This window comes from Aphelocoma coerulescens, chromosome 5 (genome assembly GCF_041296385.1).
Source record: "Aphelocoma coerulescens isolate FSJ_1873_10779 chromosome 5, UR_Acoe_1.0, whole genome shotgun sequence".
Taxonomy (NCBI): Eukaryota; Metazoa; Chordata; class Aves; order Passeriformes; family Corvidae; genus Aphelocoma; species Aphelocoma coerulescens.
The window spans coordinates 25692397-25835992 of NC_091019.1; the positions used below are offsets into that span (position 1 = coordinate 25692397).

Consider the following 143596-nt stretch of genomic DNA (forward strand, 5'->3'; position numbering starts at 1 on the left):
ATGTCCCATAGCACAGCCCTTACCTGGCCAGTATGTGTGTGCTGTTCTGCCACCCCATCGCCTGTCAGGGGAGCATTCCTGTAACATCTGGGAGCTGCACACCTTGAGCATCCTCGGGGGGAAGCTGTTGGAGAGAGCAGGGGAAAGATGCTTGTATCTGCCACTCAAAAACAATATACCACATGTGAGCTTGATTTCAGACCTATCATATAATTTTTTTTTTTCTAGCTGTTGAAAACATTCTTATTTTTCTTACGAAAGAGAGTGGAGTTTATTCAGCTCTTGTGAAAATCCATTGACTTATGTTAGAGATAAATTAGCCCCTCAGGACTCTAAAGATAAAGATAAGAGCATTCTGGCACGCAAAAAATCACTCTTCCTCCTAAAATCCATCCTGGGGCAGAATGTATTCTCATCCACACAATGAGCAAACTCTACTGGCTGGTACTGAGTAGGAAGCAGAACAATATCTCTGCAGCTTCTCCCTTTCACTTTGCTTTTTTCCAAACACCATCCCACCTGACTGTATGGGAGCTGCCTGTCAAGTGCTGCTCAGCCCCTACCAGACATGGAATAGAGGAAGACAATCTCCTGGTTTTTCCCCCCATGCTTCAGCCAGCCCTGGTCTCTTGCCTGAACAACACCAGACTCAAGCTTACCACCAGACTGTAAAACTGCAACGGTTCTCTCAGCTGACAGAGTCTGTGGCAACATAACATCAATCTTAATGGCCTCCTATTGGCAGTATCTGGGATCATCCCTGCTTGCCCACAAGCATTTATTGAGGTCAGTAAAACCACTCTGACATTTATGTGTTGTTTGCAAAAGGAAAGGAGTGGCTAAAGACTTACATTGGAGGTTGAGTCTTCATTTTATCACGAGCTATTTGAAGAGTCAAACTAGATTTAGTGAGACAGTTCAGGAGGGATCAATGGAGCTTTATTTCATATAGTCCCAACTTGAGAGTCAGGATTCCTTTACCTGAAATTGTTTTCAAGCTGTTTCTCAGCAAAATACATGTGGGGTTTATGCAACTTGCCACCATTTTCTCTCCTTAAAACCCTTTATCGGATATCTCAAAATTTCAGCTTTTGAGGATGCATTATTTGACTTCTACATAGTGACCTCTTTGATTCATCAGGATGCACAGGGAAGCCTGATAGTTACACAAAAGCCCAAAGCAACAGTATGAAGTAAGCTCAAAAGCCAGGGTTTTCTTTGACATATCAATAAAAAACTACAAAATTTCCAGGAAAAAGTTCCCATCTGTATTTACCTCCCAAGCAGCCCAGGCAATGGCAGCCTTTATCAAGTCATCAATACCAAGAATAGCACTGTCATTTTGGACCATCACTGCAGAGTAGCACAATCAGGTCAGCAGACAAGAGCATCTGGTTCCATCACAGCAGCAGCAGCTCAGCCAGGCTGCTCTGAAGTTCACTGAGCCCAAAGCATCTTGCAGAATAAGCCCCCTCCAGACTATTTTTGTTTGTCCTTTTGAATACCTCAGAGTGGCTATGCCAGGCCAGCCCAGCCTCCTCACTGCATTGGTGAGGTTTAGTAGCTTTTCTTTGCCCAAAACAAGGAAAAGAAGACAAACCAGGTTGTTGCAGATAAATAACATTTTTTTTCACCCTTCCTCCCCAAAATGTCAGAGTGCAGAAACTGGGATCTAAGAGCTCTCCTCTGGCTCAAGTTCTCTGAAAATAACAGCTGGATTTTTAACCAGCTGGGTTTTTTTTAACAGCTGGGAGCTGTAAAAATCCTTTAACTAACATGAGGTTTAAAATATTAACTCATTGCTGAGACCAGACTGTGATTCTCCTGATTCAGCAGTATTCACTCAATGTGTCTGAAAATGCTTATAAATTTAATCTCTAAGAGCCTGTGTGGATGACGGATGGAGATAGACAAAGTGGCAGGGGTGGAGGCTTGAGTATTTCCTTTCCCTTTTTGTTTCTTAGTCAAATAAATGGCAGCCAAATAAATCTCTCCATCTCTCCAAGTTAAAGGCAGCTACAGGATGTAACAATGGTATGCAATGTAATTCAAGACTCAGCTGGTATTTTTCACATGGAATGAGGCAAGAAAATATAACTGGAAGGCTTGGTGGCTGCATGATGCCTATTTCTTATTTCTCTGATTGTACCTAAGAGTTAATTGTGAAATTATGCACCTTAAAAATATGTATATATGTTATAGTAAAAAAAAAACAATTTACCTGACTATAGAGCTGTTGAAGAAATAGAAAGCAATGAACTCCTAGTACTTGCCTGTAGGAGTATTTCAAGTAGTCCTTTTATCTAGCTATTATTCTTGACCACTTTTTTCCAATAAATTTATTTTTTACTGGTAAAACATACCAGAACAAGAATCTTGCAATCTAAAGTCCTCTGAACAAAGAATAACTGTGCCACATGAAGCAGCAACACAGTCCCTCTTGTCTTTCATTAATATTGCCAGCCTCTTTCCCTTAGAGCTGAAGAAGCAAAGCAATCTACATCTTCTTTTGGGCCATATATATCTTCATCCAGGTCTTTTGGTCTGGAACTAGAAATGCCAAGTTTGCTCCAAGGTTACCACTCTTTAAAGCACGGTTTTAATCAATGGTTCTGCTTTGCTGGTCTGTTGCCTATATCCTCTTTATTCTCTGTGTCAAAAACACTTGCTGTAGGGCCCCAAAATAGCTCCATATGCTTTTTCCTATTCTTCTCAGTTGTTACATTCTTCCAGCTTCTTCCTCTATATCTACACATTTATTATCATTGACCCTGTCATTTTCTACATTTCATTCACCGTGAACACATCCATCATAGAGTTATGGCAGTTGTGTCTCTTCATATCCAACAGCTGCATCTCACCCCAGCAATGTCTGCATTTTGCAATCTGTGGCTATGAAAATTCAGTAGTAATGGACTATAGTAAAACTTCTGTGGCTGCCCATAGTGGTTCTCATTTTCTGTCCTTTAACTGGTTTTCTGCTCCTGAAGAAATTCTTTTCTTTGCCAACTTGGAAGCTAAAACTTTGTTGTTTTTTACAGTGTTTTTTTGCTTAGCTCAGAAATGGCCTGTTGTTATTGTCCAGACGGGAGCCCCAGGTGGGATCTAGGCCTGAGACATCAGCTGTTTAAACAAGTGGAACGGCGGTCATTAATCTGTGCTTCTGGAGCTCATAACAGGAAAATGGAGCAAGTAGGGAATTGGTTCTCAATAAAAGAAGCGTCCTTCAGCCTTGCACAGTTTCATGTCCAGCCACTAATCAATATATATAGTTCCCATAGATCACAGTAGCAGCAGGTGAGAAATTGCTTGGACTACAAGCTTATGTAGAGTGGACATGTGAGGATTTCCCATGCACACTACAGACAAATCTATCTTCTAGAATAAGACTTGAAAGAAGGATCAAGAAAAGGCAAGAAATTATACCAAGGATGTTCGGGAACAGATCCTTTGTGAGGAATATTTAAGATGGGAAGAAAGCCTGGTTCTTGTCAAAAGGGTTTTCTTGTACTTCAAAGATCAATGCAAACATTTTAGAGGTATGTCTTTGCAAAAATACTGGTAGCTGAGAGCTAACTGTAGTGTCACCTGCCTGCACACCAGGCTTTAACTTGCCTTCCAGTACCTAGAAGGAGCCTACAAAAAAGCCAAAGAGGCACTTTTTACAAGGTCATGTAGTGATAGGGCAAGGGGGGATGGCTTTAAACTAAAAACAGGCAGGTTTAGATAGGTTGTAAGGAAGAAATTCTTTACTGTGAGGTTGGTGAGGCATTGGAACATGTTGCCCAGAGCAGCTCTAAATGCCCCACCCTTCAAAGTGTTCAAGGGCAGGCTGGATAGGGCCCTGAGCAACCTGGTCTAGTGTAAGGTGTCCCCTACAATGTCCAGGAGGTTGGAACTAGGTAATCTTTAAGGTCCCTTCCAATTCAAACCTTTCTATAGTTCTATTTTTCTAATGCCTCATTCCCAGTGTCTGCACCAAAAATCTGCAGTTTCAGAATTACGTTTCTTATTAAAGACTTTAGCTACAAGAAAATCAGGTTTTCTTCAGAAACACAGTATAACATCAACAACATTTAAATGCTGTGGTGTTCAAACCCTGTGTAAAGGCTGCTATTTCATGGTCTATCACAATCTTCTCTTTTCACCCCTGGACAGTAGGGCAGGCTAGTTCTGGCATGCGCTTGACGTGCATCTCTGAAGGAATGCTTTATTGGGCCCAACAGCTGTCTTTTCTGTTCAGAACAGAGGGTACCTGCAAGTGGGCCACAATGGAGGACAGAAAGGTTTTAATGGCTTGGACTTTGCTCAGTAGGTAATAGAGCCCAGTGTTTTCAGATGCTGTGTGGGTTAGAGCAAGAGACATTTCAATTCTCAGAAGGAAGAAAACACTTCTGGTTATATTACCAAGACAAATAGTGCAGTGAAATCAGTTTTGAGAGAAAAGAATTGGTCCCAAAAGATGAACTGAGTAAATTTTCAGTACCATTCAATTCATATGCTCCTTTGGTACTTTCTATTTTTTCCTCATAAGCAGGTGGTAGGCAGTGCAGAATGTGCAAGCTCTTTTATATCACTGATGGTTTAAACTTTTCAATTAAAAGCATGTTTGCAGGTCTGAGGAAATCTTTGGGATGAAGGAGAAGGGAGAGTTCTGTGTGAAGAAGAAAGCCTTATTTTCTCCTCCTATTAGCATCTCCATTCCGGTTTAAATTCACTCATTATTCAACCAAGGGAACAAGGCACCACAGCACACTTTTGTTGGGTGGAGGTGTGATACCCAGCTCCTCTCCAGAACAGTGTCCACAGCACCCTGCCAAGGACATAGGGAAATGGAGCATGAGCTGGACGTTTTGCCATTCTTGATTGAGTCTGGGTGCTACTGTCATATGAGGACTGAACACACTGTTGTTCTTGATGCTTTCTGTCACCCATCTTACCATTCTCTAAGGGCCTGGCTAGGGAGGGATAAACTCAGGGAAGCTGGGTGTCACTACAGGTCTGAGCATTTTTAAAAAGTGGGAAAAAAAAATAGTTCTGCTCTGGAGTATTATCATCCAGTTCCCTTTTCCTCTTTGGGAGCACTGGGAATGTCACCACTGCTGTACATCCTCTTTCAAGGTGAGGAATGCCCTGTTTTGGTTTGTCAGATCGGGGATCACAATCCCTGCACTGTGTCCCTGCTGACTGCCAGGGCTGTGCATGGATTGAGTAGATGCTGATGGGCTGCTTCTGTGTGCTCCCACACACTGGCTTATTTTACAGACTTTCTAATAAACACTGAGACCAGACACCTTGGATTGCTCTGCTGCCTGGCTCCTGACAGATGTTTTGAAAAAGACATTTCACCTTTTCTTGCTGAATTAAAATGATTCGTTGAGGATGACATGCAATGAATACTCAGATTCCCCATGATTTTTGAGATAATTAAACTTTCTTATCTGTATAAATGGTAGTCTGTAACATGTCCTTAGCACATGGGGTTTTTGTGGGATTTATTATCTTTCATACTCAGACATTTATTTTGCCATCTAAGAAATAAGATTTTGATTGACTCACAAAAGACCTTTTATTATGAGTATTTTATTAAATTATTTTATTTAGGATTGCTGAGAGTGGTCAGAAGCAAGTTTTTTCTTTTCTTTTTACTAATTTATTGCAAATTACATGAAGGAGCACCCCCTCAAATGGCTGATACCTTCACTGCCTAAACAGTCATGGGATGAAAAATGCCTATTGTCTGCTAGCAGAGAGAAAAGCAGACTTTTGTAGCCATGTTGCCATTAGCTGTATTTTGAGCTGGGAGTTCACTGACAGTTATTTGTAAGGTACTGAAACAACATTGTAAATTGGCTTCGCTCCAGCTCTACTTTGGAAGGCGTGCATGAACAGTGTGTATCATTCAAACCCACCATGTTTCAGAGCTGTGCTTTTGTTGTAAATTTCGGCTACAGAGCCATGTTAATGCAACTATAAGGCTCCCAGACTACAGGTGTTACTTCAGTTAGTTGTCATGTTCTGTTAATCTAAGGGATGTTACTACAAAACAACCTCTCACTAGCTAAATCTGAGTAATCCTCTGGAGGTGCCTCTCTTTCTTTCCCTCGATTGCAGATATCTTTATACCTTGATCCCCAGTGGAAGTGCTTGACTTAAACATCCCAGGCTAGATGGAATAAAGTCAGTCTGTGCATTCACACTGAAAGCCATAGAAATTGATGTAATCCTGATGTCAGAAATATAAAGACTGTGAGATTTTTAGCAAGATTGCTATAGCAGGCAGTGTAAATCACACTGGATCCACAATTTGTGATGCTGAAAATATTCCCATCTGAACAAACACTGTAGCCAGGTAGAGGTGGCATGGTCTGCCTGTGTTAAATGTAAATGTCTGTAAAGAGCAAATCGGGTGAGAAGTCCTTTGCTTGGGCTTTTGTGGTATTTGGAGCAGGGAGGTGTTTCAATCAACAGAGGCTATCAGGGAGTATAAGACACATTTTTCTACCATGTCCACCAACTCCTAGCCCCTTGCAGCTTGACATATTCTTCTCAGAAAGGTCTCTTTTGACCACAGACTGTGCTGTGGGACAATGAGCCTGGCCTTTCCCCCTTCTAATGTCTGCACTGACGTAGGTCTGAAAGGTAAGGCCCAAGCCTTACCTGAGTTTCCCTCTATGGCAGCAAAGATAAAACCTAAGACTGCAGCAAGGATGTAGCATTAAATTATTTTGACAGAGCTAAGATTACTTGCCCAGAGAGTCAGTCAGAAGAAAGCAAGAAAACAGCATAAGAAGTACACTGATAAGGTAGCCAAGACTGGAGTTCAGAGTAGAGTCTTTTGAGGTGAAAAGTCAGTAGATTTAGAGCATTTTAGAAGAGGCAGACCTGGTAGCAGCTGCAATACTATGCCTTGAATCCTGCAAGACTTGGAAAGGCCCTGTCATTTGAATGTCTATGGCTGTTGAGGATAAGCCAGACATGAGCAATGGTAATTAGCATCTGCCTATCTCTTGTGTGCAGTCACTCAGTTCCCAGTGCCATGGTACAAACACCCAAAAACATTGCTGTTTAAGAATGACTAAATCAACTTTTATCTGAATTTCCATATGTTTCTTATAAATATTCATGTATTTATTTTCACAGTACCCTTACTGCTCCTTCAAAGCAGGGATTTCAGCACCTGAATGATGTAAAGTGCCAGCACAAAGGGGACAGGCTCTGACCCTCTGAAGGTATAGGCTAATGCCCCAAAAACTCACTGTACATGAAGGTCTACATAAACTCACAAATGTGCATTATGGAGAAGGGGGCTTTCATGATCTGCACTTTTTGTAACGTTTTTTAGCCAGAAGACCATCCTTTCTGTGTATTGTCCTAGCATAAACTATGAGACTGTATCTTACTTTGTTTAAATGAAAACAAGTCTTAAAGGAGTGTAGTAAAGCAGCAAGTGAAAAAGTTTTACCTATGTATGGTTTGAACTCTACCTGCATAAATTTATTAAACCTTTTCTAAAAAGGGGGATGTGGGACAGATAATTGGAGTTTCATTCAAATAACCTCACTAAAGAGGCAATCTTTATGGCAGCCTGTGAAATTATTAGCTGCTTACAAAACTCATCATAACTTCAAGCACAGCATCTTAGCCATGACTTTGACTGTTCACTTGTAAAATCTGTGTTAATCCTTCAGTGCCTTGATAATCCATAGTTTCTTTGTCCTTCTCTACATGGATGAGGGTGTGAAACTAAGGGGCTATGAATATTTTTCACCTGTTCCTAAAGTTAGAATTCCAGTTCATAGCATTGCCACTAGAATAATTACTTATTTGATTTGTCATTAATTCTAGTTATTTTTAATGCATTAACATAGAGGCTGTAAGAACCAAGGGAACAGAAACATTGGAAGCTGCTTCTCACACATCAGTGAAATAATAGAACACTATGAACTCAAAGTGGAACATGATCTTAAAAGAACAAAATTGCATTTGGAAAATTTATTTATGTATCAAAACTAATTATTGCAAGTTCCACCTCAGTAGTACTTGAGGATTTCATTACAAGATCTAATTGGACTTATATGTGCTGTAGAATTTTTTTTATCTTTTAATTGGTAGCAGAGATCAAAGTAAAGAGAATGAAAGACAAACTTGGTATTTGTTTCATAAACTCATCTTCTGACTGCATTTGCATTTACATGGTTCCTTGGAGCTGCTCATAGCAGAGGCTTGTATTAACATGCCAAAAGAGGATCTGCTCCTGTTTTTTCAGTTCAGTGCTTCAGAAATTCGTCAAAGTCATTCAGCCAGTCAGATCTTAATTACCAAAGGATGCTACTTCAAGTCAGTCCCATGTATCCAGCCTTTCCTTACGCCTCTCTAGAACAGGTTTGTGAAAAAAGACAAGTAGGAGCTGTTGTGCCATTTTACTGCACTTTCCACTGTGTAGCTGCAAGCCTACTTTCCCAAGGGTGAGTGATTCCTTGTAACAGCTCATCTGAATTAAATTTGTGGGGATGGACCATAGCCCTTCTAAACTTCACCCAACCTGGTAACATGAACATTTTCTGGTGATTCTGTCTTAAATGCAGCCAAACTGAAACAGCTCCTTCAGACACCGTGGATGTAAGAATGAAAATGACTGAATTCTGTCTGCACTGCCCAGTGCTCATTTGTGCATTGACTCCCTCTAATGCCACCCTGGCTGGCACCAAATACAGAAGCAGTATAGCTTTTCTGTCTTAATGGCATAAGTTAAAAATGAAACATACACAAAAATTAAAAGCCACTTTTTGCAGTACCATCCAACAGTTACTGGAGCTGAACCACTGTGAATGATGGTAAACAAAGTATCTCTTGAACCGATGGGGAGACACTTCTGGAGTCAGTGATGAAGAAGGGACCTCAACACACTTGAGAGGTGGACTGATGCAAACCTGATGTGGTTCAATAAAGCAAAATGCAAGGAACTACACCTGGGTAGCAGCAGTCCCAGAAACACCTACAGGTTGGGTGGAGAAGTGCTAGAGAGCAGCCTCGCAGAGGACTGGGGGGGGCAGTGGTTGATGAAAAACCCACCATGAGCCAGCACTCACAGCCCAGAAAGCCAATGGAATCTTGTGCTGCATACAAAAGAGCGTGATCAGCAGGTCAAAGGAGGGGATTCTCCCCCTCTACTCTGCTCTTGTGAGACTCCACTTGGAGTGCTGCATCCATTTCTGGTGTCCCCAACATAAGAAGGACATGGAACTGTTGAAGCAAGTCCAGAGGAGGCCACGAAGTTGGTAAGATGACTGGAGCACCTCCCCTATGAAAACAGGCTGAGAAAGTTTGGGCTGTTCAGCCTGGAAAAGAGAAGGTTGTGTGGAGACCTCATAGCAACCTTCCAGTATCTGAAGGGGGCCTACAGGGAAGCTGAGGAGGGACTCTTCATCAGGAAGTGTAATTCTAGGACAAGGAGTAATGGGTATAAATTGACAGAGTGGAAATTAAGTTAGATGTTAGGAAGAAATTTTTTACTGTGAGGGTGGTGAGATTGTGGTTGCCCGGGGAGGTTGTGGATGGCCCAACCCTGGCAGTGTTCAAAGCCAGGTTGGATAAGGCCCTGAGCAATCTGGTCCAGTGGGAGGTGTCCCTGCCCATCATGGCAGGGGTGGAAATAGTTGATCTTTAAGGTCCCTTCCAACCCTTAACATTCTAAGCAGATTCTTCCAGTTCAGTGAAAAAATGGGTCTCTTAAACGTTAAGGATTTAAGCCTGCAAGGTAGGAGGCAGAATGAGCAACAGCTGCCAAAGAGACTGTAGAGTTCATTTTGTACTTACCATTCACATATTCTTGACATTCTTTCAAGAATACAACATGATTTGTTGTATTTTCCCAAAGACTAGCTTTGTTCTTTCTTTTGTTACACTTTTATTTTACATGCAAATTCAGTATTTATGAGAGATGTATTGCCTGTCAAAGTTTCCATTGGAAGGTATTTAATCTTCCCAATTTTTTATGTGTTTGAGCTGTGTGTGTTACAATTGTAAGAGGCCTATTCCGGTCCTGGCCACCCAGCCTGGGAGAACAGTTTTATGTGTCAGCAGTGTACCCTCTCCCAGCCTCTTCACTTGAAACTGTGAAAGTTGCCAGTACAACTTTCTGGTTGCCCAGCAAGAAAAAGGCAGGTTTTTTTTAAATTTGAAAATACAAATAACTGGCAAAACTGCATTCACACCACAGATAAAAGGGGAGAGGGCAGAGGAACACTGTTTTCAAAGGCTTTTGACCTCCTTGCTGTGTACCTCGCTCTGTCACTTTCCAGTGCTTCACTTTGCCAGGTAGAAAAAGGAAACCACAACCTTTACACATAGATTTCCAGAGGGAAGAAGGCCAAACCATCATTGTTCAGTTGCTTTGGGAACCTTCAGAGAAAGTGACTCAGGAAAGACAAAATGTGTTGCTGACCCAAATGACACCATCATTTACTCTCTGTGATGGTCCTGGAATGTCTGCTTCACTAAAAAAACATCCTCTTTCCCATGGTATTTGGACATAAAATGAGTATTAAGGAGGATTTTTTTTCAGAAAGCTGCTTTATTTCTTTTTCTTCATCTAATTCTAACTCTCATCCTCTCCTTGAGATGGCCCAAGGGCTTCAGTAGTAGATCCTTCCCTTTCTTTTCCAGATATTAATTAAAGAGCTCAATCCTCAATGCATTTATTATAATAAAAGAGCCATGCACTGCAAAGCAATCTAATTTTCCCTACCTCACAGAGGCCAACAAAATGCCCACTTTGGGGCCTTAATAAAATGAAAGAGCTGCAGAGTTATTTAGAGCCAAGCTGAAGATTCACGTGTTTGAGTGGGTCATGGGTGCTTTATTATACACTCATCATTACAAAAAATAATGCTTATTCTGTAATGCATTCCAGGGTGACAGAAAGCAGGCAGAGGCTCTTGTAGGAGCAGCCAACATCTCACAGAAAGTATGTGCAGTCCTGCCTCTGAATTATTAGCTTCTCACAGCTAAACAGCTGCAGAACTGGATGTGGCACATGATACAGATGGGCTGCAGAGCTGAATCTACCAGTAGTGCACTGTACCAAGTCATATAAATGGACAGATGGGAAAGGCTCCAGCTTCTTTCTGATGGTTAGTGTGCTCTAGCGACAGTGCTGGGAAGTAAATTTTGCTCTCACCTGGTATTTTTTCTATCTAAGAAAATTAAGATTTTTGAGATATGATCATCTTCACTCAGCATTAGAGTTCACATGAAGTCTGAAATGCCTCACCTGCAGTGTGTACATTACAGGATATTAGGAAATCCAACCACAATATACAAAACCATAGGAAATCAGACTTCATTAGTTCATTTGGTCTCAGAACTACATGTTTATATATGATGGTAATTCTCTTGTAAAGAAGCCTTTCACTGCATGAAAGTTCTCCTGCATTCATAATCCTCTGCCTGGAACATGCTAATCCTCTGTTTGCACAGGCATGTCTATACTTTGAAGTGTTAAATCATTGAAAAAAGACAGTTCACAGACCAACGGTCCAAAAATGGCTTGGGAATTTTGGTATATCAAAATATACATGAGGGGCTGATCTACCCCTGCCTAGGTAATCATTTTATATCTGTGTAAAATGAACTTCAAGCCCTTCCACTGTGATTCAGTTGAGTTCTGACATCCTTTATGGGTTAGTTCAAATGACAGCAAAAGCGTCAAGACAACAGAAAATCAAGCACTGTGATTTGGATATGCCAGCTCAAAATGGATAAAGCAATAATAAAAAAGATTAGCATTGTGGCTTTCATGCCAGCAGTCCTAATATCATTTACATACTCTACAGGAAAATAGGGACATAGGACTGGCAGAGACTGCCTGGGTCATTGAGTCTGGTCCTCTGCTATCACAGGAAACAATATCATCTAATCCCTTTCATAAATCCTGTGACTTGCCAATAAAACACAGGAAACACATGGGAGAACACTGCAGCTGTTCAGAAGAGCACAGAAAAACCCATAGCCTGTTTACAATTAAAAATGCAATTAAGTTATACAGGCTTTTAATAGGGATGAACCAAAAAGCTTGCATTACTTCAAGTTTACTCCAATATTTTCTGGTGTGCAGGTGGGAAAGGGTTACATGTGAATATCTCATGCTTCACATACCCCTTTCACATATAAAGAGGTACTTTGAGATCTGAGTTTGATTTGAGCACCAGCATCATCCAAAAGTGCCCGTGGATCTTGAATAATCAAGACTGGTTCAAAATTTCTCTTTATCTATCACTCTATGTATAGTCAATATGACATTTGATTAGGTTGCCTGTTGACTCCAGGAATGGCTAAACAAATCCAGAAGAGAGAACAGCCCAGCCTCCCAGCCTAATTCCTCTTTTGCATGGCATGTAAGAGTCATTCATCTATGACACGAAGAGTTCTGAGAAAACAAGTGTTTCTAAGAAACTTGTCTCTCTTCCATTTGTGATTCAGACATTTAATTCTGTCTTGCTCCTTGGTAAGTTTCATATAAATAATCAATTGCTAATTGAGTTGGCTGCCCAAAGGGACAAATTCAATGGCAAGAAAAAGGGAGTATTTGGAATGTTTCACAGGGACCAATAAAACTAATGAGGAAACAGTTCATATTGTAAACTTCTAAAGAGCTCATGTCCAGAAGTTTTACCTTTTGCTGTTTCCTTGATAATGGCTGATATTTCTGTCTGTATCTTAATAGGGGAATCATAGGTCTCTCTTTCAGAGCTCTTCATGCTGCAGACTGTATTATTAGCCAACCTATAAGCAGTAAATAATCAAGACATTTGAGCCCATACCAGAAGAAAAGGTCCAGACTGTCTCTTAAGCTAAAGAGAAACAGGCTGTTCCCTGCTTGTCCCCTACAGGAGACAGTTCTCAGTGCTGCATCAAGCAAAGCAGGAAGGAATACATAGCTGCAGAGTTTTTTTTCAAGTTTGTACAGTCTGGACTGAAAAATTGATGGTTTGGTCAACAAAAGGTCGGAGCTGAGGATGTGTTTCAGTGGTCTCCTGTTGTGATAAATTCAGAATGGAAAGAGGAGTGAGTTGGAAAGGGAGAAAGTTTAGCCAGTCCACAAACTGCCACAAACTCTGCTGGCCCTCACATATTTTCACTAGTCACTCTTTCACACCCTTTTAAAAAATGCATAGTGAGGCCAAGCCTGTGCCTTTTCCAAACTGTTGTGAGATTACATGTCTGGAACATTGTTTTAGAGTGAACTTGTTTTTCACTTTTACTATATATTATGCTCAGCTTTCCATAGTATTTGTAAGATCGTATTACAACTGCAGATTTCCATCATGAAAGGATATCATTATACTAGATAACCCTTTGCTTGGGATTCTATAAATGATGCAGAGAAGAAAGAGACACTGAATCAAGGCGGTGGTGCTCATTCAGAACATATTACAAATAAGATGTTGGGGGAAAGAGGAAAATGGCCAGTTTATAGAGTTGAGGGGCCATTTTGTCAGAGAATAACAAGAGGATATACATAATAAACACCTCTGGCTTCAGAGCCTGGAAAAAAAGATGAAAGAAACAAAGAAGGAATGTGAGAACGCTGTGGTTTAACCGCAGACAGCAACCAAGCCCCACACACCTGCTCACTCCCTGCCCACCGTGGGATGGGGGAGAGAACAGGAAGGATAAAAGTGACAATACCCATGGGTTGAGATAAAGACAGTTTAAAAGGTAAAGCAAGAGCCATGCATGCAAGCAGAGCAAAGCAAGGAATTCATTAACTGCTTCCCATGGGTGGGCAGGTGTTCAACCATCTCCAGGAGAGCAGGGCCCCATCGCACCTAATGGTTACTTTGGTAAGAAAACATCACTTTGAACGTCCCTCTCCTTCCTTCATCTTCTTCCTCGAGGTTTATAAGCTGAGCATGTTGCCATAAGGTATGGAACATCCCTTTGGTCTGTTGGGGTCAAGTGTGATGACTGTGTCCCTGCTCAGCTCCTTGTGCACCCCCAGCTTCCCCACTGGTGGGGTCGTGTGAGGAGAAAAAGGCCTTGAGCACTGCTCAGCAGAGCACTGTTGATAATTCCCTGTTATCAACACTCTTCACAACACAAACCCAAAACACAACCACATGCTAGCTTTAGTTTTAAAATGTTAAAAGTACTTTCTTAGAAATTTTTTATTATAAGGTTCTTTTGTTCTCACTTCTACTATTAAAAATTAAGACATCCCCTTGGCTTCACTGAAGTGTATTCATCACATACCCCCAAAAAAGTCCATTCGCTCCCTGACAAACATTATATGCATATTCCCTGTCACATGCTTAGGTGCATATTTTAGTTAGTTCTTTCTCTTTGAAAAAGCAGGGAAACTCAGCTATGTACAGTGTTCATAACAGCGTGACAAAATCACACTTTCACCACAGCAGGTGCAACTAGTGAAATGAGTGTCCCAGAACTTCCATGTCCTGACAGAAAAACCCTGAAAATACCAGATGCTACTGGCCTTCACTTTGATAATGGAATTTTTAGATTCCTCTTTCCAGTAGGTGCTGTGCTGATTCTCCTGACCATTACACACACTATGTCTCAGTCCCTGCTGCCAGAACGGAAGATGAAGGTGAGGAAGTGCTGTGGACCTGAGGCAGCACTGCTCATCCCAGGGTCTGTTCTGAGTTGAGCAGGGACTGAGCAGCTGGTCAGGTGATGAGCCAAGAGGCACTTTTCCAAGGAGTTCCTGTGGTCCCAGGGATACACAGCCAGATGTGAAAGACCACCTCTAGCACAGGGCCTTGAAATGCAAGAGAGAGGGCAGGTAACCCACACAGCACATAGAAATGAACACAGGGAAGGGCCATTCCATTCACTGGGCAAAATAACATGGCATACCATGCCAAGATGTAGCAAGGCTGATACTTCCTGAGATCAAAGCAAGAAAAGGATAATTCCTAACAAGAGCAAAAACAAGAAACGAAAGTGAGAAGGGAAAGAGAAAATGAGATAAGGCAAGGAGGTCATCTAAAGAAGGTCCAAGCCAAAGTCATGTAAACAAACCAGGAAGGAAAGGACCAGGTACACTCACCCTTATGCAAAAAACAGGGAAAAATGGTCAATGTTGCCACATGTTGGAGGGCAGGGAAAATAAATTAATAAAGGACAAAAGAAACAGTAGCTGATTATGGTGTACTTCATTCCTCTCTTCTGGTAGTTAGCAAGTGCTGCTACCAGATAGCAAGTAACTTTCTGCTCTTCTTCTGTTCGGAGAGAGAAATACTGACAAAATGCACTCAGGGAGTGAAGGGTCCCCAGTGCCTTTCCTGCAGACTAGCACTCTCTATCCATGTAAAAACACCTCCCACATCACTGCTACCAAAGACACATGGAGTTGCCCTTGAGGGAATGAGATGTCACTCTGGTCTCCGGCCATTCAGTCATCCACTTCCCTGTTCAGTGCTCTCATATATGAACTGGTGGATAATAATAGGTAGGGACTGAGGAGAGAAATTGCTTGTTTCTTCCCCAGCTTTGAGCCTGTGCAGCAATACTCAGCTGTCCACATGACGCATAAACAGTCTGCTGATGGTTGTCTCAAGCCTACCTCCTGCTGGGCAGAGTTCATTTCTATCTGAAGTACAAGAGCAGAGAGACTATGGAAATGTCACCAAATTACAGCAAGGTATTCCCAAGGGAAAAAAGACATGCTAGCCAGCAAGTGTTTTCAATGCCTGTTAACAAATCCAGTTTACTTCACATGCCAGCTCTCTCCCACCTTACTCCCATTCCCACTGAATAGATACTAATTGAAAATTGTGTTTCAAATGTGAAGCCTTTTTCTAATTTCATCTTGTTTAAAAGCATTTAGGGATCTTATTGTTTGTATTGTATTTCAAAGTGATTTGCATGAACTCCCCAGGGAAGCCAACAAAGGGCACTACCAACATTTTGCTGGCAGACAGCAAGGGTTTCTACTCAGCACAAAATATTCATGTGCTCCAAGAAACACAGATTCTTGAGGTAGAGGAGACAGCTGAAGAGCTCCAGTGCAAAATATCTAGGAAATTTTTGTAATATCTATTCCTCTTCAGCATTTTTTGCAGTCCTTTAGCAATCATGGTATGCACAGAGTTCCACTGAAAATTTAAATAATTTTAAAATGTTTTTCATGGGAAAGGTAGAATTGACTATGCAATATAGTTAGACGTGCTCAAAAAGATGCTTTCCAGGCTTTAAGACTCATGTAAGCATCACACTGCATACTCTAAAATCTCTTCATTGAATTCTATACACTCCCGCACATTTATGACAAATGAGTATACAAAGTATAAAACATTTTGTATTTACCCAACAAAATATGTAATCATGCACTCAGGAATGCACTACACACATGCCTGTATATTTGACACATGCATGATGCCAGACATTGTGCATATGCACATATTTTTGCATTATGTTATATAAGAGTGTCTTTGCAGATCATACAAAGCACAGGAACAGCCTGCACCTTACAACACACACCTGCAGGACCTGCACACAGCCAGACATGCCAATAAAGTTCAGATTCCTTATATCGGTGTGCATTAACAAAACCTGTGTTTACGACATCTTCCAATTTGTATGCATGCAATACATGCTCATACATTCATTTTCTTAATGAAGTATGGTATTGAGGAAAAAAAAAAAACATTAAGGAGTACAGTGAAGTCTTCAGAAGAGAATTTGTTAAACAGCAAACCCAGTTCCTATTATTATGACTTTTCAGATTGGTGTGAGACCTGGTCTGCATGCAAAAGCTTAGTTGGCAAAGCTAGGTTAAGAACATAAAAAACAAAACCATTAATTTACATCCCCATGGCAACAAAAGTGTCAGAGCTATGCCAGAAAAAAACCTCTTTGGCAGTCTAATTTCTCTAGTTCAAGAAATGGGAGAAGGGAAAAGAACATTTTGGTTTTTTTCAGAGTAATTGGAGATTCAACTTGCCATCAAATTTTTTCCAATATAACAAAGGCCTGCATCTACTTAGGATGATTTTTCATATTAGAGTGGCTCAAAGTGCTGGAGGAATAAAATTTCATTCTAATCTAGTCAAGTTCCAAGTCATAAGGAATCAGCTGCTTAGAGATCCTATTTCAACTATGACTTGAAAGCATAGTAAGTGCTGTGGCTTGTGTGGTTTCCATAGCCGTGTTTACACAGCCTCCTACAGCCCACAGTGTGTCATCCAGGTGACACAGGCCTTCCATTATTAAGTGCTATTTGAGCATATATTTGAGCATATATTCCAAGTATTCCAGGTATTTTACCCACACTGACAGGATTTTTCTGAAGTATGTCTGGATAACATTGCCAGAACCGAACAAAAACAAACCTCAGTCTTCAAAATGCTTCTGTCTCTTTTGTCACCGTCTAGCTCCTTCTGCATAGCCACTGTCATTTTCATACTCTCATCAGCTAGCACAGATGAAAACAGTGCTCCACGACATTGCAAATGCCACTGCAAATACACAGAAGCTCTGGAAAAGTTTTCACAGCTTGCTGCCATGTGGCTTTAGCACTTCCAATCTGTCACTGTGCTGCAGAGCAGCTCTCGTGTTTTCAGAAGCAGTGGCAACAGCTGTCTCACCAGCAGCAGCCTCAGGAGCAGTGGAAGGTACAGGATGTCAGTCTTCCCAGTGTGGGAGCTGGGTCAGCATCCATGGCTGAATTTATCAAGCAAGAGGCAAGTGGTGGGGAATTTCATGGAGTCATAGAATGGGTTGGAAGTGGACCTTGAAGATCATCCAGTTCCAATCCCCCTGCCATGGGCAGGGACACCTTTAAGTAGACCAGGTTGCTCAGACCCCCATCCAACCTGGCCTTGAACACCTCCAGGGATGGAGGATCAACATCCCTGAGCAACCTGTTCCAGTGCCTCACCACCCTCACAGTTAAGAATTTTTTCCTAATATCTAATCTAAACCTATTCTCTTTCATTTGCACTTGTCTTGTCACTACACACTCTTGTAAACTCTTGCCCCATCTTTCCTGTAAGTTCCCTTCAAATACTCTAAGGCTGCAATTAGATCAACCCAAAGCTTTCTCTTTTCACCGTTCTCTCAGTCTTCCCTCACAGGAGACATGCTTCAAACCTCTGACCAACGTGGCAGCCCTTCTCTGGACTCACTCCAGCAGGTCAATGTCCTTCCTGTGTTGAGGACCCCAGAGTTCCAGGTGGGGTCTCACCAGAGCAGAGGGGCAGAACCCCTCCCTCACCCTGCTGGCCACGCTGCTTTGGATGCAGCCCAGGACATCTTTGGCTTTCTGGGCTATGAGTGCACATGGCCGGGTCATGTCCATCTTCTTATCTCCCAGCTCCCCCAAGTTCTTTGCAGCAGGGCTGCTCTCGATCTGTTCATCCCCCAGCCTGTGTTCATATTGTGGACTGCCCCAACCTGGGTGCAGCACCTTGCACTTGGTCTTATTAATCCTCATTATATTCCCAGGAGCCCATGTCTCAAGTTTGTCCAGCTGCCTCTGAATGGCATCCTGCCCTTCATGTGTATCAACTGCACCACTTGGCTTGATCCTATCTTCTATGTCATTAATGAAGATACTACATAACACTCGTCCTAATACAGACCCCTGAGGGACACCACTCAGCACTGATGCCCATTGGGACCCTGAGCCATTGACCACTACCCTCTGCATGCAATCATCCAACCAATTCCTAATCCATCAAACAGTCCACCCATCAAATCCATCACTCTCCAGTTTGAAGAGAAGGATGTTGTGGGGGACCGTGAACTGGCAGTATGAAAATGCAAAAGTTTGGAGGCAAAATTTAGAGATGAAACCTGTCCTGAGTGAGTGTGGAGAAGAAGCGGACTCACGTTGAAATGTCCCAGGATGTAAGAATCATGGCATGGCAAGTCAGTAATGACCATCATAGCAGAGAGGAACAATGCATCCAAACTTCAGCCTGTAGAAAATTAACATCCCAATCATTTTATGTCTTTTCAATGAAGGATGGAGTACCCATTATCTGTCCCATTAATTTGTCCTAGCCAGCATTGTATACGTGTGGAACTTTTCAACAGAAGTAGAATAAACTCAGTATAAACCAGTCATCTGTCCCTCTTCCATAGATGCTCTTTGAGCTAAACAATTCATGGATGCTATGTCTGCTTTTAAGTCTTCTTGCCAAATATCGTATTTCACAGTCCCATTTTCTTACCCTTCAAGATGTTTTGTCTCTAATATTGCTGTATGAATGTTCCACACAAACAAGACAATCAAAGACTCTGAAGAGGGCTGTGTTTTCAGTCTTTACCCAGCCTTGGCCGTGTGGAAGGACACGCAGCATTTTGGGCTCCAAATGAGAGCGCCAATTGACGGCAGTTAATGCGCATGGCACACGCTTTGTCGGGGCTGTGGGATCTTCTGATCTGCAGAACAGAGGAGCATTACTAACACGTTCACAAGCCATTTAAAAGGATGTTCTGAATTTCCTACTCACTGTGGAAAGGTAAGCAGTAAGGGGGGTACAAGCAGACTGCTCTTAAGTGTACAAAGGCAGCAACCTGAAAAAAAGTATAGCGGGAAAGAAAAACCCAGCTCTGTTTCTCTAATCCCTTTTTTCGGCTGAATTTGGAGATGTGAGTCGGAACAGAGCAGGTGTAAGGTTTTATCCAGAGGGCCGTGCCGCGGGGCGCTGCAGGGAGGCAGTGTCACAAAGGCTGCTGCGCTGTCCCGCTGCCGCGCTGCTGCCGGGAGCGGCTCCCGCCGGGACGCGCACCGGCTCATCCGCGGGGGCCGAGCGCCGCCTGCTGGCAAGCGCTGGGAGCGCGTCCGACGGGAAAAATTCCTCGCCTTGACCGGGAGAAATTTTGCAAGAGAACCCGATTGCACTAGAAGGAATCTGTGGAAAATCTGCGCTTGTCTGAAGACACCAATTAGGTGCTTCTAGCCACGCAGGATACTTTTAGTGTGTGCCAGTTAAAGGCTTTACATCTGTGAACATAATTACGCACTCATGGTACTCCTCTGTGATATCTGCACACCATTTTCGGAAAAACCCTTCACAAATTTTTAAGATGGATGGGGGATAATTGTTATATCCTTTCACGTGTAAAAACTCTGTTGGTGAGTCAAACCCAGTTCTAAAAAGTGAGATTAGAAGAATTCGGGATCAATTGCTCATCCAGCATAAGCCAACAAATGGACCCTGTTTCAGTCACTTTATTATCCACAGAAACTTTCCTGGTTTGGTTCATGGGATTAGACCACTGTCCCAGTGTGATGTTTTCCTTCAGCATGTCTTCTCCTTCTGTCATAATAGAAATCTTTTACTGCCCTTGCTATGACTTTGTCTGAATCCTGCCCTACACCAAAGACCAGGGCATAGGAATAGTAATTTTTTTCCTCTGAGGAAAATAGAAAATTTCATTGATTTCACAAGCAAATTAATGTTCCTCTGGAGAACCTACAATGATTCTAGAGTACTTGATCTATAGGCAGTGCACAGGAATGGGAGTCAAATGTATAATGATACCACTTCATTACCAAATGAGTGTGCAACTTACCACAGGGTTATCTCCACGTGCTTGGGTTTGCAGGGACTGAGAAGAAAAAAGAGAGAAAAATCCTGACTGATGGGCAGATTAACCCTGTTTTGTGAAATTATGAGACTTGCACTACAGGGTCTGAAAAAGCTGTGTGTCATTCTCAAATGTGCATTTCAAGATTCTGAGTTCCTAAAGATGCATTTTCAAAAATATCACAACTTTTACAAAGAGATCCATGATTAACTTTGAAAAATAATTTCAAACAATTTCTTCAATACCTGTAACACCATCAGCTCTTCATTTATGTTCCTTCCATATAAAAGCTAAATACTAACAGTGATTAATTTTAAACAGGTTCATTATAAAAAATATTATATACATTTCATAAATAGGTGAAAACTAAAGACTAGAAGATGGAAATTATTGTAAGGAAAGAAAAAAGTAAATGAATGATGTAAAGAAACAAGGAAGTAGTTGAGGAAATAAAATACCAGATCAAAGGATGGAAACAGAACAAACCTCAGACAAAACAATTTTTAATGTGGCTTTGAATACCCCTTTTCATGTGTTCTCTGTTAGAAAAACAGTGACAACAGCTGAATGTATCACTGCTACAGAAGATAAAAAAGTATAATTCCAAGGCCTATAATAGACGTTATGATACAACATATAAAAATGTGATTAAAATAGTTAGTTGTAACAAAATATATAATTCTATTATAGCATTTTGAAGCTGCTTACCATTCCACCCTACCAATTCATCTCCCTGCCATGCAGCCGAAAATCCAACATTTGAGTTCACCTCCCATCACTCTCTGGTGCCTGAAGCCCCCCTTCTGCTCTGCTATGGAATGCAGAGCCAGTCTTTCCCAGAAGGTACACAGCCCCTCTCACAGCCATTTTCATTCATGCTTACCTCTTTTTTTCTCCACAACTGTCATACATACAACAATGTATAAGTGCTGCATATTTATCCATGCTGGCTATGGAACATAATCACAGTTTGATAGTGGTTGAGGAAAAAAAAGCAAGAAAAGGAGATAACGAGGCAGCTCCATCTATATAAACATTTCAGCAGGGGAGCGTAAAAAGCAGTTAAATGAGATGTACATCTTTCCTCTTTTCTGGCCAAGTTGTAAAAGCTTGCCATGGTAGTGCTGATAAAGACGATTATAGTGAGTTTTAAAATCTGCATTCAATTGCAATGCTGCCTGGAAGCTGCTGGAGGACAAGAGATTGACATCTCTTAATATCCATCAGGCTGCCTGAGGAAGCTCTCCCTTCCTAGAAAATGAGAGGTTTTTGGAAGCATGTAGCTCTTTTGCTACATTAAAAACATTTTTTCTCTGATGCTACGTTTTGTTCCCACTACTAAGATGACCCAGCATATTCTGCTAAGATTACTTTGGGTAAATGTGATGGCCACAAGCACACCGAGGGTCAGGATGTGGTTAGAGCTCTCTTGGATCTGACAGCAGCCACGAGCTTCTGCACCTTCAGACCCTGTCAGAGTGTGCAGGAATGACATGAAACTATCATTGGACAGGTAAAGGCACCGGGCCTCAGTTCAAGGAAGGGGAGAAAGGTGACTGATGCTGTCACTGCTGCCACTGGCTGAAACACTGAATAGAGGAAAACCAGAAGAAGGTAAATGATGGATACCATGGCTGTACATCCCTGCTGAGTGTGGTCTGCCCTTATGGACTCCAGAGACAGGCTGGAGCTTCAAATGCCTCCAACAGCATCCTTCATCCTGCTGGGAAGGGTATTTAAGAAAGCTCCAGAGCTCTGTTTAGCTGAGCCTCAGATTCACGTAAGGGAAATACTCTTTCATTTTAAGTGCCTTTGAAATTTGCAGGATGCTAAAGCATATTGAAATATGATGAGAAGACACTGCTACAGCCTTATAACTTTTGCTGCAGTTTATATTTGGTGATTAGAGCCTAATGAACACATGCTGCCTTCATTGACATGAGTTGCATATACTCTGGGTTCTGGAATTAGGGAGCATCTTCCTCTGAAGGAAAAGATGAAAGTCATCAAATCACAGGAAAGCAGTCTCTGTCTCACAGTAGACTCTCAGCGTGCAACAGGCACTTCCCGAGCATCTTCCATCGTAGTTGTATAGGACAGACGAAAAGGGGATACAGAAATGAGGCGCTGCGGGAAGGCAACAATCGGGGGAAGGAGGAGGAGGAGTGTGAAAACAGGCCCAGGGGGGAAAAAAAAGGGAAAAAGACTGCAAGAGGTGAAGGCCATGGCACATGCGTGAGCAGACAAACGCATCCCGCAGCGCGGCCCCGGTTCGAGTGTGCGGCGGGGCGGATAATGCCACGCACGGTGCCCCGTGCCTAAGCGCCTTGGGCGCTCCCGCTCCGCTCCCAGCGCGGCGCCCGCGGGGCCCGGCCCTGCGCTGACACCGCCGGCCGCCAGGGGGCGGCGCGCAGGCGGCGGCGAGTGGCCGCTCCGGGACCGGCGCCTCGCTGGTGCTGACGACGCGGCCCAAGCGGGAGCGGCGGCCGGAGCGGCGGCGGCGTCGTCAGTGGCGGGCTCGGTGTCTCGGCGGCTCTGCCCCTTCCCCGCCGCGCCATGCCCACCGTGGAGGAGCTCTACCGTAACTACGGCATCCTGGCGGACGCCACGGAGACGGCGGGCCAGGTGCGGCGTGGCTGCGGCCTGCAAGGCCTCGCTAGGCCTCGGGCTTGCGTAGCGCCGCCGCGGGGAGTTCCGGGCCGAGACGGGGTGGGCCGGGGTGCCGTCAGGGGGGCTGCTCGCCTCGCCGCACAGCCGGCGAGCCCCCGGGGCTGCGCTCGGGGTGGGTTTCCTCAGGCCTGCGGCGGCGCGGGGCGGGTGGAGATAAACATCGCGTCTGCGGCTCTGCAAGGACGGCAGCAGTTCCCGTCGCTTTTGCAGCATCCGCGTCCTGTCGGCAGCTCTCCTTTAAATGTGGCGTCGCCGTTATTAACTGGTTCTTAGCTAGAATCAGGCTGCTTTTTGCATGGGGGCGGAGAGTTTCGCCTGGCGAATTCAGGCCTGGAAGTCTTTGACACCGGTGGCCATCCAGATCTGATCGAGCGCACTTGCAGATCCGGGGCCTCTGGCAGGTTGTCTTGCTAAAAGTCTTGCTGAGGGAAAGTGAAGTATGTTATGGTTTGAAAGCTGCCTGTAGCCCTTTGGGTCTTTCTTCCTTGAGGCAAGAACGTAAGGTCGACCCTCACGACTGAAGATTTTTTCCATAACGTCTTAGCAAGATCTGCCATTTGTGTATACCATTACTGAATTATGCAAGAAAAGAGGATGACTTCGTATATTACCAATAGAAAATATTATGGTTAGTTACAACTAATTTTGATATTGCATTAGGCCCTCATTTTCCCAAATGCCCCCCTGAAAAAGCAGAAGATACTTTTTTTTTTCTTTCTTTCATAATGTCAGCAAGTAGGAAAGTAGCTTTGCTGTATCTGTATCTAACCATGGATTTTAAACTAAACGAGAATGCTACTCTATGAGGTCACTTAGAAGGTTCTTGAAGAGAACAAATAATGTGGTGGTTGGTTGGGGGCAGGAGGGTGTTGAATTTTATTTTCATTTTAATTGAAGTCCATTCACTTGGCTGTAGTGAAACAAAGCATCCTTGCAGACAGTTCACCAAAAACGTCATCTCAGAACCAAAAAGAAAGTGCAAATAAAATGTGAGGAACTACCTGGAGAGGTGCAGAATAAAACATGCTGTTACCTTGCCACTTTAGAAGTGCATGGTTCATTTCACTTTGATTCTTGTGAGTAGCTTTTGTGAGGAAGGAAAGGATCCTAGGTGGAGCAAACTCCAGCATGGTTAAGAAACATGGTAGATGTGTGAGAACCTCCGAGGGTAAGTATAGAATGGTGATTCCTAAAACACTCTCCCAGCTTTGCCCCTTTCCAGCTTCTGGCTTCCCAGAGCCAGAGGAAATGTCTGGCTCCAATCTCTGTAATGATTGTAGTTTGCAAGGTTGCTCTTCAGTGAACTTTTCTGATACTTTGTTTAAGTGAATGTGCTTCTGCCACAGAGATTCTGTGGTAAAACGTTTCATTATTTTGTTTAACTGTGTGAAGGAGTTACCTCTTAGAACTTGTCATTTCATAATGTTGCTTGATGTCTCCAGTTTTTGCATTCTGAGAAGCTGTAATTATTCTTTGTTCCATCAGTTTTATCCCACTCAGTGCTTTATTATCTTTTAACAACCTTATGAACGTGATCTCTTACTGCAAAAAGTCATGGTCACCCTGTCTCAAATAAAGAAACACTGAACATGGGCATGGGGACTACCAGAAGTATGACATCAAGAGAAGTAGTTTAAAAGACTGGAAGTATTGAGCTTGTAAAAGAGTGTTTCAGTTGAGAAAGGGGCTCAGGTATGAGGGGTCCACGAATGGAATGAAGGTGAGAGGTTAAAAAAACTGTTAGGAAGCAGGCTGAAGATAAAGAGGAATACAAACATTTCTTCATAACGCATTGTGAAACTTGTCACAGGGCAGTACAGGGTATGAATTGACTCAAGAACTAACCTAGAGAAGTTAATGGATGATTGGTCAATTAACAGTTATTAAAAACAAAGGTCTGGACACTATGTCCAGCTTAGGACTTTCCTTTGTTACAGATGGGAAGGAAATGCACTAAACAGAAGGATCACACTGCTTCTGTAGTTGCCTGTAGTTTTTTAGAGCATTCCATGCTGCCAGGTACAAGTAAAACAAACTCCTGCCTGAATTGTATTTTGCCTACATGGTAGGAGTAGTTAGCATGCAGGAACACAAATGCAAAGAGCACAGACTACTCTGTTACGTTGCTGCATTAATGCTTTTTCACGTGCATTAAGTTTTATGTTACGTGTTCTACAAAAGAACTTGTTCTTAACGTGCAGCCTGAGAACCTGTGTCTATAATGATGTGTGTTTTCATTGCTAGTTCGTGCTGGCTCATTCCTGCCTTGGCTGCTGACTGCACTGCATTGGCCCAGCTACAGAGTAAACTGGGTGGTGATGTGATTCAGCTGAAAGGCAACTGATTCTTTCCCTGGTTATTTTTTCATCCAGATCTGTATCCCACTCCAGTTCAGATTCCGGCAACAGAGCTATCAACAGCTGTACAGTGCTTCAGGAGCATTGGCACTAAATTTTAAAATGCAGCTTGCATTAGAGGGCATTAATGCAGTGTACTGCTTTGTAAATTAGTATCTATTTTCACTATGGGAGAACTTTCATGTGGAGTAGGGGTGATGATATATGGAGTAGTATGTGATGATATATGTGGCTCTGGGAAATTTAATGTAAATAAAGCAAAGAAGGTGTCCTGTGCTGTCACTGTTGCTGTTCAAAGTAGGATAAGCTGTTTTAAGCATTCTTTTTCACAACCATAGGAAAATTAAACTTAGAATTATCTTAGAATTCTGGTTTCCACAAGTATCCTAATAATGGTGACTTCTGTTTCACAAACACACAACAAAGACTTCAATTATTCTAAAGTTTCAGTCCTACAGGCACAAAACCAGAAGCACATGTGTGATTCTAGTTGGAGCAGCTAGAGAATATTTTACTATTGCTGAAGTGGTTATTTCTATATTTCAACTGAAGGTTTCTGTGATTTTTTTAAATCTAGTTTCCCTTAACAGTTCTTCTAAGCACTGTGTTTCATCTCAGATTAAGTTAACTGCCTGACTAGATGCCAGAGATTCCAGGTTAAGTGAACTACCTGAATAGATGCCAGAGATACTTTAGCACCATATATGTTGACAAAAATTTGTGATCCACTGCAGTGGCACAGTTACTGGGAAATGTGGTCTTTACTTCAAAGACAATATATGAGTGTACAAAAGGCAGAAACTCCTTGAAAAGCTGGCCAAGTTCAGTGACAGTGATCATATAATTTGTTGCACTAACATGATCCCAGTGTGTGAGAGCTGTTGCCCTTAGGGCCAGCAGTTGGAGTGGTGCACACTTGAACAGACAGGAGCCAGAATAACAGTAAAAGCCAGGCAACAGAGGCAAATATTACCAAATTGGCATGGTTATATCAGTCTAAGAGAAAAATGTATTCCTTTTTAAGAAGTTTGTATAATATAGTTCACTTAGATAGTTGAAGAGAATGGGAGAAAAAAGTCGTTTCTTGTCTTGAGAATAACCCAGGATTTTTCCATTTATGTATTGTTCTTTCAGCATAAGGATGCTTACCAGGTGATCTTGGATGGTGTGAAAGGAGGTGCCAAGGAGAAGAGACTTGCAGCCCAGTTTATTCCTAAGTTCTTCAAGCATTTTCCTGAGCTAGCTGACTCGGCTATCAATGCCCAGTTGGACCTTTGCGAGGATGAAGATGTTTCTGTAAGAATAAGAACCTTGTAGCAAGTTGATACTTTGAATTTATATTTTGTTATTGTTTTCTCTTTTTGTTTAATGGACTGTGTTTTTGGGAGGGGAGGGTTGTTCTTTGGAAAACATAAATATAATTGTATTCTTGCATTTAATTCATTGTGTGATGGTTTGGGAAGATGCATCGGTTTTCATTTATCTTTTTTTTGCTCCCACCATTGATCAAAGGAATAGCTCTGTAGAAAGAAACTTACAGCTTCTTGAATAGCATTTACATGTTTTCCTGTCAGAAAGCACTCTGTGGTAATTGATTTTGATAAATTCTGCTGGGAGACAAAATCTTGTTTGCACCTGAGAACCACAGGGATATGATTCTGACTTAGTCTTGAAGAAGTCTTGAGATGCTTCATGCTGCTTCTGTGCTGTTGGTAGAAGCTGTACCTGTGAAGCATCTTAGTTTATGAGGTCTTAAGGCATTAGGACAGATCATTCAAGGATTTTTTTCAGTGCTGGGAACAAACCCTAGAGTTTATTCCTGCCAGGTGCACAACTGTAGAACTATCCTTCCTGTTAGCAAATAAAACTCCTTAATAACACACATACTAGCCTTTATTTTGTTGATCATATGAATATTTTGTGAACAGAGTGCTGTTTGAATTTTATTTTTCTCCAGGACAGCCTAGATCTAAGAAAAATATATTATTTTCTTCATAAATACATCAAAATAGGGGGATTTGGGGTGTTATGTAATTAGTGGAATTTTAAAAAATTTTTAATCTCTACATTGACAATTTTGACAGATCCGGCGACAAGCAATCAAGGAGTTGCCTCAGTTTGCCACTGGAGATAACCTTCCTCGGGTAGCAGACATACTGACCCAGCTTCTACAGTCAGGTAGAGACACATCCTGGCTGATCTCCTCATGGCACACCTAAATATATATACAATTTGTGTTCTCTACAACGTTTTCCATTGATTCATAATTTATCCCAGGGTTGTTCATGTCCTTCTTCTGTTCTTTTTTCTCCTGCTTTATATTTGCTGTACAGTTAGGCTGCTGCTTCTGCTGAAAGGTCACTAATTATTCTAATATAAACTGAAAATCTTTCTTTTAAATAAAACAGGTTTTTTTCATTCAAGTTCTCTGAAAGCATCTGTAGAAAAAGGCAAGGGGGGAGCCTTCCAGTTATGGAGTGCAGAAAATTGCTTTCTGAAAAAGTTACTGAATTTCTGATCCGGGTTCCAGAACCTGAAAAAGCCTGAGGAAGTTTTGTTCCGTATAGTGCATTTTTGGTACAAAATAAGTATTTTGGGGCATAAATTCAGAATATAATATACATTTAATCTCAGTAAGTTACAGAGTGCTAAATATTAGGTGTTCAGACTTCTATTAAAACTGCATGGTTAAGTCTCTGGGATTCTCAGAAGATAGGTTATGGGTTGGGTTTTGTGAGGCATGCATTTCTCCATTTAGTTCGAGAGGGAAATAGTTCCTGCCACCTAGAAATATTGTAGATTAATTAAGAGTTTAAAAATAAATAACTGTTTTACATTCATTTAGTGAAGGTCAGCTTGTTTATTAAAATAACTAATATATTGATTAATAAATTTCCTTCAAGTTTTAAGGTTTAAGTTTTGGCAGGGAGACTAAAGTGACAAATAGTTGGGGTTTTTTTGCTTCCAGCTTCCATAATCATGGCTTTGAACTTCCTCAATCTAATAGTTTCTTAAAATACAGATTATGTTGTTTTTAGCTAAATGCTGAGGACAGAATACTTCTTGTGCAGTATTAGTAATCTTTGTTTTTCTTCTCTTACATTTGCATTTTGAGGGTATGTATATTAATTTTTTTCTCTCTCTCCAGATGATTCTGCAGAATTCAATTTGGTTAACAATGCCTTGCTCAGTATATTTAAGATGGATGCTAAAGGTAAAGGACACATTTTTCTGTACATGGCTTTTATTAATACTTCCCAGTCTGTAGTAGGACGAGTAAAGGACCCAATTTTGTGTCGTCTTCTTAGTACAGTGCAAAAGTGAGACCCACACTAATTGTTTGGTTTTGCAAACAATACTGAGCTTAGTAATTGTGGATCTGAATTATACAGACTAATAAAAGAGTGTGGATTTTTATGTCAAGATACATGAAAGTTGTATTTATTCTTAAAAGTTAGTACAGCAGTTATTTTAAAATGTGTCATGGAATCTTAAAAGAGGAAACTTCTTTCTTCTGCATAAAAGGTCCAGGTCATAACTTCGAAAATAATTTGCGTTACCCGATTTATTCTCCATTCAGGGACTTTGGGAGGTTTATTCAGTCAAATTCTTCAGGGAGAGGATATTGTGAGAGAGAGAGCCATTAAGTTCCTTTCTACAAAACTGAAAACCTTACCTGAGGAGGTGATGACAAAGGAGGTGGAAGAGTTCATATTGACTGAATCAAAGAAGGTTAGTGTCTGATTTCAGTTCAAACTTAAGTATTGTTAAACCATCTCTTATCATTGGTGTTGCTTTGGAGGGCTGTTTGAGCATTGTACAAACACAATCTTGTACTAACCTCTTCTGATACACTCCAAAGTTTGCAGTGGTTTTTTGTGATATTGTTAAAATCATGGCTCTTCTAATTTTGTGAGAACGACTTTGATTAGAATTGGACCCAATCATTCACATTGGAAAGGGTCTTTGAGAGATTGATCAACTCAGTGAATCATGCTCAGCTGAATTCTGATCAGACTTCTTGGTGCTTTTTCCAGTTGGGTTTTGAAAACCTCTAAGGAAGGAGAGTTCCTATATGCCCTGGGCAACCAGCTTCAATGTTTAATTGTCTTCAACAGAATTGTTTTTTCCTCTACCCAGTTGAAACTTCCCATTTTAGTTTTGTGTCATTGTTTCAATCTGGCCACATCCACCTCATCAAAGAACCTGGCTGCTATGCTTGGTGACTCGTTTGTAAGTGTTGGAAGATGAGTGTTAGTTTGCCACACCCACATACAGCTCTCTTCCTTTAGGCTGGAAAAGCCTGATTGCTTTAAGTTCTCCTCACTGTGCTGTAGACACAGATCACCTTGTTGATTTGGCTTCCTAAAGCTTATCAACAACTTCTTCATACAGGAGAGCCCAGCACTAGTGCAGTATTCCAGATTTGGTCAGATGAGGGTACAGCCAAGGACAGTCATCTGTCCCTTTGTTTCCCATAGTCTGTGCTCTTGTCACAGCCAGGAACACTGCTCATCACCCAAGGAATGCTGCTGTCACTTGTATTTAGCCTGCTGTCCCCAGAAGCCTCAGTCTTCTCAGCAGAGCAGTTGCCAGCCAGTCAGTCCCCTACATGTGCTGATGCAGGGAAATTAGTTCATCCCAGGTGCAGAACTTTGCATTTGTCTTTGTGGAATTTTATGAGATTTCCATGCATTCCCTAAGCTGGGAAAGATGCAAAAAGTTTTTAAAAAAACGATAATGAGTAGATATTTGTTTAACATCTATTTTGACTGAAGCATCTGATTTTTGTTAGATGGAAGTTTGTTCTTAAATTTAGTTACAAAAAACTGTTTCCCTTGTACAACTTGATGACAGTTGCTTTAATTTGTAGGTACATTCAATTATACTGAATGTTTTCATGTGTTCCTTCAGACTTGTGTTTTTAAATAACTAAATGCTAAATTTAAGTGCTAAATATTTGCATATTTTACCTTTTCAAATCCAGTAGGTTTGACTTGGAAGTTTGCAAACCAGCACCACAGAAATATGTTTTCTGTTTTTCTCTTAAGGTTCTGGAAGATGTGACAGGCGAGGAATTTGTTCTGTTCATGAAAATATTGTCTGGATTAAAAAGCTTACAGACAGTCAGTGGGAGGCAGCAACTGGTGGAGCTGGTAGCTGAACAGGCTGACCTGGAACAAACATTCAATCCATCAGATACGGACTGTGTGGACAGACTTCTGCAGTGCACTCGGCAGGCAGTGCCATTGTTCTCAGTACGTATTTATTTGCTTTGCTTGAGGAGTATTCAGGAAAGTTAATGGCTGGAGCTTGGCTTTGGTGTTCCCAGTGATTATGTTTGAACCACCACAAATCAGTACTTCTCCACCTTTAATCTCTAATGTATCCAAATGTTAGGAAAACATTCTTAAAGCCTCCAGATGTAAAGATAGCTTGTGGTTTTCTCTTTTCAAACTGAAGATGTTACAGTGAATTATGACAAGATTCTCACATTATCTTGTATGAATTTGATTATTTCAAGTCTAGTGCCAGGCAATTGCAGCATTTAAAGGCCTATTCTTGGGTTGCAAGCAATCTTTCAGCTGCTGTTGCAGACAGCCTCTGAATTTAGGCTACTTGCAAGGGAGTCTGTGTCTTAGGAGTAAGAGGGAAGTTTAATAAAGCTCTAAGGTACAGCTGTGAGGCAGGCATTTATAAGGGTGGCAGGGTGATGGGAGAAGGACATTTAGCTCTTTCAGACTCAAGAGTAACATGAATAATGTGTGATGGTTTGTTTGTGGTTTTTTTTCAGAAAAATGTTCATTCCACAAAATTTGTTACTTATTTCTGTGAGCATGTTCTGCCAAACCTCAGCTCTTTGACTACTCTAGTGGAGGGTCTTGATATCCAGTTAGAGGTAAGCCAAAGCTAAAGTATCTTTCAGATAGTGAAAAATAACTATCCTAGATAAACCCAGCTATTTTAAAAATTGCAAGCTCTTTCCTTAAGTAGTTTTCATTTCTTGGCTTGTAGGAAAAGTAGCTGAACTAAAAGAAATGTTTCATCTATTGAGGCATGACTGAGCATTGCCTTTTAAAGCATGTGTTGTCTGTCCCCAAGCTTTTGAAGTAAGGTAGAATAAGTAGATCAGTGTAATCATTTTTATATTAGTCTAAATTTTTTTAAGCACATAGCATTTACTGAAATGATGGTTGCATAGTTTTTGCTAATTTAGCCTCCTAAGGGAGTGGCTTAATGTCTGTAATTTTGTTTACATTAATCAGTGCTGCAGTTTCAGTTAGATATCTGTGGCTCTCACTTGAAGGTGAGCAGTGCTGCAGATGTGGGAGATGAAGTTTTGTTTACTTGTTGACTAATGCTTGTTGGGATTAGACACACAAACCTGTGTTTCTCTTTACAGACAGGAAAAACAAATTAGGCATGTTCTTCCTTGTATTCCTTCCTGATGTTTGGGAGGTGTTTAGTTGTAATAGCTGTCCTCTACTGTGCCGGCCGTAATTGATTTTAGGTTGAATGTTAAGTTTGTGTACTTCCAGTTAACACACAAAAACCTGGCTGTCCTTATGTGCAGGTTTTGAAGCTTCTTGCTGAAATGAGTTCATTTTGTGGTGATATGGAAAAGCTTGAATCAAATTTGAAGAAGCTATTTGATAAATTACTGGTAAGACTAATTCAATTTTTATTCATGTAAAACACTAAGAAATTAAGTTCATCAAAAATAGTTATTTTTATACATTCATCTCTTTATCCTTTTTCTAAAATGGCTATTTCAGCGATAGTCCTATCCACTGATAGAAGTTTGAACATAATTTTGCAATTTAAAGCCTTTGTAGATAGAGAGCTGTTACCTGAATAATGTTTTTAATCCAGTAAACTCATGTGTGTTTCTTCTTTTTAAATTTCATAATCATGAGACTCACATTGATCTCATTAAACACTGTACCTGCACTGATAATTCTAAGCAAATTCAGCACTATTTCAGAAGCATTGGTGCAGCACACTGTTGCTTCCTGTGGTAGTACTGCCACCATAGGATTTCCTCTGAGTCAGAGGCCTCAAGTCACAGAAGTACAGGCAAACCACCTGCACCAGGACATTATTCAGTAGTTCATCACATTCATACAGAGATGAGGGATACTTTTCAAATTGTCAGCACAGATAAACCGTCCAGTTCAAACACTGCAAAAGAGCAGTCAATCAACATAAATGTGTCTCATGCATTTGTTTTCCTTTCTGTTCTTTAGGAGTATATGCCCCTTCCTCCAGAGGAAGCAGAAAATGGGGAAAATGCTGGCAATGAAGAGCCCAAGTTGCAATTCAGTTATGTGGAGTGTTTACTGTATAGCTTCCATCAGCTGGGTCGCAAACTTCCAGACTTCCTCACAGCCAAGCTGAATGCAGAGAAATTGAAAGACTTTAAAATCAGGTAATGATTTAGAGGCAAGTGTTAATGTTCTGTTACAAAGTGTTAGTGGAGTTCCCCAGGGCTCAGTACTGGGCCTGTCCTGTTTAACATCTTTATCAGTGGTTTGAATGAGGAGATTCGGCTGCATCCCCAGTAAGTTTGTGGGCAATGCCAAGTTATGTGGGAGTGTTGATCAGCTGAAGGGTATGAAGGCTCTGCAGAGGGGTTTGGACAGGCTGAATCCATGGGCTGAGGACAACTGCATGACATTTAATAAGGTGGAGTGCTGGGTCCTGCAGCTGGGTCACAACAACCCCATGTAGCACCGCAGCCTTGGAGCAGAGTGGCTTGAGAGCTTATCAGCAGAAAGGGGCTTGGGGGTGCTGGTTGACCGCCAGCTGGGTATGAACCAGCAGTGTGCCCAGGTGGCCAAGAAAGCCAATGGCATCCAGGCCTGTATCAAGAATAATGTGGCCAGCAGGACCAGGACAGTGAGTGTCCCCCTCTACTCAGCACTGGTGAGGCCTCACATCGAGTGCTGTATCCAGTTTTGGGACCTTCACTTCAGAAAGGACACTGAGGTGCTGGAGTGTGTCCAGAGAAGGGCAATGGAGCTGGGGAAGGAGTCTAGAGCCCAAGTCTGATGAGGAGTGGCTGAGGGAGTAGGGGACATTAGGAGGCATTTAGTCTGGAGAAAAGGAGGCTGAGGGGGGACCTCATTGCCCTCTACAACTTCCTGACTGGAGATTGTAGTGAGGTGGGGATCAGTCTCTTCTGCCATGTCTCAAGTGAAAGGACGAGGAAATGACCTTAAGTTGCACCAGGAGAGGGTCACATTAGATACTAGAACAAAACAATTTACTGAAAGAGTGGTTGGGCACTGGAATAAGTTGCCCAGGGAGGTAGTGGAATCACTGTCTCAGGAAGTATTCAACAGGCATCTGGATGTGGCACTTGGGGGTGTGGTTTAGGTGTGACAGTTGGACTAGATGATCCTGAAGGTCTCTTCTAACCTTTATGATTCTCTGACTCTATGAAAGTGTGAATTATTGTCTGGATGCTAAAGAAGCACAAATCAGATTGATGGAAGGCTTATTTTGAGCATTTTTCCTAAAGGGGAAGAAACAGGATTACACCTTTCCCTTGCTTATGCTTTTATTTCTACAGGACTATGTAAATGTTACTAAGGGATTGCTTTTAAATGTTTTAGGCTACAGTATTTTGCTCGAGGGTTGCAGGTGTATATTCGACAGCTTCGTCTGGCACTTCAAGGGAAAACAGGAGAAGCTTTGAAAACAGAGGAGGTAAGAATTGTTTGGGAATCCTGATTTTCTAATTGAGCTTACTGAAAGAACCATTGACACATTAATAGGCTGCAGTCAGTTTTAAGCATGCAAATAGATTAAGAGAATAATACTACTAACGTTATTGTAAGGGCACGTTACCTTATGCTACATTTTGCAAGTGAAGATGAGCTTCTAGTTTCGACTGTTAGCTGCTCTCTGCAGCCACATGTATTTGGTTTAATTGTGCTCTGTGCTTTGTTTTGAAGGGGAAATTGTCATGTGTTGAGCAAAAAAGAAAAAACCCAGTTGGAGCTACACTGGAATATTAAAAGCAGCTAGTTAGTGTAAAACTGCAAGAACCTTAAAAGCAGCTGTGATGAAAACTCAGAACTGTACACACCTTTCACTGTCACTGTTACTATAGCAATTCACTAGGAAGAGCAGTCAGTTTAATGTTATGACTTCATGAAATGAGGTTAGCATAAAGCTACTAAATGCTCAGCAGTGTGTATTGTTTTTTACAGAACAAGATTAAAGTGGTTGCCTTGAAAATAACCAATAACATTAATGTTTTAATCAAGGTAAGTCTGCACATTATGAAGGAGTAAATTACCACAGCAGAGTTAACCTCTGCCGAAGAAAGGAATAGATTTGAACCCAGTTGTATTGTGTATTGTGTTAGTGGGTGGCAGCCAGCCCAAGAGTTGGTGCTGCTTTACTGTTCCTGAAGAAAGGTGGACCTTGCTGATCCTGCAAGCAGCTCAGCTTTTGCTGCTACTGCTCTTGAGATAGGGTGTGGACACCCTTTCTTGCAGCACTGGTTGCCCCCAGGAAAAGACCACCTTGCTTCTTTAGGGGTCTCTGGATTTCCTTGTCATTTCCCTTTCCTGCAGTGTCAGTGAGGAGTAAGGAATAGTTCAAAGAAGTGCAAGGAGATGTAAAGGAGGGAGGAGGCAAAGCAAGCTTCTATACAGAACCTGTTTCTCCAAAAAGTGTAGAAGAGATGGGCTGCAAGAAAGAGACTTTCATCTGGAACCCATGAAACCATTCTGATTTCTTCTAGCCCCCTTTTCCTCTCTTTCTTCACTTTTACTTTCACTCAACACAATAAACCAAAAACTTGGCCCACCATATTGAGAAGCCTATCTTGTACCATCATAGGGATATCAGATGTCTTCCTGCAGGAGCCACTGTAGTTCATTGTAATAAGCTTGATGTGCACAGGGAAGGACACAGCCTGTCCTTTCTCTGTAGATGTCCCATTCCTTGAAACGTTCAAGGCTGGATTGGATGGGGGTCTGAGCAACCTGATCTAGTGGAAGACGTCCCTGCTTATTGCAGGGTCGTTGAAGTAGATGGTATTTAAACATCTCTTCGAAACCAATCTAGTCTATGATTCTGTATTTGGTCAGTGTAAGACTATTCTGCTAATATAAATTTTACTTGAATTTCCTAGTAAAGGCAGCTGGATAAGGCAGTAAGCTACTGCCTTCTCTCTCTGCCATGGGACTAAAGGATTTAAAATTACTGGAAAGTAGTGGTTATTCTGGAGTCTCCATAAGCAGCTAAAATTTTAAAACAGGAAATCAGCAGGAATTTAACTGTAGAATAAACTACCCAATTTTGCCTCCATAGGATCTCTTCCACATTCCTCCTTCTTACAAAAGTACAGTTACACTGTCCTGGAAACCAGTACAGAAGGCAGATGCAAGGTAAGAGTTCTTCTTGAAAAGAAAACAGCGGGGTTTATTTTGTAAACAGTAAAAACTAGCCTTCCAAGCTGTATCTGTACAATACAGACAGCACGTGAGCTAAAAGTTCCACACGAAAAATAACACCTATCCTGCGGCTGTAGAGAGATGATCTTAGTCTTGCTTTAGGGATATTAAAGACTGAATCAACTGGAGACTTGCTTACTTCTCTTTTGAGGTATTATTATTCAGGGCATCATCACTGGCTGCTGCTGGCTTCCAGTGGTTAATCTTTGTGGCTGAACTGTTATTACTGTACTTGTCACCACAGGGGTGTAATGGTATGGTTTTTTTTCCTTCTGTCAGTCAAAAAAGAGCAAGTGAAGATACAACCTCAAGTTCACCCCCAAAGAAAGCTTCAGCGGGACCAAAAAGGGATGCCAGGCAAATATATAATCCTCCCAGTGGAAAATACAGCAGTAACCTGGGTAGTTTTTCTTACGGTAAGTTAGGCAGCTTGGAAAAACTTTGTCTAGTGACAGTTGTGTCTTGGGGTGGGGCAAATAAATACCGTGTTCTTGGAAGATCAAATTGTGCTGTCATGAATTTTTTCTTGTGATGGTCTCTTCCTAGCTGTTAATCTATTGCAGTGTTTGAGTGTTACCAGACTATGACTTAATGTCATTTGCAAGTTAGTTTTAGTAGTGTTTTAATACCTAGAGTTAGTAATTGAACTATTGTGTTCTCTGTTATGACACACAGTGCACCAATTTCCCATTGGACAGGCCAGTTGCAGCAAGTGGCAGAGCTGGGTCACCTCCTGTCGTACGACTGGACCTGTGCTGCATTCCTATTACAGCCACTGCTGATGTTGCAGACCTGATCCAGAAGCTCTGGGAATTGGCCAGGTTCACTGTGCATGTCCTCGTGCTCCCAGTCACACTGAATCTGCTTTTCTGCATCATATTTTTGGGTGAAGCACAAGAGCAGTTGCAGACTGGATGAGTAGCAATGGCAGCAGCCCATTCCTGTCTTCCCTGTAGGCCCATTGGTCCTACCTCTGGCAAGGAGAGTCTGCTATGACAAATTGTCACCCACACCCACAGGTTGAAAAACTAATAGAAAGCATTGGCAGATATATAAAGCAAAGAGAAAACATCATCTGCAAATTTCTTATTCTAGACTTCTTCAGGTGATGTACCTGTGTCATTTAAGATAAGCTTGTAATCCTGCAGGTCTAAAGATTGGGAAGCTTTCAACCAGATATGTTTTATTGCTTGCTAGTGTTTCTTGTTAGTGAAATGCTTCAGCCTTGTCAGTCAACTTCTGATTTCTGCAGCCTTTAAAACAAGCATGCAGTTCTCTCTGAAGATTAGTATAACCTGTATTTTAAGACTGTACATGAAGAGAAATCATGAAAGGAGAATGAGGGTTTGGTACGTTTTCAAACAATCCAAAGAAAGTATATAAACTATTAGGATTTGTGTTGTTGGGGATTTGTTTGGTGTGACCAGATTTGTTCTTAACAAAGAAAAAGGAAAAACTTTCTACAGTATACAAATAGTTTGTGTGGTAGCTAAGATTTGTAATTGAATGGAGTGAAGGTATCAGCCCCAGAAAAAAGAGTAATATGCTGGTGATAACTTAAGGTTAAGGATGGAAAAGGACAAATAGAATGGCAAAGTTGTGATTTTCCATCAGTTTATAAAATCACTAGTAGCAAGTCAGACTGACACCTCAAGATTAATATTGTGTTATTGAACAGAAGGAAGAGGAAGGCAGCCAGTTTTCAATTCTGTGGTGATGGATTGGCCCAAATACAGTCCTAAATTACAGGTACAGTTATGTATCACAGTATTAGTATGCAGAAAGACTGCACTTAATTTAGACAGGCTCATTCTGACCTCCTTTTACAATTAGTGGGGTCCATTTTCCATCAAAACATAGCTCAGCAATCTCATGGTCCGTAAGCAGGCATAGCCTCAGAGACTGAAGTTACCCTGCAATACTTTCAGATCCTGCTATTCAGTTTGGATCTGTGTACAGCATAAAACCTGCCTGAAAAGTTGCAACTCCTTTTTCAGAGCAAAGAGGCGGTTTCCGGGGTGGACGAGGAAGAGGCTGGGGAGGACGTGGCAATCGTAGCCGAGGAAGAATCTACTGAGAAGACTGCTAAATCTTCCATGCCCGTGAAGGGCTAAAGTGAAAGTGCTACTCAGCAAGTTTGCTTGAAGCATTGTTTTCTTCAAGGACTGCCTTCCACTGAGACTGACTTAAATGTTCTTTATACCTTTGTATGTATGATCTACTTTTCTAACGGACTACAACTTGTCCATAGTGAAACTACAACTGTATTTTTGGATGCTTACAGTCAACAGTTTTGGGTTCTTACTTATGAAGTGTCTTCAGGATTCAAAATTGGAAAAGAGCATAGATGTTTCATCAAAAGCTGCATCTTGACAGTTTGTATATTAACCTAAAAGTCAGCTACTGCATAACTGAAACTATATAATTGAGTTTATGTATTAAGTAATGGACAGGAAAGGCATGACAACAGAGATATGTGTTAGATAAGCTTAGCAGCTGAAGTAATCCTTTCCTCATCTGTAACCATATTTTGCAATATGTGGAGAAGAGTACCATTGTTAAATTTGCTTTGATTTACTTTCTTTAATTGAATTGAATGAATTACATGGTGTTTTTTTTAAAGTTTGCAACATGGCTGGAAATCTGTTTTGCTTGTAGCATGAAGCAATCTTCTTACTTAGAGATGTGGAGAACGTGGCGTTTTTTGGTTTGCACATCTTACTCTTCTCTGTGCATTGTAATACAAAAGTGATGTTTTGAAAATTAATTTTTAATGTTTAATATTAATATGTGCATATAGTTATGCCGTGAAATCTCAGTAAATGAATAGCATAAAAAACCAAAACAATAAATGATTAATTATTTCAGGAATGGGTAAAGACTGATGCAGTGATTTAGCTTCATAAGCTGGAGCTCAACCATAGGAGTTTCTGGCTCTTTTCTGGTTTTTGCAGATTTCTGGATTAGTTGGCACTTGAGGGTGGGTTGGTTGGTTGGTTTTCCTTGTTTTGTGATTTTTTTTTGTGTGTGTGTTTTGGTTCTTTTTTTTAACCAATAATTGCATTTAAAAGTATATAAATAAAATTGTATTTTGGGTAACATTGAAAAATTCCAGCTATGTAGTTCAATTCAGGTGGAAAAGTCAACAATTCCATGCTATTTTTTTCCATAGCAACTTGAAATTTTTATTTACTGGTGTGCACCCAGAAAATACAATGTAAGAGCACAATGCTTTTTTTTATTCTCATCACTCAAAATTTTAACTTCTCAGGTCATTCAACATTGTAAAGGAATTAGCATATAATAAAAAGAAGTCAAGACAGGAAAAGAATTTTAATTAAGTGTTCCAGAGCATGTTGATGTAAAATACCTTAGGCTTTAGAAGAGTGAATACTTCTTATCCTCCTTTTTTTTTGTCCAGCAATCCACAGAAGGTGATGTCTCCCCATCCTAGTTCCACTTGTATTTGCTTGTGAATCTGACTCAGGTGTTTTCATTAACACTCTTTGATATTTATCACTACAATCAGAAGGCCAGAATACCAAAATTATGTCAATGTTAGAAACATTGTTGATGATGCTAAATTCAAAGTCTGATTTTGCTTAACTCTGGAACAATAGGTAGGAAACTTTGGACATTCCAGGACATGTGAGCTGACCTTGTATTTCTCACTACATGCCAGCTGCTTCACTCTGATTTGGCGTTAAAACCAGTAAACTTGGCTAAAAGCTTTGAAGGAGAAATTTGTGAGGTCAAAATAGGCACTAGATATGTAGTAAGCTTCTATTGGGAGGAAAAAAAAGGAAAAAGAAGAGACATTTTGCACTTGCAGCTATAATTGGTATTTTGAGGGGATTTAATAATGTAATCCCAAAGCCTAAACATAGCTTGTATTTAGACTAGGAGCTAGGTACTAGCAGCTTATTTTCTCACTGAATTTTGAGTGAGTTTTCTTTGTGTGACTCCTGTATTTCAGAGGTGATGTGCAAAGTTCTTGTGGCCTCAGAAGTAGTTAGATTATTTTCCCCCAGTTTCCTAATTTTAACACAGTGAGTTCTTGTGGAAACACCTGTTTACCATCTTGTTGAATTGTAAATGTTCCCTTACAGCTTTGGAATAAATTCATTTTGTAATTTTGTTTGGCTCATTGTTTCACAGTTTCTCTGCAGCATTGTGTCGCCTTAGTAAAAGAGGTTCTGTGGTACCTTTTTGCTGTAGTTGACTTACTCTTTAGATTGCTGTAGATACAGAAAGCTGTTTGCCACTAAGTAATGGATCATAGTTAATGCAGTCTTACTATTTCAAGTTTAAGTAATTCAAATGCAGTAATTTCAAGTGCAGAATTTTGAGGGAGAATTTAAATATTCAGCAAAAGCTGCATGTTTCACATCTTACTTGGGACTTCAGTGAAAAGGAGTCAGTCATTGTCTTACTCAACCTCCTCGATGTTGACAGTGTGATACAGCTTGTTAGTACCTTATGAGAGGAAAGCTCGTGTGTTTACAAACAATTTGACGGGAGAAGGTGTGGGTGTTAAGGTCTTTGAAATGGGTCTTAATGTCTCTACTAACTCTGGGTAGCTGGTTTGTTGCAGAGCCCAGACACCTTGGCTCCTGAAACAGACAGGGGTCTGCCCAAGCCTGAACTTCTGAGCTTTGGGGTAAAACAGTAGATTCAAGGGGGGGGAATGTGGGGTAGGCGGTTCGGGAAGGCTGTACCTTCCTAGTACCTCAGCCAGTGGGGAAAGGAAGAGGGCAACATGCGGCCGGGAGTTTGGGATAAAAGGAGCCTGCGCCCTCCCAAACCTCGAGAGAGAAAAGCCCGCGGGTGTGTGACCCGGTGGACTCTCTCCCCTTGTTCGAATAAAGTTGCAGGACTCCGTCTCTGTTTTGGACATAAACCTCTGGCGTTTGTGGGTTTTCCTGACACGTTAAAGCAAGAGCTACTTGGAAGGGCAGCCTGGGGTTTTTTTGTGGAATCTGTAATATGCCTGATTTGAAAACTCTGGCAGTAGTAAGGCACTATCATATTTGTGCGGATATTTTCTCTAGGCTGATAGAAACCAAATCCCTTGAACCACTGACACATCATTTGTACACTTGTTTCTACTTAATGAGTTTGAGTTGCGGGCGAATGTTGCTGTTAAATAGGCTCTGGGAAGTCTGGTGTTCCGAAGAAGCAGGACTGCAGAAAAATCGAACAGAACAAAATTTAAACGTGGCAGTTTTTAGATTTCTCTCGGGACTGGGGAAACAGGCTCTCGCTGCTGGGTTGGTATTTACTGTTAACTAGAACAGGAAAGTTCAGGTTTTGCTGTGTAACTGAAGAGCATTAGAAGGCAAAAGGCGCGATGTGTCCTTCGGAGCCCTCTTCGCCCAGCTCCTGGGAGGGCCGGCATTAACTGTAGCATGGCTGCAGGTACGGCTTGGTTTGCGCCGGGTGCAAAGTCATTCTCTAGAGCTGTCGTGGCAAGTGTTCTAGTATGCCCTAGACAAAAATTACCTCCTATATCGAAGTGTTCAGCGTGTCGCCACACGGAGCTTGGTGGCATTTAACGCCGGTTTTGTGCTCGGGGCGGCGCCTCCGCCGTTACCGGCGGCCGCCACAGGTGCGGGAAGGCGCCGTTGGGCGGATCCAGCTCCCCGCGCGGGGCAGTCTGTGCCGGTGCTGTAACGGGGCCGCTACGGGACCGAGAGCGCTCCAGCCGGGGCTCCGGCACCGCCTCAGGCACCGGCCCAGGCCCGCCCCCGCCGCGCCCCGCCGCCCGGAGCGGCCGTACCGACCCAAGCGCGCGGCGCCGCCCGCTCCCAAAATGGCGGTGGCGGCCGTTCCGCTTCCGGGGGGTGTTAGCAGGCCGGGATTGGGGAAGATGGCGGCGGCTGGAGCGTCCGGGCGGGCCGGACTGGGGCGGGCATGGGTCTTCTCCGGCTGGGCTCTGGGCCTGTGCTCGCTGCTGGCCTCGGGGACGCGGCCCGCCGCTGCTACCACCCACTGGGTGGTCACCGAGGACGGGAAGATCCAGCAGCAGGTGAGCGGGTCGGGGGACTTGGGGCGCTGCCCACCCGGCTGCGGGGGCACGGAGAGCCCCTGTCCGCGCCGCCGCTCACCCGTAGCCCCGGTGTGCCCCGAGCTGTGCGGCGCGGGGCTCCTCGGCCCGGTGCGAAGCCCTGCCCATTCCCGCAGCCCGGCGGCGGTGCCGGTTGCTCCCGCGGCCCCGGCACGGGGGTCTCCCGCGGCGAGCTGGCGTCGCTCGTGAGACGTGGCTTGAACCCGCCGGAGCCGCGGGGCGAGGCAACGGGGAGGGGCGGTCGGTGGGCCGGGGTAAGCTGAGGATGGATTTCGGCTGGAACCGTTTCTGGAGCAGCGGCGGTTCCCTACCTAGGGGCCGCCCCCGGGGAGCCTCCGGCACGAGGCCGGATCCCGTTTTGGTGGCGAAAGCAGCGGCACCGCGACCCCCCGCGCTGCCGTGACCCCCGCGCCGCCGGCCCCGGGCACCCCCGGGCTCCTCGCCGGGGGGACGAGTTGTCAGTGAGTTTGCGATTTTTCACATCCAGCCGCACCCGACCCGGCCGCTTTTCCTTCCTGCTGGAAGTAGGAAAGAGAAACGGTGGCGTGTGTGCTCGGTGCAGGATCACACGCACGCCCTGTGCGGCAGTAATCTCATGGGTTTAGTCAAAATGTCTTATTTTGATAGTGGGCTGTGCCTCACGTTCACTAAGCCGCTTGAAAGAGTCGATCTATATTTCATGTTTAGGCTTTTTCTTAGTTGCTTGCCTTCCTCTTTGTTGTAAAGCACTAGAGCTTCACTAGCTAGTGAAGCTAGTGCAAGCAGCACTAGAAATTCACTTTTGTGTCAGATCTGATCGTTTCCCTCTGGAGTGGAAGAGTTGATCACTGTAGCAAACAATGTGGCCTTCCCTCTGTACACAAGAGTGGAGACATGAATGTCCATCATCATCTTCCATTTGTGAGGATTTTTAGTTGGGTTTTCCTGTCAAAATGCATTGAGGTCCTTAAACAGGCGGAACAGACTTTTGTCTGCAGGAAAACTCCTGCTGTCTTTATGGTTCTCGGGCACTTTGGTTGTCTGGGTGGATCCAGGCACTCTAATGCCCTCATTAATAATAAATTATTGAATGACAACACTTCCAGTGCTATCTCATCTCCTTTCCCTGCTTAACGTAATGGGGAAGTGGTGCAAGTATATGACAGTGGTCTGGAAGCATCTGTGTGTGTATACTGATTGTATATTATAAAATTTGGGTGAGGTGTTGATTTTGATTATTGCATGGAAACCAGCTGTGACTTGGAAAAATCCAATTAGATAAGATGGCTTGAAAATCTTATTAGCTAAATTCATTACTGATTTTAAGGAATGGCATTTCCTGATGTCAGCTAACTGATGGTGCAGGTAGAAGCTTCCACTGTACCATTGCTGTGCAGTAGGCTTTTCTATTACCGTTCCAAATGCTTTGTAAACAGGGGCATTCCCATGTTCCCTCTGTCAAGTTCTCAAAGCCTGTAGGTGAAGTGATAAAACAGTATCTGTGGAATAACTTCTCTTATTTGCATGGTCTAAATTAATTCACCCATTTCCAGCAAGGAAATTCCGGTTATAAATATGTTATTACTTGGAACATGAGGAGCCAGATTCATCAGTACCTGGAACATAGTGCTGCGAATTGTCCAGTGAGTTTTTTGTAATTAGATGCATTTTGGTATCTGTTACTGTAATCTCCCTGGCTCTCATGAAAATGATACTTAAATTTGTGGTTATTGCCATTGCCCAACTCTGCATGGCACCTCTGAATTTCATTTTTTCCATTTACTTGTGTTTTGGGGAATCAGGGGACAAGTTCTTTTGTGAACTTCAATGTTGTTTTAAGTGCCACAATGTAGTAGTGGTTCAGTAGTTAACAGCAAAAGTAACAGACAGTCTTCACCTGTCCAGCAACAGGCTGGAATTGTTGTTGTCCCACTCTGCACTGCACTGGTGCAGTCACACCTTGAGTACTACGTCCAGTTTTGGGTGCCTCAGGACAAGGGCATGGAACTGTTAGACTGTGTGCCCTCCCAGAGGAGACCAGCCAAGAGGATGGAAGCTCTCAAGGGTAAGACTTATGAGAAGCAGCTGAGGTCACTCAGCTCATTCAGCTTAGTTCTGAGGCGACCTCATCCAAGCCTACAACTTCCTCAAGTGAAGGAGTGGCAGGGCAGGTGCTGATCTCCTCTCTCTGGTGACTAGTGAGAAGACACGAGGAAATGGAATGAAGCTGTGCCAGGGAAAGTTCAAACTGGACATTAGGAGAAGGTTCTTCACAGAGAGGGTGGTCAGCCACTGGAACAGGCTCCCCAGTGAAGTGATCACAGCACCAAACATATCAGAGTTCAAGCAGCATCTGGGCAGCATATGGAGGATTTACGAGTGATTTATCAGTTCCTTGGTAGAACCACAATATTCCAAAATATTTAAGCTCTCCTCCTCTTAAGACTGAGAACTTATTACCAGGACAAAAGCCTCAAACTTCCCTGCAGAGCATCTCTTTGCTTTAATTTTTCAGAATATTCTTCATTAAGTTGTGACATATCATGAGAACTCATGGGTCCATTCCAACTTGAGATACTCTGTGATTCATTGGCAGTGGGAACCTCTGCATATTATGTGCTCCAGGGCCCTCACCACCTCAAATGGGCTTTGCTGGCCCTCAAAGTGAGGACAGAAACCTGAAGCAGGTGCCTTCACATGGGTGCCTGGTGGAGGGGCACAATCACCCCCCTTGCCGGGTTGGCTCCAGCCTTGCTGCTGCAGCCCAGGGTGCAGCTGGCTGCCTCAGCTGCAAGGGCACACTGCTGCCTCACCACCAGCTTTCTCCCCACCAGAGCCCAAACACTATTTCTGGAAGTTGTTTTTCATTCAGTCCCTGCCTTTCCTGCTGCATGGGGCTCTTTCATCCTATGGGCTTGTGGTTGCTGTTGTTGACTTCACGAGCTAGGTCCCTGTCAGCCCAATTCTCCATCACCTTGCCTTGCTGCAGCCCTGCAATGGCCACCCTACCCCACGTTTGCAGAGGACACCAAGCTTGTGGTTCTTTTTTATTGCTGTCAGTAGTAAGGAGCCATGTTAGTAACAGCTGGTATTGATCCCTGAGGGACGTTGCTGGTGGTCAGCCAGCCAGGACCTTGCACTGCTTGTTGCAAAGCTTCCAGCACAGCAGTCTCTGACTGGAAGTGGCTGCTGGTGGCAAAGAGCGGTGATACTAATTAGCATTTGTATTATTTAATTTTGGAAATATTAGCATTCTTAACCTCTGAAACACATCTTCAAAGATTACCAGCTTTTTAGAGAGGTACAGGCTTGGTCTTCACTTGGACTACCTCAGTTTATCTGAATGAAGCCTGTATAATTAAGATGTAGGCAAAACAATTGACAGTAAGACCCAGACATTCCCACTGCTAAATGAGCCACTATCTGTGGATATGCAGATGAGCACCGGTGACAGCTGAGTTCTTGTAGCTTTGAGTTTGCTACTGTGAGCTTTGTTTTCCTTGTTACCAAAGTACACTGTGGATGAGGAGCTGACAGCAGGAGTCACAGGTCCTGACCTAAATACAAAATATAGTTGCTGGAGTGTGTTTGAGGGAAGAAAGGTGAGATTATTTTACGTTATTGACCTAAAATCTCTCTTAGCTGTTTCTCCTTACAGTGCAGCAAGGGTGTAAGCATTTAATACGAGACTACATTCAAGTGAGGTTGACTTTTCTGTGACATACGACCACAGGTATACCCTGGCTCGGACTTGAGTTCTAGTGGTACAACAACCTGGCAGCAGTGGCAAAATTAACACAGTCTGAACAATTTTCCGTGTATCAGCAAGATCTCATCTGGTAAACAGGAGTACTTGCCAAGTAGGCACTGTTGTTCAAGTTTCTAGTGAACATTTCTAAATGACAAAACAAATTACTAGCAGTGCATATAATACTTCAAAGTCTCAGCCATCAAGAAAAAAGCCATCAAGCTGTATCTGTTGCTCTAGTAGCTGGTTTTCAGATCAAAGACATCATTCTCTGGATCAGTTCATGTTCTTCTTTTAGTCTCAGTCTGCCTTTAAATGCGTGCTCTTGCAAGGTCAGGGACTGAGTAATTGTCTCTTTAATGAGATTATATCTGCTCAGTGCACATGTTTATAAGCCTTTTCATTTCACAATTCACAGTATAAAGTTCAGGCTAATATATAACTGATTTTAGACAGTGCTTGTCTGCCAGTGGGGAAGCGAGTCACTACAGAAATACTGGTGTACTTCTAGAGAAGAGAGAAACTTGGCATAAAGAGAGGACAGACAATTGTCAGATTAAGTGCAGTCTCAGTAGTCATTCATGGCTTTAATGGTGGGGACCAACTGCTACCATGGCTCAGAGACCTGACATACCAGAGCTGAGGTAGGGTGTTTCTAGAGATCCCTTGATGGAGGTGATTAAAGTTAAGCAAGCTGGTGGGGACTCAAAGGACTGCCTTTATGTGGACTGCTATAAACACAAAAAAGTTAAGTCAGAGTAATTAAACCTAAAGAAGCACAAAAACTTTCCAGGCAGATGGTCCAAAGCAGGATTGGGAAAGTGTTGTCAGGAGCAAAGAGCCTCTGGCAAGGAATCTGAGTTGGCAAAAAGTTATTTTGGTTTTAATGTGTTGTCATGTGTTTTGAAGTTCATGAAAGACGATCTGGAGAGGAGAGTGGGAGAGCAATGCTGGCTAGCTTGTTTGGGACTAAGACAACCAGCTGCTCAATGAATGTGACATCTGAATTTCCTGCAGTGCTGTGGTGTGCTTAATTCTGGCTTAGTGCAGTAGAGAGGGGAGACAGTACCTGCCAGTTGTTCATTTGGGTGCAGATTTGAGTGTGAGTGTACCTCAAGCAGCAGCAAGGCGAGTTGATTCATGGATGGCTTTAGAGTTAGTTAATGCATTACTCTGTCACCTGAATGCACATGTATGGTGACAGGTTGAGATGAGAGCAGTGGTCCATACGCTCAAGAATACAGGAAAGGCAGCCATCCAAACCCAAGGAAAGCTGAGATTCTAGTGCAGCCAAATAAAAAGCTATTTGCTGCTTACAAAAGCATCTTCTGTGATACATTAAGCAGTCACTCAGTCCTGTCTTGAAAATGGCAGGTGGATGTTTGCATTGCTCTTACTCTAAAGGTTAGTTTGCTTGGTTGTATGAACCTATTGTGTGCTAAACAAAACAGAACAAAAAAACCCCCAAGGAAACAAAAAAAAACCCACACAAAAAAATTGTTCATTTTTACTGAAGTGTGTAAGGTGGTAGCATGCCTTCCCCAAAACAGTTGTCAGTGCCTCTTTATGAGGGTGTGCAAAGACACCTGGATTGGTTGGTTTGGGTGTTCTGTAGTTCATTAGATGTTATCCAACCCTAGGGTGATGAGCTGAAGCAGGGTGGTTCTGAGGCAGAGGTCAGCTTTTCCTCAAGGAAAGGAGAACTTACTCTGGTTTAGAACTTCTCTCTTGATCACCAGAGGACCATAGGCGTTCATGTGGTATGAAAAATCATAGTTTAAAAAAAAAAGTCTAAATTTTCTGCCTTTACATAAGTGTACAAGAAATTTTTGAATCTGAACGTTTTGTATAGTGAGTGCTGAGTTGCTTTAACATCCTTATCACAGGTGGGGATTTAGAATTGCACTTCACCAGCACTGCCTGCTCCCAGGGGAGCACAGCCTATGTATTTCTGTGTCTCTGTGAACATCATGACTATATCCGAATTTATAAAAATAGACCTTGTGGTAGCCTGTATGTGGCATCAGAAATGCAAATGTTTCATTCAGTGGAGCGATGGTGGAGAAGTAACTTCCACTGTTCTCAACTCAGCAGTCAGAGATTTGTATCTGAGGTGAAGGAGCTAAGAGGCAGATCCAAAGGGCTGCTGAGATGCAGCTGTGGGTGGCCATGCCCTCACACCTGCCACAGTCCAGCAGGTAATCTTACACCAGGTTTTGACTGCTGACAGAAAAGCTTTAGTGCAAAGGTGTCTGGATTTAGCTGAGCATGGTAATACATGCTGAGGTGGTTCAGAATGTAAGTCCAGAATGCTCAGACCATGTGTAGCCATGTCCTGCTCGTTCCTCAGTTCCTGGTGTTTTCATACAGCCTTTGTCTTCTGGACACAGTGTGTTCCCAGGTCCCATTTCTCTTAGGATCCTCACACTTGGATTTCCTGGCCTCTCATCCTGTTTCTGTCACCTTTCAAATAAGGGTTGGGCAACCTGAAAAGATGATACAAATCAACTGTTCAAAACTGGTTATTCTGTGGTGAAAGCTATGCTTGGTGCCTGGAATGCCTTCCCTGCCTTCCCTTTGAGCTTCACAGCTGAAGGGTAGCCTTGGAAGCAGTTCAAGCACACACTTGCATGAAGACCCCACCAAAGCCCAAAAGAGCAAAGTCAGCAAGACTCTGAAACACTGTTATTTCATGCCTGCTTTAAAAATACACCACTGGATAAAGTAATTTCCCTCAAAGTTTAACAGAAAAAAAATAATGGGTTTTCTGTTGTTCATTTGCTGAAGAAATTACTGCTCAGGGTTAATCTTTTTTAGGTATCTTGTAAGTAATTATTAGTCTTCCTGTCTGTATTTTCAATATTAGAACACTTGAAATTTTTAGGATTCGGCAATGAGCAGACATCAAGAACCAGTCTGCCTTTATGAAAAAAGTACTTGTTCATTACAGATGTATATCCAAATGATCTCGCCATCTCTTGTTTTGATTCAACTGAGAGTATGGCTACTGAAGAATATAAACCTTACCTAGAATATACAAGTTGGAAATTTATACCCTTAAGTATGACCAGCAACACACTGGACACATGATGTTCCAAGTAAAGTCTTGTTTTCCTTTGATGTATTTGGATCTGTTATCTACGATATTCATAACTCTTGTGATCTCTGTTGAACATAGCTATTCAATAATACTGCAACTTTGTTAGGTTTTATTTCTGAAGTGCTACAAGTGTTTAAAATTTGTGTTTTCACTGTAGCACAGCTAGTAGTAATAGTAGCAAAATATCTAGTGCTGTTTGCTAACAGCAGGTTCTGCAGCAGTAAGCTTTTAAATGGCTCAATACTTAAAAAAACTCATTTCGACATCATTTTTCTGCCTGAATTTTTCAGTGACATCGCTTGAAACAAGTATCTTCTGACGCTGCCTACTCATCATTTGGATGAGTCAAAGAATTTATTTTTCAGTTTTGTAGCTTGTCTTGCACTGAAACCTGTACAGATTTTTTTGCAGCTTCCTCAGAAATGCCATATAGTGTCATGTTGGAGTGTAAAGTATCTCAAAACAGCAAGAATATATGAAAAGACAAGTACCGGTTTTCAGATCCTTGGCTCCCCCTCAAGACTGCAAGAGGTTCCAGCCTGTTGGAGGGGGAATTGCCTTTATTTTGTACAGTGACAAAACATCCACTGCCTATAAAACAAATATGGAGAACCCCTTTTTCTATATGTTGTCATTTGAGACAGCGTGTTTTCCAGCTTCTTTCTCTAATAATCTGCCTTCTGCATGTAGTATAATGCTTCTAGATGTGCAGAGGCACTAGCAGCTGTTCCAATTTTGATGTGCCTGTGCCTCAGTTAACAGTGGGGTGTCCCCAGTACTTTAAAAAATGCCTTATTTAAAAATAGTTGACTGAGGCATTCATCAACCCTCATTTAAAAAATTTACTTCCTGATGCAGTGTAACTGGATTGTTGGGAAAAATATACTGGAAGGTTTGGCAAAACTTCCAAGTCTGATTGCTGAGAGACTTTGATATATGCAGGTAACATAGGAGACTCTCAAACTTCAGGGTTTGATTCAACTCGATGTCTTTTTTAGTTACACAAATTCTCTGTGTTTCTTGCTGAATCAGGTTCTTGGTGTACTTTGTGACAGCGAATAAATTTGAACTGTGCTTTATAAAGAAACTTTCACCTTTGGGCAAAGTTGAACAGAGAACACTTATTTTAAGAGTGTTTTACTGGCAGGCTTTCTGCAATGTAACTACAGTAGCTGTCAAATGTTCAAAGAAAGCTTTTCAGCACTACTCTTTTTTCCCTGTTTACTGTGTTGGAATTGAAGTCAAATTCTTGCATTTCAAGCGCTTCATCTTGAATGTCCCAGTTTCAGCACTTTGGAGGAAGAGTAAATGAATGTGCTGCTTTGCCATCAGCCAAACACTTGGAGTGTAAAAATGAGTAAGTTGGACAAAGCATCTGTTCTGGTGCAGGAGTCTCTACTTTCCACACCATGAGGCTGTGTTTGCTCTGTAGGTTGACCTCTGTTCTGTTTCATCCCCGAGGAGCCTTGTGGAGAGTTGCTTACATTTTGAAAAAGATTATCTAAGTCAAAATATCTGTGTATATTTCACTCATCTGACTCCCAAATCAGGTGATGAGGCACAACAGACTTTGCTTGAAGGGGTGAAAGCAGCAAGTGTTTGTAAGACCACAAGCATAACATGAGACTGAGTGAAACCAGTATCCTCTGAAATCTGCCTAGTCTTGTTGTGGGAAGGAAGGGGCATAATCCAGAACAGTCTCCGGGTTTCCGTCATATGTCTTTCATTTGGACTGTTTTTCTGACTAAAGAATTATTTGACAGGGGAATGAAGCTCTGAGGGCTTTTCCAAATCTTTGGGGTATGTTGCCATCCCTTTGAATTTTAACAAGGAGCAGCTCACAAGAAAGTTCTGGTATATTTTATGTTTTTATTGAGGGCATAATTTTCCTCGTTTGGGGATGTGGCTGCACAGGAAAGCAGGAAGATGCTAGGTGGAACTTGAACACGAGCAGCACGAGGGAAGTGTGAGCATCCATGTGGCAAGCCCTGCAGGGCTTCAGGTGTGTCTTCCTGATTTCAGCACACCCTGCTTCCCACTTATCTTTACCACTGCTGCTGCTCATATCTGTGCAGTGCAGGTTATGCAGATGCAAACTTTTGTTTGCAGCTGAGTCACTGTATTCATCACGAGATATCATTACTGCCCTCAATGGCAAACACAGTACTGGTGCTCTTCACAACTGAGTACATCAGCCTTGTCTTTTTCCAGCTGTAGAAATGGCTGGCACTGTGAAGAAAATGTGTTTGATCTAGGGAGGGATGTTGTAAAAAGCTGGATAATGAACTGTAAGTCTTGACAGTATTGCTGACTGGATCGGAGATGAATACGTTTCAGTTTGAAAGCCATCTGTCTGTCACTACAGAAAAGGGGGTAATGAAGAGTTTACCAGGTGTCCACCAAAGCTGCTTTATCACTCCTCTCCTCAGCTACATGGGGAGAGAAATATAAGAGAAAGCTCAAGAGTTTGGATAAGGACAGGAAGAGATCACTCACCAGTTACCACCACAGGCAGAACAAATTCGACTTGAGGAAATTAGTTTATTTATTACAAATTAAATCAGAATCGGGTAGTGAGAAATACAAGCAAATCTTTAAAATACCTTCCCCCCAACCCATCCTTTTCTTCCTGGACTTAACTTTATTCCTGATTCCCTACATCCTCCCTGTAGGTGGTACAGGAGGATGGGGAATGGGGGCTGTGGTCAGTTCATCACACTGTGGTTTTACCACAGCTTCCTCCAAGGAAGAGCTCCTTCCCTTGCTCTAGAGTTATGTCCCTTCTACAGGAGACAATCCTCCAAAAACTTCTCTAGTGTGGTTCCTTCCCATGGGTTGTTACAAACTGCTCCAGCTTGGAGTCCCTCCCACAAGATGCCATCCTTCAGGAACAGGCTGCTCCAGTGTGGGTCACCTGGAGAGCCACAGGTCCTGCCAAAAATCCTGCTCCAGTGTGGGCTTTTGCAGGTTCACAACCTCCTTTGGGTATCCACCTGCTCTGGTGTGAGTGAGGTCCTCCCTAGGCTGCACGTGGATCTCTGCTCTCTGATGGGCTGCAGGGGACAGCCTGCCTCGTCGTGGTCTTCACAGCCGGCTGCAGGGACATCTCTGCTCTGACACCTGGAGCTCCTTCTCCACTGACCTTGGTATCTACAGAGCTGTTTCTCTTGCATATTCTCACTTCTCTCTTTTCTGACTCCAATAACTTCTTTTCCCTTCTTAAATGTGTTATTACTACAGCACTGCCACAGTCACTGATGAGCTCAGCCTTGACCAGTAGTGAGTCCATCTTGGATCTGGCTGGAATTGCCTCTGTCGGATGTAGGGGAAGCTTCTGGCAGCTTGTCACAGAAGTCACCCCTTGCCATGCAAACCCAATACAACTACTAAAGTTCTGTGTAAGGAGCTTTGTGTTTACACACTGGTAAGGTTAACATTCCACTAGGCTGAAGGATTCTGCTATTAAAACATACTTATTATTATTCTGTTATTAAAACATACTTATTTGTTTGTGACAAGGTGAGTCAGATGTGGAAGTGAAAATCTGAAGACTAAAGAAAAAGACCCTTAGCTGGGATGATTTCCTGGTGGATCAACATAACTGTGAATTAATGCAGTGATACTGCTGTTTGATTGTTGTTGCCACTTTGATTTCTGCTGCCAGATAATAGTTGATGGGACTGCAGTACTTAGTGCATTGCCTTTCTGTCAACTCACGCACAATGGTTTGGTAACATACCACTCCAAATATCCAAATACTAAATTCAGATCTAACTCTCATGTGACTGTCTTACCAAAAGTTAAAAACAGAAGCGAACCCTGGATATCATTCTGTTACTGAATGAATGATAAGCCAAGATCCTTCATCTTTCAGAATAAGGTTTTCTAATTGCTGATGCCTGCAAAATTTACTGAAAAAAATCGCTGCCCAGATGCTGTTTGTCACTGAAAGTGGAGCTGATGGTTGACTTTGCCCTCAGTGACTGTGTAGTATCATGCAAGCAGCCTTTAGATGTCAGATCAACAGTGCTATTTTGGAAGGGGTGATGAAGTGCTTAAACACAGTGAAACTTTCTCTTATTTACTTTGCAAATTCATCTCTCATTCATTTGCACATACCACGGTAGTTTCTCTAGCAAATGAGCCATAAACAACTGCTACATTCTGTGCATATCTCTGGCTTTGTGTGCAACCAATTCAAAGTGAGGGGCCCATAGGAAGAAATAGGAAATACGACTATGAATAAAATGCTGTGCACTTTAATACTACAACTAACAAAATCATTAGATTTTTTTAAAGTGGTATTTTTTTGTGCTTGTCTGCATTGTGGTGGATACTTGTTCATTCTTTATTTGCAACAGTTGAATCCATAAGCTCCCAATTCATAGTGTAAAAATGGACTAATGTCAGTAGCACCCATTATTTTCTATTCATCTGTCGATAAAAGAGAATTAATTTGCTAAGGGAGAAACTGTTTGGACTGTACAGGTAGCCACCCATCAAAATGTCTCCATACTAAAAGAAGCACTGCTGCTTTTGTTTTGGAAAGAAATACTTAGCCAAATTTAGCCAAAACCATGCTTAGGGTTTAGCAAAAGGAACAAGTGTTTATATCTCAGAGGACAAGGTCCTTACTCAGTCAAGATTCTTACAACAAATGTAGACTTAACAGTCAGTAGTCCAAAGAAGGTAGATTTGAGCTTGTTATCTGACTCACAGCCAAAAGAATATGGCCCAAGGCTTAATCTGTTGACAGGACACATTAGGATGACCAGAAAATACGCTGGAGATGCAGTTCTCTGCAGGGAGACAGTGTCACAGAAATGTGTCCAAGCTGTCTGGAAAGGTGACAAAAAAGGAAGAGCTGGAGCTCAGGAGATTCCCCTGCACATGTATATATGGCAGACTTTTCCGTGAAATTGTAATATCACCAAGTTTGCTCAGATGTCATGGGGGTGGGCAGCCCATTCAGAGGTATCAGTGCTAACATACAGAGAAGTGCTCACATCTGCGTGCAGCAGCTAGTTCTGTATCCTGAAAGATTGAACGGAAGCTGAGCAGATCCAGGAAAAACATCTTGATGTAGACCATCTAACAGTCATGTTAAAAATGTGAGATCTTGCTGTCCTTGTCACCTTGTCTTTTCATCCTGTCATCACATAACTCTATTTCTTTGCTTCTGTTCTCATGCTCATGGAATCCTTTGTTAACTAATTTAGTTTAGTAGTGGGAATTATGTTCTGTTCAGCTCCTGAGTTTGGGTTAGCTTCCAAGAGGTCCTGGTGGTCACTTCAGCTGGTGTGCAGCCAGTGTACTGCTACCACACTGACATGTGGGAGGAAACAGGGCTGCAAGCCTCCAAGTGAGCCTTTGCATCAGCTCAGCTGCTGCTACACCACCTTCTCAACTGTAGGGACTTTCCCCCGCCCAGTGAGATAGCAGAATTTGTCATGAGAACAGGGCTGGGGTTTCAGCCATGGGGAGAAGTGCCATGGTTTACTGAGCCCAGCTAGGGGCTGGTACGTAAGTCCTCTGTGACTTGCCTCTAATGTCCTTCTTCATGGAGCTGTGAACTCCTGTGCAGAGCTATGGAAGCTGTAGCATGGGCTTCTGTAACAGTTTTCAGTCTTCACCTGCTTCCCTCTTGATTTTGTTCCTTTACTTATTAATCCTGAAGGCAGTAGATGTTAATGGTAGGCAAGTGTGTTAAATTGGTTGCAGAGAGGAGTTGTAGCTGAACTACTTTATGCCTTTTGAGGGACGTGGTGGATGAATTTTAAAGTTAAAAAACAAAATAAGTTTTTGTGACTGCACTGTAAGGTATCTAGTATTTCAGCAGTAGGTACTCTTAGTAATATTTGTTGTGGAAATTTACTTGCCTCTTATGCTTAGAACTTGTGTGCCTGATTAAATAAAAATAGGTTTAAAATTAAAGCATGGTTTGAGTTGGATTCCCAAATGACAATGTTGTTTGAAGTGTGGATTTTCATAATGGACATACTATGAATGTGGACTGGACAGAAAACCTCTGAACAGACAAACTGTAATTGAATGAACATAACTGCCTTCCTTTTAAGATCACTGTAATTAGGAGAATGTCTTACATGATGGACTGTTAAAATGTCTTGCAGGTGGATTCACCAATGAACTTGAGAAACCCACATGATTTGGTAATACTAATGAGACAAGAAACAACAGTTAACTACCTCAAAGAACTGGAGGTAAAGCATAACATTTAAGTTCTAACTAATTTCTGAAAATACAGATTTTTTCCATAGACTTTATACTGTTAGTTTTAGGTGGGGAAAAGAATTTATTATTGCTGAAGTTCTCCTTCAGTGAGGGGATGAAAAATATTACAGATCTCAAGAATTTTTTGCCTCAAGTCTGCCTAACTGGTCTCCAGTTGTATCATTCCCTGTTGTTAGTCATAAATACTAACATTTTTACCTAAAGTCACTGGATTCTGTTGTACTATGTTTCAGAAGAACACAGGGGATGTCACCTCTGTTTTTCTTCAAGCCCATTTATTATTGAGAGGGGGTCTGAGACCTTTTGAAAAGGGTGTCAATGAACTTTGAACTGATAAACTGAAGTTTAAATATAATAGGGGTTAGGTAAGCAAACTGCTCACAGCCCTTCTGGCCATGCACTCCTTTCTAGTGCCAGCTTTGGTTTTATCAGATTAGGATAACTAACTAAGTGGAAAGCTAGATGAGCACCAGAGGTAGCTTTAGGTGAATGGGAGAAAGGAAAATAAGCTGTACTGCCCCTTGTGTGACTGTATTCAGCCAGTCTTTCTCAGAAGGGTATACTTTTTTTTGTGGCAATGGACATTTTAGCTGTGGATTGAATAATACTTGCAAGCTTTTTGGGGCATGGGTTGTGGGTGTGGAAGTTACTAATGTCCAACTTGTGGTATAGAAATGACTTTTCAGCAGAAGTTAGCTATTGTAAGTTCTTGCACAAGTTGCTACTAGTGGATATATCTGTATTGTTTCATAGTAGCATGTAATCAAATGTGTATGGCTTTAATTAAAAATGCAGGTTTTCTTATTTCACATGTACTCATGTACAGTACTTTTCACATGTACTAAAGTTCAGTTGTACTTAGCACACTGAGTGGTTAAGATGATGATGATTCGTTTGCAATGTCTCTTATTATTTCCACAAGGTCTTACAGTGGAAAAACAAGGGGCCAAATGTGAAAAATATGATGTACTTCTAGCAACCATTTCTTCTTTTCCTAAATGGCCTACCATGGATCTGGAATGTTACTAGCCCACTTCTTAGGCACCACAGTAGAAATAAGGGCTCATTTGAGTTGTATTATCTCTAATGAAATTTTATATGCCATCCAAATCCAAAAATGTCCTACAGATGTTATAAAATGTAGGAAAATATCCGCAAAATTTTATGAGAACCTTTTAGATTGTTTTCAAATGAACTTTGTTTTAAGGAAAAAGTTGGACTGTTGAATCCTAGCAACTATAGAGTTTGCTTTCATTGGTATATATGCTTCTGTTTCCTTTTTTTTCCTACAGAAACAGTTAGTTGCTCAAAAGATTCATATAGAGGAAAATGAGGACAGAGACACAGGGCTGGAACAAAGGCATAATAAAGAAGATCCAGACTGCATTAAAGCAAAGGTGCCCCTGGGGGACCTAGATCTGTATGATGGCACATACATCACCTTAGAGAGCAAAGATATCCGGTAAACAGATGCTTTATATTCTAAGGTTTTTACTGAATTTAAAAAAATCGACAGTACCTCTAAATACAAGTAAAAGATTACTAGCACTGACTTTCTTTAGATGACAGTTGTTTTATTTTGTGTTACTGTGGAATTAAATTGAAACAACATCTGTCACTAGTTGTGAATGGGTACAACACACATGCTGTTTCCTCTGAACTGTCTATGCTAGCCCTGACCTGAAACTTTTCCTTTCTGTTCCCAGTTCTGTCACTGTTACTCTGTACTGATATGACCAGATATGTGAATTAAAGTGAAATATATCATGTAGAAGGGGTTGAATTTGCTTGAGTGTGCTTTCAGTGTTTTGAGCTAGATATTTATTTTAGTTGAAACTGTCTCGACTTAAATTTGAACGAAATTCCATTGATGACCAATCTGTTGAACTTTCTGGTCATATTTTGTCCCCTGTGTTTAGAAAGTGAAGGATGAGCAGTGTACTTGACATTCAGCTTCATTGGTAATTCATCTTCAGGAATGACTGTTTCGTTTTAGCAGTTTTATTTTTTTATCATAATCACATGAGTACTTGAAGTGGGAAAAGATCGATTTTATCCTCATATACCTTCATTTGGACTTCTCATCACCCGTATTTGGGATTGGTTTGTTTGTTTCGGTTGAAGAGTCTGCATGCATTGCCAGTTGCCTGGCAGATAGATCATTAATCATAGTAGTGATACACTAGGTTGACACTGATATATTTTGGAAGCTATCCAAATGTTGATATTTTTGCTAAAGCAGACAAATTTATTTACTTTGTCCTATAGTCATGACATCCTGATACAACTCAAATCTGGGAAGACAGCAGAAATGGTCTAGTGTGCCCTAACAGAGGATTTCTGTAATGATTAAATCAGAGTACTCTTTCTATCAGCTACCACACTGTCTCTTACAAACTTCAGCAGTATTTAAATCTGTAGTCTACTGTTGAGTTTTTGATGGGGTGCCCTTCCTTTTCGGATGAGGATGAAAGAGCAGAGGAGGCTGCTGTCCTGCTAAATTCTTTATTTCGTAGTCTCATAGCTTTCTGAAGGCAGAGTTCGAAGGGGTTACATGATAAGGCCAAGCAGTAAAAGCAGCAGCAGCAGGCAAACAGCAAGTAGTAAACAGCTGCTTCTTCTTCTCTAAACTTACAGAAGTGTGGATTATATTTGTTTATTGACCAAGGAAATTAACACACGATTCTAGTTTTTCTTTTCTTAACCTGTTCTGGTCTAATTCTAACAGTCGTAAGCCTTACACAAGTGTTACATAGGTATTACACACATTTCTATATCGTTTCTAGCAGCTCTTATTGTTTATGTGAACACTATCTAAAAAATGTGAACAGTATAGTTCCATCTATGTTTTGTCTGAAGTAAAGAAATGCTGTGAAAAGGTAACACTGCTGCAGCAAGAACTGTGTTTAAGATTTCTTTGCTGCAGCTTTTCAACGTTTAAAGCACTTAGCATATATTTCTACTAAAAGTTAAAAATCTATATTTTTATTTCAATTTGGTGTGACTTCATGTATCTCAGCTTATCCAAAGGTTTTAATTCAACCCCTGTGCTTTGGCTTTCCTCTGGGCCTGGGTCCAGAGGAGCTTTCACTCCAGCAGTCTACTATGTTATGTTATTATGTCCTCAGCCCTGAAGACTATATCGACACAAAGTCCCCAGTGCCTCCAGACCTGCAGCAGCCAGACTGTACGAAAGTCCTAGATCTTCCATACAGTATTCATGCTTTTCAGCACTTACGGGTAAGTGAGCAAATGCAAGTAAGTCTTTTTCCACATTAGGAAGAGGAATAGAAAACTCCTACTGGCAATTCTCACTCAAGGTTGAAAGGTACTGTAATCTTTCAAGAATGTTTCATACTATTTTAAAACTACAGTTGGGCCCTGATTAAATTACATGCTTATACCTTTTCCATCAGGTGTACAGTTGCTCTTTTGTTATTTTTTTGCCTTATTTTAGAGGGCATTTTTAGAAAAATAGAGTATTTTGTTTTCATAACACGTTTCATTAGCAAATTGGTAGCTTTCATTGGAACTACTACTAGCTTGTGAATTGTCTCAGTTGAAATTTGGAGAGTGCTGAACAGGGTTGTTAAAATGTATGAAGATTCAGGATCAGAAAATCGTTTGCAGGTTTGTTGGTAGCTCCTAACATACCTGACTGTCTGTTTGGTATCTGAATGCCAGGCCCTAACCCAGAGGAGGAGGTAATTGTTCCCTACTAGTACAAAGTTCAGCTGCTTTAGAAAAGTTACAGTGGAAGAGTGGTAGGAAAATTGGTTTTGTCAACAGCATTATATGAGCAAATTTTCTAATGTAGATGCAGCTTAAGTGCTTACATCTTGATATTTATTTTATTGCAAGTCTTTTCATCAACAAATAAGGATTTTCTTACAGTTAAACACTAAGTGAAGTTTTTTTAGCTCAATTCCTGGGTCTCGATGTATCTTTGAAAGAAGTATGTTTGTGCTTGGGGAAGGAAGAAAGAGAAGAGGTGTTGGTATGCTTCCATTGTGTGCATGTAACCTGACAATCACAACTTAAGTGCTTCCATGGTCATTCATGAAATCAGTAGCTGCCAGATACACAGTGCTACCAGAAGTGAATATTTCCCCTGTAGAACTCCCAAGGAGACGCTGCTTTTGGCTGCTCCTAATGTTTTCCTCTGTGTAATAATATATATTATTATCTGTCAGAGGTGAAATTGTTCTATCAGTTCCCAGAGACCTTGAAAGGAAGATGAGATTGTAAAATAACCAAGCTGTACATTTTCCTGGGAGTCATGCTTTTGTTTATATTTCTCTGCTTTTAAGTGCTAGCAAATACCTGTATTCAATTTTTATTTTAGGGTGTCCAAGAAAGGGTTAATCTTTCTGCACCCCTGTTACCTAAAGAAGATCCAATCTTCACATACTTATCACGGAGGCTGGGAAGAAGTATAGAGGAAATAGGTCATCGTATTTATGATGGGCTCATGAAGGTATGAAACTGTAATCTTGCTGGATGCACAAAAAAGAGTGCTGGAAAGGTCTCACAAGATTAGATACACCTCGTACAAGCAATCAGATGCAGTTTTGCACATGTATTTTTGATTTACAGTTGAGTTTCAAAAGGCAAACTAAGACCATTTTCTGCGAGGCAAGTAGAGGTAGAAGAAGGCATCAGCAAAGCCAGTAAATAGATACTTGTTTTCATCTTTAAGGACTTACGTAGTTACGTTGTCTGGCAAGCCACATTCATTGCTTTGTCAAGGTAATAAGGATTTTAAACAAAAAATACAGGTACTTCAAGAGCAGAGAAGAAACAACAGTACTGAAGAGTGTATGTTTTTGTTGAATGTCTTCCTGCAAAATCTAGGAACCCTCATTGGACTCCAGCTAAGCTGCTGATGCTTAAACTATTGTTACCTCTCATTTCCTCCCATTTTGTATTTTTACCTGCCTGAAATGCAGAAATTCTGTTTCTTTAGTACATTAATATGCTAGTTCAGTGTTCCTAACCATTGACAACTGTTGCCAAATGACAGCTTTCTGGTAGAAGAGGATGGCTTAGCGCAGCTGAGTACCAACTTCGGTGCTCAGTCTTTGATCCTATAGTAATTAAAGCCTTGATTAACCTTTTAGTTCATGTGTTAGTAGTTAGTACAGTTCACGTGTTTCTCTTTACTGCAGAACTCTTCTTCCTGGGTACTCTATAACATGGCTTCTTTTTACTGGCGAATAAAGAATGAGCCGTACCAAGTAGTAGAATGTGCCATGCGTGCCCTTCATTTTTCTTCAAGGTAAGAATTGCTAAGAAGGATTTCTTCTCAGATTGCTTTTCTAGTCATCCTAATTAGTAAACAGGGTTTGGTTTCTAAGATGGTATCCTAAGGAATAATCCATGTTACTTGTTCTTGGTCTCTATGTGCTATACTAGGCATATAAATAGTTGAGACATTTTTCTAGCAAGTGATATATTTTAATGTGTGACTGACAAATTAATGTATCCTTGTGCATGATTCTTACACAGTCTGACCTTCCTTTAATGTTAGTTTTTAATTTTTTCCATTTTATTTTCTTTTATTCTTTTAGGCAAAATAAAGACATTGCACTGGTAAATTTGGCAAATATTTTGCACCGGGCTCACTTCTCTGCAGATGCAGCTATTGTGGTTCATGCAGCTCTGGATTACAGTGACTTCTTTACCAGCTATTACACTTTAGGAAATATATACGCAGTAAATACAACCTTTATTTTCCAAGACTTGAAGAAAATTCAATATTACTTAATCTTTTTGGGTTGGCTTGTAATGCTTTACTCTTACACTGTGTCTTGTGCTCCACGTGTGTCCAACGTGTAATGCTTAAAATTGTGTCAAGATACTTTTATTCAAAAGTCTGTCTTTTAGCAAAGGAAACTAAAATAAATTCCAGGAAAATTCTTCTGCAGCCTTTCTTTAATAGATATAGTGGCCTGAGTGTCAGAAATGACAGGCTGCTTGTTACCATAAGTTAAAATTTAGTGTAATGATTTCTTTAAAAACTGAGTATTTTTTAATAAATATTACTGCACAATGGCTAATTCTCTCTCTTGGTCATTCTTCAGATGCTTGGAGAGTACAACCACTCAGTCCTGTGTTATGATCATGCTCTACAGGCCAAACCAGGGTTTGAGCAAGCTGTAAAAAGGAAACATGCTGTCCTATGTCAGCAAAAACTTGAGCAAAAGTTGGAAGCCCAGCATAGGTAACTAAAGTATCCCAGTGGCAATGCATACAATCGAATTTCTGTAGTTCTGTTTCAGCAATTATTTATATTTCAAGAAGAATTGTTTTTAAATTTCTGTATTTCTTTGATTATGCAATAGAATTAAGCATAAGAATACTTCAAGAAACACATTTGAAAATGTGCAACAGTGTAGGAAAAGGTGATATTCTAGAAAGCATTCAAAGTAAATCTTTTCTGTTTAATTTTTAAGATCACTTCAGCGAACATTAAATGAATTAAAGGAATATCAGAAGCAGCATGACCATTACCTTAGGCAACAAGATGTTTTAGACAAGTACAAGCTCATCCAGGAGGAGCAAATCTTGAGGAACATCATTCACGAGACACAGATGGCAAAAGAAGCTCAATTAGGTACAGCTTTTTAGTGTTCATGCTCATTAAAGCAATGAAATATTGCACATATTTAGATAAGTGTCAGCATATAACTTCTTCATATAATAAGATGGCCCTGAGTGGCTCTTGTGTTTTGCTTACTAAAACAAGAGGTTGCAATATGTTCTTGAACAGGGAAATTTTTTTTGAGTCTTTTGCAGTTTCCTCTGGGCTGATGAAGTAAATAAAAAAGGTTGACCAAATTGGGGGCGGAGAAGGTTGACTCTGTGCTGTCTTTGTCTCCTCAGAAACTACACTTCTCTAGTAAAAAAATACTTTGTGCTTTTCAGGGAACCATCAGATTTGCAGACTGGGCAACCAGCAGCATAGCTTGCACTGTCAGTGGGATCAGCCTGTTCGTTATCACCGTGGAGACATTTTTGAAAATGTGGAATATGTTCAGGTTTGTCTGTGAATTGATACCACTCCTTTAAGTTACATCCCATTTGCTTTTTTCACAAAATAGTTTCAATTTTTTCAGGGTTGACAAAAGGGCTACATTTTGGGTGTGGTAATTATAGTGAGAAAACTCTTAGTCTCTTTCTTTTCCAGAGTGTAAAGTATTTTAATGCTAGTTCGTTTTGCTATTAATACAAGCTGAGACTGACTGTGAACTGTAGAAGTACAGAGGGTTTACTCTAAAAGGCTTTGTTTTACTTAGAAAAGAGAATTACTTGAATTCAAAAACTTCATTTTAGTCCAAAGCTTTATTTTCCTATGACTGCGCCAAGAAAACCGATATAAGAGTACCAAGAAGTTTTGGAAGCAAGGTGTGTACTAATACTGAAAATCCAGAATGACAGCTACCTAAGCAACACCTCTGCTGTGTTAGAACTGCAGAGCAGGATTATGGTTTCAGTTCTTTTGCAATGTTGAGTATGTTCTGAAGTTTCCCCTTAACTAGTTTAAGAAATAGGAATATTTATTTTTAATTTTGCTGTCGTCTTCTTGATTGTTTTTCCTATTAGAGTAATTATGAATTCAGATTATTGAGATAATTCTGAAAGCCATGAGTCTTAGTAATTCTGACTTGATCTCAAGGTGTGCAATCTAGATAAGTAGATTTTATTTGTCATCTATTAGAAATGTTTGCTTAGTACCTTTTAGCATTTTTTTTTTATTTGCCCTTGTGTTTTCACTGTTGACTTATTTGCAACATGAATATTGCTCTTGCATGGTCTGAGTGTATCAAGAGGCTTAAATTCCTGGGCTGGTTTTGTTTTTCTGCTACCCACATTTCAGTTCATCAATGAGGCTTAACATAAGAGAGGAGTGGGGGGAAATAACATGGAGAAATTCAACAAGGAATGTACCATCTCATTTATTAAATTTTGTCTTTCTGTTGTTTCTAGTTTGGTGAAGACTCTTCCACTTCTAGTATGACATCCATAAATTTGGATCTTCATTCAAACCAAAGCATTCACAGCCAGTCCTTGAAGTCTTCCCCTGTGGCTCATTCTGTCGTTTCGGTGTGGAGTGTGGAATCCAGCAGAGTGAGTGAAGAGAATGAGCTTTGCCCTTTTAAAGAGGAGGGGTGAAAGTGAATCCTCTCCTTGTTTAGCATTTGGGCTACATTTGTGATGTCTGGCAGCACTGGAGAATGTAGCATTCTGAATTTCCTCAGCATATAAGCATCTCTCTAGTTTCTCTGTCTGGTTTCCCATCCTTTGAAACTACTACAGCACAGAGGGAATTGTTCCGTAAATATCTGCTGCAAGTAAAGCAGTACAGCTGAGTAAAGATAGAAATTTAAACTGTTGATGTTAAAAAAAAAGATGGAAAAATAATAGTTTTAAAGATCTCTGGGGTTTTTTTACTTCAGACTATCCCTTTAGTATCCTTTTTATTACCTTGTTCATTAGAATATTAAAAATGTTGAGAAAATAATAAAAAATAATTCCTCTCCCCCTTAGGAGAAACAGCATATTCTTTGGCCTCAGCGATCAGAGTGCATGAAATCTTTCCCCAAAATTCCTGACCCAGAAGAACTGCCAACTTATTTCTTGCCTCCAGAAAACAGGGGACTCAGGCAAGTATTGTTTTTTAAAAGCTGTATTTGTAAATCTTCACACTAATGCCCTAATGAGTATTTTCTTTCTGGAGAGGATGGATGCAGTTATTAGTCAACAACAGAGAGGTGTTCAAACCTCTTTCTCTGGCTTTTTCACAGAAGGAAGGCATTTTCCTTGATTGTTGTCTTTGCTGTAACTGTAATAGTCAGATCCAATTTCATGGTGATTCTTCCCTGACTGTTAGCACAAGGTGAACACATAAATTGCAGACAGAATGAGGTTTTAAGCACTAGTCTGAATGTCTTGTGGAGTATATTAACAAAAAAAATACCTTGAGAGAGAGAATGAGGTGAGTGTCTATTTAATAACTACAGTTAACTGTTGTACATTGCATACATCCTCTTAGCTTTGGTTATGATGACAGAAAATGATGAAGACCAGAAAACACTAAAAAAGGATTAGGAGCAGAAAACTCCAGCTCGTTCTTTTGGGACAGAGATGGAAAATCAGCTTAGTCATGGAAGAGTCAGTAATATTTGTTATTATGTAGGATAAAATAAGTGTGTCTGTACTGCACTAGCTAGCTTACATAGATCAATGCAATGTTATAATACCCTAGTCACTTAAATTAAAATAGTGGTAGTAAAAAAGCTGTTTTCTTCTACCTAGTTAGTATAATAGTAGTATTGAGCTTGTGTTAAAGGTTCCCATCCATGAACATCCTGCAGCTTCCTTTGGAAAAAAACAGTGTTCAGCTTAGAATGTTCTTTATACATAATTTGGCTACCTCTTGAGGTTTTTGAAATCAAGTTTTAGTGTGGAAAACATCAGCTTTTTTTTGTCACATATCTGTTTAGTCCTAAACTTCATAGAATCCTTACAAGCGTAATATGAGAACCTTCTGTTTGTTATCTCTACTGCACTGTTCATTCTTCCTGTTATTCTGTGCTTCAAAATGCAAAAATAAAGACCTTATAAATTACTTTTCAAGGAAAGGGTGATCTTTGAGTTCTTCATGTTTGCAGCTCATGTCTTGTAGCAGTCTGCAGTACGAGGCTTAGCAGATTCTTCTATTTATCCATGATGACATCCAGCACATGCTGTTAATTTGTCTTGGTTGTCCTTGTTGCTAGAATCCAGCCAATACTGAATATCCCAAGAGATACTGTTGAGCATGGAGAAGCACAGGCACCAGATTGTTCTTCCATTACTGATGCTCGTAACAATGAATCTCTAAACATACTGGTCAAGGAACTGGACACTAATCTAGATTTGAAATTCAGGATGCCGGACGATCGAGCACGACAAGTAAGAGATGTTTTCTTGTTGGTTCTCTTCTGGTTTAAAATCCTCCTCTTTACTGCCTTAAAAATGTTACTCAGATCAGGAAAGATTCTGATATTTAAAGGTAATCAGTACATCCAAAGAATGTGGGCAAGTTCTTTCTAATAGGAATGGAGAAAGGGTTAACTTGTCGGACTTCTTTAAGATGCTGACCAAAAGCACACAAAATGGGAAATTTAATTTACTCTTTGAAATCACATCTTTCTTTTAAATCTAACAGTCACTTGATGTGATTCATCTTCTTGGGGGTTTCCAAGAACTACTGCATGCTACCAAGCTGGTAACTTCAGGCTGCTATGAGTCCTTCATACTGCATTCTGGAGATTGGTTGCTTTAAGTGTTATGTGTTCACATCCTAGTTTTAGTACAGTATCTTTTCTTCCCTTTGCTAAAGAGAAGATTTAAGGAAGCAAGTGTTGAATGGCCCATGTAGATCTTGACTAAAATTTATTCTGTTGTTTGGGGGGAAAAAAAATATTTTTGTGTTCCAGGTTTTGCATTCTCGTGTCAACAATGAAACTGTTACGCTGACGAAGATAGGAGTGTTTCTAGATCATGCCATGAAAAAGGTATGTCAGTCTGTCACGTGAGATGAATTCAGAATTCTTACTTGACATTTGCTTTTATACTTCTAAAGTAGTCAGTGACATACTAGAAATGAGTTTATTCACTGCCTGTTACTGAGATGAAACTGACTTAAAAATCCATGTTTACAAGTAAAGCAGAAATACATAGAGAAGTATCTAATTTTGATTAATGTGGACCAAGCAGCCCTGTAGTTGCTTGTTCTTTTTGGAAGGACACGGAGTAGCAATATATTAGCTAATTCTGGCAGCCGTTTGCTTAACTGGGAGAAGTAGCTTGGAACTACTCCTCCATCTGCCACCCCTTCCTGCATGCCTGCATTTTGCTCTTCCTCCTTCTTCCCACTACCCTGCTTTTCCCTCCACTCTTCCTCCAAGGAAACCAACCCTCTGTCAATCTCCTGTCAGGATAATTAGCACTCCGGGGCAAAGAATGTACCTCTGTATAAAACCCTGTGGAATGCCACCTCCATCTTGCGTGGGGCCTTTGAGAGTCAAATGACAGGAAGCATTGAGAGAGACCTTGACTCTTTCTGACATGTCAAGCTGATATTTCTCAATTTAACTTTCTTGTAGAAGTTGTGTCAAGGTATTATATGTAGATATTTTTTTAGTCTAAAATCAGTACCATTTACTATGTGCATCTGTCTTAACCAGAAGAAAAATTAGCAGTAGGAGTTGATTCCTATTATTATGTTGTTCAGAGCATGTCTAATGTCTTACTGTGCAGTGCATGAGTATTTTGGTTTTAACTGTAGTATTCTGTTGCTGTCATGCTAAAAGCCTGAACTTCTCTGCTGATGTAACAACAGTGTTGTGTCTTACCTGTTCTGCTAATGATAAACTACTTAGAACAGGAATGTCACAGTTAGTATCTTTGTATTGGGAAAGACAAAATGCTAGTAACTTGCTGAGGATTTAGAGAGGTCATTGAGACCTGTGTGTGGAGAGTATTTCAGTGAGGAGTTTGGAATGAAGAACATGGAAGTAATGTTCTCTGAGCGTTGCTAAACAGGGGTCGTTAATACTCTTGAAATCACAGATTATGTAAGGTACTCCAAACAAAGAATATTCTATTATGTTGATATCTTCCAGTTCATCTAGAACCATAGTTAGAACCCTTCTGTATGAAGGGTTTTTTAAAACCTGAAACAAAAAAAGTCTTCTTACTGACTAACTCAACACAGTATTACTGTTTTGCTTCCTTAATCCTAGCTGCATGTTTCCTACTCAGGCATGCATTTGGGCTTCAGACATGTAGGTAGGACGGGATATCCATTTCAGGTGTTGCTTTTTTACTGTAAATGTTTTGTAGAATTCAGTAACACAGAATGATGAAAATACTTAAAACTAGAACATGTTTCTGAATAATTTCATAGTGCATCTGAAAGTGGATGTTTTGCCTACCTCTGTCAACCTGTCAGTATTTTTATATTTTGCTATTTCTCCTCTAGGGTGAGTGCTTGTTTTTGCTGTTACAGGTTAAAGAGGAGGAAGGAACATTCAAGGTGTATTTGACACTTCCTCCATTCTTTCACCTGCCCTCACTTACTGCTTACTATTTTACAATCTTTAAATGGTATCTAATGCCTGCCAGTTGTCAACTTTCATAAGACAAATGGGTAACTAAATCTAAGAAAAAACAACTCTGAAACCTTAAATTGACAGGGAAAGGTAATGTTGGACACAGGACCTGGAAGCACATCTAACTATAATTTAATAGCTGCCTGACTTTCAAATTCTAGCATTTTACATGGATATGTGTTTGTATAATTTTAAGACTCTGAAGTGGCTTACAAACATTACTCCTGTAGTGAACTAACCATTCCTGCTTGTATATTTTAAGGGATTTTGTGGTAGTGATACAAAGTATTCATGTGAGTAGTGTGTGAGCAACAGCTGCTACTAAATTACAGTTCAGCCTGTAAATCGTGTCCATTTGAGTAGAATAGCGCAGACTGAGTAATCTGCTAATAGTCACAGCAAAATCTAATTTGTATCTAGTTAACAAAGTAGTATGCAAGACTGAGTTCTATTTGCTTCTTATTAAAGAGCAGGCATTTCTGTCTTCCTGAGACACCTCTTTGTAGGTGTTTTTATCCTTTTCCCTGACTCTCCTATAGCCAGAAGATCCTCTATGGCTTGTGCTTAATGAAGCTGGATTGTACTGGCGTGCAGTTGGAAATAGCACCTTTGCTATCACCTGTTTGCAAAAAGCATATAATTTGGCTCCACATGAGTATCAGGACATCCCTCTGGTCAATCTTGCTAACCTCTTGTTTCATTATGGTCTTCATTCGGATGCCAGCAGGCTCCTGCTGAAGGCTTTGGCCATCAATGCCTCTGAGGTAAGATGATGAGGTTTGTGTTTGCTCAGCAGTGAATGTTTTCCCTCATTATTTTCTAAATACATGTTACTTGTGCTTACTCTGCATGCAGTTCATCTTCCAGCTTGTAATTTGCAATGGATGTTAATTTTCATATGAACTCTTGACTGCACTGGGGGTGATGCTGATTGTTGAGAGTATAAACATCTTGACAGACTTTTAGTCTCCCCAAACCTGTATTATTAGCAATGCCTCCAAGGAATTTAATCCTGGTGTTTGGCAACATTTTAACCTAAAACAGAGCTCTGTCAAGCTGTCAGCCTTGTATCTTGATTCTTAAAACCCTTAAAGTAGCATATATATTACCAAGATTTTTGACTGTATAGACATCTTTCTGTGACGCTTGACTTTTAATCTGTACTGTTTTATTTGTCCCTAGGTTTTATCACTATACATAGAGGAAAACATGTTCTAGTTGTTTGGTGGCTTTACTTCCATCCATAGATTCAAACCAGATTTTTGTATTTCTGAACAGCAACATTATAAACATTCTGTAGGTTGTCACCTATGTCAGATAGACAGTTTCTGTATAAACTGTTTGAACTACTGGACTGGCCAGAACAGTTGTGAAGAGGAAGGGGGGAGGAATAGAATAGCAGGGAACACCTTTTCTCTAGCAGGTAATTTTGGTCTTACATTTGACATGCTTCAGTAAGAAGTTCAAGTGACTTTCCTGTGCTTCTGCCTCTCTAGTTAGATTAACAGAGTTTAAACCTACCAGGGCAGCAGTCATCTAGCACATAAGAAAGCTAAAAACAGAATAAGCATGTTCAGCATAGCATTCAGAAACAAATTTTCAAGTGTTGGAAAGGAATGTGGTCCATTTGGGTGGCAGATAAGAGTGCAAGAAGCAACTACAGAAAGAACTATGCTTGAGTGATATGCCTTAATAAGAACACTTGAAAACACAGCCTTGGAGGGGAGGAACCTAGGAGTCCTTAGGACCATGCTGTGTGAGTAGGGCTTTTCTTCAAAAATATTAGCAAATCCTGCCTCGTTATAGTAATGCTTGCTCCTGTTTCTTTCAGGTGTACTCAGTCCTGTAATGCCTATTGTACCAGAAAAACTAGCAGGAGACATTGTACTTGCATGGTGTTTCCTGGAGTATAATGGAAAGTAAATACAAATTAAAATTATTTACAGCTACTGGGAGAAAAAGATGTGCTCTATCAGCAAAAGCTGTTAAAAAGAAAAAAAATCCTGTTGCTCAGCTTGCACCATTTTTTGAATGCTGTTTAGTAATACAAGCTGAGTTGGAAAAATCTTCAGCTACTGATTAGTCTTCACATTTTTAGATAATCAATGTAAAAAACTGTTTCAGTGGGAAAAACAACTGCTAAATTACAATGCTGTAGTCATTATTCTAGCATTGTACTGTTAATTGCAGCAAATTACTTTGTCCAAGTGAAAGACTTTTCAGTCAACCAACAAATGTAATGCTTTACTGTGTGTCTGTACTGAGGTGTTGAGTTCTACCCAGTGAAAAAGGTGTTTATAATCTTTACTTTTCATAAAAAATACATATTTTAGGGATACTAGCCAAAAGCAGTAGACAAAAATATTGTTTTACAAAGACTTGAAAGGCATAAATGTGTGCCCCTAAGCTAGTGTGACACTGGTGTCTTCAGTAACCTAGTTTTGCTAAAGTAAATTTGAAGACTCTTGGCAAATGCATGCATCTGTCCTGCTAGAACACTAGTACTATTTTTACTTTTTTGCAGACTTTTAATGATTCTAAATTGTCTTCAAGCATTTCAGTTTAGTTCTTTGGTGTTCTCTGAAGTAAGCATTATGTTTCTGGTGGTTATAAGTAAGTTTTTAATGCTTCATTTCAGTCAGTGTGTATTTAACAGCTGGTTTTTTATTGTAGAAAGATGGAATTCCTAGACCCTATGGCAAAACAGCTTTCATTTAGCACCAATGCATCAAGCTGTTAGTTCTCCATTGTAAGACTAGGCAGTGCCTGTTTAAGAAGTTTTCTAAATTCTTTCCCACCAAATTTGGGAGGGTGTGACTTGACAAGGGTTTTTCCTAGTTGGCTTCAATCTTAAACAGTGAGCATACTTACGCTGCAGTATGTCACTTTTCTCTTTACAGCCCCTGACTTTTTTGAGCCTAGGAAATGCATACCTGGCTCAGAACAACATCAGTGGAGCGCTGCAGGCCTTCAGACAAGCACTGGATTTGACAACCAAGTGCTTGGAGTGTGAAAGCAGCCTGAAGATGATCCGCTGTTTGCAGTTTTATCCTTTTCTGTACAACATCACCTCTTCTGTGTGCAGTGGTAAGCAACTGCTGAAAGATGGACCACAAGTCAAATAATGTCTGTTTTCCTTGGGTGTTGCATCTTTCCTTTTTCCAAGTTTCCACCCTTTTGCTTTACAGTGCTTTCCACCTTTAAGGACCGAGGTTGAGACACTGCTGTTAATGGAAAAGTTACAGTCCGTTAAATAATTGCTTGAGGATGACTTCTTAAATATCTAGAGGGCTTCCACTAAGTGCAAATTACTTCCTGACTGTCAGTAATACCTTAACAGCAACACCAATACCTCTTACTCATAAACAAGGCATGCTGGATTCAGTATTTATGGAAGTGCACATCTACTGCTAGGCTGCTCAGCAGCCCCTTTGTACATCCCTTCAGATCTTACAGTCAGATGGATTTGTTTTCTTAAAGCTGAACAATTTGATGAAGAGCAGTTTAGTTTTAATTCATATCCTTTCAGTGTGTTCAGTACTTTGGTTGTCATTTTCTAGAGTTCAGTCTTTAAGGAGTAGACTGTCTTGTGTCAGCATTATATTATTTATGTGGGACCTGTGATCACTGCTCTTAACACTCAAAAACTCTGTAAGAATGACCTCAAATCCAATCTCTCCCCAAAAAAATATTTTAAAATATTTTTAATAGAATGATTTCTTGTCATAAATGGCTACTTATATGTAAAAAAAAAATAATAGCTTTTGGAGATGGAATACTTTTGGAGATTTTATTCAATCCCACTGAATATTTTCAGTACTTTGTCTGTACTTGAATGTGGCTAATATGATACTTAAGAGCAGTCTTGAAGACAATTTATTAATATATTTTCTAATAGCTTCTCTCTCAAATTGTTACTAAGGTATTTTTCCACCTAATATTTTCTTTACTTTTGAGTGTAAACCTCACCAGAGAAATGCTTGTGATTTTTAGCGTTGCTAGGACTTCCTCTGAGGGTTTGGGTTTTTTTAAAATTCCCTCTCCACTGAAAAGACATGGAGAAACCTCCTCTGATTTAGCATCTAGAACTGTGCTGTCTAAACATAGATGAGAGGCCATCCTATTTCCTGGTACAATATGGATTATGCCATAGTAGGTGAAATTCCAGGACTATTCCATTAGAATAATACTACTTTCTATGGCCCTGTACATTTTGCTCTGAGTGCCCATCAGCTGTGCAGAGAAATAAATGAGTACTGTTTGGCTAAGTGGGCTGTAGGGAGTGGTGCCACAGCCCAGCTGATGGGTCTCTTGCTGATGTCCATAATGTCAACTCCTATGCTGGTACCTCCCAATGAATCTCTTAACTTCAGATTGCCCTTCTTAGAAAAATCCTACTAGATACTGTAAGCGGTAATGGAACTTGCACATTTCATCACAAGAGACACTTACACTGTTCTAGAAAAATCAGTGTTTGTTTACTTTTAATTAAGATCTTTAAAAAGTCTGTAACTCAAGGTTAAAGTTATTCCAGTCAAACCTTAGTCATAGCTGCCTCATTTTGAAGTTAAGTAGAAAGCAATTTAAAAGTACACTCACAGAACAGAAATGGTAACAAGCAATGGTTGTATCTGAACTCCAAAGTTATCTTTGACATCTTTTGTTTTATACGCTTTTCTTCCTTAAACTTGTCATAATGTGCTTTGGTTGATTCTTGGCTTCTTTCTGCTTTGGTTCCTGAGCCAGTTCATTTAGAGGTCAGCTGTTACAGCATCGGCTGTTTAGGAAGTTTGTATTTCTTGAATGTGTGGGAAAACCCATATCAAAAGTGCTTATGAGAAAAGTTTTGTCTTTCCTTTTTTTTCCAGCTTGACCACAGGTTGGCAAAGTGAGCATGAATATGTTCATCTGGTACACTGGGGTTGGGTTTTGTTCATTAAGGAATCCGTGAAGCTGCTAAATAAAGAGGGAGCTGAATATGCCTTAGTTTGTTGATGTGCTCATTGAATTTCAGTATTCCATTATTTAAGTATTTTACTCTGTATTTATATTTTTTGCCTTTTTCTGGGACTCTTCTTGTCTTAATGTTTATTTTTCATTTTTATTTATAATATCTTTTAGTTCATCTTTTTTTTTAGTACAAGAAATCTGAAAATATGAACCTGACAAATACTGTAAATATTCTTTGTACATTCTTGTGCAGAGGGTAAAATAAACGAACTGGTTAATTCAGCCTTGATGATGATTTGCGGTTTAAGTCAAAACTCAAAATTGAAAAACGGAAAGGTAGCTTTACCTATATTATTTGCATAAGGTTTGGGGAAATACTTTTTTTCCCCCACTGTAAACTTCAACTGACTCGAGAGGAACCTTGATAGACTATATGAAAGTGAGGTGAAGTCTCCAAAAACAGAATGATTTCAAGAATGTGTACTCAGAAATAACGTTTCACACTTAAAAGTATCCTGAAATTTTGGGAATCTTCTGTTGACCCTTCAGTCCAAGGAAAGCAGTTGAAAAGAGGTTGTTGTTATGCACTTGATGGCATGTCATAAAGTATTTGTATCCTTTGAGATCAATACCTTATGCTGAAAAATTTACCAAGAACTTGGAATGTCAGATGTTTCTCTGGTTTAATATCTTGTTTTGATGAGCATTCCTTCAGTATTTCTGAAAGTAACAGCAGTAGGCTTCCTGTGCTTTGGGTTGTAGGCCCATGTGATAGCTGTGTTTTTGCTTCGCCTGTCAAAAGCCTCTGTTCATGAAAACTGAACTAAGTAGCGAGACATGGAATTCCTTGCTCTGCTGCCGTGAGCCATTGGCAGAATCCAGCAAATGGTCAGTGGGAATTATATGCTAGCATGAGATGGAATATGGGATCAAAAATCTGAATTCATGGCCTGATTTTTGATTACAGTATGTGCTTGGTGTTTATTTCAAATAAGTGAAATAGGCATTTTCTCAAGCATGTTGGGGTGTTTGCTGTTAGCACAGGACTTGGGAAGTGTGACACACTAATGCTGACTTGTTGGATGCTTGCTTACATGCTCCTGTCTGTACTGCTGCCTGGTACTGTTTTTTAGTAACTTACTTCTGGTATAGATAATTTATGTTTTAAACCTAAGTCACTTCATGCACATGAGAATGAGAATTAAAAATCTCAGACCAACACTTTCCTATTTAACTTTTGCCTCCTGTATTCAAATTTATATAAAAGTTTGTTTTCATTGTAAAAGAATTTCTAAATCTGCAGAGGTTATTGGTGGGGTTTTTTTTCATATGGAGGATGTGTGTGAAGTGTCCAAAAATACTCCAACCGTATCACCTGTGGGCAAGTATTTTAGACAGCTGCAGGAGTTCAGTCAGTTGCATCTGATACAGATGCTCTACAGCAAGAGTCCACATAGTGCCTGATTCTCAAATACCTGACAGACCAGTTGGAAGACTTCATTCTTCCAGTGTTACCCTGTGGTGATCCTTCCAGAGGTGACTTGGCAGTGTTGAGGGTGTTGCTACATCATCTGTTAGGTTACTGGTGAGTCAGTTCCTGAAGCAGGTTAAGAAACTTTGTGTTGCTTGACAGGTAAGTTCAGCAGCCATGTCTGACACACAAATAACAGGACCCAGAGACATGTGTTAACAAGTGTAAAAAAGCTTAATGTGAAAAACAGGGCCAGCTCTCAGAGGTCCAGAAATTAAGTAGTTGGGCTGCTTATTAAGCTAGTAGAGAAAGCCAGCATCATTTTTATCTGATACTGAATGGTACATTGCTGAGATTTGTCTTGCACACTTTATGGCTTAAAATATTGCAAGTAGCTTTTATCCGGTATTAAGGTCTGTAGAGGACTGTCCAACTATGGGATTGTTCCTGTGGCACTTCCCTGGCTGATGTAAACATTCAGATGTTGCCAAGTCTTATTAAAAAGGTTACAGAATATGAGAACCATATTTTTAGTGTCATGGTCAGCTGGCCACTGAAACATTCTGATTTCTTAATTGGTGTTGGATAAGATTTTACCTTCTATGTGTAAACAGAATTGTGTTGCCTTGGCAAACAGAAGTCATTTGTGCTCATAATATTTTTATCTGACTAAGCATCTACCTCTGACTCACTGCTCCATTTTGTTATGAGCTCGTGCACTTCACATTCTTTTAGACAAGACCAAAATTCAAAATCTTACTAAATAGACTGTTGCTATTCAAAACATGAAGCATGACTTGTTTCAAGCTTCGAGTCTCACTGTCTTTCATCCTTGGCAGGATAGTGCTTTTACAAAAGGCTTCGTGTTGCTCTGTGTAAAGTCAAGGGAGTGTGAATTCATTAGGAATGTATGTGCATGCCATCAGGAAACCTGAATCCTTGTAGGTAGAGGGAGTGTTTGTGAAAGCAGTTCATCCTTCTTCCTCAGAGCGAGTTCTGTAATGTGGATCCGCTTTAGCCGTGGATTTAGTGCCCTCGTGTGGTACCAATGCTCTGTGCCACATGAAATCAAAACTCCTGGTTTGTTCTATTTCCCCTTAAAATAAAACACGGGAAAGGTGTTTCATCTTATATGTGAATGGATTTTCCTTTATCCCCCAGCACTTAGGTTCTTACAAGTTAAAGTAAGTTAAAGTTAATAAGCTTAGACCTTTAAGCAAATTGATCTAAAGGGGAGAGGTTGACCTGAAAGGAGAATCTCTTCTTGAAACTCTATTAGTAAGCTTATGACAGATTAAATAACTTCCTTAAGTCAACATCCCAGTTTAAGCCTCTGACTCTAGTTTGACAACTGCAATCACCTCAAGTTCCTATAGTGATTTGAGATGCACAAACATTAAGCAAAAGCATCACATAATTTTCTTTACAATAGTGTGTTAAGATACAGGGATGTGAAATACTTTGCATTTTTAAACGCACCTTTCACTTAACTCAGTTATTCCCTACCAGTTATGACTGACTTGAAAGTCCCAGCAACAGGTTGTCGAATTTTGGTTCCATTTCCTACAGCGTGAGGTCCTTGTAGACATTTTTATCATAATAGTAGTTTCCTCCTTCTCAAGCTGCTGTATCTTGTTTGTCCAAAGAATGCTTATCACTTACAGGGTTAATGGTGTTACATTAACATTAATGGGGTAAACATCCCCTAAGATGTTTACTCTTGGAAAAAAGGATATTGAGCTTAGTTCAAAATTTAATTGTGTTTTAGTTGAAGCAAAAGGCCAGAATCTGTACCACTTTTATGGGATTCTGAACTGAGCACTTCTGTATGTTGGAAGTTCAGCTTTTTCTCATCTTGATTTGCATATTAGAGCACAGAATTCATGAGTGCTCCTGAAGCTCATTGAGAATACCACATATATTAGTACTCTTATTTATCTGACAGTTTGTGAAAAGGGTGGGATCTGTGGCCATTTGTTTCTCTGTTGCTTTTACTGTCTCTCTTGCCTTATGGTAACGTTCATTTGTATGAACAGAAGAGTCAACACCAGTACGGTTTTTAAACAAGCAGAATTCTATGAAGCATGTGAATAGCTTGTCAGAGCTCTCAGAAACACATCATGGCAATAATTTACCTTGGTCATTTAGCAGTAGCATAGAGAAAGTGGGGTTTGTGTGAAATAGCAGCAGTTCTAAAATCATTGTTATCCTTTGAAGTTAAATACTCAATTGCCTGTTGCTGCCCTGTACATGCACAGGAGTGCACCCGTGTGCCTGTTGTTCACCTTGCCAGTTCCACCTGGAATCTGAAAATCAAGCTGGATTCTTTCTCCCTCTGGCAGCCAAGCATCTCTAGCAGTGAAGATCAGTGACAGTCCTGCAAGGTCTGGTGGGTGCCGTGCAAGTGGACTCTAGGTCACCATATTTGGGCTCTGTGGTGCTAAAGGAGTAAGAGGAGTTTAAATTGTACTTTTGTAGGGTGAAAACATCTTGCAGAATACAGGCAGGTGGGAGCTGCAGAGAATGAGGACTGGTTTTTGTCCTGGTAGAAGCCAACATCCCTGGGGAGTGGGGGTGGGAAGAAATGTCCAGTGTGCTTCTGAGTGGAAGATCTTGGAAAAATCCATGTGAGAATGTGCTCTGTGAGAATAATGTGACCCAATTATTTTGGATTTGTGCTACTGTTTCTGCACCACTAGCCCAGTAAGGGAAGAAGCAGTTCCCACAGTCCACTTTTGTTGCAGTAATCTTAGAATATTAGTGATGTGATCTTGAAGATAGTTGACTAGATGCAGGCTTCTTGATACTTTTCAGTCCTTGGAGCCTGATTTATAAATCATACCTTTCCCTGGAAAGTCTTCATCTAGTGTGCCTTGAGTGGCTGAAGGAAGTTGAAAGTGAATGACCTTGTCTTAATACCCCTGTGCCAAGCTCACTTTGAAACCTGTCTTTACTTTCCATGTATTTTTCTTGTCAAAACTATGTAAAAGATATATAGATTGAGATTCTTAAATTGAAAAATGAAAGAATGTGGTGCTACATTAAACGTGGCATTTTTAGCTACACCAGTATCCAAAGGCTGTGCACCCACTGCTCATGCACATTGCTTCCAAGCTGCTGCTTGCTGGAAAGCCATTAAGAATTTAAAGGTTTCTGTAAACAATGCGTGCTTCCTTAAGTATATCTCTAAAGCTCAAATGTCATTCTCTTTTGCATGTATTAAATGTGCTAATGGGTGAGTTTGTTCTGCAGCTTCTTTCACCATTCAAAGTATGTCTTGCTATCTTACATACATGGCCTGCTTATTTCCTGCATGGCAGTGTACTGACAGCTTCTCCCAGCAGTTATGAGTCTCACTTTGCATCATGCTCTGTTAAGAATGTTACCTGCAGTATTTAGTGTTCCGGATCTGTTCTGTCTCTTCCCAAGATCAGAAGGCCATCAGCTAGCAGAGGGGAGAGAGGAGAAAATCATGGCCTCAGCTGCAGGAGTAACTGAAGAAATGAGAATTGCACTATGGAAGGGAATTTAGAACTGTAGGGGAATTCAATGAGAGTTCACTGATGCAAAACCATTCAGTATGAAGAAATAGCAGTACAGTATTAAACTAAATATAATGTGACATTTCCCATTTTTATCTGCCTTTACAGTGCAAAAGATTCTTCTTCATACGTTACTGGGATCCTTCCTTTACCTGAGCAATAGCTACATGTTCATGTAGGAGGAGGAGAAATGTCAGGCATTGCTGGAAGGGAAAAGATTCTCTCTCCAACTAAATTTTTCAAAACTAGATACCTTCAGTTATCAGATGTATTAACATTTCTCTGCAATGTGTGTGGTGCTTTTTTGTGACAAGAATGTTGAAAAAATGAGAAGTTTATGACTGCCTGTGTCTTCCTCTCTGTTTGAGAGGCTGTCTTTGCCAGTGGCAGTTACTTACATGTAGCTGCTAAAATTTCTTACTGAATCTTAATTGGGTGCACCTCCTAGAGCTGGACCTATTTTAAAAGTTCCAACAACTGCATATGTTCATCAGCCTTTTTAGGAGGAAGAGTAATTCCTCAGCTACATCTGCAGGGAGAGGTAGTTTCACAAACATATTCATAGCTGAGCTGTACACACTGAATTAATGACTTGGTTAAAGCATGTTTGGAAGAGAAAAGAACATGTGGTCCCCACATATGGGAAAAATGACAATATGTAGTTTAGTGTCATTAGCAGCTGGCCAAGACCTTGAAGGCTGTATTCACTTGGCTTAAATCTGAGAACTTGTAAAGTGATGATGTGTAGCCTCAGCCTGTAATGAGTCATGTGGAGGTTGTCTCAAAGCAGCGTGCAATGCCATGTGCTCAGATTGAAATGAGCACTGCATGCTGAGCCATGGAGTGCCAGGCACTTAACTACCCCTCATCTGTCTGCTTTATTGATTTGTTTTTTCCTTTTAAGGTTGGTTGCCTGGTTCATGTGAGTTTGTGTTGTGCTCTGACTGTCCTCAAAGCTTTAAATCTATCATCTGTTCTGGCTACTAGAGACTGAAACTAGGACAGTTCAGCATTTCCCTAGAGGAAGAGCTTGAAGCTTCTTGAATGTAGCCATTTTGGGGAGAAGGGACATTCTTCCAAAAATTTCTAGTCTTTCTGCAGTAGCTATTCTATGACTTTGTACTGTTCTGGCAGTGTGAGGAGAGTGTTTTCTTGTTGAATTCTAATCTAGGGTGGTTGGCAGTATTCTTGTCAAACAACCTTCTGCAGATATTCCTTACTTAAGACTAATCTGCTTCTTGATCATCATTCCGTCAACACCAGGATTTTTTTTTTTAAATCCTATTTACAGCAGCAGTTCTGCTTTTTAATGGATTTGTGTAGGATGTGCCCTGTCAGACAAACTGCCATGCACTTAAAAGCTCTCTTAGGTTAGTAAGGGACAGGCTTACCTGACCAGTTAACACACTGGTTTGCTGTTTGAGCATGTCAGTACCTCTGCTTTGATGTCCAGTTAGGAGGAGTAATTGCATGGATGTCTGTTCCAAACAAATCTCTAAACTGTCATGGATCGAGTCTGACTCATAATCTGCTCTTGCTGAGCAGTATAACCTAGTGAAGAGATATGCAGATAAACGTAAATACAGCTTATCAAAATATTTTCTCAAAATAAAAAACATGGAATCGTGTGCCTGTGGTATATTGTTTAAATTCCAGTATATGGTGCAAACCTTACAGACAGAGTGGTAATCAAAAGACATACATAAGGCATTTCCTTGGCTTTGGAGTTTCAACCCCTTGCATTCAGAGAAGTGGGAAGCTAACAGTAACCCATAGTGGAGTTATTGACTCCTGTAGAGTTTAACTATATGATGCCATCTCTCAGTAGTAGGTTGCTGTTTTACTTAAAATCCTTTTTAGACTTGAGTTCGTAGATACTTAGGATCTATTGGAATCTACGAAATATGTGATGTTTAGCATAATAGATTGGTGGAAAAAAGATTAGAAAGAGGAAAAAAAATGCAGGCCACTGTAGGCTTTGCTTATGCTAATGATACTTAAACTAAGAATTTTCTTTGGCTTAATCATAAACAGATTTCACAATTGTGTTGTGTACAGGGATCTAAATATTAGTCATTTAATATTCACAGCATGCCTTATATTGTGATCTACTGTGGGTGAGTGTTTATTGTTAAGAAATTCATAAGTAACTATTTTCTTATCTACAGTAAAAAAATCTGGCCCAAGGAGCAGTCACTGAGGACAAGCCTTTGTCTTCAGAACTTTTTATGTGCTTATTTCTCTTGCTTTTTTTCTCTCTTTCCCCAAAACAAACAAGAAGAAAAAATCATTACTCTTGAGACACAAATTCAGATTGGAGGGGTACTTACCTTTCTGCTCCATATATAGAAAGAGGGTTCTCTGAAAGAGACATTTTCTGGTCTTCTTTTATTCACTGACAGGATTATTGAGGGGTTACATTTAGATGTTTCTATGTTTTAGGCTCTATTCCTGATATCATAGAGTAAGTTTCTGCTTCTAGATGTGCATTGTGAAAAAAGTAAGCTCTTATTTTAGTGGGTGGAGAGGCAGGAGGAGAGTGAAGGCTTTAGGTGGTCAATCTCTTCGGTTTTCTGCTCCCTGTTGCTGGGAGGAAGGTTGACATTTTCTACACTGTTAAAGAGTAGCCTGCTGAATTCTTCAGATGTTTTGCACACATGTCCCTTATTAAACTGCATTATTGTTCTATTTTAAGTAGGTTTCTCTTCCCCTTTAATTTTTTTCCCATGTTTTATTTATCACTTCTTTATATTTCATAAGGAGAATTTTTGTATCTGTTCTTCAGGGACTGCTCTATTATGCGGTGGTGAAGTTTTTCTCTCATGATCAAGAAATCTGGTTATGTATTGTTGGCATTTGTATGTTTTGAAAGGTTTAATCAGAACCGCTGTGATGAGACAAATAGATAACCTTTTAATCTATAGCTAAGCCAATTTAGAGGCATCTTTTTGGCTACAAATCAGATTTTAAAACTTTCTATGAGTAAGAACAGTTTTACCATATAAACCTCTTAACTGGAAAACTGTTGTTGGAATAAATAATAAAAGAGAAAGAACTTTGTATGCTTCATTTTGTCTGCTTCAGCCTAAATTTTGGTGGCAGAAATTATCATTCTGGTTTTTGCTATGCATCAAGTGGAAGCTTTTTATCTAGTTCTTTTCTGACTATTCTATTTTGAGCATGCCTCTCTCTTCATCTTTGAAGAAGGGCCACTGGCTGTCAAAGGGAGGAATTTATGAAAATCAACTTTTAAAATACTTAATTTTGCTTTTCATTATTTGTTTTCCATACTTCACTTTTTCAATCAGTAGTTTGTCCTGTCCTTTGAAAATGTTTGTTTTTGTCCTGTAACTTCTGGCTTTTCAGAGGATTTATATTAAAGGAAAAAGCTAAAAATTAGCAAATAGTGTTTGTGTGTGTAGGGAGAAAACACAGTAAAAGCTTAGTTTAAAATTTGGTCACTACACTACTCATTCTATTTCAATACTCTCACTGATACTTAACTTTATCAGAGAGGGAACTTACTGCAATCTGTTTTTTGTTATCCAGAACAGAAGTTATGATGATATGTGAGTAGTAGATATGTCTTTTTATTGGTTTATCCAGTGTGTTACAACTGTGAAAGGCACTGGAGGTCTGCTGATGTTCCTGTTCTGGAGCTGAGTCGTGCATGGTTGAAATCAGCAGTGATACTGTTGGGTTCAGAGACAGCGAGACTGACCACTGCTTGGGCTGGTTGCTTTTCAAGTCAGCAACAAGGCTGTGAACTGTTTTATGCTTCTGCAGATGTAGGTTGCCCACCTGCTTTGCATCCTTCCTGGGTCCTGTAGTGCACAGTCAATATGTGGTATTGTATTTCTCTTGAGCTACAGACCTAGCAAACATTCACAGGTCAGTATTGTGCAGCCAGGTAATTCTAATTAAAACTTAGTCTTCTTCTCCTTTTACTTACCTGGTCTATCACTTTGTTGATCGTTTTTCACTAAAAATTAACTGAGAATTCTTTAGTTGTATTTTTTTTATGCTTGTGTTTGTGGAAAGCAACAGATTTGTTTGGTGTTGCTCCTGGAGTACAGCGCAGTTGTACAGTTCAGGAGGTATGGCCTGTAACCTTTTTGATGGCAGTCCTGTTCAGTCCTAAGTGTTGTGCAGTTTCTGCTTTCAGGGCTCAATCATGGGATTCATTTTGAAGTATAAATTTGGGTTTTTTTTCATGAAAACAGTAAGAAAAGGACTGCATTAATTGTAAGCAGATTATAGATAGAACCATGTTAATTTATGATTAAGGTAAGCAGAGCAGCAATAGCTGCTGAAGATAGGTCTCTTCTCTAGTTACTCCTCATCCTATTGCTTTTAAAACTCACCTCAAAATAAGTGGCTTGCATTTTTTTCCCTTGGCAAATGCTTTGCAATCAAATATCTGTTCATATGTGATTGGAATAACATGGTTGCTGTTAATGTCTCAGAAGATCTTTAGGAAATTGCCATGTTCATCTTGAAAGATCAAGTCAATTAGAGTATGCAGTGTGTTAATCACCAGTGTTAACGTTGCCATGAAAGTCAAAGTTCATGTTTTTATGTTGTCTAGAGGATGGTCTCCCAAACATCACTTCCCTGTGACACTGCCCTGGCTTGATAATGTCAGATTGCAACCAAGTCACTGTGGTGCAGAAAGTAAGACCGTTCTTAAGGTGCTCATTTAACCCAAATGTTGATGTCTGAGATCCCAGTAGTTTTAGATGCACAAAAGGTTCTGGTAGCTGAGTTCTCTCATTCTAGATTATTTTTGTAAATCCTGGTAGATTATATTGCCTCTGACACGAAGCACTGGACAAGACTGGTTCTATAAAAGTGATGGGTGATGGTGTGCTGGGTTTCAGTTTAATTTCTGTAATGAATATATTTTAGCCTAATTGGGAATATACAATGTCACTCAAGTAGTGAGCACACCTAAATTTTTCACATGACCTCTGAGCAGCATTGTTACCCATTCTCAAAAGTAAAAGGGTAATACAGCACCCACTCTGACTTATGTGTCTCTGCATCTGTGTAAGCAGTGACTAGCAAAAGTAAAAAAAAGACTCTTTATTGATGCACTGCTCCTGAGATGTCTCTAGATGAGACTGTTCATCTGCTGCAGGGATTGAAACTTATTTCCATTGAGCTCAGTGATATGTCATTGCTACTGCAAAAAGAAAAAAAGCTATCTTTACTGAATTTCACTGTGGGGAATACTAGTTTTTAAGCATTCATAAAAAATAAGTATGGAGTTAATAACTCCTGTTAGCAGCTTGGTTTCAGTTTGTTCTTTGCTCTGACAACTCTGGTATTAGGCTGACTTACATCTGTATTAAGTACAGTTCTCTCTTGACGTGATTTACCCATAAAGAGGCAAATCATTTAAGTGACACATATTTCCAGATAACATGCATTTTGCCTAACCTAATGCAAGTCACTGACTACAGCAACAGTCTTTGAATCTTGTAATAATTCAGGAGATAATGCAGCTCTGTTTATTCCAGATGGTAGGGGGAAAAAAATCAGTACCTAAATTTAAAATAACTTGACTTTTAGTCTGAGGCATTATTCTGCCATTGTAATTTCTAAATATGTACTGAAAGAATTTTTAGGGAACTAGTATGTATAACATTAGAAGTCAGGACCCAATAATTTTCATAGAACTAGGATGTTGGAACATAGATGGTGGAGTTAGGAATGCCATATTTTACAGGCTCTGCACTGACAAAGAACTAAATGTCAGTAAAATTTTGTGCTGACCAAAAATTGGAGATAATTTTACTTTTTATTTCTAATGCTGTTGATGACACCAAGTCACGTATCTTTAGTTGGTATATAGGAATCAGTGAAAATATTTACTGAGGCCTCATTCTCTCTGCCAGATATACCACAAGAAACAAACAGCTACAGTGGCAGTTAATTTAGATTTTTAGAACAATCAATGCCCAATTTAATAGTGAGGTTTGATTACTTTGAAGACCTTACTCAAGGTGCAGCACTTCCATGTGATACACTGGGGGTGTTGTTTGTTCATCTTTCCTCTTTTCCATACTTCCTACGTTTCTTTCCTTGTCTTAGGTAAGTGGCATTCAATCTGAGCATCTGGGATCACGTAAATTGGCAGAAATTTGCTCTGAGACAGAAAAAACAAAAAAAAACAAAAACAAAAAAAAAAACACAACCAACAAACACCCACGTAGCCCCAGAAAAGTTCTTGTCATAAGGAAGGTTCATAATTGTTTCCAAGTGTGACTTTTCTGAGAAATATGGCAACATTAAGTATGGTTCAGAGTAAGTATTTGTTATCCATTCATAGATGGAGCAAGTCTTCAGTTACTGCATCACTTCTCCCTCCTAATATTTCTCCTTCCTTGTGACAGATGTCAACACTCTGGGTGCTTCCCTCTTTATGCTAAGTGGATTTCAGTTTAAGAGATTGAAGTCACCCTGTTCTAAAGAACTTGAGACTGACTTTCTCTCTAGGGTTTTTCAACCCTACCAATTGCAGTCGGTACCACAGCTTCAGTGGACATTTGAGAAGGATCCTGAAAATCATGAAGGTGGTTGATATTAAATGGGATGGCTAACTGAACAAATCTTTCCTATATTTAAAGTTTGGTTTGTGCTAATGCTGTACGAGTGTGTTCACATTGGCCAAAAAAATTACAAGTTATAATAATATGGGAATAGAGTCCTTTAATATGCAATATTGTGTTCTGCTTTTAATCTCCAAAGTCTTAATGCTTCAGTTTAGAGTTTGTATTTGCTTTTTTCTCCAGAGGATTTCCTTTTGTAAATTAGGAACTACTCTGTTTTTTTTCTGCCAATTTCTACATTAACCTGGCACAGACTATTTGTGTCATTTGCATCACTTAAATAAAGACCCAGACATTTGTTTTGTGCCATCACTATGATTTTTGTTTCGCTGTCTGGAATTTGGTAACGAAGTGTCATAATACACAAGATAAGACAGACTCTGATCCACTTCCCTCTGAGCTTTCTTAGCTGTACAGAATCAATAGGAAAAGTGACAGCAGCTGCTCTCAGAAAATAAATGGGAAAGAAAGTGATCCTTCTCTAGTAAATTTTCAGGATGGAGTAAGCTGAAGTTACCAAGTAGCATGTAGAAGTTTTAGACTTCCAAGTTTTGTAGCTGTAATATCACTGTGTCGGGACTTTACACCCAAAATTCATATGTGCAGATTTAGACAGCCAGAACATCTGTGAAATATTAATAATAAATAGCTGAGCATTTGTAGGTCAGTGGTCACTTTTGTCCTTTGCACAACAAAGGTGCTGGAAGTATCGCAGTGATACAACCGAAGTTCTATAGACAGAGAATATGCCTGGAGTTTGGGGCTGTGTTGTTCCCTTGCTGGTCTCACACTCTTCCCCACTGGACTTCCCTGGTGGGCTTCAGGCATCTGGCTGACAGAAGCTGTGAAGTTCTGGCTTGCAGTGTTTCAGTACCACCCGTCTCATGGTTCACTCACTAGAGATCTTCAGCTTCCATTGGTTTTTCAACTAGCATTGTAGTCTCCAGCAACATCAGACAACTGAAAGCAGCAATTTGAAAAAATTAGGTCACTCAGGTTTCTATATATAGCAGTTCTCAGATCCCAAGAAAGCCAGCACAGTCATCTAGTCTGTTTTTAGCTGTCAGTGTTTGTAAATTAATATTAACAGAGTTGGTGTTAAGTAGAATTTTAAGTGCCATCATTTTTTTTTCTGTCTGCTTGCACTTTCCAGCTTTTTTAATTCTTTTTGGCATTTTGATTTCAATTAAAAATAATTGTCTGGGTTTGAGCCCCTTTGCTTCTTTCTTCCTAATAATGATGAGTGGATCTTCAGCAAAGGGAATTGTGGTCATCACATTACTGAGAAGCACCTGACTTGCATTGAAATTAGGCTGGGTTGATGTCAGGTGGGGGTAGCTTAAGAGTTCTGTGTGCACTGTTTCTCATAAACTAAACATGAAGATCTCCATATATTGAAGTGATTGTTTTATCTTCTTGTTCTTCTTTTTTTTTTTTTTAAATTAAACCAATTAATTTTTTATTGGCAGAATGGGAGAGGTGGGCAGGGAATTGAAGAAAGAATCAATGACTAATAGAGTAGAAAAGGCTGAGTATAACTGTATGGTAGATGTTAGAAGAGTTTATGAAGTTAACTGCTTCTGTTTTATATATTTACTCATTGTTTGTCTTCTTACATAGAGCAGAAAAGGTAGGACAATAAATAGTTTTCCCAAAGGGTTTTTAAACAGTTTAATTTGTTTGATTTTGGTCACTGGAGAAGCAGAAAGCTAAAAGCTGTAGTTTTCACTTTGCAGAGAAGCAGTGGAACAGGTTACCCTTACATGAGAGCTAGAACCATCCTCTCATCCCACTGGCCTGATAAAGGAGTAAAACCTAAAATTATTCTTTTCTTGGGATCGTTGTGTGAAGTAGAAAAGAGTCACTGATCTACTTTATTCACATTCTTTTTATTTTATGCTGCTGGTTGAAAAAAAAAAATTGCTTCCCATAAGCGTAGAGAAATACAATTTGCATTCAGGAAGGTGGAATGGGGATTGTACTTGAGAATCTTGCACTTAATTTTTCTTTTATTCAACTGTGTGCTTAATCCATTTGTATATGTGTACTATTTTCACTCACAAGTGATTATAATAAAGGAAGGAGGAGTTTGAGAGCAGTAGCTGAGTACAGGGAATATGTTTTTCTCTGGGGTGACAGGCTTCCTGTGTGATGAGACAGGTGCACCCAGTCTGTGTCTGAGCCCTGTAGCTGCGCCTTGGGATTTGGGGCAGTTCCCAGCCTCTCACACGTGGAGAATCGTGTCATTAGCTGTGCTCCGTAAACACCTGTGGCCCTGGGAAGTAATCTGTGTGAGAAAATCTGAGATCTGTAGTTAAAATGTACTTATTATCAAAAATATTGTTACAAAGATGCAGATGGCCACCCTTTAAACTGTCTGACTGCTTATGTGGCACTGACGGATGCTCAAAGGCTACTATTGCAAGTGTGCGCTTTTTTGTTTCTGCTCATTACTGACTCTACATTTGGATTTTTTTGGTGTTATTCCTAGCTCTTTGCATTTTGTGGAATGTGAACTTGTCACTTGAGCACAAAATTATAGATGTTACATTTTCAGCTGTATAAACTTCTGATTTTTTGCACAGATTAATGCTCTTAGCTTTTGTCTGACTGTTTAATGAGCTATAGTCATACCAACGTGCTGTCTGTTGCTGGCACAGAAGGTCAAAGTCTGGTATTCCCAGATCAGTCTGCCTTGGCCCTTTTCCTCTTGCAAGTAAGCATGGTGACCACGATGGTGTCTTAAGTGAAAGTTCATATGGCAGGCAACCCCTTCATATGGTGCATTGTCACTAAAACATGTCTTGGGAGTGTTCATTGGAGTTGCTACCAGCACACAGTAATTTGTCATGTCCTGTGTAACTCTTCCCTTGGAAAGCAGCTGATTTTTCTTTCATTAGCAGTTCACATACATACCTAATAACATAGTTTCCTGTAACTGTTTTACATGATCTCCCTTGTCAATGGGGAGATCAGTTTTTTAATGGCTGAATGAAGTCTTTGATACCTTGTAGAATTATTCTTTTAATCCATATGTAGAAAACTAGAATATGGTAGCTTCCACAATACAGCTTCTGCACTTGTATCCAGGAGGAGCTTTCTCTCTTGGTATATCAGTAAATTTCTCTCTTTCAGGCCACTGTCATGAGAAAAATACAGATGGCAGTTATGGCAAGGAGAAATACTTTGATGACCACTATGAGTCAGCTACAGCAGTGACAGAAGGACACTCTGAGGGAGGTACAGAAGATCCAGAAGTCCTTACTCAGAGTTCAGCAAGGGATCCCTCCTTCTTGAGACTGGAAAGTAAGTCAGCCTTACAAAATCAGTTATGGCAAATTAAATAGTTTCTAGATTTTTCAGAAGAGCTTTCTGTTTTCCTTCGAGAAGCTGTTTCCCCCTTTGTGTCCCTAAAATAACAAGTAACCCATAGACTAGTTTGATTCTCTTCACCATTCTTCTCCAGGCATAATACAGATGCTTGTTTGCAGTGGGGAAGTCTGCATTGACTAGTTCTCACTTTTTGCAGTGTGCAGCAAGTAATCAGTGATACTTGGGTTGTGCAAGCAGAAAAGTCAGGTCACAGCAAAAAGATTCTTTTTATATAATTTTACAAACTGTATAAAAAGAATCTTTTTATACAGGGAAAATAATTTTTGAAGATTTTTATGGTATTCCCTCTTAGACACAGTCACTGCAGAAAGCAACGGTTCAGAAGGAGTGGAGGGTTTAGAAGATGATCAGATGTCTGAAGAGATGCTGGCTTTGGTGGATGAGTTTGAAAATTCTTGGCCTCAGGAAGCTTTTGAAGGGGCACTGGAGGTAAAAGGTCGTCGAATGGACTTACAGGGAATCCGGGTCCTGAAGAAGGGATCTCAGGATGGACTGGCCAGCTCCTGTTTTGGGGACTGTGGTGATGATGATGAAGCTGAATGGGTAAGTTTGAATGAGTTTACTTAAGTCTTGAACTAACTGTTGTGGGGGAGGGAAAGGTGAGAACAGTTCAGGGGGTTTAACATTGGGAGGTACAGATCTATGAACTTCCCCTATGGGCCTAGAAGATGTAGTTGTTGATTGCTGGTGTGAATTAAACAAGTAATTTCAATCCAGCACCAACTTCTTTCTCACAGTTAAAAATTAAAAAAGATTTTAACTGAAAGTTCTGGTTGGCATGAAAACACAGAAGTCTCTGTTGTCTTCATGTTACCAGTAAAATATATAATGAAAAATGCCTTTCAGTTCTCCAGCAGTTAGACTGATTTTCTCCTGCTTTGGAGATCAGAAGTTGTATACTTTGTTTGCATGGTGTGATGCAGGCTTTGAGAATGGGTTGAGATGGGGAGGAAAGAAGAGAGACAAAGATCTCATCTGTAACATCTTTGGACTAAAACAAGTGGTGCATTGGAGCTGGTAACAGTCATGGTGTTTCTTACTGTTAACCTCACTAATACTGTTCTTTTGGTAGATCACTTTTCAGGTCAAACGTTTAAAGAAACCAAAAGCTGAAAGCTTGGATCTCCAGGAGCCAGTTGGGAAAAATGTGGAAGAAGGGACTAATGCAGAAACTGAAAATTTTTACCAAACTGCCCTAGAGATCAGTGGACCAAAGATACCTTCTCCTGGACCAATAGGTAACCTGCTGCTTCTAGAGAAAGCAAATCGTTTGCAGCTTTTGTATTACTATGATTTATTTCCTTTGCAGCCTTTATAGTACACTGGTTTATTACTGAAAATAAGCATCACAAAGACTATGTAGTGAAATGTCCCTTCTAGATGAGTACATGGAAGAATAAGAAATCTCTTCCATCTGCACCTTCTTGGTGAAGTGCAGCCTAACTTTATGTATTGAGTGAAGTTAATTTCCAAGACTTCTGGTGATGAGGTGGTGAGAGTGGAGGATGAAAGAGGTAGATATTGTGAGTAGAAGTTGTAAAAGAGGGGACTTAAGTGATCTCTTTTGATAAACTGAATGGGCAGAGAAGTTAGTTCATCAGGATGCAGAATAAGAGTTTGGACTGACTTCTGGCTAAGCATAAGACATACAACTCAAAGAGAAAGAGCTGAAAGATTAGTGAAAAAATGAAGTAAATAAAAATTAAGTGCTCTGCTGTAATTGTTTATAAGAGAAAACTTAGAGACTGTCTTCCAGAACACTGGAGTTACAGGAGAGTAGAGTTTTGCACCAACACAGATGAGATTTTGAGAGGCAGATGGGAGCTGTTGCTAGTTGAGTAACAGGAATTGTAGAGCAGTCTGTTAAAATGGTGGCAAAGAATAAAACCCAAGCAATTGGGCCCCATACTTTTTGTCTTACCTTTCAACATTGCTAAAATCTTAATATTGTGGGACTGATGTGTAAGCAAAGTTCTACAGTGCATCTTAGTCCTTGATGGTTTGATGACCTGGAAAGTGATTTCACATTTTGAAGGCTTTTACATTAAATCTTTAACAAGCTCCTTTTTTTAGCAACCGACAAATGTAGGTTATTGAATTAAATATTTAGATTGCAGGGGGGAAGGAATACATGAAAACAGACTATCAATTGTGAGCACATACCTGTCCTTTCCTTAGTGTTTCTCTTCTTTCCCTCTGAGTTACTTTTGTGGCTTTATTACATGCTTTATAAAGTGATCTTCCCAGCATTCCTGTGAGGCAGGGTTGGCTGGCATCCTCTTTGCAAGAACTAAATCATCAAAATTTAAGTAACACATCAAAGGTCACATGGGGAGTTCTTGGTAGAACGGGGGAACGATGGTATCTGTCCTGTGTTTCACTCCTTCCCAGGCTACTGAACTGTCTCTGTAGAATTTCCATACCTCTTGATGTCCTTTGCCAGTAAAAACTTGCAATCAGATAGTTCTCAGTGGTGGTGATGAGAACTGATCATTTCCCTCTGAAATTTCCCTTTGTATCTCAAAATTAATTTCCCTTTTATCACAATACTTCACAACACACATGGTATTGCAGACATCTTCGTTATTTGCAAAATTATGATGAAGTGGTTTACTATAACTTGGATGAGAAATAGGAATTACATCCAAATGGGCAAAATTTCATGTAACTAGAAATAAATACTGAAATGTTGTCTACATAGCTGGTTTGATAGACTGGCATGTTGTTAAACTTGGCTCCCCACTGTGCAAATCTGCTATAGCGAATTTTTCTTACATTCCAAATAGTTTGGATGTTTCTGATACAAGAGGAAAATGTTTCCTAACATTTGACGCAGGCTATTTTCCTAGGACTTGATACAGTATCCACCAAATTGAGGGAAAGATTTCAGTAGGCTGTAGTTCAGATGTGAAAATCAGGTTCTTGTTTCTCTCAGTGAACTGTTTGTTAACATAAAGCAAGTTATTTAACCTTTCCCTGCCTTGCTTTGCTTCTCTGCAGAATGGGAGAGCTGAAGTGTAATTGTTAAATAGTTTCAGGAGTGTTGCTATATTGAGTGTAAGAACACAGTAAAAGCCACTGACTGTCTCAGACAATACTCATTGAACAATATTGGCAGTATTTTTTGCCTGGAATTGTCAAAAGATAGACCAATCAACTTTTATTAGTTTTTAACTGTAGCTGTAGAACATTAATGATGACTCACAAACTTGGTTTAAGGACATTTAAGTAGAGACATTACCTGTAAACAAGAGTGGCAATTCTTCTTAATCTGTAGTTTTGGAAAAAACGTAATGAAACAGGTTTTGAAACCTTATTTCCTGATCTGTCTTGCACACAATCTGGTTCTGTCTGTGCATCCTACCAGTCCCATTCAGTCCATTTAGGTTCAGGAATGTTGTTAAAGAAGTGTGTCTGCAAGACAGTGATTTTTATAATGTAGGGGATGTATCTACTGGTATAACGTTAAGAATCATTGCACTGAAGTAGAATGTCTTTCCCCTTCCAGAAAGTTTCTTCTATTTTTGTTTTACTTTCTCAAGGAAAAAGGCGTGACTACCGTAGCCTGGGCTGGCCAAGTCCTGATGAATGCCTGAAGCTCCGCAGGGTAGAGCTGACAACTGTAGCCAGCACATGGCTTGCTGTTTCTGCTAAAAACATTGAGTGAGTGTTGTGGATATGAACCCTAAGTAAGTTACTTACACAAAGCAAGATGTGGTCTTCAGTGTGTGTAAACTGAAGATTTTATGTTATTAAGAAAGAACTGCCAGGATTTCTAAGAAGTTTGAAAGCATGATGTGGGATTTCATCAATTAGACTTGCAAAGAGAAGCACAAGTGCAGATGAAAGATCCACTTCCTTTTGCTTCTTGAGCTGCTCAAATGAGATTCTGCCAGGTTATGGGCAGTTTACTTTCACTAGAGAACTTTCCAATGACTATTGTGTTCTCTTAACTAATTTGACTTGTTTTATGATATTTGTAGCATTACAGAACACATTGATTTTGCCACACAGCTGCAGGAGCCAGCCATGGAGCCCCTTTGTAACCCAAACCTCCCAGCCAGTATGCATACTTTGGACCACCTGCAAGGTGTCTCTAGTCGGGCCAGCTTGCATTACACTGGAGAAAGTCAACTGAAAGAGGTATGCCAGAGCTGAAGGCTGTCACACAAAAATGGTCATACCATGGCAGATTCAGGATGCATTTAGCTCAGTGCCTTGTCTCCAGAGGTGACTTTCAGTGAGTGAATGCCTGGATAAAACTGTAAGAACAGTGCAACATGAAATTTTACCAGAATGTTTTCCCAGCCACCTACAGTCTGGCCTGGGGGAAATCCTGAAACACCATTAGTGTCTGTATTTATAGCTCTTCGTGGATGAATTAGTGAAAGTAAAGTCCAACTCAGCATACTTAAAATTTCTAGTGTTCTTAGTATTCAGTGCCATGGAGTTATAACACTGTGTTATAGTATCAACTCAAGATAGAGAGTGATATTTAGGTTGAAGCAGGATGCAGCATTTGTAAAAGGCTGGGCAAAAATGCAATCAACCAAGAGGGGGACGTCTCTTACCAGGTTCCAGCATCTAAGCACTCTTACTTCCTCTTCCACAGGTCCTACAGAATCTTGGCAAAGACCACTACTCACCACAGTCACTAGAACAAGTTGGTACTCGAATAGCCAAAGCTTTGGAAAAGGTATGTGTAAAGGAGAAAATGAGAAGTCTGGGCTTACTGCTCATGACTGACGTAGTGGTCAATCTGGTCTCAAATCATTTGTCTGAAATCCTGCTCAAGGAATGTATTAGTACTTGGACTAGGGATTTGTGTCTCTTTAGCATCTGTAATGCCCTCACAGGTATTTTGTTGAGGTATATCCTGTGCTTATGCCATCAAGTGTCTTCCGTATCTCTCTACTGAAACTTTAGCTTGTCAAATGTCCCAGTGTTTCCTGCCCTGTAGTGAGCAGCATTGCTAATTATTGATTTATTTAACTATTTCAACAGTTCTCAGCCCTCTTCTTTCTTTTTATGCTACGTTGACTTGGAGGTTATGGAAAGTTAAGCCATGTCTCCCCTCTCCAGTGACATTCCTGGCATGCAGCAGTCAGACAGCTCAGAGGGGCTTCCTGTTATTTCAGCCTGCTGCTTCTGCCTGGTGTAGTGTTGGCCTGAAGTGTCAGATGTGTTCAGGCAGAGGTGTGGTACCATGTGCAAGCCTGCACTTCCTGTTCTCCCCAGAGAAATCCATGCTTCCTAGCTAAAGGCTACTAAGGACCTCAGCTGTGAGCCCTAGGATGAGAGGATTTAGGAACATAATTTTCACAGGATCCACAAAGCAGACAGGGATGCCAGGATTGCTGTTCTGTATTTACAACTAGTAGGGAGAACATCCCAAACTACTATAGAAAAGAGGACTCTGTGAAAACAGTTTGGTGCCCCTAGCCCGTTCAACCAAAAGCTGTCTGAGGTACTTACTGTGCTTTGAAATTAAAACCAGTATAGCTTTGCCCATCCCCTGAAAGCAAAGGTATTTGCTTATCCTTACGTTACAAGACTTAATTTCTTTTCACTTTAGATATATACTAGCTTTTTCTCTTACATGCTAGTTTCCTCTGCAGACAGCAAGCTTTATCCAAATAAGCGGAATATTTAGTGCAGAGACTAGAAACAGAATTCTCAGTATTTTCCTTTATAACACAGGGCATGGGAGTCAGCCAGCTAGAGGCTGGGCTTTGTCAGGCTTCTGGACTGAGCTGCATCCCAGGGCATCCTTTCTCTTTCCAGTGACCACAGGGAGCCTACAAGTCCAATCAGCTAATTTAGATAATTTTTTTTCCTTCATGTTGGGTTATGTGTGTGAACATATATGTGTGTGAACATATATGTGTATGTTATGTGTGATGCTCAGCATCAGAGAGCTGGTTAGAAGCTATTGTGGCTGCTAAAACTGTTGTTACTGTTGAAAGCTATTTAACTGTTATTCCTTTCCTGAAGAAATGGTGTTGTATTTGGAATTTGCTTCATTTGGCAGTCTCATTTACCTGACTACTGCATAGATGTTGTCAGAAACTTTTTGCTGCTTTGAAATAGTTTAATGCTCTTCTTAAAAGCGTAACACCCTCTACCTCAGTATACCAAATAAATTGGAAGAGTGAAAGGTAGGATGATTATTCACTATGGGTGTTTACATGAGTTTTTGTGTTCTTCTTTTGCCAGAATCAGACTTCATGGGTCCTCTCTAGCATGGCAGCTCTTTATTGGAGGGTGAAAGGCCAAGGAAAGAAGGCAATTGATTGTTTACGGCAAGCATTGCACTATGCACCCCATCACATGAAGGTGTGTACACATGTGCCCACTACTCAGATGGAAGAATGTCTTGCTTGTCACAGCAGAGCTTTCACAGACTATTGTTAAGGCAAACACTGTGTATCAGGTGTCTATAGTGTATTAGATATTAGCTAGATGAGGTGAAGCCTCAAGATTTTCACCACTTGTTTAGTGTGGACTGTCTCTTAAAAAAAAAATGGTATCTGCAGAAAAGGTTCAGTGGCATTTCCTGCAGTTCAGTGGTTTTGACACCTCTCTGGGCATCCTGGGCTTGAACTTTGTGCTGCTAGTTAGGACTTGGAGTCTTCATCAGCCTTTGTCTGGCCAAGTCTTCTAACCTAAGATGGGGGAGTATATTTTCTGGTTATGCTTTTAAAGAGGGGAGTGTGTCTTCTGGTTGTGCTTTTAGAGAGGGTGGGAGGGTGATTATCTAAAGGAATTACTTAAATCTTAAGCATTTGGGCTGTGAATCTCAGTTGGATACTAGTCCTTGACTTCGTGCAGCAGTTCTTTACTCAAAAAAGAAGGCAGTACTTTGGACACAGTCTTCTCTTTAGTGTTCCAGTTGGCTGAAGTGCTCAGTACCCTTCACCTTGCCAGGTGCTGTGCTGAGCACTGTAGTGTCTGTTCTTAAACACCCAGCTCCCCCTTGCAAACTGATAGATGCAATATTGGCTCCTTACTCAACATAACAGATTTTTCTTTGGTACGTGCGCAACAAATTGTGCTGCATGGAAAAATGTAAACTCCATTGAAATCTTGGTGTTCATCCTTTCTCTGAAAATTGGGAGAGAAAGTAATTCACACTTCCAGGATATTTTTAGGAGGATTTAACCATTAACCGTAGAAAATGCTTCAAGTAAGAAATGCACATTCTCACTGCACATCCTTTGTATCTTTCCTATAATTCTCTTTCTTTGCATTATGCATTTAAAACAAGGTTGGAGCCAATCTCTTAACACATCAAGCTTTTGCTTATTTTCCTGTCTTTCTATGTAATCAGTTCCTCAGGAAAGGAGTCCTTAGCTGTGTGATTTGTAAGGGTCAGACTATGGATTGGAAACTACAGTTCGGCAAGATTATGGTGGAGTAGTTCTGTTTTCTAGAAGTATGATAAAATGCTACTTGAGCCTGGATGACTCTCCAAATTTGTGCCTTGTTTTTGTCCTCCATATTGAAGCTGCCTCCAAAGAAAACTCTGGATCTTGTTTGTAAAGACAGAGCTGCAGCTTTTACTCAGAGTTAGCCCTGGATTAAAAGCTATTTAGTGTATTTCGGTTTATCCATCCTCTTTGCTTTTATGCACTTTGGCTACTTTCTCTTGACTTTTCTCATGCAAATAAAAGGTAATTAATTTTCCTGTGAACTTCTCTTATGATTCTGACTTCCATAATATCTGCTTTGCAAACATGAATAATTTGTCCAGCAAAGGTACTCCTTGACATGTGAAGGTCAAGGAATCGGGGATCACATACATCCAGAACTTTTTCTTGTCCTGTTGAAGGCACCTCAGCCTTGGTACTAAGCGGTGCTTTGTGCTTTGAAGATGTGAAGCCCAGCTCCCAGAGAGTCTGTTATGGCTGCCAGGGCTCTACAGTTTTTTCAGTCAGACAAGGTCACAGTTGGGAAATCCAGGAAATAAAAAACATACCATCAGTGTCTAGCTGAGAAAATTTTATTTATAGCTATTACTCAGTATCAGAATAAGATTTCTATGGCAGAGGCAGGACAAAAAATGATGCATCTATTGCACTAATGGTTAGATCATGCTTTCACTTCCCTGCTGTCCCCTTTGTTCATATTTCCTTTCCTTTTATGCAAGAGCTGAAGGAGGGTATTCAAACAAAACAGCTTCTCTTGTCTCTGAAGAGTGCACCTCATCTTTGGGGAGAAAAATAGTGTAAGAGCTTCTAAAAACTAAATGTGCATACACTAAAATGAGTTAATTTTCGAGTTGTTTTTCTATCCAAGAGTAATGTTTATCACTACTGTGAGTGGATGTGGACATGAGGTTTTTTTGTTTGTAACTCAGGCCCAAATGCCGTTTTATATTAAAATAGGTTTGGATCATTGCTCTCAACATCAAAAGAGAGGGAGGTGGGTAGGAACCAGATGAGTGCAGCTTAGTGGTGGAGTCTTCTGTTTGTCTTGCTGATCCTGAGACAATTTCAATGGACAGAAATTGTTTATTGCTTGTTCTTCTCCTCCAGGATGTACCACTAATAAGCCTAGCAAACATCTTCCACAACGCCAAACTCTGGAATGATGCCATCATTGTGGCTACCATGGCAGTGGAAATAGCACCGCACTTCGTGGTTAATCATTTCACACTGGCAAATGTCTATGTAGCAATGGTGAGTGTGCTGTCGCCTGGTTATGGCTGTCTTTGGGACACTATTTACGTGTATGTAAAAGTCTTATTCTCACAAAGAATGTTGAAGGAGCAGCGTTCAAGAAACTGGGGTAGGATCATCAAGAAGGAATATCTTTAGAAAGACAAAACTTCCATTACTTATTTTACTCCTATTTCTCGTTTAGTACTTTAAGGCCAACATTTTTATAAGCTGGCTTAAGAATGCTGTGTGCAAAGCTTTGTTAAGACAGTAGCAAACAGTTGGTAATTTGGGTTGTCCACCCATCTAAACACAGGATATTTTTATAATACTGGAAAATTAATGATGAATTTGGTCTCTATCCTGAAGAGCGAAGCTTGGAATAGTAAGTAAACCCAATTCACAGTTATGGTGAACAAACACAAGGGAAGTTCAGTTTCAATATCTGAATTATCAATGCCCAGCATAATTTGTAGCTTGAACTCAAATTTCTTCATACTGTCTATATATACCATTAAAATACACCTTTTTAAAAAAATCAAGATTTACAACTCACCTTGATCTAGTTAGTCTTTATGATATGGCCAGAAATTAATATTGTCTCTACTGCATAACTAAAGTTACTGAGAAAACGAACTTAAGAGAAAAAATAAGTGATGAAACTGACCGAAAACCCCAGAATGTTTCGGGTCTTTTCTCCTCTCATTTTTCCTCTAATACACTATCAGATGTTGGCATGCTTTCCTAGTTAATAAAAAAGCAGCGTGGCATAGGTAATGAGATTTCAGCTGTACAAAAATAGATGCTATTTCCACATGAATGCTTCTAACTACCAACCTGGAGTCCAGCTTATCAATTGAAATTGTCTAGCTATTGTATGCTCTTTAAGTTTTGGGGGCTTTTTGTTTTTACATTGAATAATACTTAAAAAATAATTTCAGGTTGTTTCTAAAAATGTTAGCTTTTCAGAAAAGTTGATGGTTTTTCATTGTCCATGATTTTAAATCTTTGATCTACTCAAATTCTGACTGAAATATGTTTTTAAAAGTTACTTTCACAGCAAGAATACAAAGATGTACTGTTAAAAAGAAAAGGCGAGAACATTGGTCAATAATTCTCAGCATTAATTTGACTCCTTTCCATGGATTATGCAGAATTGAGTCATTAGCCCAATTATTTGTGGGAGAAGGAAAAAAATCCTGAATCACAAGGATTGGTTCAGTTACTTTTGTGGATATCACACTGCACAACTTGTCGGGATGGGAAAGGCATAGAAAATACGTTTACTGGTTTTAGAATCTGACTCTTTGCACTCTGGTTTCTTTTTCACAGGAGGAGTTTGAAAAGGCCATGAAATGGTATGAGTCAACACTAAAGCTTCAGCCGGAGTTTGCCCCAGCAAAGAATCGAATCCGCACCATTCAGTGTCATTTACTTCTGAAAAAAGAGCGACGGTCTCCTTAGAGATCAGCATCTTTCTCTTTTTTAAAAATGTCATTATTCTCTATTCTGCTCTTAAGTGTGCTAAGATAAATTGACGAATTGAAATTTTTAACAAGACTGTTAAAAAGAGATGGGATTTGGATCAAGGGGTCTTTTATTATTTTTTTGTCAAATATAGGGGCATCTTTGGAAAATATATTTCACAGACCATAATTTTAAAACATCCGTGTAAATATTAAACCAAGAAACTTCCATGAGTCCATGACCACCTGTAACAGGACCTAGGCACTGTTAGTTTTTCCATAATGCTCAGATTGGCATCAGCATCCAAAATAACTTGCTTCGTGTCTTATAACCTAAGCCACTGGAAATGCAAAGCACACCCCCGTACCAAATAGTAAGGAGAGATAATCAGCAATTCATCCATGTGAAACTCATGCTTTGTCCAGTCTTGTTCACTCCATACCACATTACCTGCTTTTTTGGAAGGAGAGGAACAGACTTTTAAATATTTCTTAAAAAACATGAGAAACATGAAGCATTTTTGGAATTGTTTGTTTCTGTTAGAGAATGAGGAGGGAACAGCAGGACCCTAAAGTCAAAGTAGTTTTTAATCTTGCAGAAAAAAGAAAATTGGTAAAAATCCCAATAAGATGTTTTATATTTGTCTGTGTATGCATAGCCCTCTGCCTCCCTGAGTGGTTGATTTACTAATTCTTTGTTCACTGTATTTCTAGCCGTTTTGGAATAAGGTGCAAGTTTATGCTCACCCTGAGCCATACTTTCAGCTGCCAAGGAGGAGGAGGGACATGGTGTCAAGGTATCAACAGCAAAAAAGTCTGGTGGAAGATTTCCAAATCAATTCTGTCTTTGGTTGGTGGAGGACATGATTCTCCAGAATCAAAAAGGGCACATATTTGAAATAAAATAAATTGTTTATGAACAACTCACAGCTTCTCCTGTACTGTGTGTGTCATGCGCCACTTGCAAGAGTCCAGGTTAGTCTGGAGGAGCTACAGCCTTTCCTTGGGAGCAGACCAAGCTGGGAGCCAGGGCAGCCTTTAACACTCCTGATCAGCCAGTGATTTCATGTGTACCCTTGGAAAATTCCTTGCACCTCTGTGTCTGACTCTGTTTGTGGCAGAAGGAGATAAGGGGAAGTTAACTAACTCAGCTGTCATGTAACCCACTCTTCTAGTGTCAAGCGTGCTTCTTAGTGATTCTTTTTAAAGAAGTAACAATGTTTATGAACTTAACTGGGTGTTTTTTCTCACCCAGTGTTTTTCCTGTCTCATTGATGCAAATTAAGAGTAAATATGGCAGTGGTAGAAACTATGATATCAGTGTAATTTTTATAATACTGGAACTTACTACTTCATAAAAGGATCCCTGAATATTTTTATATATGACTGAAGATGAGCACTTCTAATGCAAAGTTTACCTCTGTTTTTTTGCAAATAATTTCCATTTATCTAGGAAGCTTGACAGAAGTATGAGCAAGTGCCACTGTTGGGTAGATTTTTAGTAAAAATGGGTCAATGTGTTAAATTTTTGTCAAAAGAGTCAACAGCATGTCAAATTTTATTCTCTTCCCAAGGCTACTGGAAGGCTGAACGTTGTTGGCTGGAGACAGGTGTAGCTGTATCTATATCAAGAGGAAGATCACTTCATGAGAGGTCTAATAGACCACCACTAGGATCATGGACTGGGATAATGAATTACAGAGATTTCTGACATAGAGCTGTGGGAGGGGAAAATAGTAAGGCAGGTGCAAGTAAATGAAACAATTCCCATTTGAACTAGAAAAAAAAGAGCAAAGGCTTTTCATTGAACTAAGTAATGTGTAAAGAGGGTGCTTTTATTCAGTTTTGTTAACTGGTCTGCTTCACTTTTATAGGGGTTGATAAATAGTTGGGAGTTACTTAAATACATTTGGTAAATCTTCCATTTCATGTGCTAGTTTTAAAATGTAGTATGCAAAAACTTAGCTTGGTACAGAGGAGGATGTACCTTACGACTTGGTTTCCTAATGTATCACATGCTTAAATCAAGTGGTTGCCATGTGCTGAGCTCTTTTCTGCTGCATCTGTCACACTGCTGATGGGAGATGCCAGGACTTAAGTGAAGAGTAAGGCTGGTCCTTAAGAACCTAGAGCACCGATATGTGAAGCACAGATGATCATCCATGGCTTTGACAAAAGATGGAATTAAAATAGACCTTTTCTGGATCACCAAGGATTGTGCTCATAGACAATATTGGTGGGCACTTGAAATTGGTCATTAATACTCATGCCAGCTTACATCTTGCTTACTGCAGTGTTTACTAATCTGTTTCTTTAAGAAATGCAGCAAGATGCACTGTACACAGACATCATGCAAAAGGTGGGAAGACTAAGTTTGTGTGTGGCCATACTGTAAATTGGCACCAAGGAGATAGCAGGACATTGCTGTTCTTGCTATCTGTGCATTTTCATGGAATTTGCATGTTACAAATGGTTCTTGAAAACTGCAGTAGTCTGACGATGGGCTTTTTCTTCTGAATCTTGGGTAAGCACTTAAGTGTGTACTGCCTTAGTCCCATAAAATTTTTATGTACCGATGTTCATTTGCTACTTGGCTACTGTGTGCTCTCTCTGCCATACAACCAATATCAAAATAGCCTGTGCTTCCCTCTTAACTGTATTTTCTGAAATTTTAGGTTATTCCTGGATGTGTACTGCACAAGCAGTACGTCCAACTGAAGCAGAGAAGTGAAAAGCTCTACTTGAGAACATAAACTTGACCTAATGCTAGCAATGGTGTTTGTCTTAAAGATTTCACCCACTGGTGAATCTGCTGGGGAATGCTGGCTTCTGCCCTTGGAGAAGGCTAATGGAACACTGTTGTCTCCATGCCTTCAGCCCTCCTGTATAAATGCCAAGAACAGGTGGGTTTCAGTGGTTTGGCTGTGTTCAAATGTTAGTCAATTACAACTAATTATGCTGATCTTATAAACAGAAAACAAGTTGGGGCAACATGCTGAAATGGAGACCACTGAATTTTTAAGAGCAAAGGTGTGATTCTCTGCAGGGTAAGTTAGCTGTTTAGGGACTACATGCATCTCCTTCCATTTAAGTTATTTCAAAATAAGCTATGGTGGTTGTCTAAGCTCTGTCTTTGATAAATGGAAAAGGTGATTATCTTTAGAGGGTGATCTACCCTCCCTGTCGTAGAGCGTGACAAATTGCCTGTTCAAACTGCCTGTTCCTTTCCATTGACTGTTGAGATACCTTTGACAAACTGAACTTCAATATGATTTCTAATAACGAGGCTTAGTAACTTATTTCACATTGACTGGCTCTGCTTAACATTATCACTGAAGTAGTCTGATTTAGGGATGACATAACCATAGGTAAATGGCAAAATCCTCTCTTCTCCAAAAAAAAAGGGTTTTCTCAGTTGTTTTCAGAGCATATCCAGAAATGAAGTACAAATGAGAAAAAAGTCTCCATTTGGTCACAGATAGCATCCTTAAAACCCTCAGCATCCTCACAGTTAGACTCTAAAGCTCCTGACATCCAGGGGCTTTTGAGGGAAAATGCTACAGGAAAAGAATCAGTTTTATCTATAAAGTGGTTGGATTTGATTCACTGTTGATGCCTTAGTTGTACTTGTCAGGACTGCACTGATGCCATACAAAATAAAGGAAACACTGAAATACCATGTTGGCATCCAGTGTGACCATAGGGTCATATTCGAACAAGAGGGTTAAAAATGCAGTGGAGACTGAGATCACCTGTGGACACTTTGCATCACCTGTGACAGAAAATGGCCATCAGAAGTTTTCTGATGCTGCTCACAACCTTCTTTCCCCACTCTATAACCCTCCCTCTTTCCCCCTCCTTAAAAAGATTAAAAACAAACAACAAACCCATAACCTCTCCCTGAGAATGGTATGGTATAGCCGAAGATGCTAATTGGTTCTGCTGCTATATTGTGATGCTTTTGCTTCCTACCATTTGCAGTAGCTGCCATTAACTTTTCTGAGTACCAATTTAGGAACCCCCGGATTTGAACCCCAGTCAGAAATGTTCCTACCCTTGTTGCTGTCCTTCTGTATGACTTCAGGCAACAGATTGCCCCCTCCTTGCTGTACCTCTCCCTCCCACACATAGTCTGATGCCTTTTTGGAACATATGGGGGGGGTGGTTGGAACTGACATTATTGCTGTTTATGAATTTGTGTGAGAAACAGTTGTAATGCCAGAGAATACAAATAGTAGCAACCCAAATTAAAAACAACCTATGAAACAGGGAATAGGCCAAGTTTAATAATCTGTATCAGCACTTGAAAGAGTGAAAAGGCTTTAGAAGATCTTGCCTGGGTATTCAGAAAAACACAAGCCCCTCCTCCAGAGCTACTGGATGTTGTGTGGCAGGTTCAGGTGATCCTCCCATCTCAAGCATTACTTAGATGTGTCCTTCTAGAGTGCTGCAGGTTGCCTTGATTTCTTAGAGGACCAGCTGGCCATGTTTGGGTCAATGAGAGTCTCTTAAAAGAAATGTCTCCCAAGAGAAGGCTTTGTCACTTGTGGGATTGGTTTTATTGAGGTTTTTTTAACTCTTTATTTGCACAAGTGTGCCAGCATTTATTTAAACAAAGCAGTTTGGGTCTGTGAACTCTGAGGCATATGAGGCTTTCCTATCAATTTGTTGTCATCTTGCTGAAGTCCGATGGCTGGTCATCTGTGAGAGCCAACAGAAAGGCGTGCAAATGACTGCCACAAAGGGACAGGCAGTGAGTTTAAAGGCAGTTTGTTTTCACTACCATTTTTTGGGCATCTGTACAAGAGTGATACAACCTATATTCCACACATAGAAAGTTAAGAAAGTGACAATCTGAATTAAGGGAGAGGGCTCTTGTACTTTAAGCTTTTTTCATTTTTAGGTATTGAAAAGCTCAGGATTGATTAGGAGCAGTGTTTTGATAAGGCTGACTGCTTAAAAAAGCATCCCCTCAAACTTTTGCAAGTTGTTTTTTTAACCTTTTAAACCTAATGACCTACTTGTGGATTTCAGAGCAAAAAAAATAGTATTCAAGTTCAGTAGTCCCAGAGGAGATGCAATGACAGTGCCACAGAAAGAAGGGTTTTGAATATAGGTGAGCAGGAGTTAGCTTTGGGATATTTACAATCTGGGGGGATTGTCTTTATGCATGTGTTTTGATTTGTTGAGTTTTTTTCTTTAATCTGGTTGCAAGCTTCTCCTTCCATTTTCAGTCCTTCAGAATCAGGTTATTACTAGTCTAACAGAGTATTGCTGTGCATACTTTTTTGTGCCTATGGCATGCCAGGTACTTGACAGAAGAGCCAATCTCTACTCTGAAGTGTACAGCCCCAGACCCACAGAAGAATTTCAGTGGTTACTGATGCCTTAGCCAGGGATCAGACAGCTGTTGAGTTAAACCTTCTGGCCACAGTCCCTCCATGGTGATACCACTGTTGGTTTTAAAATCCAAGCCATCCACATGTTTCTGAGAATAATACTCTGACAAATCAATGGTCATCATTCTAGTACAATTTAATGGAAATTTTTTTCCTGTTCTGCTTGTTGATCTAAATCCAATCTTGTCCTCTCTCTCTAATAGTCTAATTCTACTGTTGGTTTGGTTTTTTCTTTTTTTAAAGAAATTATTTCCCAGAGCTGCAGCTGTTACAGATTACAGTATGATGAGTTACCACTATGTCTTAGGAGTGTGTTTTGTTGTATCCTGCCTTGTGATCCATATGCTGAGGAGCAAAGAAGTGATACATAAAAATTGTTAAGAGACACTAACTTGTGGGCAGATGCAATCCAAACAAAATAAATGGGTGGAGGAGCCAATCTTATCCCACCACTACAATGCTAGGAGCTAATGTAGGAAACCATGTTCTCTGGGAAAATGGAAAAGAAACGAGGCTTTAGTGGTGAGACTCTTGAAGGAGGAAGAGGAAGCACCGGGTAGAAGAAGCGAGGAAGCCAAGGTCCTGCTTTTTGTAACATCAGAGACTTTTTGGTGGCAGAACTAAAGGTAAAAAGGACAAAGCAATGGCCCAAGTGGATGGTTTCTTCTGGTTGTCTGGAGACATCAGAAAACAAGAAGGACATCTGAGAAGCCATGAGGCAATGCTGCAAAACCACTGCAGCCAGTGGGGCACCTGGCATTGACATGCATTCCTGCACAGAGTATGCCTGTGGAGTTTGGAGGGCCAGAGCTGCTCAGCCTCCCTGGCCAAGGGACAAGCATAAGCACAGAAACATCCTGTGAGCACTGGAATGGAAGCTCCCGTGGTCACCTGTGGCCAGGAGTTCCAGAGTTCAGTTTCCAGTGAAGAAGTATCTGTTCTTTTTGAACTGCTACTTCTTGTGTTATAAACGATCATGAGCATGAAAGCTTTTCTCCCTCACCTTTTCTGTGACATGCTTATCTTAGACATGCCTTCCTTATTAAACTGAGGCCTGACCAGACTTGGCTTGGCTTTTAGCCTACTGACTTCTTTTCGGAGGGTAGAATCTTGCTTAAAAGCAATTTTGAGATTTTTATAAGACAGTACAGCATCTGTAGTCTGCTTTTTTCTGCCTTCTCAGCCTAGATTGAAGTTACTGCTGGAAAAGAAAGGTCAGGATGTGATTCTGGTAACTGAGGTGTTAACACCATGGTGGCCAATCTACACCTCACACACAGAGATGCATCTTCCTGCCCGCTCACTCTTGCCCTCTTTTTCGGGGACCTGCAAATAGTGAGTTCTGTGTCTTGTTGACACGGGGACCTGTCTGCCTGTGGGCAGTTTTCTGTGCAAGTGGATGGCATGATGGCAGGGTGTGTATGTCCCTAAGCATGGGTGGGTGCACACATTTATACAACAAAAAGTGCATGATGTACCCTACCTCAGTCACTGAACCAGTTCTATTAACTATTAGACTGCCATAAGGAGAATTGGGTCTAAAATCTATTTAATCTGTGCGTTATCTCTTGATTACAGTAGTGCTTTGCAGTCTTTTTCAGTGATCTGAGAGAGGTGAATTGAATGATTTTCCAAACCCTAATTAATTAATTCCTGACTGTCATCATAGGGCAATTTTAATTATTTGGAGCAGCTTAGTCAGCACATCAGGTTGCAAGAGCTCTACAAGGGTTCTGATCCTTGTCACTGTAGGTTTACATGCCCCTTCCTTTGAATATCTATAGCAACACCCCCCCTACACCTGTATACAATAACCAGCCTGAGCAGGAGCATCACTAAAAGCTCTTAGAAAACTGGGTGGCTTCAACCCGAGTGACAGCCTTTTCTCGGGAGCAGATCAGATCAGTGCAGCACTGCTTCTGGTGCCCTGACAAAGAACCCTCTGTCCTTTTTCATAAACAGGATATTTTGTGCCTTTAGAAGCCTGGAGTGTTTCTTATGAAACACTTTCTCCTAAAATGTTTCAAAGACGTTTTGACCAGAAGAACAAACAATTTTGTGTATTTTAGTGGAGGCAAGGCTTGCTTTCTTCTGTTGGAGGACCTGCAAGAGACAAAAATAAGGGAAGAAACCCAGATGGGTGGGAGTTCCTTTAGAAACTCTCCAGAAGAGAAGGCAAGACAAACCCCTTCTATTTGCCTGTAGTTTCAGCCTTCCTCAGTGCTGGGCAGAGGAGTAGAGCCTGCCCATTACATTACCTGTGTGAATCCAGGGACAGGGCTTTTATTTTCTTTCCATCTTTTTATTTATTGGCTCAGCCCTGAGGGGTTTTTTTAATCTTTTTGACTGACTGCATGGCAGTTTGTAGTTCTTTCAGTCTGGATAGCATGTCCTAGCATATCAGGTTACTGTGATTTCTTTGTTCAGTACACAACTCTTCAAGTGGGTGAAAAAGAGAAACAAGACTTTCTAATATTGTCAGCATGACTCTAGGAAGTTTGAGAGGGGAATGTGAAGTGTGAATGAATTCACAATATGCATTTAAAAGTTGGTATTACTAGAATGAACAGCAAGGTCACCACAGATAAAATGGAAATTAATTCATCCCTGTGACTCTTTCACTTCAAAGTGTTACCAGCAACCCTTGATTACCATCTCAGAGCCTTGCTTGCACACTGCTCACGAGATCTCCAGCAAAATGGATCCTGCATGGCATGGCTTGGTTTTGGGGGGCAATCCATTTTTTCGTTAATCCTCCCTTGCTTTCAGCAAAATGACTTCTTCTCAGGGCTTCAGTAACCAGCTTTAGCTCCCAGGCACCCACATTTCTCTGTGCCCACTTCATCCATATCGTGCAGCTCGGCCACTTCTGCGAGTACTGCTGCCAGCTCGGAGCAAACGGAGGAGACAGGGAAGGTCGAAGGAAGATGGGGCTCTGGAAAGAAACCAGGCAGTGGCATCTGTCAGCTTGTAAGTGCTTCCCCTGTTCCTTACTGTCTCCTCCAGCCTCTTAGAGCTGCTGTGTGGGTGGAAAGAGCAGCACCAGCAGCTGGAGGAAAGTGGGAGGAGTGGGAGGAAGAAGAGGGAAGAGCACCTGGGGGCTGAGAGCCAGCCTCACTGTCTGCTCCCCTTCGCAGCCCCCTCCAGATGTGTTTCTGTTCCCTACCTAGAGGTAACATCAGAGGGGCTGAGGAGCAGGTAGTGGAGTGAGCAGCGGCTCTGGGGCAAAGCCCACCACATCCCTCACCCTTGCCGTGCTTCTGCCTTTCTCCATGCCAGGAAAAGTGCTGTCACTGATACTGAAGCACTCCAGCACTGTCATGTCTTATTCTCTCTACCTCCAAGTTAATGAACAGGCAGCTGAAGCAAAGACGAGAAGTGGCCAAGGACAAAATTAGTATTGCCTCCTCTCTGGACGTATTTGGACTTGGATGGATGGTCTGTCCTACTAGGAGCAGGTAAGATTGTCCTATCCCAGTACACCTCTCCTATCCCATCCCATCCCACAGACTGTCCCAGCACCTTCCCAGGGGGAGCCAGTGTGATGTGAGGGTCTTGCAGCTCTTTGCCAGTCTGGGCACACCAGGTTTGTTGAACTGCAGTCATGCTACCCGTTCGTCCTCCTCTGCCACCACAGTCTTGGTCTCCACTGACAATGTCACTTTCCCAGGGCCCAGTTTTTGCTCCGCCTTTCTCTGTGTTCTGGCTTTGGCCCTGTGGCTCCCTTGTGGTGTAGTTTTGTGCCTACACACCTGCAGTGCTGGAGCCTCCTAGGTACACCCAACAGCCCCCTTCCTGCCCTCCAGAGAGTCCCTCGTATTGAGCCCCTCACTGCTGATTCATGGCAGACCTCTGTCTGTCCCCCGTATTCCTATCCCGGCCAGGCTTTGCCAGTGGGACGTGTGCTGGCGATGGACACCGAGGAACGGGCCGAGGGTAACGCTGATTCCCCAGTACTCCCAGCTTCGGGCTGAGCTCACACCCTGGGCAGGAGCTTTTCACGCTGGGAGGGGAAAGGGGTGTCGATGACGGAGATGTCCCGATCTGTCCCCGTCCGCGGAGGGTGGGATCCGGCCCCTTTCGCCGCTAGGGACAAAAGCCGCTCCCGCCGCAGCCCGGCGGCGGGGGGAGCCCGGGGCAGGCCGGGGGCGGCGGGCGGCGCCTCGCCCCGCTCGGCCGGCAGGTGGCAGCCGCAGCCCGGCGAGAGGCGGCCGGGCCGGGCCGGGCGGGGCAGCGCCGCCGCCGCCGCCTCGGGACCGGGGTTCCCGTCGGGGCTCCCCCGCCGCCCTCTGCCCCCGCACGGAGCGCGGCCCCAGCCCGGCGGGCTCGTCCCGCGGACACCCGGGTGCTCCCCGGTCCGCACCGCGGCCGAAAGGGCGCTGCCCTCGGAGAGCTGCGCCGGGCGGCAGCGGAGCGCCGCCCCCGCTCCCCTCCGTGCCCGAGGGGCGGCCGCGGGGCTCCCGCCTCGGCCCGGGTTCGCCCCTTGCCGGGCGGGTGGGAGGGCAGGGGCTGATGCGTTGTGGGCTTTTTGGGGACGGAAGCTCCCTTGGCAGCGCTGTGGGAGCGCCAGGTTTTGCGGGGGTGTTCCTGAGACTCCCCCTGCGTGGGGCCGCCCGCAGTTCGCCCGGCAGCCCGGATGGAACCCCCGGCTCCGGGACAGCCCTGGCTGCGGGGAAACCTCAGCCTCGTCCCCGCCTCCCGGCCCGGCGAGCGGCCCCGAGGGCGGCCCGGCTTCCCCGCGGGCACCGCAGCGCCCCGGCGGCTGGGGGGGGATCTTCCCTCCCGCCCACACGGTCTGAAACCCGGGGGATGCGGCGGCGGGGGTGGAAAGGAGGAGGCGGCGCGGTGTTACCAGCGATCCCCTTCGGGGCAGGTGGAGCCCAGCACCGCATTTCTGAGGGGTTTACCCACTTCAGCTCTAGATTCTGCAAGGGGAGGGCTTGCCCAGGGAAGGTTTCTCGGGGCGATCCTCCCAGCCCACGGAATGCTGCTTTGTGCAGCCTCATGCCGATCCGCCCTTCGGGCTCCGCTGTGCGATTCCCTCGCCTTTCACTGTGGATTGTTGTTTTGGCCAAAACTTCAGTCACAGCTGGGCTAATCTTTATCTGTTTCATGAAGCTCACGATCGTTGCTTTCCAGATGACCCTTCCCAGCTTTTTTTACCAGCTCAGTGCCTCACCTCTGCGTGCCCTCCAGCTTCTCACAGCAGCCTGTCTCCCCAGAGCCCAAGGGACAGCCCATTGGCAGGGAGTTCCCTGCTCACCTTTTCTGCCTCCGGAGCGGGCAGAGACATTATCCAGCACTGCATTTGTCCTGAAATGTCTGTAATTCAGAACACAGAGCACCTCAGGCTCTGTCAATTTCGAACCTTTCAGGCTGGATTCATGCTCCGAGAACAATTACACCACTTTCTTCCAAACTGTTTTAAATTCAGTCAAAAATCAAACAGGAGAGTCATGCTTCGAGCTGGACTTGACTCGGAACCTGGGAGTAAAACATCGGGTCTTCTCACCTGTTGGTCACCAATCCTGCTGGCACAGGTAACAGCTGCCTTTTGGAGACTTAGAGGGGCAGAGCAGGAGAAGTGGTGCAAGCATCCCCACCCCAAGTCCTACCACCATTTGTTAGTCCCTGCTCAGCCCCCTGGCAGGTGATGAGAGATGCACTGGGAACTTGCCCACGCAGGGTGTGGCACACGCACTAAAGGCTGAAGTACAGAAGCCACGGCCATGGTGGGGACTTGTCCTGCCTGTGTCTGTGATGTTCTTTAGTATCTTAAGATACATAGGAGATTGCAGTCTACAGGGTTCTCAGACTGCCCCCCATTTTCCAGCTTGAAATGCTTTTTAAAATGTATTTTTTTTAAAAAATCCAAACACTATTGAATGCAAAGAAATCGTGAAAAACAACAAGGAACAAAAGCTCTCAATCCTAGCTGAGCACTGCACAGACAGGAACCTGCTCTGACGTACATGAGCACCCCATAGGGATTAACTCTCTCCTGCCCAACAAAGCCAGCCTTCTAGCTTCTACTTTGCAGCACATTTTGTGTGCTATAAATGTATTTAATCTAGCCAGATAGGGAGATTAAAATGCACAGGCTTTGTACCTATCTGCAGTTGTCCCCACCCAAAAAGCCCTCACAATCCTGGTCCAGGAGTTTTCTGCCTATATGACAGATCCAAAAAATTTCCCCTGTGAAGCAGAAACAAGAAACAGGCAGCAGAAGTCTAAAGGAAAACAACAAGGAGAAGCTCTCAGAGTCATTTTCCCCTTTGCTTTTCTGTAGTAAATATGCAGAAGAGCATCTATTGCATGTCTATTACCAGCCAGTTAATATTTTGCTACCCTCAGCCCTTAACTGAGGTTCCTAAAGCCCTTTGCAGCCACTGCTTCACTCAGTCTCGGGTACCCCCAGGAGACACCTGGTGTCACTAACCTGCTTATAAAAAGGGGGGCAGTAAGCTACATTTGTCTGTGTAAAGCCAACTAACAGACAATTTCTGGAACACAAATTAGGAGGTGGGATTCTCAGTTTTGACTTTAACCTTCAAGCTAGGTTTCCTCCTTTTCCCAAACCTGCAGTGCCAAACCACTGCAGTACCAAACGTGCAACAGCATCCTCCATCTTCTTGTCATCTTTGGTACCACATCAGGGTGGAGGGGCATGTGGGCTGCAAGTCTCCAGACCCTGACCTGACTTTTGAGGAGACTGCCATTTAGAAAGCTAAGGCAGGGGATTCATGCTTTTGTCTATTTGCATTATCCTTCATTTCTACAATGGAGCATCATCACTGAGGAGGGAATTACACAGAAATCACTTGCTTTAGGTGCTGCATCTGTCCCATGTTTAAGCATAGTGAGAAGGTCTGATGTTTTTCCTAATGTACCGCATACTTTTATTCCAATGTTTTTCCCTGCATCTGTGGGCAATTCAAAATCTCACCGTGAGACCACCTGTGCAGGGATACAGACCACAGAAGGTCTCAGTTGTGGCTGCAGCAAGAACCAGTGTAGAAGAATTTTTCCATTGCTATGACAATTAAAGCATAGTATTGCCTAAATATGCTTGTCCTTCTCACCATGGTCTGCAAATTTTGAGTTCTCTCCTCTTTTGACTTTCAGGTCTGACTGGAGACAACCAGCATCTTGGGGTGCCTGCATGGGAGATGTGTAGAGATTGGCTCTTGCTTTCACTGACACCCCATTACTGTGGTACAGCACAGGACATGAGCAAGAGGCTCCATAGCATCTGAGATGGCAGTGAAAATCCTGTGATGGAGGCAAGATCCTTGGAGACAGGTATGTCATAACAGGTATGGTGTTTTCTCTGAGAAAGCCAAGTGTAAAATATTTGCTAGCTTACACCCTACTCTGCTTCGAGAAAATTTAAAAAAAAAATTCTCCCTCAAAAGAAAGGGGGGAGATGGGTTCTTGGGAAGACGGGATAGAGAGCAGGGAGTTCCTCATGTCTGCACATCTGTTCTAGAAATGGAAAATGTTCATGAGCTCTATCCAACCACTTGATTGAAATCTTTTCCCAAAACACCATGTCTACTTTTCTTAACTCTGGGATAGTACCATTCTGAATCTATCCTTTGAGTTCATCCAAAAATTAGATAAAACTATGTTGAAGATGCCTAGTTAGCATTGCAAGACTGTGGTATGAGACATAACTTTTCATACATGACATGGAAAGTATGGTGGACCAATACTGAACTCAAAAGCATGCCAGCAAGTTTCTGGATGATGCTGCTAAGGAGTGTTTGATGTTCTTGTGCTCTCCACACATCAGTGCAGTGTAGAAGTCCTGGCAGAAGCACTGTAGGTGCCAAACTGGACTTTTCCGAGCCTCTTGTCTTCCACTTGACTGTGTTGAAGGCCCTAGCCCTCTGCAAGAATCTGTGTAGGAGCAAGTGCGAAGTTTAAGTGAGATGTCTTTGAGGCTATTATGGCATGAGATGGGTGAGAAAAGAGGGAGAAAGCATTTGCTGATAATCAGAATGTGAAAAAATTAATTCCATTAATTTCAGGTTTTTGTTGCTCAAAAGCCATCATTCAGTGACATTTGAGAGGAAATGAGAACTTCTCAGTTAAGATCAAGCAGACATCAGTGTTGTTCAATGTTTCTTGAACGCTACAGGGGGTGGCTTAAAATCCCGTTAGTGCTCCTAATTCCTTACCATTTGTCTATCTCTAGAAAGTCCAACAAAGTCTGATTTTCATACTGGTTTAAGTGTCCTGAATCTTGGGCTTGAAACCTAAAACCTTCCTCACCCATGGCCCTCCTGTCAGTGATGAGACAACAGGATCACAGATCCTCTTAAGCACCTTAAGTTAAAACCCCTTTCTTCCAGTGCTGCTCTTCTTGTCTCCATTTGCTAATTGTGAACATGGAAACTTCATAGCCAGAGACCTCATGCTAGAGCCTTATGGATCTCCAGATTACATGGCCATAATTAAATTGAGGAGAGCAGAGGGAAAGGAATTAATATCTTAAAAAAAAAAAAAAAAAAAAAAAAAAAGGAAGAAAGAAAACAACAACCTAACCCCCAGAAATCAAATCCATGACAATGACTTTAAATGTGTAGTATGTGGTCAGTGACATATGAGTCACTTGAGCCTATCTTTATAAGAGTAGCAAAATATGAATAAAACACCCAGCTGGCGTGGTGCCACTGTCCCTGTAGCTATATCAGAGCATAACAGCAGCCTGCATTGTCAGCTAGAGGTTTACTGTCATCAAGGCCAATAGAAATCCTAGTCCTGGGGCTCAGCTAAGAGTCATCCTATACCTCAGCCTCCTATTGCAAGTCTTCCTTGGAGCCGTCCTCCAAAGCTGTATTTCCTTTTATACCCTCATTTCATTTTCATGATTCCAAGAGTTTCCAAAAGAAGGAATAGCAGGTACCGTGTCTCTTCTCTCATAGTTATATTGCACACAAGACTCACAGCTCTGCAGTGCATGTTCAACCTACACTTGCTTAATGTTTCTAGGCTAACATGGAAGCTTGGTTGCTGCCTACCAGGATTAACAGTCCAGTCCACTTTATGTGATGTGAACATGGACCTTGGCCAGGCCCATCCAAGTTCTCCATTTGGGGGCATGAGTGTGGCCAGTGCTGAAACATTGCACTTGCTGTCTGCAGCACAGAGAGGTCCTCTGTGAAAAGGAGACTGTGGTGTAATGGATATTGGCAAAGCCTTTAAAAAGGTTGAACTGGCATCTGTCAGGAATGACGTTGGTTACAGCTGACTCTGCTCCAGCAAGATGGATAGATTAGATAAAGCAACACAGGTGCCCTCCAGCTCTGCCACTCTGTGACAACCCCCTGAGAGCAGTCTGTGCCACCATTAGCTTGATGAGCCATCACAACCAAAACATAAAGAGAAGGCAAGAGCCTATTTTGGTTTGGGAAGAGAGCTTGTAGTAAATTAATGTACTTCCAAACCTGTGATAGTGTAGATACAGCTATAGCACAACTGCAGAAGTTGGTAACCTGCCACAGTTTAAAACCAGGGTCCATCTCACCCTCTGTTGCCAAGGGGCAGACTAGAGGGAGGTTGGAAGGGCAAGATGAGTTTTCCAGAAATGGCTGGTCTTCTATGCTATGTCACTCTTTACAGGCATGCTGACATCGCAGCCACACTGTGCTAAAAGGTCAAATCCATTCAGTTCCCATGTTGTGGCCCCCAGTTCCCCAAGGCAGTCACACAGCACACATGCTAACTCACTCCCACCTCCAGCCCCGGGTGAAGCAGCCATTTCCCTTGGAGAGGAAACCTAGAAGAGGGAAGAGTTTCCACAAGGTACAAGATGGACAGTTGGGAATACAAGCCTGGTGACATTGCTCAACAGCACTCCTTAGCCCCTAATCCCTGAAAGAAGGGGTTTCTTCTTAGAGGCTTTAAATGGAGTAACACATGAATTCCCAAACGAGTGAGGGCATTACGCAACCATGAGGCAACTGATCTCATGTTCGTATCGCTGAGAAGGAGAGGAGCCCTCCCCCGCATCTTACCAGAGCAGACAGTGAGGGGGGTTTCCTTAATGGGAATCCCTCCACTGCCTCTCCCCCAAATCCCAAGCTCCTGTGTGTGGGGTGTGCCGCCTGTGCATCAGATGGGCGGAATGAGGCTGTCGATTTATTTTTCATTCAAAGGTTTAGCTGAAGATAGATTTGAACTCCACACATACATTTCAAGGGAAGTTTTTTCAGCAAGTCTAGTAGGCTTAGCCAGAAATGCCCACCTCTACCCACCCCTCTGCCTCTGGAGAAAGGAGGCAGATCAGTCTGTTGCCTTTAACTATATCTGTTTGTAAGGAAGTTGTGAGGGGAAAGCTCAAATATGTGGGCTGAACTCTCCAAGATAAAAAATAACAAAGCCGAAAAACCACCATGATCCTCTTAAGTGATCTGACAGCTTGAGGTTCACCCTGGTGTTGGTGAAGACCAGCTGGGGACAGGCTTTGTCCTTTCTCAGCAGTGTGGCGTGTGTGTGTGCAGGGCAGGTTAAAAAAGACTCTGGTTGGGAGCTCTCCCACATTCCCAAATTTTTCAGCATCTTCCATCACCTAACTTTCATTTTTTTCTGCGTTTAGAAGAATTTACAAGTCACTGATAAATCTCACCCTGTGACTACCCCAGCTACTCCTGCTCTGTGCTGCTAGGTAAGGGAGCATGACTTACCCAGGTCAGGCCATGACAGTACCAAGAGAAAGCCTGAGGAGCATCTGCTCCCAGTGCTTTCCTACCTCTCAGGTCATATCTGTTCTCTGTGCATGCAAGTTTGGGGGAAATTTGGTGCCTGAATGGGTTTTCCCAGGAGATTGGGGGTTTATTTGCATGTGCAGATCTGATAAATTAGGTAACTGCCATAGATGGTGAAGGCCAGCTCCCTCCTAGGAGGCTACAGAGGAGGATGACCTTCCCCACATGGCATGGCTGGAGAGAGGGGCTGAGCCCTGACCAGGAAGTGGAGATGGGAGACAGGGAGATGCCCTTCAGGAGTAGATTTCCCCAGTGTCACCAGGACAGCCCTGTGGGACAAGAGCTAAAGCTCCCTGAACAAGGTACCTGAACAGCTATGCTGGAGCCTCCTCCAGCCTCTCCTCCCCAGGAGTGAGGAAGCTTTGGGCTAGGGCTGACTCAGCTCAGCAGGGGACAGGAGCAGGGACACCCCTCAGGCAGCCCTACCAGCACCAGGGCCAGGCGGTAGCACCGTGACTGCAGGCAGCTGCCACCCCAAACCCCAGGTGCCTGCTCGCCACATCCACATCCAGACTGGGCACAGGAATGACTGCAACATGGAAGGCCCTTGGAGGCTGCTGGGGCTGCCTCCCCCCACCATGCTGGACATCAGATGGGGAGGGCAGCTTTGTCTGGTACATGTCCCTCCATGACAGAGTAATAGGAAGATTACTGGGATTTCTGCTTTTCAGCGTCCTGCCTGTGAAGTAGCTAAAAAAAAATGGAAGCATCTTCTTGATCATATGAAGGGTGTTGCTATAAGATGGAAAAACCAGCTTTGTGCCCCAGCAATGCCACAGACTATCTCTATAGCCTTTGGTGAGTCACTCAACTTCTACTTACCCAGCTATAAAGTAAGTGCAAAGGGGTTTTTCCTTTTGTCTTTATTATTTTCTTTTTCTTCTCTTTATCTTTTCACATGCTAAGCTCCTTGGGCAGCTTCTTAATACCCAGCATGTCTATCTCCTCACATGTTATGGTGCAGATCTTATTTGGTTGTTTACTTCCTCCCATACTATAAATGAAAATTGACCATTAATATCCTTGTAGGAATACTGAGATTGGGAGAGGCTATTTTGAGAATGACAGGATGGAGGGGAGAAGAAAAAAAGGATTTTATTAAAATGCAGACATTGCCCTTCCGAAGCGAGGCTGAGTTAGCATCCTAGAATTGGGCAGTAAATGCTACTTTTTTTCTCTGTCTATCCCTTTTTTCATCCATTCTGAGCTGAACATTTCTGCTGCAGTGTATGTTCGGTTCTCAATTAAAAAAAAAAAAAAAAGGAAAAATACCACAAAATAAAATAAACCCCTGATAATATAATTCCTCTTCCACTGCCTGAGTCTCTGCACCAGGGAACTGTGAACAATCTCCTGGTGCAAACAGCCCCCTGTGTAAAAATAGCAACACAACTGCAAACTTCAGGGTAATCACTGCTTGATTTCAAAATATTTGTTCTGCTCCCGCCCTGTCCTTTATCTCTCAGGCCTCTATATGTCACTAAAGCAACATTCGACAGCTCCTCGCCAGGTCTGCCTCCTCCAATGTGCTCCATCATTATTAATGGAAACAATCTCCATCTCAGAGTATTTAAAAATATACCCTTTTCTAAATATAGGCAATCTGCGTGTGCTTAACTACTACAGGGCAGAATGAGAGGGACCAAAATATTGACATGCACTGGGTGTGTATAATTTGTTTTGATTCCTGCTCCCCCCCAACCCCCCAGTACCAATCTGTATATTACCCACACACCTTGGAGGAAAATCTGACATTATTTAGCATGAGGAATGTAGCTGCTGCTTGGTGCCTGGAGTTTCCTTTGTTTATTTTTCCATCCTCTGTCCAAATGGTGTCAGTGAGAGCGGAGCTTACGGAGCTATTTATAGCCTCTCGCCACACTAGGCTGCACCTTGCCAGCAGCAGCAGCAGCCCCCCGGGGGGGACGGGACAGGGCAGTCCGCAGGGCAGGGCAGGGCACAGGGCCCCGGGCAAGGCTAAGGAGGGCAGGGGTAAGCCTGGAAGGCGACGAGGGGCAGGGAACAGAGCAGAGGAGGTGTGCAGAGTGGGGGACTATGGCATGCAAGGTGGAGAGGAGCTGGGGGCAGCTGGACAAGGAGAGCTGTCTCCAGTGCTTGGCAGAGGACAGAAGGTGTTTTGGAAGAGATTTGAGGAGGGAGATGTCAGGTAGCTGTTCCCCGGTTAGTATGGGGGCTTTGAATGAAATCATCTTGGGCAACCTTTGTCTGGGATCGGGGAGTACTTGGGAGCTGGTCAGAGTGAGACCTGCCTGTTTTGGAGGTGGATTTGGGGGGATGCAGGAACATCCCATCTCACCCAATACAGCAGGAGAGTCTAAAAAAGAGGAGTTTGTCCCAAGGGGAGAGGGCAGCATGTCCAGTGAGAGTCATAATTGGAATTGGGAACTCTGGGCTTGTGTGGCCTGTTGACCCAGGGGACTGGGTGTAGTGTGTTCCCCAACCCTTCCCTGGCATCACCCCTTTTTTGGGGTGCCAAGCTCTGACCTTGCCTGGAGCAGACAGGCAGAACCATGGCACATGTGTGGCAACTCCCCAAGGGGGTCTCAGTGCCTCCTCCCCCAATCCCTCAGCTGTCACTGAGCCTTTGCTCCCCTCACCATGCCTGGCCCCTCTCCCTGGGGGTCCTGCCTGCTTCCCGTGCCCCACTGGGGACATTTTCCCTTCCCTGCTCGTGGGTGGATTTGATTCATGCCTGGCTTTATATGCAGATGTGTGCTGGTGGCAGTTCTCTAAAAGGGGGGGAGGGCAATGTACCCACTGACCAAGGCAGCTCTGGGGCCCGGTTTGCGGCTGTGTTCTCTTGTTGTTAGCATTAATAAGCTTGCCCTTGGTGCAGTCTGCAGGGCTTGAGGTGCTGACTAAGGAGCAAAAATCCAGGGAAGGTGGAGAGCAGGAAAGAGAACTTGATTTGGGAGTGTGCTGTGTGCATGCTCTCCCCTAAATACGTGTCCAGAGCCCAGGGCCACCCTATTTTTCTAACGGGGTGCAGGGAAAAAGCTGCAGTTTCTGCTTGAGGTATTGCTTGAGCTGGCAGGGAGAGCTGGGCTGGCCAGATGGAGGGATGAGAGGGAGGCAGGGAGAGAGAGGCAGGCAGGGATGGGAGGAGGGAGAAGGGAGCTAGACACCTACGCAAACACAGAGTGAGAGGAGATCCTTGGATGCAAACACAGACACAGGCGTCCTCCTCCTCCTCACATGCCCCTGATTCATTTCCACATGCCATACACGTGACATGCTAATTCAGGGCTACTACAGAACTCCAGGGCGAGAGAGGAACAGGAGAGAGAAATAAAACCCAGTAAGGCACCAAACTGCAGATTTTTAAAGGGGATTCAGCACAGCTTAGCCGTACCCCCGCCCCGTGCTCCCTCCGGGGGGGCAGAGCCCGGGTGGCCTCGCTGGCAGACACCCGCCTCCTCGTGCCCCCACGCACCCCCACACCACCACCTTGCGGGAGTGGCTCCACGTGAGCTCCGCACACAGAGCCAGCACGGAGCCAGCGCACATCCCAGCCCTGGCCGGGACACACGCGGTTACATCAGCGGCACGCTCCCCTCCGCGTCCCTGCGGCACCACCGCGCTGGGGCAGCTCAGCCTCTGCCCTCCTTCCCGGCACTGGGGGCCTGGCGAGCTTGAGTCTATTTTTAGGCACAGGCACGTAAGCCCTGCGTGCTGGGGGGCGAATAACTCCAAACAACCCCGTTACAAATCTGGACATCCCCAAGGTAAATGTAGTTACCCGGCAGAGGAGCAGCATATGCTCCCCGCCGGAGCCCCCTCGCCGCAGCCCACTTCCCCACCACCGGCCCCGGCGCTTCGTGTCCCTGCCCACCTCCACTCCCAAGCCACAGCAGGCTGCCTGTCCTGCCTGACTCCAACAGTCACATCCCCACTGTGACAAGGAGCTGAAAAGGAGGGAAGGTAAAATACAAAATACAGCTGTGGCTGCAGTGGGCTCAAGTAACTCTGGCAATATGACTGCTCTGACCCCTTACACCAGGGTAATGGATAGGACAGTTTTATCCTCTGTACCTGTACCTTTGCCTGGTTTATGTGGCACTTTCTTACCATCCACTCTTCCAATGCTTGGTCCAAAAGGAATGAACCACCTGGATTCATAATTCTATCATGCAGAAACAACATCAGTACAAAGAGCTCTGCAGCCCATCACCAGCCATCTTCCTCCCACTCCCTGTTTAAGGCTGCATCGATGCAAAGACCTGAAGAGCTTCACCCTCTCAGGCACCACCAGGTGTGCCAGAGACATGAGCAGGGGAGAGCAATTTTCCACTTCAGAGCCTCCCCAGCATGTGTAGGCAAGGACTCTCATGTCAGCCATCCCAGATGAGCCAAACAGGGGACAAAGTCCCTGGTCCACACCAGAGCAAACGTGGTGAGCAAGAGCAAGCACCCTCTGCACTGCGCTAGGGAGTGGTGGCAGCCACAGCAGCAGGACTGGATCTCTCCCCAGCAAGCAAGCAGTGATGGTGGGGGCTCCCAGTGCCCTTTGGAGTTAGCCCTGAGCACCCCCAGCTCGCATGTATCAGGTCAGTTTGATGGGGGCTCACTGGGCATGACATTAGGAATGTAGTGGAACTGATATCTTTGTGGCACAGACAACCAAAGATATTTCAGGCTATATTGTATCCTTAGGATGTCTTTGCTGACTGGACTAACTCTTCAGACATCTCTACCAGGAGCTCCAAATCTTGTAAGGCAAAAGCATCTTTGCCCTCTCCTGGGTAGAATCTTGTGTGTTTTACCTCTGAAAAGCATATTGGAGAAATGTGGGATGCAGTCCTGGTAATTTGCTCCTGTGAACAGGTGGCAGTTACAATTTTTTCACCAAATGTTGAGTCCCCTTCTCTTTTTGGGAGCCAAAGGAGCTGGCCCCTGGCCCCAAGAAAGGTAAGTTAGCAAGCTGCTTTCTTCTGCATTTCTGAGGAGGAAAGAGAGATGATCTAGTTTACTGGCTTAGCTCTCCCCACGTGTGAAGGGGCTTTATTTGCTTGACTGAGTATTTTGAACCATGACCTATGAAGGAGAATACACAGCAATTTCAGGTTTAGCTGCCATTGCTTGTATTAGAGACACTCTGCTCACTCAGGAGAAGAAACCTGTGTTGGTTCATGCAAAGAACGAGAGAAGAAGGTGGAAAGCACTCAAGTTAAATATTCCACCCAAGTATTTTAAACTGACAGTCACATGAACTAAAACATCCCACAAGCTATATAAGACTGTGTAAGGCTTACTGAAAAACAAGGCTTTCTGTCTAAGGCAGAGGAAACAAAGGTCACTCATAACACCCACTACTGTTTGTATTTTTAAACTTTTATTATGTCCATTCTCAGAAGCCCTAATCATGATCAAGGTCTTTGTGTGTACAGATATAAAGGTAAGACACTAACCCAAAAATGTTTTTAATGATGTAGACAGACAGTTACGCTAGAAAGGGTTGCAAATATGCACATGCACAATTGTGTCTGTGGCTTATGTCTAGCATCCTGTCTCCTCATGATACCACCACAGTGGTAGATGCTCCCCACAAAACAACAAGGAAATCCTTGACCAAGGAATGTGCAACTGCAAGTAAGGACCAAACTGCCCTGAGTGCTTAGGTCAAGCTTAACAAGCTGCTGCACACATGCCAGCATTGCAGTCCAGGAGTCCTGCCTCTCCCTGTCTCCAGTAACCATGAGACAGCACTCCTTCCTACATTTGCAGAAACAAGGATTTTATTTTTTGTAATTATATTAATACCTGTTCTTCCCTCATGCTAGCAATTTGGTTGATTTCTTGTTTATTGCTTTTCACCTTCTACCATCAATAATTCAGCCACATAGCCCCCAGGAGGTGGAGAACTAAATCCTCATTTTACAGAGACTTGCCTAGGAAAGGAGTGGTATGATAGCTGGAATCAGATCCCTGGCGTTCCTAGCTCCTAACCCAAGACACAATCCCAGAGACAGCAATCCCACAACCTGTGATGCCAGGGCTCTTGCTGGCTTTTGGAGGTTTGTTCTGGCTACTGTCTCCTTGGGTTTTGCCATGAATAACAACTGCAGGATGTGACCCTGATTGTAAATGAGGTCCATGGGTGGGTTATGCACTGTCAGTGTTGCTTTTTTTCCTCTGGTCTTTAATCTTGTATTTCCCAAATCAAAGTGTTGTACCCAGATCCTCTCAGGAGTCCCTCTGTGGATTAGGTCATGGGATTCATTCTAGTTCTCAATAAAAACTGGTTCTTGTGTACCATAGTCAACCCCAGAAAATCCTGTGCTAGGGAATGGAAGGGGTGAGGAGAGAAAAGGCTGTGAAGAATCAGCTCCACTCACGCTCTCTAGCGAGTGTCTGAGCCATATAGGTCAGGCAGAAGCCATTTGCTGTGCTGTACCTGCTCCATGGATGAGCAGGGGACTGCATTTTGCATATGTGTCAGCTGTCTTACTTTTCAGTTTGATTCAATTAGCTAAACCCTTCTTAAAACCCTGTAGAAATATATATCCCTCTATTCCTCAAGCTACTGCTATTTTTCCTTTTTTTCTCTTTTTTTTTTTTTTTAATTATTTTTCTTTTCTGTGTTTCTTCGCATGCTGTCGTTCCTGCTCATCCTTCAAACACCCCGGCCATCTCTTTGGGTGCCGTGGGCTATTTTTAACCTCTGTGCAGGTTCGAACGAAGCCTCCCCATGCCCGAATCCCCCCGCCGGGGTGCGGAGGGGGCTGGCGGTGTGGAGCAGGGAGCGAAGTCAAGCCACAAGGGGGCATGTGCTCTTCTAATTCATAAAATGTGCCTTCATTGACAAAAAAAGCTGAACAATTGGTGAATGGTGTGTGCATAAGTTAACGCTGCTGGAGAACACACGGGTAGTGAGGGGGGAGCTTGGCCGGGGGGCTTGTGCCCAGGGAAACAGAGAGAGGGGGAGAAGTGGTGGGGGTCTAAAGTGCACCTGGGGGCCTCTCTGTGCCTCTCCTGCTGAAGCAGGGAGCTCTGGTGAGGGGCAAGTCAGAGAGCCTAATTCTGCTCCCAAATTCCACTGAAAGTAATGACAGCAGCAGTTCCAAAGCCAGGAAGATCTTAGTGATAGTCACAGGCTCGAGCTGGCTCTGGGGATGCCTTGTTGGGATTTTTAAGGTTTTGTAGCAAATGTTCCCAGCTGCCAAACATTTTTAATTCCTTCACTAGGTGACAGTAGAGGAGACTAATGGCTAAGAAGAATATTTACAAGCAGAATATTTATTTCTAAGCAAACTTGACATCCACCTCCATCTCCTAGCCTGGTGTGGCTGAACCCATCCTCACCATGGTAAGTTCCCCACCTTTTGCTTGTCTCTTCCTAACTCTACAGCACTGTGTTGGGGCTTGGGTGATTTCACCAAAGGGCAACAGCATAGAAGGAAGAGAAAGGGGGTGAGCACTGAACAGGCAGCACGGATCCCTGGGGATGCTTTAGCCCAGCCCTTCTATGGTCTCAGGTGTGTGGGAGTACTCTGATGAATTAAAGCACTAAGAACTGCTAAAGACCACTGTAAAGTCTTGCGAAATGGATAAAAGAAAACATGAGATGAGCAGAAGCTTTTCTGTCTGAGTATGTCACAATATATATTTGGTTTATTGGCTTTTTAGAGTCCTATATTCTCAATCCAAAATGGAGCCAGATGTGCTGGGAGTCAGTTTATAACTTTCCAGGAAGTGGAGTTCAGCCAAGGATGAATTTGACAAAAGAACTGATCAGGATGGTCCTAAGCAATATCAGGCTGGGGGAGACAATGCTCATTCTGTCTGTCTTGTGAGCCCATGACCTTCTTCTGCAATGCTTCCCCTCCCAGTGTCTGGGCAATGCTGCCAGACTTTCACCCACTGTGAGCTCTGACCAGCTGGCACACTCAAGGGCTCTTCCACCAGTCATTACAGACTACACTGAAATAAGGGGCAGGCCTGCAGACAGTGAGTCTTACCCTGCTACCTGGATTATTTCATGCTTCCCTTTCCTTTCTTTGATGGGAAGGGGGAGGGGGAAAGCCAGACAGTAAGGAGAAGTACCAGTGCTGTCCCCACAGCATGCAGAGAGAAGATACTAGATTAGTCCATAGTGACAAACAGATGTATCACAAGGAATGCCGCCTCGAGTAACCAAGCATGGGAGGACCAGGCCTACAGCCACCATCGTTTAACTTTGATTATTCAGTCTTCAAGCCCCTCCATCTCATTTTAAAAAGGAAGGGAAAACCCCCGTCATGCAGGTCAGAAAGTACTGTTGCCCTCTGTCTCCATCTCTGCCTCTGCACAGGTACAAGAAAGACATAGGTACTGGAAGGTTTTATACAAAAAAAAAAGAGGAGGAGAAGCAGGCTAGATTTACCTGTAGTCAGAAGCAGATTTATGTCTTGAATGAGTTTCCCAAAATGGAGCCTCTGAAAATTTTGAGTACATGCAGCAGAGGTAGAAATAAACCTGCAAAGGGCTTTCTGTTGTGTAAGATGCTCTGACACAACAGTGGCATGTGTGTATGATAACATTTGTTGGAGAAATCAGCAGAAACTAACTCACCCACAAGTATGCTAAAGCCTGGGATATCATATCCAAGGCTGCTGCATAAGGGTCTCCTTTCAGAAACTATGTCATGATGCTGAAAGCAACACCACCCCATTCAAAATTTTGTGTGTGGCATGGGCAAAGCTTTGGGAAGCCTAGCTTGTCCTTGGGACATGTTTGGTTAGGCAGGATGCAGGACAGTCACCTCTCACTGTCTTACCAGTTAGTCAGGCCTTTGGAAGTACTTTTTGCTTTTACTAAATTCCAGATAAATCCTCCATCCGTCAGACTCCTTGCACTTTGTACAGACCAGAAATTTCCCTTTGGACACCAAGTTCCAAGGGTAACCCTCCTGCATATGGGAAAAAAGACATCCTCCTTTGACTTGCAGCTAGACACAGCCACTTGTTCATGAGCTCTCTGTAGCCTGTGGCCTCTAATACACCTAAAGCCATGTGCCACAAAGCTTATCCAGACTGAAAATCTCCTGGTTCTTCTTCTGTGACTGAAGCTCCTGCAGTAATTCCTAATAGTCTTTAAATACAGGATGCCAATTTGATTTAAAAGCTGAAAATTGCAAGATGTGTCTGTCCCACCCACTGTGAAATTTGGTAACTTACTCTGTCCATCCTTCTTCCTCTCTTCTAATTGTTCTTCTTTGTACAGTTCCTCGTTTAGACTGAAATCTCCTTGTGTACAGCACGCTCTCTTGTACTGAACCATAGAGAACTGTGTGCACTGAACTGCCTTCTTTCACTATTATTTAGTGCTTACAACATTTGTTGCTGCACAGGTGGTATGGTAACTCCCTGCTCCTCTAGAAAATTCCAATAGTCATAGAACTGCAATGCCTAAAAAGTCAACAAGGAAATGCTAAAAGAAATATCCCTTCACAACACAATCTTAACTGGGAGCTGCTAGCATTAGCTCCTGGAAATGGCATGGCAAAAACTGAGGAGCCTGATAGACCTGAGACAATCTCTTTGGGTGTGCTATTATTAGAATCACAGACAACAAATTGGAAATCCAGCATTTATCTGCATCTATTCTGAGTGTATTAGCTGTGTTGACTGGAGCTGTATTGATTGTCTGTCAGAGTAGCTTGGGAAAGCTGGTATCGTGATACACTGCAACGTCTATGTTGAGAGATGGAGCGGGGGTTATTTGGTTCACTGGCAGAGGTTTGGCCAATGTGCCTGCAGGAATTGTCCGCAGCCTAGTGGGATGATCTCCTGGTCACTGGGAGAGGTGAGCTAGGCCATTACACAGAAGGAATCTGTATAGAAAGGGAAAAGTCAATACATCTTTTTATGTGATATATGTAGGCTCAGCACTCAGACAGAGGCCAAGCCTAGCTTGGACCTGTTTGCTTTTGTGACCTTGCCTTGTGTTTTGCCACAGCAAGGAGACATTAGACTCTGTCCAGGAGTCCTCCATACTCATTTCCAGTGTGCATGCAATGGCAGGTGAGGGCCCTGATGTGGCACAGCACCCAGAGGGCAGAGCTGAGGTCAAATTGCAAACAGCAATGTGTGCAACACGATTCTGTGTCTCTTCAGTTTCCTTGCTTGCTTTCACCCACTCTCTGCTTCTCTACTTCCCGAAAAGAAATGAAGGAAATTTAATTCCCTCTAAGCAAAGTTTTGTGATACCAAATTGTACCAAGTCTTCTTCAGTTCACACAAACGTACACACGCCTAGAAAAACTTAACCTTTTCCATGTCGAGAGCCCAGATCCCCACACTGGATTTGGTTCACCGTCTTGCACACTACTTCCCTCTTTATGCTCCTGTGTTTGCAGGTACCAGCATGAAGCTCCAAAGAGGAGCTAGGGAAGGACTGTGCAGTATCCTGGAGCCACTGACGACACTTTGAAAGATGGAGAGGACAAATGTGAAGGGAACACATACGACAAGCAGGAGATCTGAAACAAAGCACCCCAAAGCCCTGGGAGGTATGGGTGTTGGTTCTGAAGTTTGTAAAGCTGAACTTCTCAGCTTCCCCCATTTCTTTTCACTGCTTTCATCTACCATATTCCTTTGGGCTCTTTTTACTTCCTACAGCACTTCAGGCCCTCTGAAATCCCCTCCGCTGCACCCACACTTTGTACCTCCATACCTTCTGACACCTTCCCCTTCCTTTCTATGCAGCTCTGTTTGCAGCTTTCCTCCCATGTTTGCTCCCATGTGTCCATCCCAGCTTTACCCTTCTCCTTTCCACATCACACTGGAGTTTATTTGACATATCTGTGGGCAAGTAAGAGCATGGCAGTACTGTGAGGTGTGAGTGTACCTTGTGCAGAGTGGCAACACAAGGGATGAGAGCCAAGGGCCAGCCCCAGGCTGCTCCTGGCACATTGGGAAGGGGGTTGACAGCTCTGGAAGCTCAGAAACTCATTCTTGGTCAAACAAAAGTGCCACATGAAGGAAAACACTGCACAGATCCAGGTGGCTCTGGCCAGAGATAGGCTTGGTTCCAGGCAGAATTCCCCTCTACTCCACTTACACAGAGGGGAATGGAAGGTGTTCGTAACTTGTCCACTGCCTACCTGGCCTTCATTCTGCACCAGGCCCTTCATCACACTTCTGAGCTAGGGCCCCAGCTCTACTCCCTTGCTTTTTTTCCTGCTGTCTTCTAACCCCCTCACTTTAATTGCTTTTGCCCCTCCAGCATCCTATCCTCTCCTTCCTGTGCTTTCCTCCAGACCCTTCTTGCTTCTGCATCCACACAACCCACCTTGCCTCTCTTTAGTCAATGCACATGCCCCAAAGCCTTCCCTCTGTCCACTATCCCCAGAATGTAAAAAATTTAGCAACTCCAGAATAGTCTGTGCTAAAGGTATTTTTTGTCAGTGACTTATTGGAGTAGGTGACCAAATTGCTTGTTTTTCTTTGACTGCATTCACTTTCCTTGCTCCAGGTAACCTAATCCTGTTGTTTTTGACTGTCTTCTATCTTCCCTCAGTAAGTCATTACTGATTTCTCCTGACTACTTATGTTTCTAAAACAACATTGGACTGTTTATTTTAGAGAACTCACAAATGTTGGTTTAAACCAGAGATAGTGGGGTTTGGACAAAAGGACAAAACATGAGAAGCGTGTATATCCCTCTGTTCCCAAAAGCCATCAAGAGAAGTCACCTGCACAGTGCACGGGTGCTTCTCAGGTTTAGCCAACACCCCATGGCACCCCGTGATCCACATGGATCACTTAGTTATTTTACCAGCAAGCTGCCTGGAAACCTTCTTGCCTCAGCACATCTTCCTTCTCATGCTTAACTTACTTTCTTTGACTTGATAGTTTGCCACAAGCTCATGTGGGGACCTAGGGTTAAAGGTCAGTCACTTTTGTAGTAGAGTGTCATCACTGGTGCTGAGCACCAGCAGAAATGAATATCAAAGAACAGACCAGTCTGAACAGGGCCAAAACTTCTTCTGCAAAATGATGATGAGAATGATGATGATGACAATAATAATAGTAGTAGCAGTAGTAATAATAATAATAATATCAGTAGTAATACAAAGATGAATTAATGCATGAATGAATGATTCATACAATGGCCATGCTTTCATTCTTTCTCTATTTCTCCCTCGGAACTAAAAGTGGAGTCTCTGTGCACACCAGTGCTAAACTTGGAGTCAGCAGCAGTCTGCAGATACAGTTCTAGCCATAGTACATATGTGGCCATTACATGGAAAAAAGCAACATGTGAGATGCCCATCTCAAGCAGGCATCTGCAACTTCTTGCTCAAATGACCCCAAATTTGCCCCAAGTGTTTTTAGCCAGGGCCTCTGGGAGGCTCACCAGTATTGCAAATATCAGATCAAGCATAAGAATATTGGGGTGTGTTGCATACTTCCTCATTGAGCAGAATATGATGCTCATTCTTCACTACAGTAGAGCAATGCACACTTGTCCAGGATGGATCTGAGCGTATACAGTGCTGAAATATTGTAAGTAATAAATGGTGTACCCAAAAGTGCCTAGCTGCTGTGGTGATTAATCATTTAGGCCCTGATCCTGCAAACATGCATGAGTTTAATGTTACTACTATGAGTAATCCCCGTGATTTCAAATTAGATTAGTCACAGTCTTAACACTTGGCACGTGAATAAATGTTTGCAGGGCTAGAGCCCTATTTATGGCCTGATCTTGCAAATTATTACTGTCTAGCACTGTGCCTCTGTTTCTGAATATTTTCACCAATGCAAAAAAAAAAAAAAAAAATCCTCAAATACTCTCCTGAACTGTGAAGGTTGCAGGATTAGATTGCTGTTTGGTACGTATGTACAGCTCTGCAGAGTGTAGGTCATGGATAGATATAGTTGTATCTGGCCATGGGTGTGCCTTGATGCAAAGCACCCAAAAGCTGGTCGTCATCAATGATTTTTACTGTCCTTTACCACTGATTCTAAGATTTAGGTCTATCTACAGTGTAAAAGGAATTTTTCTCCTACTTATTTTTTAAAAAAACCAGAAGAGAGAGAGAGATTAAATCAGTTTTGCTAACTTAGGGTGAAGACAATAAGGAACCCAATAAGCAGCTTGCAAATTTAAGTCACCAGTCTAATCAAATTCCTCTGGGCTGTGGTGTCCTTTCTGTGAAATCAACCTGCATTAAAGCGACTGGGTTGCTGTTTGTGAATGTACCATCTCTGCAAATTACCGCTGCTCCGTTGCATTGTGTTTGTATGAATGGGGGTGACATGTGCTTGCCCACAGGTCCACGTGAGAGAGGTGGGGTGAGGAAGGAAAGATATTTTTAAAATGAATCTAGAGGGAGAAAGTGGAAGCTGCGGCTTCATAGAATGTGAATGGTATCCTAAAATAACCCCTGTCATCTGCCCACCCACCCACTGCCAAAATCAAGGTGCAGCTCTTTCATTTAAAATTAATTCTTGGCCCCAGAGGGTATCGATAGATCAATATCTTGTGCTTCTGATCTCTTGCGGGCCACCCTTCAATGGCTCATGCAAAGGCTAAAAACAGAAAGATGCAACACAAAAGATACCGCAGTCAGCTCAAGCAAAGGGGATATTTTTAGATCAGAAAAGGGAAAGGAGGGGAGAGGGAGAGAGAAAGGAAAGAGAGGGAGAGAGGCTGGTCTAGGGTTTGCAATCTAATTTGGTCTCCCTCTTCCCCCCTCCTTTTTTTTTTTTTTTTCCTTACTCTCTTTTTTTATTCCATCGGTGGTATTTTCCATACAATCTGATTTCTGCCCGCTTGGCTGGGGGGGGGGGGGGGGGGGCTGGGGGGAGGGGGGTGGGCTGGCACAGCAAAGCCGGGCTGAAGATTCTGGAGTTTTATGGCTCATTCCAGCTAGTGGCTTCTCTCTGCCAGTTGAATTAATTTGATACTATTTTTGAAAGTCAGTGTTTCTAAGGGAGACCTAATGACGCAATGACGTCAATGCAGGTCAATAGCACACACTGGAGGAACTGACTGTGCTACCGGGAGCCAAGGGCTGGGAGCCCGCTCCAACACCGCGGCTCCCGCACACGCACCCCCGCCGCCTCCCTGGACACCCCCGCCCCATCCCCCCCCCCACGCACCTCGTGGGCTGTTTGCAATTACCCCCCACGCCCCCCCCCAAAAAAAAATTAAAATCTGCGATGAGAGCCAGTGCGGTGGAAAAAGAAGCCAACCCTGACTACCTGTGAAAGGCAGCGTTATTGTGGCGGTGCACGCACACGGAGGGAGGCAGGCAGGCAGGGACACGCGTGTGCCCGCCCGGCCGGCCGGGACCGCGGGCTATAAATAGCGGCGGGGGCGCGGGGCGGCGGGGGCTGAGCGATTCCGCCCCGCGCGCTCGCTCAGGAGGTGCCGGGCTCGGCGGTGCGGGGGTGGTGCGTGGGCGGCGGAGAGGGGGGGCGGAGGGGGAGGGGAGGAGGGGGCTGCTGCTTCTCCCTGTCTCCAAGTCAGGCTCTGAACACGAACTGGCTTCTTTTTTTTTTTTTTTTTTCCTTTTTTTTTTTTTTTTCCCTTTCTCCTGGAAGAGTGCAGGCACACATTACGCGAAACCCACAGCCTTTCGCGATACACAGCTCGAAACGCTCTAGTTTATTTATATAGCCCCTCCACCCTCGGCTCTTCCCACCCGTCCCCAAATTCCCTAGAAATCCAGCTAAGGCGTGGGGAAGAGGAGAAAACGGTTTTGGAGGGGAGGGAGTTATTTATTTTTGTTTTGTTTGGGGATTGTTTTGCTTTGTTGATTCTTTTTCTTTGCATACAAAAATAAGTGAAGAAGATTTTGCAAGGTAGGTTTCTCTGTGTGTGCGCGTGTGTGCGTGCGTGTGTGTGCGTGTGCAGGTGTTTTGCTTTTTGCAAAGTTTTCTGATTTCAGTTGCTAGATGCTTTGCAAGAAGTAGACTTTTCTGATTTGTTCGGCTGCCTGCCTTGGAAAAGACTGGACAGCGTTGCATTCCTCCTCCTTGTGAAGAGTTCTCTAGGCTGTCGTGTCGTGTGTCCTGTGCATTTGATGTTCCTGCAGGAAAGCATGCTAGTTTGCGAGCTCAAACTGCAGGCAGGGAGCTATGCATTTAAGACCCACACACACTTTTTGTAGAGGCTGCAACTTTCATTTTGTCACATTTTGGGGTGGGGGGAGAAGGAAGGCGTCAAGTCACTCGGGAAACGAGCTTGCAAATGAAATTTTAATTGCAGAAAGAGTCAAAGTCAGCAGCGTTGAAGCTTAAAGAGGATGAAAGGGAGTTGAGATTTCTTGCATAGAGAATTTGCTACCACTGGGAATAGACTGAAAGTCCATAGTGGAGGGGGGGAAATAGGTAAAATAGTAGCAAAGTACATGATGAGGCAAAATACTAATTAAAGTGATGCAGGAAAGTGAGAGGCTGTTACAAGCTCTAACCACCTGTAGAGGGAAATCTTTATACATAGTAATGTCTGATAGCTGATCTATACAGAAACTAAAGAGAATTACATATTCCTAACTTTGCTGCTCTGCAATGTGCTAGCCAAGATGCCAAAATTCTTGGTGGCTTGCAAATTGCAGATACTGTTAGCTCAAGAGTAATGGGGGTTTAGCAGCTACTGATTCTTAGTCTCCACCTAGGCTGCAGCCATCTGTTTTTTCACCAGGAAAACCATCCTGGTTTTCTTTACTGCTGCCGCACTCGACATGGTTATCAAGAGATATCTTGCCTGAGAAGAGTGGGTTTGATATTACTAATTTCAAGCAGGTTTTTTAATTGGAAGAAGTTGGATGGTCTTCACTGCCTGAGGGGAAGGTTTCCAAAGTAGCTGTAGGGACCAACTGCTCTAACCAGTGGAAAGCATTTTTCCCTTCAGAGGATCCTGCTCAAGTTCTGTGTAACTAGAAGAGTAATACCTTGTGACAACAGACGCAGGGCACAATGTGAGTAATGTGTCACACCTTGGGCAATGCCTTTTCTTCTGAGGAATCTCAGGGCACTCAGTTGGAGCAATGAAGCAGCCTGACCTCAGAGGGGACAAAACATGCAACTGCAGGATGATGACCAAGTGCCTCAGAAGGGTGAGGTGGCAGTGGAAGTCAAAGCCCTGGCAGGTCGTGCAAGAAGTCAAAAGTGAGGTGGTTAGGAGGCAGCATCTTCCCTTTGCCCTTGCTCATACACTATTTTCACCCCTTGTCATGAAGGACAGGTCTGTCAAGAATGGGCTGGTAGTTACAAAGCACTCATTTCTTAACCATAGAGTCATAGAATGGTTTGGGTTGGAAGAGACCTTAAAGATCATCTAGTTCCAGCCCCCAGGGATACCATCCACTTGACCACGTTGTTCAAGGCCCTAGCCAACCTGGTCTTGAACACATCCAACACTTAATTCTTCTGATGTCTGCTGCATCATTGGTCCGCCTCCCTTACAGAAACACGGAGATCTCAAGTTAGCTTGGCCTTGAATCACCTCTACTGCCATCTGTTGACCCCTCATCTGTCATTTGCCTGTCTAGCTGAGGAAACATGGAAATCCTGTGTTTTATTCCTGTGAATCTTGATGCATACGTCATTGGGGTCATCTGAGTAGTGAGACTGCAGAAGGTGAAACACCATGGGGCAGTGCTACTCTCGTTTCCTCCACATAACATTGCAGCAGCTGGAGTGCATCACCTCGGGGTGCTGTTTTGGGTCCAACCTGTGCCCTCCTAATCTGCATTAATGCCTCTGATTCTTGGTATTTCTTTTCTCTGCTCCTTACCCTGACCCCCAAATCTTTGACTGATCTGGCTATCTGAATGTTTTGAAATGCTGCCAGGTTTAAACACCTTCAGGAGCTCCTCCCTTGCCACTTCAAGACAGCAGTATGTGGCAGGATGACTCTTGGTAATGGGTTTTCATTAACTCCTTTGACTTCCTCTTCTCTGGGAACTTCTGAGGTCCTACGCATGGTCTTCTTTGTACAAACTCTCTTTAACCCAGATATTCTCACATCCACTTCACCTATGAGTCACTGCACTTTCTAGCCTACAATTACATTTGCATAGCTTGTGCAATAGAGGGAATTCTCCAGCTTGCACACTGCTCATCTACCTTCCTGCAGCTTTCCAGATGCTGTGTCTTTTCATGTCAGGTTTAGAAGGATTCTCTGTGTTGAAAGAGCTAACCACTACCTCTTTTTCTGCCATGTCCTTTCTCTCTACTACCATCTCCTCCTAGTCCAACAGTGAACAGGACTGCATCAACACATGATCTTACCCTGAAAATGCTTATGTTGGTTTAGATGCTTGTGCGGAAGAACATTCCTTATTAAGACTCCTCCTGATTTGTACAGTCTTCTGCTACTCCTGATTTTCTCATGTTAAAGTATGTCCTGTGCTGCAACTTATCTCAAGGAGGCTGCATAAGCTAGTTCTAAAGTTTTTATTTAAGATGGTGGTCGTTTATGTCACCATAGAGCATATTCAATGTCAGGTGGACAGCCATATAGATGAAAATCCTGTATTTCTTCTCACAGGACTTCTCTGAATGGTCTTACCAAGAACTGCAAAGTACTTCTGGAGATCTAGATACGGTCTTCTTCACAGTAAATGGGCAATGAAAGTACCACTTTCTTCTGAAAAGCCTTCAGAGAGGCCCCCCCACACCACCTTATAAGCTCCAGGAACAAGAAGCAAAACTCTTTCTTCTACTAAACTGTGCATTCTGTAGAAGGACTGGACAAAAAGTCAGTGCTGGTGAGGTAGAGCTAAACAGTTTATTGCTTGTGTTCCCTTTTAATTTATTGAAAAATGAGCAAGAGGATACCAGTCCACAAACTGTCTGGCGGAAGATCTGCCCTCTCTCAACTTCACTGCAGACCTCTCTGAAAGACACTCTAAAATTCATTGACACCCATGTGCAGTCTCACTGCCCAGTTAGTTCACCTCTCCTTTCTCAACTGAAAACCTAGTATCAAGCCGAGTGGCTCCACTCATCCTCATACTCATTGGAGTATTTTTGATATTCTATGACATTTTTCCCCTTGAAACACCAGTATCACAAAGAGGATTGAAAGATTGTCTCAGTCCTTATATTTGCTCTATTGCAATGCATTCTTGCAGATTCTTGCTGCGTAGAAGCTTCAGCTGCTCCTGCCTTTCAGCCTAGGCCACCAGCTTCCCTTGGATCCTTTGAGTATGAGGCCATGCATCTTGCTCTTAATGCTTGCTTACTTTCCACTTCTCTTTGTACTACCCAAGATCTCCTGCCTATCAACTTGTGTCTGTCACTTACTGTAACACTACCAAAATTATCTGCACAATATAGTTTAAATAATGTAGTTTATAATATAAATAATAGGTTATCTCCATAATATAATATAACAATAATATTTCTGCAAAATATAACTATTCCAAAACACAAAACCATTCTGGGACACAAGTAATTTTCCTGTTTTTTATGGGACTCTGTTCTGTGCCCTTCCATTTGAATTGCAACCTCATAGGGCTGAGTCTTGTCCATTCTTTTGTTCGTTACCAGTCGCATCACAGATGGGTAGGTAACAATGACATCATCTGTCATTATTTTTACTTTTTCTTCCCCCTGAATAAGTATCCAGCTTTATTTTAATGCTCCAACCTGTGTTTTCAAGTGTTGGCTGCTGGCTAGAATGTTCCACATGATTACTTTTTGATTCTGGGTTTACACAGCATCCAGTAGGATGGGAGCTTAATCTGAGATTGCCAGCATATGATAATGAGGCTCACGTTTGAAAGTTTAACTTGTGACACGTTGCTAATATAAGGAGCAATCAACTGATACAATATTAACGTGAACAAAAATTAACACATTTCTAAATTTAGCTAAATACTCATTGTCAGTCTTGAACAACAACTCAGAATAGCTTTTATATGCAAACCTTGAACTACCAGAAAATCATTACATGGAATGTAATTCAGACTTTGTATCTCTGTTCATATAGTCCTATAATAATTGCAATTACTGCAAAAGCAGCACAAAACAGTGATCTGTGAGGGATTTGCAGAAGTATATGGGTTTCATCCCCTGGCTCTGCAGCAAGCCTTTATAGCAATATGATAATAGCCTGCACTTCTCTGTTGCTTATCTGTGGATCTCCAGACATTCTACTAATACTCAGTAACTTATGTATGATTCTTCTCCATCCAATTCACATCATGAGCTGGGTAAGTATTAATACACATCTCCTGTCATTAAAAGGATAAATACATACAGCCACAGCAGGGACCAGAGCTGCTCCCCATCCTGTGCTTTGGAGAGGACAAAACGGAGAGAACCACTGTAGTTCCTCCACAAGCATTTGGCCATATATTGCCTGGTGGTAGTGTTTTGGTCAGGTGTGTGCAGTGCAGTGGTGTTTCTGAGGACTTTCTAAAGGGCCTATACCCTTCCAAGTAATGAAGTGTGTCCCTTTTCCGGTGAATTTCATGGCATGTCTTGTCTTCCCAGTGATAGCTGTTAGCCCAGCAGCTGTCACAGCTTTTCCTAGGGGAACTGACGCATGTCTTAACAGTAAAAACTTGTAGATGTTTCTGCTCCTACGCCCAGTCACATGACTTACCTCCTCCCGATTCATGACCAAATAACACCATGTACTAATAGGCATAGTCATTTATTTGGCAAAGTAAAAGAATGTGAAGTCTAGCATGTTTCTATTGAGAAGAGTCAGCATCTGGAAAAGTAAAAGTCTTGGTGCTTGCCCAGCTGCTCCTCCTGGGACTTCCACAAGTTCTGTACACACTGATGGTTTGCCAGTCACAGTCAGGGAACCAGTGGCTTAGTTTGTGAACTGTGCATAGAAAACACAGCTTGGATCTGAGCAGAAACAGCTTGGATTTTGGTGCCATTTATAGGGTTGAACTTGCTATTAGCACACAGTGCATAAATGTTAACTGAGAATAAAAATAGATGTTCAGACAAAAAATCATATGTGATCTAGATCTTTTGATCCATTTGTGTTTTCATTTTCCTTCATGTTATTTGAAACTGCCAGATGTTTCTGCTTTATTGAATGTGGTTTTCTGGAATTTGGGGATCTAGATAGATAGGGATTCCAGACTACTGAACAGTGTGAATTTGAGAGTTTTTGTTACCGTGAAAGGTAAGTAGACAAGTGACTGAGGAAATCACCATCCTGTCCTTATTTGAATATGTATTACGTTTTCTGGCTGAGTAGCAATTTTATGTTGTAATTTTTGATAGCCACATTGAACTGCATTATAAGGAAGAACAAATCAGAAGCAACAAATTAGGAAAGAACAGTGTTACAGGAGCATCATATATCAGAATAAGAGCTCACAAGGCCATGTCCTCATAACCTTAGGCATCTCACCTTGTCTTTCACCTCACCATCTATGAAATGAAGCTAAATGAATGTATTTTCTTTTTCCCACCCCACTGTCTTCTGCCTTGAGAGAACTTGATGGTTTTTTCTTTGATTGGATCCTTTGACTTGATGTTTTATTATCTCAGTAAATAAATTATTTCTCAATTACTTCAGTATCACCCCACTCCATAGCCCATTCTCTCCCACTGACTATAATACTGGCTAGCATGAAGACTGACACAGATTTCTGGCATCTCTTCATCACAGCCTTCCCTTATTTTCTACCTGTTGAAGTTCCTGTATAATTTACCTTGAAGTGTTGTCTTATCTTTTCGGTCTTGTTTGTAACTCTTTCTTTAAGGTGGTTGCCAGATATGTGTGCACATTATGTTAAAGGTCATGGGTCTTATTTGTGATAAGTTCCATTTTAAAGGCTAATGAAAATCAAATCTTAGTGTAAAGGCTCATCAAATTTGTAGCAGGATTCCTCAAAGGTTATGCTCCTTGTATCTGAAGTATGATGCCTATTCACTGTATTTCTTCCATAGGTTTAACTTTCATTAAGAAGTTGTATGATTTTCTTTTGATATCATCCTCAATATTGAGACCTTAGTACTCTTTTCCACGAGCTTCATTATGCTAATGCTTTTCTTCTTTTCATCCCTGTTACACAGAACTATGTCTCCAGGGCCTGATTTTGCAGCCATTGGAGGAAAATCCAGTTTCTATCCTTTTACATGTTATAGCAATGATACGTATCTCTAATGTAAACAGAAAAGCTAATGATGACAAAGCAACCCACGTATACTGACATTTCAACCCCAAACTGTTCAAAGTGTTTATTAATACAATCTGCGTGAGATGATACTTGCACAAGTTGTCTATTTTATTGGTGTTCTGGTATATGCATTCAGCTTCTCAAAATGTTCCATAAATTGAAGTCTTAATAAGTCCTTGATCTTCTGACACAGGTGAGATTTTCTTTACTAATGTACTGCAGTTTCTCATTCTGATGTTGGAGGTAAAGCATTCCTTTCCTCCTGTTGCTTCCTTGCATGCTCTGATCTCTGATTATTTATAATATTGCTGTCTTCTTACTGATGACTTTTATTGATTATCTCAATGCTATAGATATCTTCAAGAACATCCTTGGTTTAGGTAAGTGAGTATTGTCTTATCTTCATTTCATGAGTAGATATGCCAAGCATAAAGTGATTGGCACTTCATCTAAAATTTGAGGAGAACCTCAAAATTATTCAAGGAAAAAGCCTTTCCATGAGAAATTTCAAATCAACATTTGTTGTAGCAAATTTGTGATTGGAACAGGATACCCAGATTCTAATCCTCTGATTTAACTAGCAATTACCCTTCTTCAGCCCTTTCACTAGCATATACACTAGCATATACACCTATAAAAACCAGCAAATTGTTGAATAGATGTTGCTCTAGTTTATTTCCTTTTAATGTGATTGCTCTTTCCTTCTGGGTTCTATATTTTCCAGTTACAAGAGTTAACTAGCATAAGTTATTGATTGACCTGATACAAGGTGAATTTTATCCAAAAAGGTGAGGGGGGGTTGTGAGATCCTAGTATATCCTGGTGGCACTTCACTCTGTTTCTGTTTATCTTCTGTTCTCCTTATGTTTGGAACATATCACATGTCTTTCAGCTGCTTGGGTGAACTAGGCCAAGAACAGACTCAAAATGTTAGTGGGAGTAAGACTGGGTTAGGAGAATATTTTACAGCAATTATGTTAATGAATGGCTCACAGGTGAGCAGATCTCCAAGGCTCTGAGGAGGTAACTGTCAAACTACAGCAAAACCAGAATGAGAAGGAGGTGGTGCCTTGAATTTGCTGGATCAAAACCCCAAACAAATTATGAATGCCACTAAAATAGTTTTCTTTTCAAAGTATACTACTTTTTAAGTGTCAGATCATAGTTGGTTTTGAGCAGCAATTTTGTGCACGCTAATGTTTTACTAGTAATAATAATAGTAGTATCCCAGTCTGTGGCATTATCCACCAGGCCAGAGTCTGAAAGGGAAATTTCCAAGGGTGAGGATAGTTCAATATGTGGATCATATGTGTTAGAACCTGGACTGCCCCTTTGGCATCTTCAGTAGCTGTAGGTGAAAGGCCACATGCTTGCAGCTGGTGGGGACTCTGCTGCTTCAGTTGCTGTCAGGTATCACTTTACAGTGGAGGAAAAAATACAGGATCCATTGCTTTCAGTAAGACTTCATTGGTAGGGAGGCTTAATTGTTCAAAAATAAGGAGATGGCTAATAACTAAAATGTTGAGATAGAAGAAAGATTTTTCTTTTTAGTGCTTCTAATGATCAGGAGAAATGGGAACTGCTGTTTGGTACATGGTCACCTGCCAAACATTCTTTTCAGTTTGGATAGTTTCCGTTTCTTATTTTTTTCATGAGAGAGATTCTCTGGGCACTGGACCTCACTTCAACCAAGCCTTTAGCAGCAGGCAGGGAAGACACAAGGTGGTTCTGCTGAGATGCAGATGGTGCATTGGGCTGGAGAAGTAGGGGAGAGCAAAGAGGAAGGCAGGCTGGTTTTGTGAAAATGAGGCTGAAAGATGGTACTACGGCTTCCATGAGAACATGTCAAACCCTTTGGTAGGAAGATCTAGTTCTTTCACTAAGATTAGAGAGCTTAGGGAAAAAGAAAACCCACCAAAAAACCCAACTCCCCCCCCATCCTCCAACACAAAAAACAACCAAAATCAAACCTAAGTAACCCACACATGTGACTGCAGGGAGCTGCTCAAGATGTGAAGCAGGGAGGGAATTCCAGGTATCTCTATGGCTGGAGAGGGCCTGACGTCCAAGAGCTGCAAGACTTGCCAGTATGCCTGCTCGTAAGCTGCAACAGAGATCATCCTTTGTACACAACCAGGTTGATACTGTTTTCTCTGTGACAGAGAAAAACTAAAGCTGAACAGCTTTCCTCTGTTCACGTGTGCAGAAGTGAACACTACAGAGAAATGCAGAGCTCTTGGGGTGTGTGGGGGAGGGAATGGAGTAGAGGATCATCCCCTCCTTCCACAGGAGGCCGTGGGTTATCTGAAAGCTCTTGGGTCTGCGTGACAGAAGATAGTTTAGGTGTGCACTCCTCCATCCTTAATCTCCTGTGTTGCCTAATGTTTTTATTAACCCAGGATGAGCTTCCTTGCAGCTCCTCAAAGAAGATATGTTGTGTGTCTGGTGCTCTGTCTGGGCTCTTGAGGTGTCTTGATCTGTCCTTGGTATAAGGTCTCCCTACAGTGGTATTTCTCTGCATCTGTCTGGCTTCTGAGCTGCTACTGCTATAAAGGCCAGCTTCCCAGGTGTACATGGTGAAAACACGGCTTAGGTTGGGCTTTTCTCCTAGGTCTGGAGCACAACATCTCTCCCAGTCCCAGATCTGGTCACTTTTAGCAGAGAGTGTGTGTAGTCATTTTAAAATGCCTATCTCTCTCCCCAAGCCTGACAGTGTCTATGATGTGATTTCGTATAGGTGTGTGATGTCCGCTCCCTGCGTGCTGCTCTATCAGTACCATCGCTTGCAATGGCATTATCTGGCTAAGAGACAGAGGAGGAGACAGCCTTACCTCATTGATTGCAGTTTATTGACATTAGAAAATTCATTGTCTGCAAAAGAAGTTGGTAATAATTAAGTGAGTTAATAAATAAGGAATGTGTGTGTACAGATTAGACAGTAAATAACTTACTGGCTTCTTGATTGCCCAAGCATTTTGCTTCTCTCTTCAAACAAGGTGTGAAAAGGGCTGATGGTGGGCAGGGCATGGTAGGATATTCTCACCTGGTGAAGAGATGGTCCCATAAACATTGGCTTTCCCTCAGGTGCTGGTGTGTGTGCCTGAGCCTGTCCCCGGGGGCGGGGAGGTTGTTTAATGCTTTTAGTGCCATTTTCCAACAAATGAGAGATGTGTTTAAAAATAGCAGCAGCCCTTTGCGCTTGCCTTTTTTTAGGCATTTTAAGAAAGAGCTGCATCCCTTTGACTGGGAGACAGGGAAGGCGATCTGCTCTTCAAGGTCCTCATTAGCTCCTCTGGGACCGTGGAAGGGCTCCTGGTGCCCTCCCCTCCCCGGCTGCATTTGTTAATTGACCCCTCTTCACACACTTGGTGGCAAGAGAGGTCGTTTCAGAGATGTGTTTTGCTTAATGGGAGCAGGGAAAGGTGTAGTGCTTAAAGAAAATACCTCTCTTGGTCAGATAAACCCCGCATTTGTTAGCAAGACAATTCTCTTTTGTCTGGTTGCTACTGATGCCTGGGTTTGAGGCGGGGGGCTCGGGGGTGCGAGTGTGTGTCTGTGTGTACCACTGTGCAAGCTCAGGTTTAGCCATTTGCGTACAGACAATAGCAGCATTATAATTTTTAATTGCAATTTCATTTGATATTCTCTCCCTTTCCCCCACCCCTCTCTCTGTATAATCTGGATCATTGCTCTCTGTAGCTGATTCCGTGGGAGACCAAGCAGAGTGCGTGGGTGCAGAATATAGAAAGCCAGAGCCATAGAATCTGTTATTTGCGTCATTCTAGGAGACGGGGCTGTTTGCCTGACAAATATACAGAATTAATCCTGGTTTTATCAATATCTGTCTTTTGCTACAGTAGCCAAATACAAGTGTAAAGTGGTAGGGGGACTTGCTGCTGCTGTTGTTGTTGGTATGGGGAGGGGGGGCACGCGGGGGGGTGAGAGGGAAAGAGAGACAGTAAGGATGCTAAAATATATTCAGCAACCCCCATGCTGTTTGCCTTACAAATATTCAGAAAACAGGCTTATGTTTCCAAATTGCTTTTTCTTAAAATTGGTAACCATGAGAAGGGGGCTTGGAGGGGCGGGGGGGGGCGGCGGGGGGGCTAATGTTCTTGCAAGATCTGGCTATGCAGATTGCTCTCCCTGTCTCTGCTTCTGCATGGGATATGTGTGTGGTTTTTAAGAAATGTCTCCCTGTCCCCAGCTCGTACCCCCCCTCCCCAAGCCCCCTCAGGATTTTTGTGCAACTGTACAGAGAACTGCACTACACAAAATATGGGGCTTGCTAATTAACTCTTTTCCTCGAATTGAAGTGCCTTACTGCAAGCACAAAGCTCCAAGCACAGACATCTTTTATGATGAACTAGAGCCTCTGAAGAGGAGAATCTGAACGTGACGTCAATAGCTGATAACTGACGCAGCCTTGCAAAGGAGTCTCAGGCTGGCTCCTTGCAGCCTGCAAGCCCTAATGATTCTATTTTTTCCCCCAGTCCCCCCTCGTAGTGAATTACTAGAACGCAAACACACACACCCCCTTTTTTTCATATATATATTTATAGATCCTTTATTCTCCAAACAAAGGATTTTTTTTAAGGGGGAAAAGGCAGTGGGTGGGGAGGGGAGAATTGTTTTAAAAACAACCCTTCTTGGTGCTGGGTGCAGTTCAGTACATTAAACCATCTCTGTCTCTCGGCAAAGCAAGCATCCCTGCCTGAAATCCACATTTGTGCATGATGGCAAACTGGTGCATGGTGGTTGTGTCTTTTCCAAAGCCCACTTTATAAAGACTCCGGAGGAAGACAGACACAATAATGCTTGCAAGGCAACAGGCAGAGAGGCACAGAGACAGACTCAATACAACTGTGGATTAGGGGTTTATGCAATAGGACAGCATGGAAGGCGGTCAGTTTGGGTCGTTTGGTGTGGGTTTTGTTTGTTTGTTTTTGTTGTGGGGGGTTTTTTCTCTGCAATGATGCACCTAAAGCAAATGTAGATGGTGTTGCAGAAAGAGTCTGGGGTATGGGGGTGCGTGGTTGGGGGTTGTTGTGTTGTAGGGGGGCAGACTAGATGCACATTTAATGTTTTGGACGTAGCGTTCCAGAAAAATGCCTTTGTGTGTGGATTTTTTTCCCCAGTACCTGCTAAAAATAGCATCAGGGTTTTGATCGCGTTCCAGAAATAGACAGAGGGTTGCACTTGTATAAAAAGCGAGCGCGGGTGGAAGAAAACCTGGACATCACCGCAGTATTTTTTTTCCAACTCCTGTCTGGAAATTAATTGTTGGATTTTCCCCTCCACCCCCCCACCCCCGGCTCCCCCCTCTCCCCCTCCTCCCCTCCCTCCCCTAACCGAGGAGTTCCCGTTTGGGTAAGTAGTGATCTTTCCTGTGCATGATGCAGAGAGTGGCCGTGAGTCTTGTCTTTATTTTATGCATGCCTGGATTATTTTTTCCTCCCTTTCTACTCTTCCTCTAAAGCGAGAGGGGTATACTCGTCTACATAATGAATTTGGTGCATGCCCGGAGCCCAGACAGAGGGAATTCTTGCAGAAAGGGGAATCACCCTGTCGGTAAATCTCTGAATCAATAGCGAGCTGCAACTCTCTCTCTCTCTCTGTCGGCGCTGTTGAGCCCCTCTCCCTGCCCGCCCCCCTCCCTCTATTTTCGCCTTCCGCGGGGGGAGAGGCAGAGCCGGCGGCGGGGCCGGGGGCGCGGGCCGGGCGCTCCCCGCAGGGCGGCCGCCGGGAGCTGTCCGCGCCCCGGTGCTGAACCCGCCGCTCCTCTGCCGCCGCCGCCGCCACGGGCGGGGCTCGGTCCCGGCCCCGGTGCCCGCCGGGCGGGGACCGCTCTGCGCCGCCCGCAGCGCCGCTCCCGCGGAGGCTTCCCCGCCGTCGCTCCTCCGCCCGGCGCCGCCTGCCCTTCCCGCCCGTGCGTTTGAAAGAGCCTGTACCTGATGATGGTGCTCCGCAAAATAAGAGGCTATAGGTTGCTTTATTTGGACTCACCCCTTCTCCTCCCACCTCATTTTTCCCCTCTAAGTGCTCACACTTTCTGCAGATCGTGTGTGTGCGAGCGTCTGTTTTTATTATTGCCCGTCCTTCGCGTCCTTAGTCATATCCTCACCAGAGGAGTTGGTGGAATGACTGAATTAGAGGCGAAGTAGTGGGGGATTGTTGTGGTGTATACGGAGTAGCTATGTAGGGTTACCTCGGTGCTGCAACCACCCGTCATGCCCTCACCGCTTCTGAGAGCCGGGGAAGTTCTCGCTAGGCTACGAGCATGCAGGTTCGCAGGCATTCCGGCTAGCAAAGGCATGTCATCAGATTGCGTTAAAAGAGACAAGGAAACACCGTCTGGCACTCACATGCACCACCGCGTTATCCCGGACAATGGTATCCCCTCCGAAACCGCCGTGGAAGGGGGCTTAGCCGCAGACTCAGACCTGCAAAGGATGGAAAACGCACGAGGCAGACAATAGCCAAGGAAGGAGCTTCCCCCGGAGCACGTTTAGCCATAGCCTGGCGGTAAAAGCAAGCTTAGAAAATGGTGCACCTACCACACAAAGCCCAGCAACAATTGCGGATCCTGCAGACAATGGCATGATGCAGCCATGAACATCAGTATAGCACAGCACACTGGGCTGGGGTGAGAGCACCTCCTGGCCAAGACCGCATGCAATGGCTCTAATCTAGGCATACAAAAGACATAATTTCTTGCAATTAATCAAACACCAGCGCCTGAATTCACAGCACGGTACTCCACCCACGGCTCCTCTTAATGTCTAAACCGTCCCTTTCCCGAGCTTGCGTGGTCGTATTTACAAGCGGACCAGACATCTATTTTTTTTGGTTGGTTTTTTAAAGCAAGAAAAAAATCCCCTTACAACACGTGTAGCCAATCGTTGCAACTCTTAATATATCTCTACAAAATAGGCATTAAAAACAAGAAATGCCCTCCTTCCTCGCCCCCTCCCTCTCCTTCCCAGCCCTCCCCTCCTAGATCGTTGCCTCACTTGACACAATGCATAAGATTACCCTTAACTGGATCCTATTAAATAATTCAATGGTGGCGGTGTAATTTTGGTTGGAAACTGCACGGATTTCCAAGTCGTGACTGTAAAAGTGAGTAATGTGCTCTGGCTGCGTCATGGCTCCAGTCACAGATGGTTCCAAACTGAGGAGAAATCGTGACTTCGACTTGAGACGTCCCCTCTCCATGAAAAGACCATCCAATCACAACGGCGTCGGGGGGCAGCCGGACTCCGCGGAGCTCGCTTTCTCCTCGCTCTCCCGTCCGTGTGTGTGTGTGTGTGTGCCCGTGTGCCCGTGCCTGCGCGCGTGTGTGTATAAAATCCTCAACAAGTTGCAGAAGGGGTAGGGAGAGGAGGGGTTAATCCTGGGGAATCTTCTGCACCTAGTGAGATCGTGACCCTCCCACACAGTACAGTAACTTATATACACACCTGGAGGAAGGGACGCTTTGCTTTTGGGCTTTCCAAAAAAAAAAAAAAAAATCCCACCAAAAACCACCAAAACACTGTTGGTGATGGTTGCACCCCGCGCGGGACTCCCCGGAGCGGCCAGGGACGCGCCCCGCCAGGTAAGTGCTGGAGGTTTTCAAACTTCTGCTGCCTGCGCTGCCCCGGCCGCCCTGCCCGTCCTGCCTGCGCTCCGCTCCGTCGCGCCGCTGCCGCTGGGTTCGCCGGGGGCTCGGGAGGCGCGGGCCGTCGTGCCGCCCGGCGGGCAGGAGCGTCGGGAGGGAGCCGCGGCCGTGCGGGATGGGACGCGCGCGGGGGCGTCACGCGTGCATCTCCCGTGCCGCTCGCGCGGGACCCTTTGCCGCCGCGGGGCAGTGGTGGACCTGCAAGTTCTGGAGTTCGGGCCGGGATGCGAGTACACTCGGTCCCCCGCGGGTCTCTGCTCCAACTCGTGCGGGATGCCGGCGGGCGGGCGGGCCGCGACGCGGACGCGTGTTTGCCTTGCTCCCGTTGCCGCCGGGCGCTGGCGGGGCCTCTGGTTCCCCGCAGGCTTTCAGCAGAAGATCTCTGGAGTTCAGTGACATGTCCGGGAAACTTTTAGCAAGCGGTGTCCTCGGCGGTGGCGGGTGGCTCAGCGCCCAGGACGGCGCTAAGGAGCGGAGGGGAGGGGACGTCCCGCGTCCCCCGCCGACGCCGAAGGGTCGCCCCTCGGGTCTGGCTGGCTCCCCGCGCTGAGGCGGGGGAACAGGGGAGAAGGCAGCGGCAGGTCCCCGTGTCCCCGGCTGCCCGCCGCGAGGCGGCAGGCGGCCTGGGGCGCCCCCGTCGGGGGGAGCAGCGGCTCTGCGCCCGGGGTACCCCGCGGCGAGGCTGGTCCTTAGCTTAACGGCGCCCCTTTGGCAGAGGATTCCCGGAGAGGGGCTCGGGGAGCGGCAGAAGCGAGAAGGGATCTGGGCTGGCCCGGCCGCACTCTTGGACGTGCTCTTGTCGCGGATTTGGTGACTAATTGAACAGGGAGAGGGCCTTTTTTTCCCTCTTTTTTTTTTTTTTTCCTTCCTCCTTCCTTCCTTCTATCCATCCATCCTTCCCTCCCGCTCTTCTCTCCTCTCCTTTCCCCCTTTCGGGAAAAAAAAAAAAAGGAAAAAAAAAAAGGAGGAAAAAAAAAAAAAAAAAAAAAAAAAAAAAAAGCAGAGCGAGGCAGTGTGAGGCGCCCGCTGATTGGTGGGTGACGATTTTAGCCCGCACCAATGAGCGGCCCGCCTGCTCTCTATTTATTTAGCGCTCAGGGGGGAGAGTTTTCTCTTTACGCAGCGCCCGTGCCCAGCGTCGGAGCCTCCGCGCGGAGCGGGGCCGCGGACACGCCGCGCTCCG

The 143596-nt window shown here is 42.5% G+C and overlaps 2 protein-coding genes across 6 annotated transcripts; both read left to right on the top strand.

Moving 5' to 3' along the window:
* The first annotated feature begins 23002 nt into the window (after window positions 1-23002).
* On the top strand, window positions 23003-40201 carry API5 (apoptosis inhibitor 5). Of its 4 annotated transcripts, none has more exons than XR_011151371.1 (15): window positions 23003-23190; window positions 26727-26888; window positions 27677-27770; window positions 28741-28806; window positions 29173-29324; window positions 30644-30850; window positions 31387-31491; window positions 32167-32256; window positions 32840-33021; window positions 34211-34304; window positions 34811-34867; window positions 35922-35998; window positions 36344-36480; window positions 36740-37169; window positions 38062-38147. XR_011151371.1 is itself a non-coding variant. In XM_069017162.1 (15 exons), the coding sequence occupies exons 1-15, from the start codon at window positions 23122-23124 to the stop codon at window positions 38176-38178; spliced, it is 1680 nt and encodes a 559-aa protein (XP_068873263.1). In that variant the 5' UTR covers window positions 23003-23121; the 3' UTR covers window positions 38179-40201. The 4 variants fall into 4 exon arrangements, 3 of the variants coding, with proteins under 3 accessions (XP_068873263.1, XP_068873266.1, XP_068873265.1); XM_069017162.1 differs by lacking the exon at window positions 36740-37169 and adding an exon at window positions 37743-37813 and having other exon boundaries at window positions 38062-40201; XM_069017164.1 differs by lacking the exons at window positions 23003-23190; window positions 36740-37169 and adding exons at window positions 23382-23863; window positions 37743-37813 and having other exon boundaries at window positions 38062-40201.
* Window positions 40202-41876: 1675 nt separating this feature from the next.
* TTC17 (tetratricopeptide repeat domain 17) lies at window positions 41877-98394 on the top strand. 2 transcript variants are annotated; one of them, XM_069017166.1, is made up of 25 exons: window positions 41877-42092; window positions 55090-55179; window positions 56503-56672; window positions 58339-58450; window positions 59556-59687; window positions 60379-60488; window positions 60781-60925; window positions 61294-61433; window positions 61666-61826; window positions 62138-62250; window positions 63200-63340; window positions 63761-63876; window positions 64993-65167; window positions 65695-65772; window positions 67911-68135; window positions 70272-70458; window positions 87084-87254; window positions 87634-87884; window positions 88414-88579; window positions 90884-91004; window positions 91325-91484; window positions 91954-92037; window positions 93558-93677; window positions 95879-96022; window positions 97334-98394. In XM_069017166.1, the coding sequence occupies exons 1-25, from the start codon at window positions 41877-41879 to the stop codon at window positions 97463-97465; spliced, it is 3660 nt and encodes a 1219-aa protein (XP_068873267.1). In that variant the 3' UTR covers window positions 97466-98394. The 2 variants fall into 2 exon arrangements, with proteins under 2 accessions (XP_068873267.1, XP_068873268.1); XM_069017167.1 differs by having other exon boundaries at window positions 60781-60802.
* Window positions 98395-143596: the final 45202 nt, after the last annotated feature.

Bases quoted from the DNA above. Each gene is read 5' to 3' on its own strand.
- API5 (XM_069017162.1), top strand. From the start codon at position 23,122: ATGCCCACCGTGGAGGAGCTCTACCGTAACTACGGCATCCTGGCGGAC. The intron at 27,771-28,740 runs GTAGAGACACAT...CTCTCTCTCCAG, and splicing joins GACCCAGCTTCTACAGTCAG to ATGATTCTGCAGAATTCAAT. The intron at 33,022-34,210 runs GTAATGATTTAG...TAAATGTTTTAG, and splicing joins TTGAAAGACTTTAAAATCAG to GCTACAGTATTTTGCTCGAG.
- TTC17 (XM_069017166.1), top strand. From the start codon at position 41,877: ATGGCGGTGGCGGCCGTTCCGCTTCCGGGGGGTGTTAGCAGGCCGGGA. The intron at 62,251-63,199 runs GTTTGTCTGTGA...TGTTGTTTCTAG, and splicing joins AAAATGTGGAATATGTTCAG to TTTGGTGAAGACTCTTCCAC. The intron at 93,678-95,878 runs GTGTGTACACAT...CTTCTCCTCCAG, and splicing joins ATGCACCCCATCACATGAAG to GATGTACCACTAATAAGCCT.